General features: G+C 34.2%; 1 protein-coding gene across 3 annotated transcripts; it reads right to left on the bottom strand.

Moving 5' to 3' along the window:
- Positions 1-43,440: 43,440 nt before the first annotated feature.
- Positions 43,441-114,980, bottom strand: Msr1 (macrophage scavenger receptor 1). Of its 3 annotated transcripts, XM_047551580.1 has the most exons (10): positions 114,849-114,980; positions 104,507-104,613; positions 102,453-102,566; positions 96,759-97,168; positions 91,713-91,899; positions 81,352-81,432; positions 77,471-77,560; positions 73,439-73,492; positions 55,184-55,372; positions 43,441-46,845 (listed from the first exon to the last, which is right to left on the bottom strand). In XM_047551580.1, the coding sequence occupies exons 2-10, from the start codon at positions 104,607-104,609 to the stop codon at positions 46,712-46,714; spliced, it is 1,362 nt and encodes a 453-aa protein (XP_047407536.1). In that variant the 5' UTR covers positions 104,610-104,613; positions 114,849-114,980; the 3' UTR covers positions 43,441-46,711. The 3 variants fall into 3 exon arrangements, with proteins under 3 accessions (XP_047407536.1, XP_047407538.1, XP_047407537.1); XM_047551582.1 differs by lacking the exons at positions 43,441-46,845; positions 55,184-55,372 and adding an exon at positions 62,701-63,089; XM_047551581.1 differs by lacking the exons at positions 43,441-46,845; positions 55,184-55,372 and adding an exon at positions 69,465-71,229.
- Between the last annotated feature and the right edge of the window lie 29,199 nt (positions 114,981-144,179).

Genomic DNA, 144,179 nt, shown 5'->3' with positions numbered 1-144,179 from the left:
CAAATCAGCAACGGGAGGAACTAGCCTAAAGGAATAGCCAAATAAGGGAGAAACCAAATCATGTCAAAAAACAAAAATGAGTCAAATGACTGGGAATACAAATCATATCACAATAATAACCCTGAATGTTAATGGCCTGAACTCATCAATCAAAAGACATAGATTGGCAGATTGGATTAAAAAGAAAAATATAACAATATGCTGCCTGCAAGAGACTCATCTCATAGAAAGAGATACCCATAGACTAAAGGTGAAAGGATGGAAAAAACATACCATGCACACGGACTCAGCAAAAAAGCAGGAGTATCCATCCTCATTTCAGATAATGTGGACTTCAAGCCAAAACTAATCAGGAGGGATAAAAAAGGACATTACATGCTGCTTAAGGGAAGCATAAATCAGCAAGACATAACAATCATAAATATCTATGCTCCGAACATTGGCTCATCCACATATGTCAAACAAATCCTTCTCAATTCCAGACATCAAATAGACCACAACACAATAATACTAGGCGAATTTAACACACTGCTCTCATCACTGGATAGATCTTCCAAAAAAAATTGAATAAAGAAAGCATAGATCTCAATAACACAATTAACAATTTAGACTTAACCAAAATATATAGAATATACCATCCAACAAAGAACGAATACACTTTCTTCTCAGCAGCACATGGATCCTTCTCTAAAATAGACCATATTTTATGCCACAAAGCTACTGTTAGCAAATACAAGAAGATAGAGATACTACCTTGTACTCTATCAGATCATAATGGATTGAAATTAGAAATGAATGACAGAATAAAAAACAGAAACTTCTCCAATACCTGGAGATTAAATAATACACTATTATATGATGAATGGATAACAGAAGACATCAGGAGGAAAATAAAAAAAATTCTTAGAAGTAAACGAGAACAAAGACACATCATATCAAAATCTCTGGGACACTATGAAAGCAGTACTTAGAGGAAGATTTATTTCATGGGGTGCATTCAAAAAAAGAAGTAGAAATCAACAAATAAACGACTTAACACTACAGCTCAAAGCCCTAGAAAAAGAAGAGCAGACCAATACCAAAAGTAGTAGAAGACAGGAAATACTTAAAATCAGAGCCGAAAATCAACGAAATTGAAACAAAAGAAATAATTGGAAAAATCAACAAAATAAGTAGTTGGTTCTTTGAAAAAATAAACAAAATTGATAAACCCTTAGCCACACTAACAAAGAGAAAGAGGGAGAAAACTCATTTTACTAAAATTCAGAATGAACAAGGAAATATCACAACAGACACGAGTGAAATACAAAACATAATTAGAAGCTATTTTGAAAATCTATACTCCAACAAAACAGAAAACCTCGAAGACATCAAAAATTTCTAGAGACATATGAATTACCTAAATTGAACAAGGAGGACATACACTACTTAAATAAATCAATTTCAAGCAATGAAATAGGTCATCAAAAGCCTACCAACAAAGAAAAGTCCGGGACCAGATGGGTTCTCAGCCGAGTTCTACAAAACCTTTAAAGAAGAGCTCATTCCAATACTCCTCAAACTATTCCATGAAATAGAAGAGGAGGGAACCCTCCCAAACTCGTTCTATGAAGCCAATATCACCCTGATACCTAAACCAGACAGAGACACATCGAGGAAAGACAATTTCAGACCAATATCCTTAATGAACATCGACACAAAAATTCTCAACAAAATTTTAGCAAATCGCATACAAATATATATTAAAAAGATAGTGCACCATGATCATGTGGGTTTTATCCCAGGGATGCATGGTTGGTTCAACATTCGGAAATCAATAAATGTCATTCACCATATCAACAGACTTAAAGTTAAGAATCACATGATTATTTCAATAGATACTGAAAAAGCATTTGATAAAATACAGCACCCCTTCATGCTCAAAACACTAGAAAAAATTGGGGTAGTGGGAACATTCCTAAACATTATAAAGGCAATCTACGCTAAGCCCATGGCCAATATCATTCTAAATGGTGAAAAACTGAAAGCGTTCCCCCTAAAAACTGGAACAAGGCAGGGATGCCCTCTATCATCACTTCTATTCAACATCGTCCTTGAGACTCTAGCCAGAGCAATCAGACAAACCAAAGAAATTAAAGGGATACGAATTGGAAAAGAAGAACTCAAACTATCCCTGTTCGCTGATGACATGATTATATATTTAGAGGAACCTGGAAATTCCACCAGAAAACTTTTAGAACTCATAAGTGAATTCAGTAAAGTAGCAAGTTACAAGATCAATGCTCATAAATCCAATGCATTTTTATACATGTGATGAATCTTCAGAAAGAGAAATTAGGAAAACTACCCCATTCACAATAGCATTGAAAAAAATAAAATACTTGGGAATCAATCTCACAAAAGAGGTGAAAGACCTCTACAGTGAGAACTACAGAACACTAAAGAAAGAAATTCAAGAAAACCTTAGAAGATGGAAAGATCTCCCATGTTCTTGGATAGGCAGAATTAATATTGTCAAAATGGCTATACTACCTAAAGTGCTATACAGATTCAATGCAATTCCAATTAAAATCCCAATGATGTACCTTGCAGAAATAGAGCAAGCAATTATGAAATTCATCTGGAAGAATAAGAAACCCAGAATAGCTAAAGCAATCCTCAGTAGAAAGAGCAAAACCGGGGGTATCGCAATACCAGATCTTCAACTCTACTACAAAGCAATAGTAACAAAAACGGCATGGTATTGGTACCTAAATAGACAGGTAGATCAATGGTACAGAATAGAGGACATGGACACAAACCCAAATAAATAGAATTTTCTCATACTAGACAAAGGGGCCAAAAATATGCAATGAAGAAAAGATAGCCTCTTCAACAAATGGTGCTGGGAAAACTGGAAAACCATATGCAACAGAATGAAACTAAACCCCTATCTCTCACCCCACACAAAACTAAACTCAAATTGGATCAAGGACCTCGGAATCAGACCAGAGACCCTGCATCTTATAGAAGAAAAAGTAGGTCCAAACCTTCAACTTGTTGGCTTAGAATCAGACTTCCTTAACAGGACTCCCATAGCACAAGAAATAAAAGCAAGAATCAACAACTGGGATAGATTCAAACTAAAAAGCTTTCTCTCAGCAAAGGAAACTATCAGCAATGCAAAGAGAGAGCCTACAGAGTGGGAGAATATCTTTGCCAACCATACTTCAGATAGAGCGCTAATTTCCAGAATCTATAAAGAACTCAAAAAACTCTACACGAAGAATACAAATAATCCAGTCAACAAATGGGCTAAGGAAATGAACAGACACTTTACAGAATAAGATGTACAAGTAATCAACAGATATATGAAAAATGTTCAACATCTCTAGTAATAAGAGAAATGCAAATCAAAACTACCCTAAGATTTCATCTCACCCAATTAGAATGGCGATTATCAAGAACACAAGCAACAATAGGTGTTGGCGAGGATGTGGGGAGAAAGGTACACTGATACATTGCTGGTGGGGTTGCAAATTAGTGCAGCCACTCTGGAAAGCAGTATGGAGATTCCTCAGAAAGCTTGGAATGGAAACACCATTTGACCCAGCTATCCCACTCCTTGGCCTATACCCAAAGGACTTAAAATCAGCATACTACAGAGTTACAGCCACATCAATGTTCATTGCTGCTCCATTCACCATAGCCAGATTGTGGAACCAACCTCAGTGCCCTTCAGTTGATGAATGGATAAAGAAACTGTGGCATATATATACAAGGGAATATTACTCAGCCATAAAGAATGATAAAATTATGGCATTTGTAGGCAAATGGATGAAATTGGAGAATATCATGCTAAGTGAGATAAGCCAATCTCAAAACTAAAGGACGAATGATCTCGCTGATAAGCGGATGAGGACATATAATGGGGGGTGGGAGGGGTTGGTGTTAGGGTTAGGGTTAGGTTTAGGGTTAGGGATAAGGAGGGTGGTAAGAATGGAGGAAGGAAGGACTGTGTAGAGGAAAAAGAGGGGTGGGAAGGGTGGGGGGAAGGGAAAAAATAATGAATCAAACGTCCTTGCCCTATGTAAATTTATGATTACACAAATGGTATACCTTGACTCCATGTACAAATAGAGAAACAACATGTATCCCATTTGTATACAATAAAAAAAAATGATGTTGGACATGGGCTTAGCATAAAAAAAGAAAACCTGTTGTTTCATTCATTTATTCAACAAGTATTTATTGAGCATCTACTATGTGCTAGCACTGTTCTAGGGATATAGCTGAGAATACAAAGAAATTAAAAACAGTTTGCAGGTTACAGATATTTATTATTCTTTAGCAGATAAGAAACGCAAAGACCAAATGTCATTGATCACCCTGTTCTGTACTTCAGGAATAGTGAATAAAGGAGACTTAAGATTGTTGCAAATTTGATACTGACTCTGACATCAATTCTTTGATGTCGACTCAATGTCTGATACTACCTGAAACTAGGGTAGACAACACAAGCTTAAAACACAGTCTTTCGAGAGACTGTCCCTACTGCTACTAAAATTCAAGATCAAATGGCCAGCCTCATTAGTTGCTGAGAGCAGCCTCTTTGTAACCTATAGAGGTTACCTTCTTGCTGTGTGCTTACCTGTCAGAGTGGGAGAGAGGGAAATGGGGGGGGGGGGGGTGGAGGAGAGAGAGAGAGAGAGAAAGAGAGAGAGAGAGAGAACACACATGCACACAAGTTCTCTGGTGTCTCTCTTCTTATAAAAGCTCTAATTTCACCATGAGGGTCCAATCCTTATCACCTTATATGCATCTAATTATCTCCAAGGGTCTCACCTCAAAATACTGTCACATTGGGGGTTAGCCCTTTGACCCATGAATTTTGGGGTGACATGATTTAGTCCACAGTACCAAGTTACCTATACTTCTGTCTGACTTGGCTAAAAAATTTGGGGATTCTTCTGATACTTCCCTCTTCGGTTTCCATATTGGTTAGAAACACTCATACAACTCACCGAAAGAGCCATATTTAGGATTGTGGTTTTGTGAAATAATACAGCTCAGGAACAGACAAATGGAAGAAACAGAGGGCGAGGTCTGGGGTGGTGGTAGACAGAGCGTCCATGCCCTCTCCTCATGGGATGCAGCCATGGCACACTCCCTGAACATCAGCCGGAAACTCCACTGAGCCTCCATGTCCATGGATTTGTTCTAGGACTTCATTATGTACCATTAATTGATTAAATCATCAATTGTTGGTGATTGAACTCAATGTCCATCCTTTTCCTCTTCTTTGGAGATTGGGCATTGGAGCTAAAAATTTCAACCCTGTAACAACATGGTTAGTTTTTCTGGGGACCATCTCCATCCTAAAGATATCTAGGGATCGACCATGAGTTCTATGGCATGTATGTGTGGTCCTCACTTGATCTCCTTGGAGTTATCTAGCTTTCCTTAGATTTATTCTGCTATCTCAGTCCTCTTATGGCTTTAAGAAAAGTTATGCACTTATAGGTTATCCTGTGTTACTAATCTTTTAATCTGTAATTTGCAGAAATTATTCACACTCTTTTTTTTTCCAAATTTGATTACAACATTGATCCTGTAAGACCGGTAGAGTAGCCTTATCAGTAGAGTTGTCCCCACTGATCTAAAGAGAATGCTCTTTCCAGTGTATTATATATTTCTCAAACATCCGAAAGGGGTTGTATATGTTGCTATTCTTCCTTTCCAGGTTTCTGATGGCCCAATGTTCATTAGTAAAAGATAAAAGAAGTTACTTGATAGAAACCCCAAGAAGGGATTTGTAAGATGTTTCAATGCTCTGCAAATAAGGTATCTAACTTTTTTCCACCCCAATACTAGAAATCATCTTTTTTTTTTTTTTTTTTTGCGGTGCTGGGAATTGAACTCAGGACCTTGTACTTTCGAGACAAGCACTCTACCAACTGAGCTATCTCCCCAGCCCCCTTCCATTTTAATTTTAATAAACCTTTACTCTATTAAAGTATTTAAAGTTCTTTAAATTTTAAGCTCTATAAGAAATACCCAAGGACCTAATAAATATGCAAATCTTAGAAACCATCTCCAGATTTTCAGATTCACTGGGGAGAGAGGAAACTATATGAGTATTAAGAAATATTTATGGAGGGAGTGATATTGGAGAGGAGGCCTGAAAAATAACTCTACATGCTGACTATGCAAAAGGAGTGACATAAGTAAGAAGCATCTGGCAGAGAAAAACTGTGAGCCAAGGCATTTTAATGACATGATGATTAGGAAACTGACAGGTTCCTTTTAACTAGAATGCAGTGAGCAGAGGGGAAAGAATTGGGTGGTATTAGGCATAGGGTTCAATGAAAACCTTAATCAACTGGAAAAGGTTGGAAAATTTCCACTGAGATCAGAAATGAGACAAAAATGCCTACTATCTTTACTTCTATTTAACATTTTATTAGAAATGTTAGTACAAAAAGCAACAAACACTTGAATTGGGAGGAAAGGAATAATATGGTAACTTCACAGAAAGAATGACAGAGTACATGAAATATTCAAATGGACATACAGAGACAGCATAAGAATACCTGAGTTTAACAAGGTAATAGAGTATAAGTCAATATAAAAAAGCAATTGTATTTCTGTATGCTGGAAACAAAGAGATAAGGAAACTACAAAATAAAATAATTAGTGCTAACAAAAAATCAAATGCTTAGGAGTAACTCTAACAATAGGTGTACCAGAAATTTTTACTTAGCACTGCCAAACACTAGTGAAAGCAAAGAATATATACTTAAGGGACTGTGATTGTGGCTCAGTGGGAGAGTGCTTGCCTAGCATGTGTGAGGCACTGGGTTCGATTCTCAACACCACATATAAATAAATAAAATAAAGGTACTGTGTCCATCTACAACTAAAAATTTTAAAAAAGAATGTAGACCTAAATAAATGAAGGAATATACTTTGTTCATGTAATATAATATTCAATATTACTTCTCCAAAAACTGCTTGATTCAATGCAGTCTCAATCAAAATTCCAGGTTTTTTTCCCTAAGAAAATTGATGAAATAATTTTAAAATTTATATAGAAATGAAAAGCAGCAAAAAGCAGTTCAAGTAATCTTGAAGGAGAATTAATAGCCGTAGGACTTGTACCAAATATTAAGAATCTGACAAACTAGAAAGCATGACAATTGAGACAATGTAATATGAATCAAAGACAGGTAAGCCGAATATTGGAAAAGAAACAGATCCACATGTGACTGGTGTTCTAATTTATAACAAGGATAACATTTCAACCTGCCAATGGAAAGGCTGTTTTTTTTTTTTTAATGAATGTTAAATAATTTGATATCATTTAGAAAATAAATAACATAAAATAAATAACGACAAACATAAAAATCAATCTTAGATAATTTGTAGATCTAGCTGTAACAGGTAAAGTATCAAAGATATAGATGCAATAAGTAAAGTAAATAGAGGGGAAAAATGTGATTTGGGAGTAAGCCTGTATTATTTTAATGACACGTAAAATATCATCAAAGGAAAAAAAGATAGATTAAACTATTAAAATTAAGAAATTGTGTTCCTAAAGAGTCACCATTAAGAAAGTGAAAGGCAACTCTTGGAATGGGAGCAGGTGTTTGCAATACTATGTCTGAGAACTCAGTCATATCTAAAGAACTCCTCCACTTCAGTAAGGAAAGCCAGTGGATGTAATTGAAAAACAGGAACTTCACGAAAGAAGATATTCAAATATCCTGCAGACATATTTAGCTTCATTGGCTATCAGGGGAATCTAAACTGAAACCGCCACAGACACAACTACAGATCCTTGTGAGCAATCAAAAGATTAAAAGAAGGGTGAATATCAAGGAATGGAAAAAAGCTTAAAGCAACTGTAAGTTTCATTTACATGCTGTTGCTAGTGTAAATTAAACTTTGCTAGACTGTGAGTATATAGTAAAACGAAGATATGCATTATCTAGCATACTTTTAGTTCTTATGTATCACGTAATAGCAAGGCACACATAACTCTCATCAAAAGATATTGACAGACATGCTTGTGGCACAATATTGCCTAATAAACTTGACTTGAAAACTAACCAATGCCTGCTTTAAAAATGGGCATCAGTAAGTAGATATTCATACCTAAGTATATTCAACAATAAATATATATGTGTGTGTTTAAACACGATACTATACAACTGCATGTAACAACTTGGATTAATTTTAAAATCATAATGTCCAGCCAAATCAAGTCAGTAGACAAAGAATACATATTATATTGATACACTTATATAAACACAAAAGCAGGCAAAATTAAGTCTGCCATGTGCCATCAATGTTCAGGTTCTTGACTGGAAGTAGTTACGTAGATGTTTGCAGTTCGCAAATACTTATAAAGTGTTATGGTATTTGGAGTTTTGTACAATCATGATATCCTTTAATAAAAAAGTTATAGTAAAAGTAAAATTCGCTTTAGCTGTCCATAAAGAATTTATTTGAGAGGAACAAAAGTAGCATTGGGGAAACCAGTTAGGAGGCTATCATGCTGATAAGAGTTAGTGATGACCTAGGCAAGGAGTTATGAAGAAATTATAGAAAGTTTTTAATGGTCATAGCAGGGAGCATGAAAATGAGTTTATTAAAGAAATATAGTCAACTGTTTTAAAGAGATAATTATTATACATTTATGGTTGTATGCATGCATGTTGTATAATTTTCTCTAGCTATATTTAGTTATCCAGGTACCAACAGCAAAAGAGCATACAGCTGATGGTGTAAATAAAGAACGGATGGTCAGGCAACTTTAGAGTAGTGGAAACGAAGTACCTATATTTGTAAATAATCATTTGATTTCTTGGTAGTGACATTTGTATGGCACCATCAGAAACTCTGTGTTGCTATTCACCTTCCGAGGTTTCTGCCCTGATATTTCAATCCAACCTTGAAGTTAGTCTAGACTATTCTTTTTCGCTTGCTTTCCATCTTTAATTCAGTATCTTTGTTAATTTCTTGAAAGTCTCCCTACTTGTTCTTTTTACAGGAAAAGTATGATTGCACAAATAACTGGGTTTTAAAACCTAGGATTTTAACACAAGACTACACTACCTCCTCTTCCAAAACTGAGTTTATGGTTGCATTTTCTGATCTCAACATGTGGTGTAGTTATGTTATAGAACATAAAGAAACAGAATATAGCTCCTCAACATTATAGTGAAGAATTTTTACACTGGATTTCACTGAGTTCTTAAAACTAATGAGATGGAGATATTTCAAGCTATAATATTCATGGAAACACTTCATTCAGAAGTCGTAAGATAGAGGATATATTTTTATATGCATATTAATCTGGATGGTATATCTGAAATGGCATGAATTTGCATACTCCATGTCTGTGTAAAAGTTATCCTTCTGAAGTTCAGTTATGCTGAAAATGAAAATCAAATAACTTTTATTATGAACCTACTATGTTCAAAGCATTTTGGTAGGTATTTAGGAAAATTCAACAATTAATTATAGATGGTCTCAATTTTCAAGAGTTTTATGTATTTGAATTATGTATAAAATAGATTCACAATAAAGGTTTGGCTCTTTTTTTTTCCAATATACATCTTACCAGGACCCTAGGATAGATACTATGAAGTTCATTGTAAACTGTGCATATGTATTTATTAGAAAGGGGTGGGGTTTTAAAGCCTTTGTTCAGGATAAGATAGTGGGCTAATAGTGGCTAACTCCCACCCACAATCACAACCTCAGCTGATAGTCCAGAAACAAGGGAATGATTAATTTATCACAGAACCTCATATGTAAACCACAAGAAACTGCAGTGTGATTTGCTAACAGTGATTGGGTCCTAATGTACATCCCCAAATCTGAATAGAAAGGAATAGGGTCAAACAGAGTCCTTTGGCGACATTTCTGATTGGGTCCTGGTCATTTACCCTGCCACCTCTATTTGGGGGTGATCAAGCAAAAGAGAAGTTCAGTACTCTGGACTGGCTGAGGTGGCATCAAGGAGGTGCTGCTGGTGAATGGATTATGGTGTTAAAAAAGTTTGACCACTGAATGTTCCTTTCCTATTTACCATCTGGATGAGTGTACCCACACTGTTCTTTGAAAAAAGTCTCTAGAACTGAGGTATTAAGATTTTCTGAAAGAGAACATCGGTGGATAGGAAGGAAGATGCCTTAATGAGGAGTTAGGACTATACTGAATATCAGAAGTCCTCTGTTCTAAAAGAAAATTCTTTATAGACTCTAAATAGGCAGTCATGGATGAAGATAGGGCCTGGGCTTCCACCTCATCTCCCCAGCTCCACAAAATAGATTCTTCCAAGGGAATATGAGTTCAAGGGATTAACCATCTAAATATAAGGGAAGCATAAATACTGTGAAAGAAAGATAATAATACACGAGTAATTTCAAAGCAAGGATAAATAGTGGAAAGACATAGTAACAACAAATTAGAGTTAAAATTCTGAACGATTTTATTATGGTTGAGGAGCATGTCAGTGAAGAGAACAGAAGTGTAAAAGGGTACATAAAAATATTACATTGAGAGAGGGGTTTGGGGAAATACAGATTTTTTAAATCCTTAAAAAGCTGACAGAAGAAAATAAATGCAAATATGAATCTTACCAACTATAAAAAAGGGTAGAATTTTCAGACCATAATAAAGAAAAAAGTTGAGCAAATAAAAATTCATCATAAGTATCCAAAAATATTAAGAACTACAATAAATGCAAATGTATTATTGATTTCACTAGCTAAAAGAGAGATGTCAAGGTTTTCTTGATCAAAGAAAATAGAGTGATAGTTATAAGATGAAGAATAACTTTTTATCGTCCTCTCCACAGAGTTTACCAATTATGACCACCACCCATGGATGAGAATAAGGCTGGGGGGAGTACAGGCCTCCAGTGGAGAAGTTTCAACCCACATTGGGAGCAAGAAAATACAAGATAGGTGCACTGAGAAGGTAGAGAAACACAGTTTCCCATGGCTTACCTGGTCCTCCTCCAAGGCATACAGCTCAGGGTCAAGAGAGACACGCTGCCAGAGATTCTGCCCATTGGCCCATCAGGAAATGAGAGCTGGTGAGCTGGTGGCTGGCTTCCCTTGCTGTGGGAGATGCTGCTCCCATGAGGTCCACCTTTTTCTTTAATAAAAGAAGATCCTGCCATCTGCCATAACACAGACCAACATTTTGCTAAGTGAAACATGCCGGACACAAGATGATAAAGATGCCATGATCTCATTTATATGTAAAATCTAAGTACGTTGAACTCAGAAGCAGAGCAGAGTGCTGGATCCCAGGGGCTGGGAATGGAGGAAATGGGGAGATTTTGGTCAAAGGGTACAAATGTCTAGTTATAAGTAGATAAAGTGCTGGGAATCTAATGTACATCCCAGTGACTATAGTTAATAATATGGTTTTGTATACCTGAAATTTGCTAAGACCATAGAGCTTTAGTGTTCTCACTTAAAAAAAAAGTAACTATGGTAGGTGATAGGTTAATTACCATGATGGTGGTAATCATTTCACAATGCACACACATATTAGATCATGTTATATATAATATAAATAATTTTTATGATTTTTCTTTGTCACACATACATTTTGACTAATCAATTATGCTGCAGTAAAATTGGGGTGAAATGAGAATAATAGCCTAGCTGAACTTACAGAAAATAATAACAAAACAAATAAATAAATTCAAAACCATTTATAGAAAAGAGAAAAGATTACGGTAATGTGTTTTCTAAAAGAGACATGTTTGGAAAAAAAAATAAATGATACAATGGAACTAAGTCTAAAAGGTGGAGAAGGGTGCTGATATTTTGGTGCACCATTACCACAATAAAGTTATTAACTTAATATGCTTCCATACCCCTTAGTAAATATTGACTGTTCAGGGTATTGGAGTGCTCCATCTCCCACCACCTGGCCATCCTGTTCTCACACTAGGTAGCTCCTGGACTCTGGCAGAGAGACAATGTCCAGGAATCTGTCCTGCTACCATGGTTGAGGTCTGTCTTGGTTTCTTAGGTTCCATACAAACATAAGTGAAAATTTATATGAAAAACAAATATAAACAAAAAATCTATAATAGCTATTTTAATAGTCAATATTAATAACTAAGAGAATTAAGATGAAAATGGAAGGTTATATAGAGATAAAAATAATATTCAATCAAGAAAAAAAAGTTGATTATTATTAACACTTGTGCCAGACAAACATGGTCTTATAATGGGCAACACTTGACAAAATTTGAGAATCAAATAAATGAATCAAAACCATTTGAAGATTTTAACTTATAGTTTTCAGAAACTGGAAGAAAAAAAGTTACAGAAGAATTGTAAATGATTCATGTTTAAATTATTATAGATATCTAACATTTGTATTCGAGAATACACATTATTTTAGAAAACAAATGAAACATTCCTAAAAATTTACCATGTTTTGATCCAAACCATCACATTTAATAAAGGTCAATTAAAAAAGATAAAGGCCCAAGAGTGACTCAATATTCAGAAACTCTAAAAGAAAAATCTTGGCCATCAAGGGAATCAATCTCACAAAAGAGGTGAAAGACCTCTACAGTGAGAACTACAGAACACTAAAGAAAGAAATTAAAGAAAATCTTAGAAGATGGAAAGATCTCCCATGTTCCTGGATAGGCAGAATTAACATTGTCAAAATGGCCATACTACCTAAAGTGCTATAGAGATTCAATGCAATTCCAATTAAAATCCCAATGATGTACCTTACAGAAATAGAGCAAGCAATTATGAAATTCATCTGGAAGAATAAGAAACCCAGAATAGCTAAAGCAATCCTTGGCAGAAAGAGTGAAGCAGGGGGTATCGCAATACCAGATCTTCAACTCTACTACAAAGCAATAGTAACAAAAACGGCATGGTATTGGTACCAAAATAGAACGGTGGATTAATGGTACAGAATAGAGGACACGGATACAAACCCAAATAAATACAATTTTCTCATACTAGACAAAGGGACCAATAATATGCAATGGAGAAAAGATAGCCTCTTCAACAAATGGTGCTGGGAGAATTGGAAATCCATATGCAACAGAATGAAACTAAACCCATATCTCTCACAATGCATGAAACTAAACTCAAAATGGATTAAGGACCTCGGAATCAGACCAGAGACTTTGCATCTTATAGAAGAAAAAGTAGGTCCAGAGCTTCAACATGTCGGCTTAGGACCAGACTTCCTCAACAGGACTCCCATAGCACAAGAAATAAAAGCAAGAATTAATAACTGGGATAGATTCAAACTAAAAAGCTTTCTCTCAGCAAAGGAAACTATCAGTAATGTGAAAAGAGAGCCTACAGAGTGGGAGAAAATCTTTGTCAATCATACTTCAGATAGAGCACTAATTTCCAGAATCTATAAAGAACTCAAAAAACTCTACACCAAGAATGCAAATAATCCAATCGACAAATGGGCTAAGGAAATGAATAGACACTTCACAGAAGAAGATATACAAGCAATCAACAAACATATGGAAAAATGTTCAACATCTCTAGTAATAAGAGAAATGCAAATCAAAACCACCCAAAGATTCCATCTCACCCCAATTAGAATGGCGATTATCAAGAATACAAGCAACAACAGGTGTTGGCGAGGATGTGGGGAGAAAGGTACACTCATACATTGCTGGTGGGGCTGCAAATTAGTGCAGCCACTCTGTAAAGCAGTGTGGAGACTCCTTAGAAAACTTGGAATGGAATCACCATTTGACCCAGCTATCCCCCTCCTTGGCCTATACCCAAAGGACTTAAAATCAGCATACTACAGAGATACAGCCACATCAATGTTCATAGCTGCTCAGTTCACAATAGCCAGATTGTGGAACCAACCTAGTGTCCTTCAATTGATGAATGGATAAAGAAACTGTGGTATATATATACAATGGAATATTACTCAGCCATAAAGAATAATAAAATTATGGCATTTGCAGGCAAATGGATGAAACTGGAGAATATCATGCTAAGTGAGATAAGCCAATCTCAAAAAACCAAAGGACGAATGATATCACTAATAAGTGGATGATGATACATAATGGGGGGTGGGAGGGGTTAGTGTTAGGGTTAGAGTTAGGGTTAGGGAGGGGGGCAAGAATGGAGGAAGGAAGGACTGTATAGAGGGAAAAGAGTGGTGGGAGGGGTGGGGGGGAAGTGAAAAAATAACAGAATGAATCAAAGAACATTACCCTATGTAAATATATGATTGCACAAATGGTATGCCTTTACCCCATGTACAAACAGAGAAACAACATGTATCCCATTTGTTTACAATAAAAAAAAAGAAAAATCTTGCTCAAGTGTAGAAATTTCTGCATAGCAAATGAATAAATGTAAAGTAAAAAAAGAGAAAATAGTTTTAAACATTGCTAGTAAAATTGCAAAGTGATACAAATTTTGTGAGCAAAGACTAATACTGTCTATGAACCATAAAGATTACAGATGGAGTCATATGTTGACAAGGTAATCCCACTTTCTTGTGACTGTATATATGTAAAGATGAGGTTATTTTTTTACTAGTAATAGTAAAAGTAGGGAGGCAAAAAGGACTCCTTTCACAGGGACTGGTGGAAGGGATACATGTTTTTCAATGGAACTTTATACAATTGAAAAAATTTTGAAATGTTTATATATTGATAGTCACATCCTAATCAATACATATTGTTGAGTAAAAATGCAGAGGGACAGAAAGTGTATAGTATATGACTTGCATTGAAGAATATGGGAGAAATAAGATCAGATATACGTATCTTTGTACTGCTTGCACTGGAAGGGTAAATGAACAAAAGCAAAGATCTAACAGGGAACAGGGGGAGATGGTGAGAATCAAGCATAGAAATTACAATTTTTTTGTCTATACTTTTTTATAGCTTGGACTTTGTTAATAGTCTAAACTAGGTATTTAAAAAAAAAAAGAGAGAAAGAAAGTGCAGAGCTTTCCAAGTTAACCAGCTATGATCCAATGGGAATGGATTCTGTGATTTGATGTTCTTGCCAGCAATTAGATCAATGCAGGAAGGCTCTGAGTCTGTGTCTATTTATGATCACCAATGCAGTAGGTGGAGACCTGTCAGAGACTATAGACAAGAAAAGAGATAGAGACCTCATTTAGGCTTAAGAGCAAGGCAGGAGTTACACCCAATAAGATCAGCACCAAGGCAGGGCACAGAAGTTACCTATCCAAGAATCACCAAGGACTGGGAACCCATTGAAGGGTGTGACTTCAGAGATCAGAGCACAGAGAAATAAAATATCTTCCTCAAAATTCTAAGAAATGAGTTCATCAGGCAATTTCTAACAGACCTATATACAAAGTAGAAGCTAAGGAGGATGCACCAAAGCTACTTTGCCAGAGTTTTAATATGGTTCCAATGAGGGAGGAATCAATCTATCTTGACCAGCTGGCTTTATCAAGTAAAATGAGAGGACTTTGAAGAGAAGAACATATATAAATCATGATCCTGAATGAAAAGATGTTCAATTTTTTTTCATTCTAATATTAATAGGTTTTAAAGAGCTTTCACATCTATTATTTCATGGGAAGCTCAGACTAATGCTGTTGAATAGTGGAACTCCAATTTCTGTGATAACTTCTTAGATGAGAAACTTATATTCAAATGGGTGAAATAGCATGTTCACAAGACTAGTAAGAGGTTGTGCAAGCATAGACTATAATTCTCATTCCTACTCTCTGCTTCAGTCATTGGCCTATTCATTTATCACTCATAATCAAGTGCCTAACAAGTCAGGCACTAGGTATGTAATGTAAAAGACATTTCTCTCCTTGAGCAAGTCACTATACCAGGGAAGCCTCTTTCTGTCTAATGCTATATCCAGGAGGAATTCTCTTCTCAAACCTACAACTGTGCCCCTGGAGAAATGACACAAGCAATAAAAGTACTAATATCAACTCTCGGAGTTTTCATGACCTCTGTGAGAGATCAGAAAGCCCATTTATTTAGTCTAATTTGCTAGAATTCTGAACTCGCCCACATCATGTTTATCCATCATTGAACAGTTGAAGCTCCATCAGGAGAGGGGAGGGAAATAGAAAAAGCTAGAATTCCAGTCCATCTCTCGGTAGCCCATGCATGAGAATGGTGAGGAGGCAGAGGAAATAATAATGACAAAATGAAGTTTGGAGACCATTTGAGGTTTGATAACCTCAAATTATTTTATTTGACCTAGTGCCCCACCCTTTCTATCCTGTCACAGGAAATAAGAGTTTTCACACAAGCACATGGCAATTTGCCTTGGATCTATAGATTTTTCTATTATTTTATGTTAAAACTTATAAAGGTTTTCTTTAATATATAAGGCAAATCTGTATTTGCTTGCTAATTTATTTGCTTTGTTAAGGGGCACAAAGCAGAGATTTTGGAAATGATATAACTATAATCAGTCTAAGGACTAAGATCTATTGATTCATATGTTGCTTTAAAATGGGAAAAGAACAAAGAAAATATTATCAGAATTGAATGAGTAAGTTTTTTTTTTTAATAGCATAAAGAACAAAAAGAATTGAATTAAAACTATTTCAAGTACACACTGTTTACAACTGTATTCCAGTTGAAAGTCTGTAATATTGTTATGGGTTTGTTGCTAAAATAATTGATTCCAAGGAGAACTTGGAAGCATAAAACAAGATTTCATAATATAATTTCATGGAACTATTAGGGAATTTCTGTCACAAAGAGTAGAAAATTGAATTTAGAGATATCCACAGGAGCTATATAAAAATATTTAAGGTAATTCATTATTTGATCTTTGGAAATTCATCTGGAAACTGCCATTAATACACCACTAACAGTGATTCCAATGGTAGTGATAAAGGATTACAATTTCCAGAACCAGTGGTTACCTACTGGCTTCTTTAAAAGAAGGTGGCTGTTTGAACATGTTAAAAAACTTTATGATTCCCTCAATATGCTTCTAAAAGGAAGTTTGTAATGACCAGACAGAAAATGGCAGCAAGATATTTTATCAGTAATTTTTTCATATAATTGAGATTGCCCATCAAGCATTTATCTTTTTGTCCCAGCTGGCTTATTCTTTCCTGCTTTTAACTCCATCTGTGGAAAGACTGAGGAAAGAAAAGAACAATGGAAAAGAAATAGGAACATCACTTCTTTTTTTATCTTTTTACCCTTCTTAAGTACAACTTCAGTGGAGCATAACGTCACTACACTTGGTGTAGGTGGTTGAGCATGACCAGACCCACTACAATGGACTGAACTAAGATGATCCATTATCACGGAAAGTTAAATATAAATCTGCACATACTGGATGAACAAGCTCTATGAAGTATGTTGTCTTGATTATGCAAATGCTGAAAAGGAAGCTTCAGGTTAGAAAGAAATTTTAAAAATAAATCCTGCTTAACAAAATTAATTTAAAGTTACCATATGGTACTGATAGAGATATATTTCTTCTATTAATCTGACACAATATAACACTGAACCCAAATGCAGTTAAAATAAAAATCACCAGAATACAAGATAAATTAGGGACCTATCACAGAAACTCAGATTGTTTCCATTTCATGAAAGGCGATCTTGTGGACATTTTTCTCGTACCTGATCTGGGTCAATACAGGTTTGATATATAAGGCGTTTTAAATAGACTTGAAGATGTGGGCAAACTAGGGTAAAGTAACTTTGCCATTGCTTTCTCTCTTTCTCTTTCATACTGTATTGTTTCCATCATCAGTCATCTGCTTTTGCCAGTAAATTCTAAAAGACACCTAGTTTAGAATAAATGTTATTATCTTTACTTGATGGTCAGAGATATAAGTCGTTTCTCAAAAATGTTTATTTTAGGATCAGAAGTAGGTGTTTTCATCCTCGCCTCTAGGTGACCATAGCTGCCTGATTTCTTTTTTGATTCTAATAAAAGGAGATCCATGTTGACAAAAGCTTAACTAAGTAATCCCTTTGACTTCAGGATTCAGGAGTGAAGTTCTAGAGTCACTCTCATATTTATTGACTAGGAGTTAACCTATTCTGATATTTTATAGGTATTTACTAACTACTTTCTGTACTTCATAATTTAAAGCATTTTTATTTTATGCACATGCTTGGAGACGTAATTTCTAATTATGCAATTTCTGCCTTCTTTCCTTCTCTCCCCTCTCCTCCCTTTCTTTCTTCTCACCCTCCTCCTTTTTTTTGTTTCCTCTCTTTATTCCGTTTTCTATTTCTTCTCTCTTTTCCACCCCTCTTTCCTCTTTGTTTTTCTTGTTTCTTTCTAGGAATATTTGACAAGTTTCTACCATGTGCCAGTCACTGTGACTGTTTGTGGTGATAAAAGCATATTTCCTGCCATGACATCAAATTTAAATAGTTTTACTGTGATAGGGTGACAAAAGAATTCTATAAGTTGAAGGTACTGTTCAAAAAACCAGAGGAAGAAGCAGGCAGTTCTTGAAGAATTCAAGGGTAGAATGGAAGAATTGGGGAAGTTTTTAATTCTTACATTTTGCAGAGTAAATCAGAGAAGTGAGGAGAGGGGCTTTCCATTCCATGGAACTCCATTTTACCTTATGCATCTTAACTTGTAGGCAATGATCTCCTTCAAGAATTTTCAAAATAGTATAAGGAGTGTCTTATTCTTCCTTAAAAATACTTAAAAATAAATTGATAATATGCGGTATGTGAAGCTATACCTTATCATGTAAACCATACCAAGGACAGTTGGACAGTTGCCATAGGGGCACTTGACAAAACAACCTAACTCTTAGTGAGCTCAACTATGCATTAGGTGCTTTACAAATATAGTATCTAATCATCATATCAATATCCAAAAGATGCATTTGTATCCCCATTTTACAGATGAGCAAACTGAACCTTGGGAGAATTAGACAACCTGATAAAGAACTTGCATTTCATTTTGATTTACTAAAAAATATATATATATAAATAAATAAATTGATAAAAGACTTTCCAAGGAAATTTACAAACATGCACACACACACACACACACACACACACATACGCACTTCTATAATTTGATAAGCAAATAGCTTGACAGTGTTCTAGGAACATCTTCATCTGGAGAGTGCTGAATATATTAATTATCAGGCTATGTGTGAAGCACTGCTTAAAGAGGACAGTCTATGCAGATTCAGCGACAGATGTTCCTGAGCCTCTAGGAGTTTCCCAAGGCTCATCTCTTCCCTTTAGTGTATATTCTGAGTGCATCCAATTTATGTTAACAGAATCTATAAAGGCAGAGGAGAGGGAATCCAAAATAATATCAGAAAAAAGGTACTCATTCAGTGCCTTCTTCTTTTCACTCAAAATGCCTAATGGCGGCTCATGGCTTCTTGAGAAAGATTTCAGTTATTTGTTGTGATTATGATCTATTTTCCCCTAGGTGTGGGGGCAGCTCAAAATATTTGCTACCGAGTTTTAATCAATGCCATGGGAAAATTGTGGAACATCTCTCAAACAAAATTGCAGTGATCATCTTTGATAGCTTTAGCAGAAAAAGTGGAAGATTGTGGAAAATTGTTTAAAAAAATACAGTTAAAGTGGTGTACAGTTACTGACAACCTCTCTCTCAAACCCTGCTATTTTATCATTTATTTAATGTAATCTATGATTTTAGCTATTAGCTTAGATTTCTCTTTCAATTTTCTTCCATATGTTAAGATTGCCTTGCCTCCTACATCTGGTATCCCAGCACAAGTATTTACTCATTCCTGATTACCAAGCACCTGGATATTTACATATTCAGGTCTCCAGCACCGAATGGTGATGAACATTTATTAAAGGTGGCCACATATTTTGTAATTATTCTGTCTTAAATTAAGTTTCAAACATTTCAAACTTTTTGTTATGAATACATTAAACTTGCTTTTTAAGTAACCATGGATGTTTGGTTTCTCAATAAGTTACTAGCCTCAAAAAGTATATGTAAAATGTACTGAACAATGAGAATTATTATTTAGCATAGAGGTTCAAACTCTTTGCTGCAAACATTTTGAACTCCCTGTATAAGCAACCAAGGATGCTTGGTTTCCAATAATCAATAGCTGTAAGCTTAAAATTATATACAAAATGTGTTGAACAGTGAGCTTTATTATTTAGTAGAAAGGAATTTTAATTAATAATGCAGTAGGATTGAGGCACTGATCTTAGTAATAACACTCATTTTTCTTTTTGAGCTTAGAATCATGAAGGTTTATTCCACTTATTTGTCTCTTAATTAATTACAGCCTTTTATTACCTCATTTTCCTGAGCACTCGTTTGTTTTGTAGGTTTTCCCAGCACAAGAAAACAGAAAACTCCAGAAATCTTGATGTGCACGTCATCCTTTTCTATCTGCTGAACCCCCTGTTAGAACTCACATACACTGCATGACATGTTCTATGTTTAAATATTCCATCATTGAATGTTTTGAAGAGGAACTTACGTCCACTTCTTCAATATGATTATAGATCAGGAAAGTGGATTTACCTGATATTGCTTACAATCTTATCTATTTGCCTAAATTCCTTACTTTCTCCTGTAGTTCATGTTCTCATTTTGCTATGAGCTTTTATTCTTTATTTCAAATTGTTGCTTGTCTCTACTCATATTTGTGGACCCCAGAATCCTTAAATTCTGATCACTGTTATTTTGTAGAACTTCCCACTATGTGATAAAGGAACCAAGTATTCCTTCCAGCAATGGCCAAGTTGATTGGGAGGTAAATTATGTTTTCCAGTACACGAAGGGTGATATCTAGCGCAAAGAAGTGACTACAACATGTATTTTTAAATAATCACTGTAATGCAATGTAGGAAAGCAGGCAGAAACACAAGTAGAGGAGCAAAGATATAGATACTAGAATCAAAAATTCAGCCAAAAAGGCTGAGAGAGAGAGAGAGAGAGAGAGAGAGTAGAGGCAGAAATGTAAACAATTCATTTTGGCAAGAAATTTGAAAGAATTTAAGTTGGCTTTTATAGAAAAAAGTAAGTAGAGAAAAAAATATAAAAGTGAACTGTGATGGATAGAGAATAGGAGACAGTGAAAATGTCCTTTGTAGAGGAACTCATCATAGTAAGAAAAAAATCACCTCTTTAACCTTAGAACGAAAAACTACAACTTATAGGCTATAAATAAAATCTTACGAATCAGTCAAGGATACCAGAAAAACAAGGAAACCATACTTAGGCTTTAGAAAATAGGAAGATAAAAATTATTATATATCAAAAAAGAGCTGATATAACTTCTCTGAGAAAAATATATATTTTTTTTTCTTTTTTAAACCCGGGGGCACTGAGTCCAAGTTTTCTTTCTTTCTTTCTTTTTTTTTTTTTTTTTAATGTTTTATTTTGAGACAGTCTTATTTAGGTGCTTAAGACCTTGCTAAATTACTGAAACTGGCCTTAAACTTGCAATCTTTCTGCCTCAGCCTCCCAAGCAGTGTATGCTACCATGCCTGACTTGTAAGAAAAATCTTAAAAAAATCAAAATAAAATGAACAAAAGAAAACGAAGATTATTCTAAATAATGACATTATTTTTTAATTATAACAGTAAAAGAAACACATTTTTCAACATATAGAAGAAGGAGGAAGGTTATTTAATATCACCTAAGCCAGATAGGTAAACATCAGTTCTTTCAATAGCTACTTTGGAGAAAAGGGCGTTGTTCTCGAACTTCATAAAATTTGCAGAATATTATCCATTTTTATGGAACTTATCCACTGCTAAAATACACAGTTGAAAGAAAATAAAGTTGTTCAAGATTAAAGTAGAGCTAGGGAGGCATAGGCTTTCAAAGTTTAAGAAACTGTTACCCAATTCTAACTCACAATTATATACTCACATAAATTGATATTAGGTGAAAAATTGAATTCCAGATGTAAGCCACACTCATACCTTTCAATTAATTGTAGAACATTTAGTCATTCCCAAGTATAGACCAATGTGCTAGTAAACAAAGATTTATAGGTTAGCAAGACTGCTTAGAAATCAAATATTGAACTCTGCCATCAATTTTTGCATGTGGGATAGCAGCCAATATTGTTACTAATTGACATATATCAGGGGACTGAGGCAGTGTGATACCTTAAAAAGATTTCATTGAAACTGTTTAGTTTAATACTCTTCATATGTAATGAGGAAATATTGTTCACATTGTCCTTAGAGATGTTCACATAGAACCTGTTCAGCTTGGAGCTGTCAGGAGCTGGGGTAGGGGGTAGAGAACTTCATAGCTTGATTCACTTAGATTTTGATCCTCCAACAGTACAGACACAAACATGAGAGAATCTTTGATATGCTAGAGCTCCCATGGAACTATTTGGCCAAAAGTGATCTCCCTTGTCATTGTGGGATGGAGCATATGATGGGGATGTCTATGTCATACCTATTTAGTATTTTTTCTTCCATCAAACTTATAAAGAGTATTTGTGGAACAGATTCATGCGGAACACCCAATCCTTTTTCCTAATTTATACCTACTTATATTCTCTTTTACTAATCTATGTTTATACTATGCTGAATGTAAGATAATATTCTCTTTAATAGTTAATTTGCATAAGTTCCAAAGAATAAAAGTTTCCCCATCCAGTGTCACTAAGGGATATACATCTATACATTTTCCCCATCAAAAATACATGCTCATATTTATCTCTACCTCTGGCCAAAGCTTGATATATGAGATTAAATATCCTGATAGGTCTGTTATAAACATTCTTATCTAAGGTAGGGGTTGGAAGTCACAATAACCGGGTGATATGTGGAAGATGGTTTAAATATTAATGAGTAAGTCAATAAATTTGCCCTGTACCATTCTAAATTAATATGGAGAATAGAAGGGCAGAAAATGGTCTTTCCCTTTATGATCCCAGAGATGGCTTGCATTTTCCTTGTTTCTTCATAATTTTGAATGGTTTTGCATTCTCAAGATCGTTTTTCTATGTTCACATATGACAATAACTCAGAACATTCTGTGTCAAAGATTTAACATTGTTGTGAATACTGATAAATATATAAAAAATGTCAATACCTTTTTGAAAATGGTGGTTGCATACAGGAAGATGTTGAAAATTATCCCAAAGAAAGCAAAAGTGAAAGTGAGCAAATTAATTGCTGAGAGTTCAGTGTATAAGATGTAATTTCAAAATTATATGTATGCTTTGGAATATTTCAACATGTAGAAAGAATCTTTCACCTGTGCTCCTTTTTATAATTGGATACATTTACATTCAGTTCTGCACTGGAATAAAATGAAAAAACCCATGATTTTACAGCATATGAGTTTCACAAAATATTTTAAAAATATGCTTAATAGATAATTAATAATTTGAAAAATTATTTTTGTTTCTATAAGAAAGGTATGCTGAAAGGAGGGGAAAAAACAGTACTTTTGAAAATATTTCAGCTGCATACTTCAACATTTTAATACCAAAAATAGAATTGAAATATATACATATTCCACCTAGCATATTTTGCACCTGCAGATAGAATAATTTCTCAACTAAAAATATGATCTGTGGAGAAGAGCCCATTAAAAGCATCAATAATTTCAGTTTTTAACTACAAATTGCATCTTGGAAGAAAGCTGCAAACATGGCACTTTCAAATAGTGTATATGTCTTCTCTGGCCCTAGAGCAAGGGCTCTTAGCCATTTAACAAGAATTCTCTGTCCCACTCTTAGTAAGTAGAGTAAGCAAAGTTTACAATTCTCAAGTAGCCACTTTTGCGAAAGCTGCTTCACTTAGCTTTTTTCTGAGACTCATGAGCATATGGGAGGCCATGTAAGGGGGAACTACCCACCCTTCCTCAGATAGACTTCAGAGAAGGGCTTTTCCTTACCATGCTTCACATGATAATTCTTCACATTTCAACATTTTTGGTAGTACATTCCGTAGGCTTTGTATACATTTATTTTTAAAAAACAAATTTAATTCTAGAACTCAAAAACCTTGACCTTTCTTTGGTTGACATTTGTAGCAACTTTGAGTGTTTGATGTATTAAATTTTCAGTCAAAAATAGATCATTTTGTATTCACATTTTCCTAGCAATGATGCTAAAATACAGAGTCATTCTATACATCTATCATTCTTCTTTCTTTTCTTCCCATTAATTTTGACCTGGAGGGAAAAACAAAAGAAAAAAACTAAAGGTTATGGGTGGAGGAAGAGGGGAAATGACTTTAGACTGCTGTTGGTTGACAAGAGATGTGCTCTAACATGGACTGTAAACTGGGTGTAAGCATTTTACTGAATTGTTGGCAGATGAAAGATGGTGTGAGGTCTCCTAAGGCAATATTGAGGAAGAAGTTGTCTGAAAGGCTGCTTTATCTTTGGGTGATCTGATTAAACTTCTGTTCATTCATTTAAAGGCAGCTATAACAAATGAAGTAATCGCTAGACACCTAGCCTGTCAGTCCTGGCTGTCTGACCATACTTGCCTCCAAATCTCTTGAAGGAGTATTTCCACTAATCTTCTCAGTACTGTGAGCCCCATGCAATGACAAATAAAACTAACATAGTATTAAATACAATTTTGTCTCTAGTAAGTGTTTCATCCCTGTTGTTATCTGTAGTTATTTTATTACATCCCTTTCTTTACCATCATGTTAGACATTTTGCAGAGATGAAGTGATGCTATCTACGTATATAAGTATCTGTTTAAACTTTTAAAATTTCCATTTTCAAAAATATATGCCACACTTATAAGGTTTGCAGAACCTCTTAACTGGAGGTAGAGACATTAGGAATGTTCTGTGTAGAAGGGAGGTAGTGGGTAGGAGTGGGAGCAAAGTTCCATAGAGCCTAAGGGTCACTCTGTTTTAGACAAATGGAAGAGGAGAGAGATCTTTGGAAGAGGATAGATAAAAAGAACAGAATGTCCCAGCCCAGGTGAAAGGATAAGGGCATATCAACCATTGTTTGACATAGTGGAATAGTGATTGAGAACTTGATTCTACTCAGAGAAAGTGTGAAGACATTTGTGGACATCAGAATAATGTCAACAGAAGTAGGACAGGAAGCATTGATAGGTGTATACAATGGAACTTTCGCTTCTGTAATTTGGGCCTAGATAGGGCAAAATTGAATTTAACAGATTACTAATGTGGGAAAGTCATAATAAAACAAACAATAGAAAAATTAAGCTATTTTCTAAAAATTTGTAAAATATCTTCACCCTAACCTAGTTGTGATGGGATACCACTGTCATTAGAAATTGATGTCACCATAAATGGAAAAAGACAGTGGGATCAAAGACAGTTAAGTAGTAAGAGAATCAATAGAAATGTACAGATGGTTCCAAAAACCCAGACAAGAATTTCAGACAAAAGACATGAGTTAAACACAACAGATGGGACTAGTCAGCCTTCTACCATGACCAGTCACCTGAAATGGGCAGTGAGAAATCCTGGGCTTTGTGAGTTGGCTCTGCAACAATCCATAAACCTACTTCCTAGACCTCAGTATAACCTGTGTCATGAACTGACTCAATGATGCAATTATGCTTGCTCGATGCCAATGCTCTCCTTGTATCTTTAGCTCCAGGAAAATTCTACTGTAAATAAGGTAACTTGAAGTGCTTGGATTTAGAGAGATAAGAATCCCATGATCTATTATAGTTGCCTTCAACATAATCTCTGCATAATATTCTACTTATGCTTAACTTTGAGGATATAAGGAAACTCCATTTTGTAATAATAGTGCTAAATGGGTATAAAATTTTTAAAACACTGTGTGGTACAATACAGAAGGTTTTTAACTGATTCAGTCACCTAGGTTCACATTTTAGTTCTACCTTTGGTGTGACCTAAACACTTAGCCTTAATGTTTTTCTCTATAAAATAGGGATAATAGCATAGGTTCTTAAAGAACTGTAGGATTGAAAAGTCTCAGGTGAGGTTGCAGATGGAGTTCAGTAGTAGAGCCCCCAACTAGCATGTGCAAGGCCTGAGTTTGATTCCAACACAGAAAAAAATTTAGTGTCAGATGAAATGTCTTACAGTGTTTATTAATTTGTTAGTTGTCATGTAAATTTAAAATAACAAAATAAACAATTTATCTTGAAGATGAAGGAAAAAAATTCCGGAAACAAGCAAAAGAACCCTTTGTATTAACAAGAAACTGATTTTATAGGTTATGTTGTATCTCTCCCTCTCTCTCCACCACCATTGCTATAATATTTTTTATTATCATCTAATATGTTCAACAAATTTATAATATACATGATGCTCAAAACATTTGTCATTTTTTTATAGTTCATTTATTATTCTTTAGTAATTATATCTCAGACCTAATGGCCTGGTATTTTGACTTTAATTTCTAGATAATATGCAATGGATTTTCAGAATTTAGAAATCAGAAGTCCAGGAAAACTTTTCTTTATTTTTCTTGTACTTTTGCATGTGAGGGGATCTTCCTGGACTTTACTCCCTGGGGCCTAAATTCATTGACAAGTTTCAGAATGAGACCAGACAGGGAGACCTGCCATGGAGTGAAATAGGAAGAGGCTGTGTGATCTTGGAGGCACAGTTTGGAGAAAGATGCAACCACCACTTTAAGTAGGCTGACAGCTCCCTATAACTGGAAGAATAACCAATTAGCACACATTTAGTCATTCAAATCAATACATACACAGTCAGAAGTCTAACATGGGTCTCAGTAGGCCCAAATCAAGGTGTCAGTAGGGCTTCTTTCCTTTTAGGAAGCTCTAGAGGAAAATCCATGTCTTTGCCTTTTCTGGACTCTACAGTTGCCTACATTCCCTAAATGGCATGGCTTCCTCCACCCTCATGTCAGCAATCACAGGTTGAGTCCTCTCTTGCCTTCCTCTTCTTCTTCCCAGGCCCCTGTGATTGCATTGGCCCCTCAAGAATAATCCAGGAAGATCTCCCTATTTCAAGATCAGCTGATTAGCACTTTAATTCCAACTGCAACCTTAATTGCCCTTTGTCACATAACATACTCATAGTTTCTGGGAATGAGGATTTGGACTTTTCACCACCTTTACTTCTGTCTGAACAGTGCAAAATTCTTCTGCATTATTTTTCGGTTTGTGTTTCATTTATGTTGCGTTTTGGTGCCAGAGATCAAACCCAGGGTCACATGCATGCTTAGCACTCACTCTACCAATGAGCTATACAATCCCTGCCCCTTATTTTTAGATTCTGAGTCATCTGAGTAGGTATGAACACTTCCTTCAGGAATCCCTTTACACCCCATGGTTTCAGTAGGTATTTTATCATAAGTCTTGGTGTTCCTAATCACTGCACTTACCATACTGGATTTCAGCCAACCTTGTGGATTTTGTAACAGGAAAATTTTGCTTTCTAAAATTCTTGAATATTAAACTCTTTCAGAAAGCTATTCTAGTGTAATTACATTTGACTCTTTTCATTTCTCTAACTCCAGTAGCTCAAACACTTATTTTTCTCTTTTATTTCTAATTTTCTGTTACTTAGTTCTTACATAACTATAAATGTAGATATATGAATTGAATTTCCTTATATTGGAGTTTATTTATAGGTGTTTCTATTCACCTTGACTTACATATAGTTTTTAAGATTCTTTAGGACACAAGCAATTCTAAGGAGTTACCGCATACCACTGTGTCACACATACTTACTACTTGTTAGGCACCAAGTACAAAGTAGTCATGGCGAGGTTACTATGATAGATTTTTAATTAGAGGATATATGGGGTTCAACTCTGAATAGGACAAGGAAAAGTAAGCAGTTATTATCAAGGAGCAGGTTTGGACTGGGAGTGGAGTGTCAGTGGATACAAATTTATTAAGAGGAAACATCAGGGTTAAGGGAGGATTCTGCTGACCAGATTTGACAGGGTTCTTACTGAAGGCAAGCCAGGATGATCAAACTTCATCTGATGGGTTGGTGGAGGAAAAAGAATGCAATCAGATATGGAGGGTCAGGATTCTAGCTAACTTGGTTTACCAGAATCATTGCTAAAACTGGACAATGCAGACATAAACACAGAAGTTAAAATATCAGGGATTAGTTGAGAATAGTGTTCATAGGAGCCTGACTAAAATTCAGTCAAGAAGAGAATCTTCGTCACTACCCGTAATGGTTAATTTGAATTGTCAACTTGATTGGTTGAAGAGATGCCAAAGATTAAGAGGCTTCTGGGTGTGTCAATGAAGGTGCATCTAGGCATAATTGGAATATGGAGAGAGCAAACTGAAATGGGACCCTCTGTAATTGGGTAGCACCGTCCAATAGATTGGAGGCTTGAATGGAATAAAAATCGAAAGAACAAGGAAGCAGCAGCTGATGCAAGCTTGATTCTTCTTGAACTCTCTCTTAATTGCTGCTGCAATGTCCTACACCGGCTCTCCCTCCTTCATTTTTCCCATGTGGACTCTGCCATGATTATCCAGGGAGTTTCCAGTATCAAACTTCGATAGTATTCCTCTTGTTCTGAGGCTTCAGCATCTTGGAATGCACAGCAACTGGTTCCTCCAGCTCTCTGACCTGCAGACAATCACTCTGGACTATTTAGCTTCTGCTTGTGTAAGCCAATCTAACAAATTCCTTTTTTATAATCATACCTCCTTTTGGTTCTATTCTTCTAGAGAACCCTAATACATTATCAATATGGTAAGAATTCTTGCTTCTTCAACAAAAAGAAGTGATATAACTATGGTGTTTTTCAACTGAATTTATTGAAAAACCAAAATTCAGACATCAAAGTAGGACCAGGTCTTCAGAAAAGAATTTGTTCTTAGAAGAGGATATTAATGAACTTTATTATCAGAAAGACATCCATTGAAGCATGGTTAGAAAATTCAGAGAGGGTCGTAAAAAAAAAAAAGTGTGAACTGATGTTCTCTGAAGAAGCCACATCTATATTAAAGATCCTGCAGACTCTTTGATTAGAATATCATTATTGTGGAGAGATAAAATGTTGGACATCAAGACCCTAAATTATCTTGAGTTATCTTTAGTTCCCTTAATAACAATTTTCTTTCAACCTCTATATCTGGTCTAACTTTCTAGTGACTATTAGGTAAAATCCTCGAAATGTATCACTAAGCTTAGTAGATATTTAGCTTCTACCAAACACCAAAGATAAGAATACTACATAGGAACATCTGAAACCCATAGAAAAGTTCTTCCCAATATACTTTGGGGCCCCCATCAATGCATTTGGCAAATGCATTGATTTATGACTACCTTTTGTTCTATGATTATAACAACTCATATAAAAACTCTTCTGTGATGGAGCATTTTATTCACCTGACCTGAATCTGTGTTCCCAGGCCTTAGTAACACATATTTGGCTCAGAATAAACTATTTCTTATTTCCTTTGGAGCAAGAGCTGTTTTGCATTGACAAAAGCAATTAGTCAAAAACATAAGATCTTCTCAGAGAAATGAAATTCCATTCAGTTTGTTACTCCGCTGAAGGATATTTAATGTAGAGAACAATGCAATAGAAAAATTGAAAATGAAATTGAATGAGAAACAGAAAGAATAAAATGTGTAACTCAGGTTGACAGGTCCATGAGAGAACCTAAGAATAAGGATTGCCAGGTAAAAAAACAGAAAACTCATTAAAATTGGAGTTTATCATGAACAAGAAATTAAAATTTTAATATAAATATGTTCTAAATATTGGATGGAACATATGTATACTATAAAAATTATTTGTTGTTTAAGTTCAAAGTTAAACTGGTCATCTTATGTTATTATTTGCTGAATCTGGCAACTCTATTAAGACTAGATCATTGACTTTATCTCATTTTAATGACTACTATTAAATTCTTTCCTCTCTTCTTTACATTTTAGTATGATGTTCTGAGTTAACCTCCATTCATGATAGTTTATTTCTGACTTCACTTGGTATACAGAATTTTCCGGACATTGTTGCCACAGGATTAACATTTTTGTAAGCATTTAGTTAAATACTTGAGCTTGGCTGCTTCCAGAAGTGAGCACATAGTTTTACAATGTGTTATACACAGATAATGAGTTTTTAATTGTGAGTGTATTTATTGAAGGCAAAGAAAGTATTAAATGTGTTCTCATGGGTCAGTAATTGCAAATTGAGGAATGTTTTTCCTAATCCTCACTTCTCATACTATTTTATTTCTCCTGTTTTTCTATTGTCTCTTCCTGATTTTTGAATTCATTCCCCTTCGCCTTTCTTTTTACACCAATCACCTTGAACTGAGATGATAGCTGCAAACTCTCTCCCTTCTTCAATCATAGGTAAATTTGCCCCAAGGTACTGACCCTGTTGACCTTTGGTTTGCTTCTTCTCCTTCGTGTAAAGTCACCTAAGATCAAAGCAATCAAAGACTCTAAAAATGTGAAATGCCTAACTACAAGTACTTGCTGTGCTGTGGCTCCCTCTCAGTAGAGGAACTGATTTCAATATTTTTGGTTTCAAGTGCTGCAGGAGTAAACACGGAGAAAAGTATCAATGATAAATCTTTGGTTTGCTTTTTGAACTGTGCCCAGGCGACCTTACAACAGAGTTTTCTTGGAGTAAATACACCTTTCTGAAATGTCTTCTATGCTATTGCTTCTTCTTCATAATTTTCAATCTCTTCTCAATGTCCATTCCTACTCAAACTACTGCCACCAAGAGAATGACAAGAATAGGACTGGGGTGTGGCTCATTATTGGAGTACTTGCCTATTGTATAAGAGTCCCTGAGTTGGGTTCCCTAGTACAGTCCTACCCTCCCAATACCACCAAAAAAAAAAAAAAAAAAAAAAAAAAAAATGGCTATTGAGATGATGCTAGGTCCTGACATCCAGAAAACACACTACTTTCCTTCTTATGTTTGACACTTCTGCAGAATTTGAAATCATTATCATTTCCTCTTGCTGGAAAAAAAATCCCTTCAAATACCAAAGCCCTCATATAATTTTTCCTTTAAAAATTCTAACAAAATCTTGCCTATAATCCCAGCAACTCAGGAGGCTTGACAGGAGGATTGTGAGTTTCAAGCCAGTCTCAGCAAGGGTGAGGCACTAAGCAACTCAGTGAGACTGTGTCTCTAAATAAAATATAAAATAGGGCTGGGGATGTGGTTCAGTGGTTGAGTGCTCCTGGGTTCAATCCCCAATACCCACCCCCCAAAAATTCTAATGAAATAATTGAAACTACAGAAAAAAATTGAATAATAATATAATAAACACCTGTGGGGCTACAACTTATCTTGAGAATTAAAACATACAAATACCGTTGAAACTTCATGTACATCTTCTTACTTTAATTCTCTCACTCTTTAAATGCCTAGATTCTCAATTTGTTGTTGACAAGATTCAACAATGCATATTGTTTCTCTTTATTTTTTCAATTTTGATTGTGATTGTATGTATCCTAAAACAATCTGTACTATTTATTTGTATTTATTTATTTAAGTTGTACATAAAGGGAGCTAAACTATGTGTCTATATCAGTTTTTGTTTTATTGTTATTATTTCTAAGTCAGTATTGTATGAACTTTATTCAAACTGCTTGCTATATGCTATGATTTGAATGTTTTCTTCTCTAGAACTCAAGCTAAAATCAATTCCCCATTATGAGATATTAAGAAATGGGACCGTATGGGACCTCTAAGAAGGACTAGGGCTCTCCACTCATTAATGGGTTGATACATTCATGTGATTAATGGATCAATGGGGCGTCTCCTGAGTGAGTCTGCTATAAAATCCAGTTTGTAAGGACTCACATAATTCCTGTCTCTTACAATGTGATACCCACAATGTATTGGGACCCTGCCAACAAGAAGGCTATCACCAGATCTGGGTCCTCAACCTGTGACCAGAACCATGAGCCAAAATAAACTTATTTTTATAATTTATCCAGTCTGTGGTATTTGATTATTCAAACAATGACAATAACAACACAAATTAACTTAGTATCGATAGCTCTAGAACATTTCTTATTATAGTATATTTATTGTTTAAATAAATTTTCCACAAATTAAATACTGTTGTATCCTGGTGTAGTCTGCTTTTCGTAGTTATCGCACGCATTGCTGTCAGCTGCCTGTTCATATTTTTTGTCCACTTTTCTATTGAGTCATCTTTTTCTTTTCTGTATTGATTGTAGATGTTCTACACTCTTATGGAAGGAATCAGTATGCTCCTTGTATATATAGATTCCACAGCTCAGATTCACCCAACTGTGGGAAAAAAAAGATTTAAAAAAAAATTGGTTTGATCTATATTGAATTGGTGCTGACTTCTTTCTTCTAAACAATACCGTCACATAATTATTTACATAACATTTACATCATGTTGGGTATTGTAAGTAATTTAGAGATTAATTAAAGCATACAGAAAGGTGCACATGGGTTATGTACAGATACCACAGTACTTTATCCAAAGGACTTTAGCATTGGTAGATTTGTTGTCTGAAGGGCATCTTGGAAGTGATCTCTTAGAAGCATCAATGGATGACTACATTTTCTGGTTATACACACTACAAATATCCCAATTTGGGACTTGTCTAGTCTTTCTCTGTTTTTTTTTTTTTTTTTTTTTGTTGTTGTTTGTTTGTTTGTTTGTTTTGATTTCTTTGATTCATTGTACACAGATGGGATACAACTATCCTTTGGTTGTATACGAAGTACAGTCACACCATTTGCATAATCATACGTATACATAGGGTAATGATGTTAGTCTCATTCTATTATTTTTCCTTTCCTCCACCCCCTCTCCACCCCTCTTTTTCCTCTATACATTCCATTTTTCCTCCAGTCTTGCCTCTCTCTGATCCCCTGTTATGTATCATCATCCACTTATCAGAGAAATCATTCACCTTTGGTTTTATGGGATTGGTTTATTTCACTTAACCTGAATTCTCCAATTCCATCCATTTACCTGCAAATGCCATAATTTTATTTTTCTTTATGGCTGAATAATATTCCATTTTTATATATACCACCGTTTCTTTATCTATTCATCTATTGAAGGGCACCTAGGTTGGTTCAAATTTCTACAACTTTCTTTAATATAGTAAAATGTATTAATCTTTCTATTAAAGTTTATATATTTTTCTCATTCAAGAAATTTCCCACAAAGAAGTTATACAGATATCCTTCCACAATTTGATTTTCTCCTATTTTTCTTGATTGAATTTAGGTCTTGAATTGACCAGGAATTGATTTTTCTGCATGCTTTAAGTCAGGAACTGAATCCATTTCTTTCCATATATGAATGACAAGTTATCACAGCATAAACATTGAGAATATTTTATCCAAATGTCTATCACACATCAAGTTTCAAATGTGGGCTCCATGCTCTATGTTCTATTGCTTTGTTTTATTTTCTATTCCAAAACTGTTGCCATCCTCTTTAATTAGTATAATCTGTAATATTTTGACACTTTCTCCATCCAGTTCTTTCTTCATCAAGGGTATCTTGGGTTTTTGTTTTTCCTCTTCCATGTAATTTTGGAGACAGCCTGACAACATCTACTAAGAGAAATAAATACATTTAAAAAATCCTTTTGGCATATTAATGAAATTACACTGATTCTAGAATAATCTGGAAAAATCGAGACTTCATTTTTGCTTTGTTTTGTTTGGTTGTAGTGAAATCCCATCTTTTCCATTTGCAAATGTGAGATATCTTGGTACTTGGTTATACCTTTCTTAAGGTTGTGATGATCATCAAAATGCACTTCCCTGATCTCCCATGGAGAGGACAGTTGATTGCTGAAGGCTCCAGTTGCTTCATCTCTGAATCTATCACCCTGTTGATCAGTTGACCTTGTATTTCCCCCAGGATACTCCCAGGCAGTGACTGAGCACAGTGGGGGCACTTATGTAGGCCCATTTCTGATTAGTTGAGGTCTCCTCTAATGAGTAACTTTGCCCCAAGGATTCCCCATTGGCCTGGCAGAAACTTTCTTAGACCTGCACTGCACACTGACACTATTTCTACTCAACCCTCCCTTCCTTCCCTTCTCCTTCCATAGGTATTACATATGCATCACAATCCCTCTCTCACTCTTCTCTCTTTTAAATTCAGACTATTCTCCTAATAAATATATAGCACTTCTAGTTATATTTTCATGTCTGCCTTTTGGAGCACACAAGATCACAATGTCTTTTAAAAGTTGTTTTCAGATTTTTATGAGATTTTACATAAATTCTTAAGGTTAAAATCATACTTCTTGATTACTATTGTGCTAGAGAGATTTAATATAAGAACACATGAATAGCTTTGAGTGCTTCCTAACTTCTGCTATTACCTAATTAAAAGATGTGGAAAAGCTGTTGAAAAAGGGAGGATCATAACCATGTAGGTTAGACTCCCTGTGGATATATAAAATCACTATGGTTGTCTTCCACCATCCTTACATGACTAAGACTTGACTGCAGGGATAACAAAGGGAAAACAGTAGGAAGCCTGACTCTAGCCTGCAGAGAAACCAAGGAACAAATTCAGGAGACTCCTGCAGCAGGTCAACTCAAGGATGGCCTACCAACTTGACTGGAACCTGGAACTGAACACGTAGACCTCCAGTGTCAGTCTCTTGACTTCTCCACATATTGGCCTCCGTTTTTGAACTTTATTACAGTAAGGCAGATCGTGTGGATTACAATCTCTGTGATTTTGGAGGTAATGCTTCAGCAATACCCAGACACCTGAGAAACCACTGCAGGATTAAAACAAAACAAAACAAAAACAAAAACAAACAAACAAACAAAAAAAACAGGAGAATTGCCTAAAACATAACCCCTAAGTTACAAAGACAATTTTTAAGGGCTTGGTGGATTATTCAAAGAGTCTATTCATAAATCTGTAAGAGAAATTGGGAATGAATAATTCCCTTTTTTGGTTGAAAAACAGTCTTTAGTTTGAATAACAATCTAACTCTGAGGCAGGATATGCTGGAACAACCTTTAGGCAGCGGCAAAGAATACTCTCTAGATTCAGGGGTTGCCTCTGTTGGGTGAACTGGGACTCAGCAGCAGTGCCATTTCTTTGACTCCTTTATGGTACTGTGTTCAACATCCTCCTTACTACAGAGTCCAGCAGCTCATCATGTCCCAGGGCTGAATGCTAGGACCCCAAATGCTCATCCCACTTAAAGTCTGCCCCAAATTTACAGCCTCCTAGATCCTCATCTCCTCCCTACTTACCCTTTGATCCAGAAGTCTTATCCCATTATTTATAAGCAAATATCCCTGATGCTAATCCCTGATTTGTCCTTCCAAGGTCTGTATCAAAGTATAGTACATAGCATTTAGTAAGGTTTCCAATGAGCAAGGGTATGCAATTACCATGATTCTCTACTATAACAATTATTACACTAATGTTACAGATGTGACCTGTGAGTCTAAGGAAGATTAAATAATTTGCCTAAGGTTATACAACTTGTAAACTGACAAAACACAGAGTCATGATTTGAACCCAGGTCTCCTGGCTTCAGATTCTGTACCCCTTCCACTGTGCTTTGCATAACCATGGTAAGTACTTAGACCCTACATTTCTCTGTTTAACCCACAGCCTGGATGATCTTATTGCATCATAACAGATGTCTTAATGCAAAGTGTGTGACTACCCTTTAACAGATCTCTACCAACCACTCCCTTCACCATATGCTACTCTGCTCAATTTAGTGGTGAGGGATGATATTCTCTATCCTCTATTACCACTCTGCCCTATTGATGAATTCTTCCATGAAACAAATGCTGGTAAAATTAACAGTTTTTCCTATTCTACCTTTCTTCTTATGGAGAGGTAGTTTCTTCTACCTCTCCATTGTATAAGAGTTACTGATTCTGAGATTCCACCATATTCATTTGAGAGAACATTCAGCTAAAAAAAAGTTTAATAACAAATTTAATATATTTTCAACCTGTCTGATATTTAAGTTTTAAATGTTTTACATTAACTTTTAATTTATTAAATTATGCTGTGAAAAGTCAGAAAATGTTCAGGGAGCCCAGTTGATATTCCATGACACCAATAATCAGGGAAGGTTATGCCTCCTTGGCTAAGCAGATCCTTAAGCCATTTTAAGGCTTTTTTTAAAGTTCAAAAATAAAATTATTACTGCACAGAGACATCAACACAGTACTTAGATAAAGGGTATGGTAAGAAAGCAATGAGTGATACTTTATATGAACAAATACCTTTTTATGGTCTACTAACAATTCCGTGCTTGAACTAGTAGTTATTCATATTATCTTCTAAATGGGGCATTGTTTAAAAGCACTGGACTATAAAATTATGTATTACATTACCAATAGAATAAAGTGATAAAAGAGTTGAACTGCTTTCAAATGACAGCTGGAGAGATACTACAGGATGAATGAGTTTGTGATTAGATGGATTAGGGATTGGGTAAAGGGAGTTCTGTCTCTTCTAAATGGGCTACATAAAAAAGAATGATATTTCAGTTGGGTCCATTTAATAAGTGACAATGCCAAAAATCAGGATAGAGAGTGCTGTAGATTTCCTGGTCTCCATTGATATGAGCAGAGGCATAGTTAGGGTTTATTGGACCAAAAAGGAGAGGGTGTTGGCATGGATTAACTATAACCATAAGACCCCAGCAAGCTGGGGGAAGTCTCAAATCTTCTCCAGGCTAGTGAGGAAACTCTGGGCTAACTAGAAGTTATTGAAGATAAGACTGAGGCTAACATCCAGGAAGGTAGCCAGCTAATGCAATAGAGTAATGAGAAGTCAGCTTTAAAAGGCACAAAGACCCTGTGGCTCTCAGGAAATAGGATGGATACCAGAATGAGAGTGATTTCAGATCACACCTGTTTGGTGGAGATTGTACTTCTAACACGCTTTCAGTCATATTTTAAGAACTGGCAGACTGAGCCATTAATTATCAGTGCCTATTTCTTTGCTAAATCTTTCTGCAAAATCTGAATAATAAACCCAGGATATCTAAAACCTTGCTGATACTTCCTGTTCACCTCTTATTTACTGGTATATCATTCATTTTTGCACCATGCAGTACTTAGAAAAATGACTGCCTGTGTTTAGTTTTAGTAAATGTGTGGTGGCATTCTGACTTTGAACATGATCTGTAGGATAGAGGAGAATATTACTTTAGGAGCTCAAAACTGATCCTCTTAGACAGAATGATAACTGTAGTAAATACGCTTCTGTTGGTAGATTTAGAGGGAGAAACTAAGACTATTCAGTCAGGAACATAGCTATAACATAAAACAAAATGAAGGTTTGTGATTGTCTTAATCTATTTTGTGTTGCTACAACACAATATCTGAGATTGGGTAATACTGAAAGAATGGTAATATATTTCTCACAGATCTGAGGACTTGGAAGTCTAAAATCAAGGAGTTTCATTTGGTAATTGCTCTCTTGCTGTGTTATAACATGGCACAAAGCAAGAGCATATGAACTCAGGTCTTTCTTGCTCTTCTTATAAAGTCACTAATGCCATCACAGAGGTACCATACTCCTGACCTCTTGTAACTTTAATTATCTCCAAGGGTCCCACATCCAAATATCATCAACATATTAATTTGAGGATTATGTTTTCAACACATGAACTTTTGGGGGACACATGCAAACCATAAGCAATTAACAGGCATTTGGGTGCTAGGTGAGAGCCCAAGAAGAAAGAGAAGTAGAAAGAAGTGGTAGCTGAGAAGAGAAAGTAAAATAGATGAATGAGATGTTCCCTGTGGTAGGAAAAGGAGATTCATCAGTTTAATATCAAAAGATTTGTTAACTTTACAAGACATCATAGTTCCAAACCATAAGTAAAAGAGAAATTCTCTATACATATTACCTTCCCACTTTATAATTTATCATGGATTTATTAATAATCTGGATCTGGACTGGAGGAATAGTTCATTGGGAGAGTGCTTGCCTAGCACACCCAGCAGGCTGAAGACTGGGTTCCAACCCCATCACTGAAAAGGTGAAATCTAGATCTTTAAGAATTTCTGATCACCATAAAAACACACTTATAATCATTCAAAATGATAAATTTCTTAAATAAGCATTCTACTTGAATACGTTTTTAAAGACTCTAGGAGTGGGAAATTAGTTTCAACATAGAAGACTAGAAATCAATATATAGAATTCCATTCATTCTTCCTATTACTAAAGCTTTTAATAAAATCTCAATCAGAATAGCCTTCGGCTGTTGAAAAATTCTTGTTTCCAAATGACTTCTTGCAGAACATGAAAAACTAGAAATTATACCAAATTGCTCTTACATTACTTTATTGATTTTAACAACAAGCTTGTAAGTACTTCTATTTCCCACACTTGTGGGAAAGTTGATATTCATGGACTGAGTCTTTTGGAGTTTAAACTTGAATGTGGTGGCCCAGCATGAACCTTACATTTTCTGGTCATGAGAAAAGAACAAGAGGGCATTATTTAGCCAACCATTAACAATGTCATAACGTGAATTATACAATCTAGCAAGATAATTATGCTAAACTGATTCATCAGAACTACTAAGAAACTTATAATATTATCATACATTAAAAATTCACCCTAAACAAATGTTAAACACACAGAATTATACCAAGTCAGATTCACTTCTTAACTGCAAAGTAGAAGCAAGTTTTCTCTGCCTCTCTCACCTTCTCTTCCTAGATAGCAGTCATAATAAAAGTAGTTCTCCTTTAAACATTATTAGAATGCATGGTTTACACACATTTTCCTATCAGAATCTAATTTTTATCACCACAGTGGCACTGTGAGGTTGAGCGTCAGGGTGTAAATAACTAGTTTTAAAGATGAAAACATCGTTAAAGCACAGAAAGTGGCCTCGGCTTGTATAACTTCGCACTACTCATCACGGTCACTGCAGAGGGTTCATCTGCATTTTGAGGCCACTTTCAATGGCTCTGGGGCAACAGTGAGAAGTATCACGTCAGTTTAAGATTTCAGCTTCGTCGAGCTGGTATTACACCCACCCAGTCTCCTGAGCCTGCAGATAATTGGTGTTTCTTCTAGTCAGGATCATACTTAGATAGTACTTCCCTTTCTAGGGACTTTTCAGTGGTTTCCAGATGCCACTTCCATCCAAGTAAAAATTCCTGAGTTGTAGTTTTTGCTCTGCTAGCAATTGGTTTGTTTTCTGCTCTTAGTGTTGCACGTGGCCCTTAAAGTTTTATACTGTCCTGGCACTGCTTATAAAGACTTTTGTGCTAGACCACATTATTCTTCTTTAGATCATCATAAGAACTCCAGAGTGAGGCCCAGGCTTCCTCCTTTGCTCTTTCCTGTTGCCTACTTCTCTGTAAGTGCCCATAGCCTGGCTTAGATCAGGGTGTGCCAACTGACTTGCAGAGAAGGTGCTTCTGGTGATGCCCCTGTCAAGCATTCTCTAGGACCTGCCAGTTTTAGTTTAACAGTCTTTAAATTGAACCCCAGTCATATTCTGGACTGAGAAGGGAAAGAAAAGAAACAGTGCAGCATGACGAAAACTGACATAAAGAGGAAGAGCTAAAGGAACAGAAACTGTGGAAGGCAGGAGGAAGGAGATTCATCTGGGGAGTATTTCTGCCAATGCTTCTTGATCAGAGATTTCTGAGGGCTCCGTTTAGGATCGGTCTTTGTGAAAATTCCTCTTTCTTTCTCTGAACCCTATGGAGACTGAGAGTTGGCTGTCTACACTGTGCAAGTCAAGGAGGTTCAGGCAACCTTAGAAATGTCCCTCTGTTATATTTGTGCTTTTCGGTTTGCCAGACTCTTCTTTTACTAAATTAGACTACCCTGATTCACAGAGCATTTTTCCTTCTCTAAAGATCTGGGTAAATTAAAAATTCTTGCTTTCTGTGCCTGCATCAACACCACCAAATGTGGGAGGGCTGGTAAATATTAGGGGCACATGAAAGTTATTAGCTTTTTTTCTGCTGGTAATTCATGTTCATCTCAGATTCTTACAATGACAGCTTGAATGAGTTAGGTCACATATAATCACTCCATTTTCCACACGAGGAGGCTGAGGCTTCCAGCCTAAATGACTTCCTAGAAAAGTACATCCAGTAAGAGGCAGAGTTAGAACAAAAATACATACTGAGCTTCCCTAATCTGAAAACTGGAAGTCTAAATTGCTTCAAAATTTGAAACATTTTGAGCATCAACATGACATCACAAGAAAATCCCACGTCTGATCTCAGGTGATGGGTCATAGTCAAAATGCAGGTGCCCTGAATGTATAGATTACAATTATCTGCAGGCCATGTGTGTAGATATATATGACATGTAAATGAATTTTGTATTTAGACTTGGCTCCCATCCCTAAGCTATCTCATTATGTATATGCAAGTATTTCAAAATGCAAAGCAAATCAGGAATCATTTCTGGTCTCACACATTTCAGATAAGGGATACTCAAGCAACACTGCACCCTGTCCTCCTTCCTGCTACGCTTACCATATCACAAGGATTTCTGACAAATATGCCAATCTTTTCCTGACACTATTTTCTTTGATCATGGACAAGTCAGTTAGCAAATAGTAATGGACTCTTTACTATTTTTTTTCTCTGTTAAATAACATAATCCACACATTTAAAATGTTGTGCATTTGTGCTTCATCTTAATGTGATATAATTTTTCTCCATCCTGATGATTTATAGAAGAATTAATATCATTTTACTTTAAAAATCACAAAATATAACACATAGAGTCCTAGAATAGGAAATGCTTGTTCTTTTGTCCATGCATGCAAGTCAAATTCTGGGGTGGTGATTTCCCCCAAATATAATCTGAGAACTCAGACACTGAAAGAAAGTTGTTATGTAATAAATTTCTGACCTTACGTTTCTTGACTTTTTTACTACCTGCAATGTGGAATGAGACTTTTTATTAAGTAGGAAATAAACTTTAGAATTTGAATATCATGATAAAAATAATTATCTAAAATTACTACAGTTTCAAAGGGCTTTACTTTCAAATAATTTTACCTTATTTATTCATCATAAGATTTTGAGAAATATCACAAACTTACTTATCCTTTATTCAAAAGCTTTGGCAAATAATGAAGAGATGATTAGCAAATTTGTCATTCTTTAGGGTTATCCTCTTTCTTCGTTCCTTTCTCCCTTGCTCCCTCCTTTCTTTGATTCTTAGCTTTACCAGTTTATGCTTTCTGCCCATCTAATCATTCTGGCAGCTAACTTGGATATATGATGTTGGTTGATCGAGAACAGCAGGCCTTGACTTCCTTAATGAGCCTTTATTTAAAATAATATCTGTGTTCTCACTTTAACCTTCCACTGAAACTTTACAGTGGAATAAGTTTTTTTTTTTTTGAAATTTTAAGAACAAGAAGAAATGAACACTTTGTATCATTAGTTTTAGCAGTCTTTTAAAGGATATAATATAAGCATGAAGCATCAAAGACATTTTTGTGAGAAAAATGAAAAGCTTTAGAGGGTTTGATTGAATTTATTTGGCCATAGGGAAGTCCTTAATGAATGATTAACAAGTAAATGTATTTTAGTCTTTTGTTTTTTTTTTCCCCTAAAGTTGTTCTAGACATGTAATTCTATTTTTTTTAATCCAGAGAACCCCAAAAGGGCTTTAAAGGTCATATTTAATTCCCTTTTATGTTTTTGTATTTAACTTTTTTGTAGAAAATTAAAAAAAAGGTAGAGCAAAAAGTTTCATACTCTGAATAACTCTTTTTATAGCCAGACTTCTGTGTTTCCATCTGAGCATAGTGTTGCCTTCAGAAAGCAGTTTGGCTGTCAAAGTAATTAAAAATAATTGCATTTTAAACTCATATTCTTTATAAATGTGAAGAGATTAAATATTCATCCCAGAGCTGCAATTATTAAATGTCCTATATTCTGTTGTCCATTTCTCTGTCTAAGGTTTAAAATCCAGAATAAGTCTTTCCATATTCCTAGCTCACATGGGGTTCTTTCCTCTTCTTTGGTCTCTTTCCATTCCTTTCTTAAGTCACTCAATTTTCCATCTGTCTTCTTCATGGAAAAACAAAATAGCAGTAGTCTTTCTCCTTTGTGGAATTGTAGTGGTTAGGGTTTGAGTAGAGAAGCAAATATATATGATACAGTGTATTGGTTAAGGAGATTCAATCTTACACAATTGTGGAGTTTAGTTGCTGATTGAGCAGTTTCTATAACTCTGTGGTTTTAGTGCCTTGTTCTTGTTTGAAGTCAGAATGGTCAGCAATAAGAAAGATAAACATGAACTAGGGGAGAGCATGACAAAATGGAATCCACGAGAAAGACCTGGAACCTGCACTAGTTTCTCACTGCCTCCAACTTCCATGATCCAAGTGGGTTGCAGGGAAAAGTGATGAGTTCATCATAGGATTAAACACGCACCTGGTCCAGAAATGAGAGAAACTGAGAGGGGCTCCTGAGTAGCTCCAGGAGCTATATCAGGAAGGATAAGAGCTGCTGTCCCCCACAAGCCAGGTCAGCCAGCAGTTACAATCTGTAGATGTTGGGTCAGTACCCTGCTGGTTCTATGGTGACTTTCTAAGCTCAAAAAGAACATGGCCCAGATAAATTAGAGCAAGTTACAAAGTGATATGCTGGAAATTGAAGTTCTGACTTAACTGCAATCATGAAATGTAAATCTACCAGTGTAGAGAAGGAGCCAGAGAAGATTTGGCCTAGCTATTAAAGAATTTTTTTGTGTGTTTAATTTTTTTCCCTTTGCTTTTGGTAGGTTAGAGAAGAGGGAAGTTGAGTAAGAACACTGCAATATTTAATTCCAATGCCACTTGTTTGAATCTGCTTTATACTTTCTGTATGAACATTTTTTAAAAACTATACCATTCTTGTAAAGTAGCACAGAGTTGATTATTTTGTTTACACCTCCCTCCTATATGTAAAGCTGCTAACAGTTGATCTGTGGAATTGTGCTCAAGAAACAATATATAGAGAGAAAATTATTTGCCTATAAAAATCACTCTGGGTCCATTTTTGGTTGCTCTAACGGAATGACATAGATGGGGTAATTTATAAAGAACAAATACATTTCTTATAGTTCTGGAGGCTGGGAAGTCCAAGATGCCCTCTGCTGCAGGCTTCTGATAAGGATCTTCTTACTCAATCACCCTGCATCAGAAGGTGGAAGGGCAAGAGAGCACAGGAGCACATGGGAGGGCAAATTCCCACTTATACCAAACTCACTGTCCCAATGATAAATTCAATTCTGTGATACAGACGTTAATCCATTCGTGGAACACTTGTGAGTGAGATTGAGTTGTGTTGGGGGTTGAGTTTCTAACACATGGGCTTTAGAGGACATTTGAAACATAGCAAAGTTGTGGGAAAACCAATGCATCTGGCTTAGCTGACAAAATAATGACTTGTGAATTAGAAAATTTGGTGCTACTTCCCTCTAGTAAGTGAGTAATCTCATGTAAATATTTTATCTGTGCCAAAAATGTCCTCTTTGAAATCAAGAAGAACATTGGACTAGATTGTTTCTACTTTTTTTCTTTATTTTTCAAATTAGAAATGAATTTCATTGTATAAATAATACACATTTCTTACTGGAAATCCAGAGTTCCTATTATAAATCCCAGAACTTAGTGGACCTTCTTCTGGTGAAAAAGTCTCTGCTTCCAGACTTGTTGATATTCTTTTTTGTTTTTTAATATTTTTATTAGTTGCTGATGAATCTTTATTTATTCATTTGTACGTGGTGCTGAGAATCAAACCCAGTGCCTCACACATGCTAGGCAAGCGCTCTACCACTAAACCACAATCCCAGCCCCTTGTTGATATTCTTAACAGATAAAAAAACCATGAAAAAAAAATGAAGTGTGTGGGGGATGTTCTCTGAGATCTTGTACTTCTCAAGATGCTGCAGCATGAACAGCCCTCTCCTGACCCAGAATCTTACATGTTTTCTGGAAGCTTTAGACTTTTTCATTGGGTGACGAATACCACTCAGACTGCCTCAAGAAGCATTCAGGAAAGAGAAATCTTATTGTTTTCTTGAAAGGTAAAAATCTTTGTGATTCAGTTTGAGTGCATATAGAAGCAAGCGTCTTTCTACTCTATTTCAAGCAACTGAGTTTGCTCTATTTTTAATGTCATAGCATATGTAAAAGTCTCTCATAGTTTTAGTGATTAAAATTTTTAAATATACAGAAAATAATGGAGCAGGCACTCTGAGATATTATTGTTTTCTCGTGTTTGCAAATATGCACATGGGCAGAAAAGTACATTTATAGTTATATTCATATCTGCCTATATTTACAAATTTGTCTAAAGCCCTCTTTGCCCATCCCAGTCCTCCCTATACCACAGAGATAACCACTAGGCTCAGGTTATGGTACTGTTAATGTGTATTTACTCCACCTATTTGAATCCATAAAGAAATTGTGTTTGATAATTAAATATTAACATAAATATAATTATGCCATCTATATCATTTTAGAACTTGTTTATTCTATTTTATAAAATTCACATATTGATATCTGATTCACTCATTGTATTTTTATATAGTATTGTATAGTAGAAATTAAAAAAAATGTTTACACATTTGCCACTGAGGTTTGATTAGGCTGTCACTGTAAGCCAATGACGAGAAGTTTGCATTATTAGACTGTGGTTGGTTTTGGCATAAATGTTACTGCCACCCTGAACACAAATACATTATCATTAAGGCTCTAAAATTCTATTTTCCCCTTAATAAGCAAATATCACTATATGATTTGTAATAGGCATGTGCCTCAATTCAACACTTTATCTGAGAATAATATTTTGCCATGGTTTGTAAGTTTGGAAAAATTGAAGGTTTTGACTTGAAACTATTCAGATAATTGAAGTGAAATATGTTTAGTCTTTAAATGTCAACTGTTATTCTTTTCTATGTCCCTTTTCTCCTTCCTCTCCTCCTCTTCGTTTTCCTTCCTTCCTGCCTCCCTTCCTTTATTTTTAAATAAAAACTTTATGTTTATTTTGATGCTAGATGATGAGACAAATGCTTCTGGTCAGTTGGTTCCTTTTCTAAAAATTAAAACTAAATCACAAATGTAGGCTTCTTGAAGGAGTTAACACAATTCACTGTTTCAAAATAATTATTAAGTCCTCAAATTACATTGGCATTATTAAGTTCTTTTCTAGACTTGACTGAGCTTAGTAGGTTATCTCAATGACCGAAAAATAATTTTTGGATTGCTTAATAAAAATACAACTAGCTATATGTAAGTGGGAAATCAGTATCCTTATATCCTATAGAAATATAATATTCACAGACCACAGGCACTAATCTCAGACATGCCATGCAGGCTGGATGCAAAGGTTCTTTTTAAAACCCACTTATTTACCTTGTGAATAAAATCCAGAGACAGTGGAACCGATCACAGAGAATTTGTAACTAGGAAAATGTGGTAAGTTTGACACAGTCTAGATTCAGAATCCCTTTTGTTCACTACAAAATTACACTGATAGAGAAAACTGCCAGTAGTCAACAAGTGAAAGAATACAGCAAGATAAAGTGCATTTTCTGTAGGTTATTTCCAATAGTTGCAATTCCAGAATAACATTTTTGTCTCTTAGAAAGGTGATTGGGTACTGAGTCTCGAGCGGTTAAAAATGCTTACATCTGTACTTTTGCTTATTACAACAAAGAAAGAAGAGTAGAGCAATTCTCTAAAAAAAAATATTATATAATCACATATTCATATGAGTTGAACATAGGATAGTTGAAAATTAAGTTTCTTTTAGGAATGAAATTAGACTCAGTTGAATTTCAATAACAACCATTGGTCTTTCTTCCTACATGTAGACAGCTACTTTAAAAGGTGGCTTTTCTATTCTAAGATATGGCTCTCAAGATGAGATGAGATGACTATTTCTGAGGGACTTCTTAGGAGCATGCCCAGGGCTACTGGCCCTTTAGGCCTGAAGATGCCTGCCCCTCTCAGTCTCTTTTTCTATGGTTATAAATGTTGACTGACTTCATGAAAGATTCCAAGGACAGGTAGTTGAAACTTCTCTGTCTTCTACACTCAAGGCATTTGCAATCTATGAGTTAAACTAGAATAATCACACATACATTTTAAGCGCAGTGTCCTAGAATTATAACGTTAGTCATTCAACTTAACCAAAAATTCATAAAAAGTTGAACAGACAAGTGACATTTTTGACCCACCAGTTGCCTGCACACATGCAGTGATAGGTACCCTGCTTTCGACTAAGTTTATAGCTAACAACAGTCAGCACATGGCCATGAAAATAAGTTCCCTGGCCCATCATAGTCAAAACATCATTAGCAATGCTATCTAACACTCAAATTATTACACACTCGTAGATAAGATTCTGCCTTTAAAAAATGTATATAATGGAGATTTTGCCAGCTGGGCACATTTATTCAGCAAGTAATGAAAATCAACTAAATATGTTACAATGAAGATGAAAATGACAAAATAAAATCTTGTAGTGAAGATATCAAAAATTAGAGCCAATGATTGTTATGTGTTTCAACTATCATTGATGTTTGTGATCTAGGAGACTTAAAAGTCAAGGTATTCAATTTAACATGTCATTGCATTAGAAAATTCAACTTAAAAACCTAGAGAAGTTAAAATGTTTTAAATATAGAATAAGTATAAAGGTATTCATTGCTTATCCAATTATATAAAAGTGTTACTGGTCTTTGGATGATATTCTTAATCCCTTAAATTTTCATTAAGCTGATTTTAGTGGAAAAGGATAATACTCATTTTACAACAATGATTTCATAAATGTGAATGGAAATACATTATAAAGCACAAGTGACTCCAGCATCTTCAGAGTGTGAACAGGCTCTCACACCCCATTGCCTGATACTACAATCTTCAATAGATGACTCTGTCCCCAAACAAGTTACTTCATTCAGCCATATTGGACCAGTACCTGCAATAATCAGATATAACTGCATTAGTAAGTATAGGTAAGTGGTCATGTTTGAGTGATTCAAAACCATTAACTCATTCACCAATTAAGCCTAAAATATTGATCCTTATCTACCTACAAGTTCTGTGCTCTCTGTTAGGATTCAAAAATGAATCCCCTGATTCAGAGAACTTTATACTCTAGCCAACATGTAAACTACTAAAGTACCAAGAAACAAGAGCTATAACAAAGGTACCTACAAAGGTCTGTGAAAGCATGAAATAAAGAATAACTGATTTTTTTCCCTAAGAATGTAAGGATTTTTTATTATGAATATAAAAATAGGGAAGGGAATAAGCTCTAATAGCAATGGAGATATGTGATAACCTGATGATCTACATGTTAAACTGTGGCAACTGTGTGTTAAAATTTCTTGGGGCATGTTTGGAACATGAGAAATACTGTCAGGAGAACTTGATGGCAGCATCTTCATTATTCTTAGCTTCCAGTATGTTTCAATGTGCATGTGTCTAGTTTACCAAAATACTATCTAATTTTAATTCAGCTAGCACTGATTCAATCAGGAAAGGGTTTACAAACTGTACTGTAAGGAACTGTGGATTGAAAACATTACTAATTGCAAGAACAAGCAAACGACATGAAAATAGCAGGGTTAACACACATGCTCTTGTCTGAGATTCTTCTCAGGCACATTGTAAGAAAAGCAATGACTATCAGCAGTAAGATACCTGACAGACATTTAACTAAATGAATATACTTAACTGCTAATTCCCAAGTAAAGTCTCCATTTTATCAATAAACAAACAACTGTCTTTAAAAGGAACTCATGCTACGAAATGAAAAGGTAATTTTAAAAATAAATGTTTGGTTAGGTGCGATAGTTTATGCCTGTAATCCCAGTGATTCAGGAGGCTGAGGCAGGAGGATGGCAAATTCAAAACCAGCTTCAGCAACTTAGTGAGGTTCAAGACAACTTAGCAAGACCCTGTCTCAAAAAAAAAAAAAAAATATATATATATATATACACACACACACACACATATACCTATACATGGCACAGGGGATATGACTCGGTGGTTAAGCAACCCTGGGTTCAATCTTTGGTTCTAAAGAAAAAAAAAAGGAAAATAATAACAGTTCTAAGACAATGCCAGTGCCAATATGAAAGGGAGTCAAAACACCAGGACCTTTATAAATTGTATGCATCACATTTATGGACATTTATAAACCATATAAAAGGGGAGAAGGGAAACTTTTGGTGAAATCCATGACTCATATTTCAGGGAGCACAAGAATGGAGCAGCCCCATGGCCTCTGTTACTGGGCTACTGTGAGGTTTTTTGCTCTGTAGTTTATGAATCTAGTCACTGGATTAAGTGCAGAATTTTTGCAGTCCTAGAAAAGAGATTAAGCTGAGACTCTTCCCATGGGCTGTAGTACCATTCCAGCAGGGGAAGCATAGGGAAGAAATGACTTAGTCAGTTGATGAGCTGATGTGTGAGGGCACATTTTTAGAAGCTGTGGTTAATGAATTATGAATGTTAGAAGAGCAAAGCTGTGGTGATAATAATGAAAATTTAAGTTTATTCTTTTAAGGAATTAGTATGTAGCAGTAAACATTCAATGTTCATTTGTTATATTGTCTCATTGAATCTTTGAATAACTGTAAAAGAATTATGCTGATATTATGCCATTTTACCATTGAAGAAACTCAGGAGGAATAAGCAACATTTCCCAAGGTCACAGGGCATTCCTACCCTGTTTCTGCCCAGAGTCAGTGCCCTTTATCAACAATGTACTGCACACTCCTGCGTTTTGAGAAAACCATGACAGAAATCTGTTCTGAGTGCTCCAGGAGTAAATAAGACCAAAGTCCTACTCCCTTGCCCTGACCTCATACTGGGCTTTATGTTCTAGGTGTGTGAAGCAACTACATGCACATGAGCAGTAGCAGAGTGATCTCTACATTTAGAATCTCTTAGTACTCTTCTTTTTCCACTGAGGATACATAGCTGTGTGTTTTTGGTAACTGTGTCTTTTGCTATGTGGAAAAGATTCAGGCACACACAGTGAACATGTTTTGAGTGCATTTGTATAAGTCCATATACTGGGTATTTTCACATACAATTTTAAGTTTTTCTTCTTACACTAACCCTGCAAAATCATGGCAAATACTTCCATTTCATAGATAAACTGACACTCAGAAAGGGTCTATGACTTTCTCAAAACAACAGAGAACATAGCCAAGCATATTAACACTTAAATCTTAGTAATATTCATTGGCTACATAGATGTTCAAATAGAGTTATAGAAATAACTTCCAAAGATTCATTGTTGTTTTATTTTAATATATTTAAGACTATGGAGCCTAAGGGAAAATTTTATTTAATATATATTTCCTATCTCATTCCAAATTGTTTTCTGCATTAAAAAATTAATGCAAAGGTAGCATAAAATTCATAAAATTTTATACTCATGTAAAGTTACAAGAAAAAAATGGTTTCTATTTTTTTAGATAATAACAGTTATTCAAGGACTTTTGTTGTTGTTGCTCTTTTTTTTTGCTTCTGAAATATTTTTTCTACTCAGAGTAAACTTATGTAAAATGGATGTGTACATTTTAGATGTGCTTTGTTCTCTCATCCTGAATTTATCTATCCTATCTACCTCTATATCTATCATCATCTATCTCATCTATGTATCTGTCATCTATTTATATCATCTACCTATCTACATGTCTATTTCATCTACCTACCTAGGCATCTGTGAATCTATGGCTTTCTTTATATTTGAGGGCTGTAGGAAGGACAAATGGACTTATTTTACTTCTAACAACAGGAAACAATAAAACTGTTGTCTATGGCTTCTTGAGTTTTATGAGCTTGGTTTATGATGCCTGGGAGTATTTTGCACAGGTAATTAAATTTTCTTTTAATCTTTTGTGTGTGAATGCATGAGTGAGTAAGTGTGTGGGTATGTGTGTGCACATGCATGTTGCTTAGGAAAAACCCAGGACCTCATGTGTGTAGCTCTACCACTGAGCTACATCCTTAGCCCTGTCTCTTGAACTTTCTTTAAGTGATTTTAAATATCTTTAATCTGATCTTCCATTGGCCACCATTTCTATGGGGAAAAAAGGCAATTGGAACTCATACACTCACCAGACACTCAGTAAAGGGACGAGATTTGTGATTAGCAGCTAAGTAGATAGAAGTGGAAGCAAAAATCACTAATGGTTAAAAGCATCTGGATATATTTACATTATATCTAGTCAAGGATGGGTGACATAAATTTTACCACTTTTATTTCAACAAGGAAGTACTTTGAGAAGACTTTATCTTTTGAGGAAAAAAAACACTTTGTTTTGAATCAAAAGTTAGAAATACCATTGGGTGAGAATACAGCAGACCTAGTGGACATAGGCTATGGTATGGAGTCTGTGGTTCTGGAGAACCCACTTATTTTCCTTTAACTTTATCATGTGCAGAATAAAGGAGTAGAGTTAAAATAGTTCTGAGATTTCATTTACTTTTAACATTCCATGATTCTAAGATTTTACAGAAGAAGGCTCCTTAAAAAATGAAGTTCTTAAGGATAAAGAGTTTAGAAGGATGCTCTGTGTGGTGAAAAGAGTGTGGCGTGAGTTCCAGGTTCAGACATGAAATTGACATACACTCCCCCCACAATGGCTTTGTAAATTTGGGCAAGTTTCATGACCTCTCCTAGCTATACTTATTTGCTCAATGAGAAACTAGGATTATAATATCTATTTCTCATAAGCTCTATGAGCACTAAAGGAGATTATATAGTTAGTACTTGACAAATGATTCTATTCTATGAATGGCCTGTAGCATTTCCACAATATCCAGCATCCAAACATTTACATTTCAAAATTTTCAATGGAGGGGAGAAGGACATAAAACTTGAATTCTGAACTATTGATTTTTATTTTAAATTTATTTTGGGATTATTTTACTTCCATTCACGAAAGGATAGTTCAGAGGTGTGGGGTTATATTTTTTTAGTTGCCTGATATTTATCCTTGCATAAAGAAATTCCACTATAAAATTGATATGGAATGTGAAAGTGGTAATATGAAACAAAGAGTAATGAGCTAAGAATAAGTAAAAGTTGCCACTTAATGTTTAGAATTTCTTTTTGCTTCTGTTTTCAAGTTGGAGTTCAGCACTATAAACTTAAGATGAATTAGCTGCTCCCAGTCCAACTCTTACTTGCCTCAGAATCCACACAGGCTCAGACATACCTGAACGAATTCCCAGAGGTAGTACCATTGACCGATAAAACTCATCTGAGTTTGCTACAGGGAGACCACTGGAGCAAGAGGTGGGAAAGCCTGGATAGGAAGAAGTGACTCCCCTCCCTTCCTTGCTCTGCACAATGACAAATACCAGATGGCTCCTAGTGCTTCCTTAATTTAACTGGTTTTGTCTACTCAGGAAATAGAAAGAACATTCCATTTTATGCAAAAGGTGCATCCAAATGAAAGAACCTATTTAAAGGAGCATGCTTTAAGCTTTATTCCAATAAATCATTTTGCTTGCAGCTGTAAAACTAATTGTTCTTAAAGCTAACAAGGATTATCTCTTGTAAGCCCGGTTTGCTATTTTAAAACCAGGAAAAAATGGGAGGGGGGTCAGGGAGCCTGTGTCCAGAAAATGATATTCTTTCTGTAATGGTGAAATTATACAAAAGGGATAAATTTAAAATTTTCTCTTTTTGTTTTAATTTTGGTAATTAAGTACAATATAGTATTAATCTTATTCTTCTTATTTTCTTAAGAGAATAATAATTAGAACTCGCATGTATGTTTCTCTTTTACTCCCCTACACCTTCACTCATATTTCTAAGATTCCTCTTCTGTCTCTATTCTACCTTCAAAATTGCTTTTTTCCACTCTTCTGGGTAAAACTGTAAATTTAAAGTGGAGGAGTAGAAAAACAAGGGGGAGTCTAAATAGTTTTACATAAAAAGGTTGTTCACCATGTCTAATCCCAAAGCAGCTTATAATGTAAGCCTCTCTTAAAATATAATATCCAATGAAGCAGATCATGAAATTTACTTTTCAAACATTTTTTCCCCTTCAGAACAAATAACCGCAGTTCTATTATTTCTTTGTCCCAGCTCATCTTGCTTTATTATTTAAAACTCTCCTAATCATCCTTTGGTTGTTTGGTACTGAACTGTAGACAGACAGCTGAAATAAGAGATGGGCCACTATAAATTGGGAGATGATGAGAACACCTTTCACACCTTTGTACAGTGGAAAATCTCATTTACATTTCAGACTCTTGGAACATCATCGATGTCACTATATCATATAACACTGACCTGACTCTTCTTTCAAAGAGAATAGCAAATGAATTTATAATTATACAGCATGCTAGCTGTGATCTCTTTTACTATCAAACAATACTATGGGTTTTTGTAGTGGTCACTTTCCATATGCTAGTGCACTTAAGATTCAAAGCAAATCTGCCAGATGGTTATTTTTCTTTTTTCTTTTTTCTTTTTTATTAGAAAGGAAGTTGGAATTCTGTGGCATGAGTAGCAGAGCTAAGGTTTCAACTCTCATATTCTCTAACAAAGCTCCTAATTTTTCCAATTTGCTTTAATAAGTGCTCAAAAATGCAAAAGGGAAACCAACATCCTGATACTACGGAGTAAACAATTTTACATGACATTAAACCCTATTGTTTCATTCCTTATTGAAATAGAAAATATTAATTGCCAGTATTTCAGAATACTTATCTCTATCTTTTCTTACCAGTGCTTTAGACCCAAAATTGCTAGACGTGTAAGTAGGGATGAATAAAAAGCTTTGGGAAAAAAGCATTTTTTTTTTTTGTGAGATTAGACATTAAAGTTAATGCACTCTAAACAACAGCCTCCGTGAATGTGTCTTCCGCCTATGTTGGAACTCAACAGGAAAAGCAAGGAAGTGCTTCATGCTCAGAGAATTAAAGCTGGAATAGCATACACTGTGTTTTGCCAAATGGTTATTAGTTCTCTCTGAATTAAATTACATATACTACTATTGTTGTTCTCAATTTGGTTTCCTCTGTAATAGATGAAACATTCACCTGAAGACATAAAGAGGTTAATAAACTGTACTCCTGGGTTTCTTAAAGAAACAAAGCTAAATGCAGAGGTGTCAACTCTCTGGACTATAAAAGCTACCTACCAAAGAACTCATTGATTAAAGGCATTTTAGAATATTTTTCTTTTTCAGATAAAGCTTATCCATATTGATTACATTATCTGAACAACTGGTAAATTCTATATTTCATTTTGCAACAGAGTTATGTCTTGAGAAGCTGAATCATCAGCACATTGTTATTTCTAACAGGAAAATTTTTTGTCATCTGACAGGTGAATAAGACCCATGAAGGGGAACTCTATTTCCTCTGTTAGCCACTGCAGATATCTACTTCACAGATGCTAATATTCAATTTAAATGTTTTATATAATTATGTATTTAAAATAAACAGTCTTTCATCATGTAGACCTTAGTTATTTTAGAAATGGATTTTCTCCCAATAAAATATTCTAGAAACACCAGCTGGCAGCTCAGACTTAGCTAGGAGATTGGCTGCATCATTTGATCCTCTAGTGGCCAAGGGTTGGGGAATATTTTCTTTCCTTCTTTTCTGAAAAGAAAATTGACCTTGAAAGCATATTTTTTGGGAAGGTAAATTTTACAGGTGCAGAATGATTTTAAGACCATACTTTGGAACCTGAGAAACAAGTTCTGAAAGTGTGGGGATAGAAAATTTGGAAATTCCCAACATCTATCTGGTTGTGGAAAATTATATATATATATATATATATACATATAATTTTCCACATATATATATATATATAATTTTCCATTTATTTTTCTCTTCCATTCAAACCTCTAAGTCACAGGTGAAAATCTGGTGACTAGGAGCTGAATCTAGATACACAAACACTGCACATTACCACTTTCTATTATCTGTCTAGCCTCTTCATTAAATTAAAATATCCTTCTGGCCTGTGAAGATCTCAGAACCTGAGATCCCTGCTTAAATCTCTCTCTTACATTTGATATAAGGATTCATTTACATAAAGCGATAAAGAATGCAGCTATGACCTATTATCAATATTATTCAGATAGTGCAATACCTGGCATATACTCATTACTCATTAAATTGTAGCATAATGTCACAATATCTTCAGGCATTTAGAAAGGGTATTTCATCTTGTTCTAGTTCTCTGATGTGATGATTTGACATACTCTAGTGTTTTATAACTATAGATAAGGTTATCTGGAAATGCTGCTATTTCATCTTTATAATTTTACATACTATTTCCTCTCCATTTTTCCAGACTGCCTACATCTATCTAGAATAATAGCAGGAAATCAACAAGGTTATATCTTATTTTTTGTCACATCCATTTTAGAGAAAGTAACAGATTGAAGTAGAAAATATTGGTTAAAATGCTTGGGTGGGTGGCTATCTTTTCCAATTATCTATGTCATTTAGAATTGAAGCATCTGTGTATGTTTAATTATACATAAAGCTTAGCATAAGATGCCAATTTAGAAAAAATCGACAGTAGAAGTTTCATGGACATCCATTTAAACATTTCATATCCTGCTAATACATTCTAATACATTCATAGAGCAGTATACTGACTCATCTAGGTGAAATACACCAATGTGTATTCAGCCAAAGAATTATTCAATGTTTTATTAACCTCAAAAACAGGTTTCTCATCCCCTTTTTAAGGCCAGAAATAGTAGGAACAGAGAGTCTATGCAATTACTTCTCTCCCATGACTTCAGTTCCTGGGTAATACTTAATACAGGTACTTAAGCAGGGGTGAATAATATATCTCATTTCTGTGGGACCTTATGAGATGTACAACTGAGGCTGGTGTTTTCTAGTACCGTGGAAGAAAGAACATTAATGAGCACATATATTACATAGATGGGTGTCCCAGACCAAATGTCACCCAGGATGTGTCATGCCTTGTCAATAATTCACTGTCCTTTACTTTTCTTTATCTGCCTTATCAATAACTCTATTTTTCCCTTTATCAATATTCTTTACTAACCAATTGAATCAAAATGAAAGTTAAACATTATGGGTTGCTGTAGTTTAAATTTTATAGCACATGACATTTATTTATAACATCCCTTTCTTTTATTTCTGTTTTCTAGGATTGACCATTTTGAAATCCTACATGAAATTCTTTTCTCCCATCCTATCTGCTGCTTTCTCTATTTGGTTGCATATTGTTAGAGAATGTCTACATTTCATTTTTTATTTAAACAAGATTTTCTTTAAGTTACCTCGTCCAAAATAAGCTTCCTTGTGCACGCTTTGAATGCCTCGGTATCCCAAACTCCTACAGATGACTTGTCCAATACTTATTTTCCAGTGATCGTCACAAACTGTGCCCCACTGACCGTTGTGGAAGATCTCGACCCTGCCCTGGTGAGGTCCGCTACCGCCCACCAATCGAATTGTCTTAGACAGAGCTGTGAAGTAAATAAATAAACAACAGGATTATGTGAACATTTTTTCATAATACATTTTTCTTTTCAAAAGAGCATTTTAGCACTTTTTTTTCCCAATAAGTTCCCCTATTGGAATAAATATTAAACTTTCTAGCACCACCTATTGCTCAAGAGTTTAACTGCAAGCATCAAGTTAAGCAAAATCCATTCTAGCATTTTTTTGTTCTATGTATGAGAACACTTCAAAGACTACGTTCCTATGAGCTTAAAATCAACAGCTACAGGTTTATTGAAGTTATAAAGATTTTTCACACTATTCAGAAAATGTATAACAAAGTGATTCCTTATTTTCCTGACACACTAACACACAATCTGGAACACACAATCCATCGATTTTCAATGATACAGGATGTCAAGGAGGAGATCATTTTATAATACCATAAACAAAAACATAGTAAATTTCATATCTTTTGCTAAAAGAAACAAGGTAATGCTAGCTAGAACATTCATTTAGAAATGGCAAAGGAATTCCTTCTCGTTAGGTTTCTGGATGTTTTTTCCAAAGTTGGTGCTGTGTATGTGTGTGTGTACACTTGCATGCCTTTGGATAAAAGTTAATGAAATAATCAGAATGTTTATGGGTATTTTGAAAAATGACTATAGGAGTAAGTTTTACAAAGAAATAAACTATGTTTATAATTGTAAAAGTAATTTTTTTCTGTAATATCTAACCAATGAAAGTTGTCATATGTATGATGGACTTCCAGACAATTTTGATCATGCTACAGAGAGATTTTTATGAATATAAAATATTTTTCCTACTTTAAAACAAATATATACATTTTGAACCTAGGAACAGATAAATAAAAGGGTACAATTAACATTATAAAATAATTTAGTTTGAGTAATAAATTTCTTTAAATAACTTATGCTATTCCAGTGAGTATTTGCATAAAATTCATCTATGTGAAGAATACAATGAAATTCAGCAAGAAAATATTTTTTAAAAATGTAATTAATACTAAATACAACTAATAACACTCTTAATAATCATAAAAAGTCAATGAATAAATACAATTCTATTTATCTTTTTAAATATAAGCCTGAGGAAAACTATATTATAAAAAAAGCAATAATTAATTATTATAACAAAAATATCTTTCTAATGTGAAAATGGAGTTAGGGTGTGATTTTCAGAAGTCAATTAATTTAATTCAGCAACATTTCTCCCCCAATTTGAGTTAATTTTGTTGAACTAATAAGTCAATGACATGTAGGGGAAATTGAAAATATCCCATAACAAACTAACTGAGCCACTCAGAAATCTAAAATGGTGACCTGGTAAAATACATTATTATAATTATTTTCTTGATTCTTCCAAATATAATTCTGTGCTAAATACTGACTTAATATAATCATGCCAAAGTGCATAAGTCATTCCTCACTCAATAAGCATAAGATAAAAATATTTTTGAAGTAGAAATAACTTGTAATTAAGGTATTCAAACTTTCAATTACTGAGTATAGTCCCTGGGTGACCCAATCATTCACTGTAATTGCCTAAGAAAATGAGAAAGAATAATGTAAGAATGAATTGGGTGAAGCTTTTCAAAATTACAGCCACTTTGTATTAATTTGTATCATGTCCAAATGCTTATTTTTATGTAAGTCAAATATATCCAAGCCTAACATATTTATCATACATGCTATGAAAAAATGTATATTCAAACATTATGTGAACCTAATTGTCTTATTGCCCAAACAAGTGCAAGCATTCTCATTGTGCATTCTTTGCCTCTTACTTTTCCAAAAATGTCATTAATGAGTCTTGCTTGTCCTGAAGCAGTTGTTTTCAAACTTTAATATTCAGCAGAATCACAAATTGCTGGTCCCACAACCAGAATTTCTGATGTAGTGGTCTTGAGCGGGGCCTGATAATTATAACTTTCAACAAGTTTTCAGGTGATATTGATGCTGTTGGTCCAGAGATGTCCCTTTGAGAAATCCTAACTAGAAGATCACATTACATATTTTTAGATATTTAAGAGAGGATGCATGTTATTTCAGAAATAGCTAGTGATGCTTATAAACTCCTTTGGTTTAATTTATTGCAAAGAGGATGTCTGATGTTTCTTCAAACTGCCAGTGCTCATAGGATTCTAAAAGGAGGAAGCTCCTCTCTTCAAATTCTTTAGAGCCAAAATGTTTGAATATGCCTATGTATATTTGTCACCTGAAATATTTTTCAATTATGAATCAACTATCAACAGGTGATCATGCTTTGCTAATCCTTAATCATCTCTGAATTCATAAAGAGGACAGAGGTAAGTCAATAGACTCAGTGGAGAATTGGCATCCCACATCATTGCACTGCTCTGTTTTGATGGGGAAAAGTTCATTTTGTCTTCAGTGTCAATCTCAGCATTTCATACAACTTAAGCCACAGCATTTTATTCTGTTAGATTGCAGACCAGATTTTTTTTCTGAATTTGACTAACTCAACATTATATGATATCTATACTGCTTTGGCATCAAGCTAACATATTTAGTCAAACAGATTTTTTTTCACTTGAAAATTTTTGTCTTTATCCTAAAGAGTTTAGAAAAGATACAAACACATACACACACACACACACACACACACACGTATGTATTTGTATATATGTGTATATATGTATGTGTGTGTGTGTATGTGTCTGATAGTTGTCCTAATTCTCTTTTTAACTATATTAATATAGACTTTTCCAGACTCAAATCAAATAAACATAGATAAACACTGACTATGTGCTTACTGGATAAGTCTTTGTATTAATTATAACTTTTTAATTGGTGAAAAAAGGGAAACAGACATCAAAGTAGCAAGCTAAAATGAAAATGATAATATAATTAAGTAACATGTGATGTTTCTTGAAACTGAGCAATGAGATCACAGTTAGATATCTGGAATCGATGAACCAAGACAAATCTGCTCAGATCTCCCCTATTTTTATCCAGGTTTATGTCTGTAGGTTGCTTCATTCTAATCTTTTGTTGCAAGTTGGTATCTTTGCTCTCCACTTTGCATGGTGGAACTTTGCTAACAGCCCCTTAGTTTGTGTTTTGTGGTATCTTTCTTAGTGACACTTCTAATTATCCAGGCATGCTCTCTAGGACACTGTTTGGAACAGATGACCACCTTTGGACTAAATGGCTTGGACCAAACAGGTAAGGTCACTTGCAATAACATGGCTTTCCTGGAGTGAGGGTGGGGACTCATATCCCTGTCAAAGGAAGAATTTTGAGCAGACAAAAATCTAAGTCCATTCTATAAAAGATATTTTAATAATCTTGGTATATCTGTGCAATATTAATAATATCAAATATTTAGTGCTATAACTTTTTTATATCTAAAACTGTAGAGTATAACTGTCATTAAAAATTCAGGAAATTTTAATTTCCATTTAATAGTTATTCTTCCTGAAGAGGAGCTATCATCCAACTATGATGTACTTCTTCAGATAGATAAGATCTGCCATGTAGTTTTAGATATGAGATTAGTTAACCTTTATTATTTACAAACATAATTTTTACTTTTATGGAGGGACTCTTCTAGACCAGAGGTGAGTAACTATGGCCCACTAGCCAATTCCATCCTGCTATTCATTTTACAAATAAAGTGTTATTGAAATACAACCACACCTACATGTTTATATATTGTCTATGGCTGTTTTTAGGTAGCAAGAGCAGAGGTGAATAGTTGTGATAGAGAACATACAGAATGCAAAACAAATACCTGCTATCTGGCCTACAGAAACATTTGCTGTATTGTGGTATAGTTATCAAGACAATAAACAAGAATGATAGAGGATTTAAGTAGGGATACTTCTGCCAATTGACTCCTGGGGTAAATAAGGTCATGACTGATCTCTGCTCACCTCTCTAATCCAACCCTTTGAAAAGTTCTCCACCTCTGCATCCTTGGTCTTTGTATGACAGTTCTGTAACTACTCACATTTTCCAGATAGGTCTTACTCTGCTTAATTTCTTTCTTTATTTTTTGAGACAGGATCTCACTAAGTTGATGAGGGCTTTGCTAAGTTGTTGAGACTGACCTCAAACTTGCCATCTTCCTGACTCAGCCTCCAGAGTCACTGGGAGTACAGGCATGTGCCAAGGCCCCAAGTTTAACTCTGCTTGATTTCTGAGACTTTGGTCCCTGTCTGAAATGCTTTTTTCTTCTTTCCCTACTTTCCCTCTCATTTCTCCACCCTCAATCCCAGGTGTGGTAAATTGTCATTTTCCTATAGCACTACTGATCTGTACAAAAGCACCAAGAATGTATTTATTTCCCCCAATACTCTTTGAGATCATTATGGTTATCTGTTCAGTACCCAACAGTATATAGGTTGTCACTTGGTGGTCACTTAATGAAGAGTTACAGTATCTGTGAATGAGGGATGGTAAGCTCCTCTTGATATGAATATGTGGACTGCATTACCTGAGTGGATTATATTGGCAAGTATTTAAAAGAGGAAAGAATAGAAGAAACAAATTTTAGTGCTTTTCAAATCTCTAGAGGAGACAGAGTTCTATGTGTAGGAATAGTGAGAGAAAACTTGAAGGAAATATTGATTTAACTGACATAGACATGAGTCTTAAAGGAAAAACCTACACGGCTAGCTACTGAGAACCTACCAGGCTGAGAGTTCTTGGTATGAAAGTCTGATCAGAAGCCTTACACATTACAAAAACCTGATTTTGTCAGCTTGTAAAGAGGAGCTATTGCTTAGTGACAGACTACTGTTAAACAGAATATTGGGACCAAATGTCAATTCAGTTTACAATGAGTGATGTAATTTCTCAAAAACTAGAATATTTGAATCTGCATGACCAGGATAGTGTTTCTCCATAGGCAACTACATGAGAAGTCAAATAACAACCAGTGAATTATTAGCTTACCTAATTTATAAATTTACAATGAGACATATCAGTGAGGTTTTTGCCTCTGGGAATGGCCAATGCTTGGTCTTTGTATGTGTTAATACATTCTATCAGGTCAGGAGATTTGACATATCTCTGCTCTGATTCACTGTATGCTCATTCTGCAGTTTAACTTTCTAAAGGCAACTTCACTGTTCTTATTTCTAGTTTTTGAGGGAAGAATATAATACTAACAATTTCTTCATACTTTCTAAAGTCCTTATATAAAATAAAAAATATATAAAATAGTTATCACACAGATAGTTAATTCATATTTCTATTACCATAAAACATAAAAAAAACAGGTACTAGAGCTAAGTATACAAAAGAAGAAATAGCTTTGTAGTCTAATTTGAGGTAGGACTCCGAAGATAATAAAAGTTAACAATTTCAGTAATTATTTTTGTTTGTAAATTTTATTATTTAAAGTTGGAGATAAAACAGAAATGTATCAAATATTTCAAAATAGAGGAATATAAATAATATTCTATAATTAATTTTAGAATATAAAGAGATATACTCTCGACCCTCTTTTTTGTAAATTTTGAAACAGGGTATGGATAAATTGATGAGGCTGGCCTTAAATTGGAAATATTTCTATGTCAGCCTCCTAAATAGCTGTGATTACAGGGAAACAACTGCATTCCTGGGTTTAATGGATAGTTTTAGAGGAATTAAGCATTAGTCAAAATAAGCACATAAAAAATAGGGAGAAAAGATAATAATATAACAAAAGATGACTATATTAAGATTAAAAGTTTGATTTTTTCCATTTTGTATAATTATAATGCACTAATGAAAGAGGAAAATTAGAAAAACTTCAATTTGCCATAAATAATAAATTATAATTATGCAAAAATAATTGCTACATAACAATACTGAAAGGAAGTCCCCAAGCATATGGACAGTATTATTGCATATGGGACAGAAATTGAATATATAATCTGTTTTTCTATTTTCTTAATTATATTATTTTAAAAATTATGATAAATTTAGTAAAAATAAGTGGTAGACTAAATATTTGTCAATGTTTTTACTGTTATGAAGTGTTGATAATTTCATAATGCTGAAAGTCACAAAATTGAGGGGAAAGAAACAAGTTCAGAGGAAGAGATACAGTATGCTGTTATTTATGTAAAATAACACATAACCATGTATTGTTTATGCATGCATACATGTAGCAAATTCATAAAAGCATAAGTAAAAGAAAGCATGTACACTCTAAGATAAAGGTTCACTCTGAAAATAAAGGGAGGTGGGCATAGGGGAACTCAATGATATTCATAACATATTTTTTATAAAAACCAGTATGTATTGCCAATATAGTAAAGGTCAACATCTTAAAAATCCAGTTGTTATGTACATGACTATTTATTAGTTATTTACTATAAATATTTTTTCTCCTTTTCTTTACATTATACGTTTTCTTTACATTTGAAATACATTTTACTTACAGAATCAACACATTCACAACAATGTTAAGGAAGTCATACCTGGGCTCTAAGTACATTATGAAAGAGTTTTTTTTATCTGTCTTTCCTTGAAAGATATTATAAATCTACCAATCTTAACTTGATAGACAAAACTGTAATCTGCAAACAAAGAAGGGGAGGATGTGAACTCTGGAAACTTCACATGTGACCACCACTGCTGTTGAGTAGAAGTAAAAAAGAGTTACAAATGACTACTTCATTTCAGTTACAGATGGTCCTCAACCTGTAATGGTTCAACTTAATGCATTTTCAGTAGAAACTGAACCTTGAACTGTGAATTTTTGGTCCTTTCTGGCCAGAGATACACTGTCCTATACCCTCTTGAGGTGCTGGGTAGTTGCAGGGAACTGCAGGTCCCAAAGAGCCCCATCACCACGTGGAGAAACAACTGAGATTCTGCTGTGCTGTGTTTCTAAGTCACACTTGGTAGTTCAAGTGTATTAAGTGCATTTTGAACTTACGATGTTTACTACTTATGATGGACTTATAGTGATGTAATTTCATTGTAAATGGAGAAACTTATACAACGTTATTGTTAAATTGCTTATTTCAGGATCATGTTTTCTTTCTTTTGTGCCAATTATTGGAATTACATTTTAAAGTTAAAATTATTACAATGGTAGTTGTTATATTTGAATTCCAAATGTAATACAGAAATCATAAATATATATATATATATATAGCAAAATTCTTCTGGAACAGAAAATGATTACTTAAGATAATTATCTGAGTAAGACTCTTAGCTATGGAATGCACAACCCAAATATCATTTATCCAGAGAAACAATTAAATTTCTCTAGAAAACTGATGTAATATATTTTGACTTCAAAAGTCAAAAGAATACAATAATTTTGGAGATCTCAGGTCAGAGTAAAGAGAAGAAAACTATAGGGAGGGAATTTCAATGGCAATAAAGTATATAAAATTATTATGATCATTGAGGAGAGAGTGGGGACAATGATCAGTGAGAAAAGATCGGTGTCCACACCAGCTGGGGAATTTCAAGACAGTGCAGTTAAGAGTCAATTTGAAGTTGTAAACACTTCTGCTTATGCTTTCCAGTTATCCCACGTCTTGGTAAGATTCTCTTAGATTTCCAAATGGAGTTAGGGCACTTCTTCAAATGAAGGGAGAGATGTGGTGCTCCTTGCTGGTATGAGTTGGTGCGGATAGAAGTTTGCAGCCAAAGATGCCTACATGTATGAGTTTCATAGGGCTGCCATAGCAAATGATCACAAACTGGCTTGAAAGAACGTTTTTCTCTCATAGTGTTGGAAGTCAGAAGCCTGAAACCAAGAAGTGAAGAGGGCCGTCACCCTTCTGAAGGCTTTCTGTACAACTACAATTCAACTGCTGAATAACTAAAAATAAGATCGAGAACTCATCATCTGAAGATAAAATTGCACTAAACTCAGATGATATTGTGTAAATCTAAATGATAAGAGTAAATTACCCCAAGGCGTTAAAATATAAAAGAAGACTATCCAATCTACTATAATTAATTTGTCATTTTTAAAATTTTCAATTTTTAATTAAATCAGTAGATAAAAGTTAGAATGATCTTTCGAAAAATGGCAAATATTTAAGATGAGAGAAGAACTTGGTATTTGAAATTGTCTATTACAAAAGCACTTGTATCTCAAGAAGTATATTGTTATCTTTGAAGTATAGTGTTCATGTATTGGTATGTTTGCTGCCATTTTAGAGCAATCTTATTATTACTTAATGTTTCATTTCTAAGTAATTCTTAATTTCCAGAGTTACTCAGAAGAAGGACCTTAAAAAATTTTATAAAGGGGAATGTAATCTATTTGTGGATTTTTTAACATTTTGCTCTTCAGTTAAAACCCTTGTGGATGTCAATAGGTGGGCTCTTAGATCAAAGTAGCAAATGCTTTATTTCAAGAGAACTTCAGTTCTCACTCATCAGAACGGGGACAGACTTAGTATCTTGAAACAGTGCGCTTCTCTGGTCTGGAAGCCAAGAGACTTGACTCTAGACCCACATTTGCAGACATAACCATTCTGCCTGTTTGCATGTTAATTTCTGCATTTTTTTTGGGGGGTGCTGGGGATTGAACCCAGGGCCTTATGCTTACAAGGCAAGCACTCTACCGACTGAGCTATCTCCCCAACCCCAATTTCTGCATTCTTATGATATCTTTTCTAATGATCTTATAGGAATCTTGTGAGAATCAATCAATGCATTATGATAATTCATAATCTTATGTGTAGTATTATGTGATTCTCACATAAATGTATTATAATTACTAATAGCCCTAACACCTCATGGGAGAAATATGAGTGACAGATTTCTTGTGAGGGGTTAAGTAAAGGAGGTGCAATATAGAAAATGATTCGCAGAATGCTGGGCACAGAAGGATGTTATAAGTGCTAATCATGTTAGTCAGCTTTGTGTCACTGTGACAAAAAGACCTAATAAAAGCAACTTAGAGGAGGAAATGTTACTTGAGCTCAGTTTCAGAGGTTCAGTCCATGGTTGGCTGAATCCATTGTTCTGGGCCCAAGATGAGTTAGAACATTATGGCAGGTGAAGAAGTGCTGCTCTATTCATGGTGGTAAGGAAGCAAAGAGAGAGAGGAAGAGGATGTAGGGAAGATAAACCCTTCCAGGGCATAACTCTAGTGACCCACCTCCTCTAGATATGCCTAACCTGGTTACCACCAAGTTAGCCCATTCAAACTAGGATGCAGCGGTTAGGTTGCAGTTCTTATGATACAATCATTTCACCTCTGAATAGCTTAATAGCTCCTGCATTAACACAGGAGTTTTGGGGCAACACATCTCCAAACTTTAGCATGATTATTTCTTGAAAATTCCAATTTCTGGCCTAAAAATTAGAAATAGGTGATGGAAGCACAAAAGTATCACATATTATGAAAGTTTTTTAAGTATTTTGCAATTCAGATTCCAGAAAGAACTTTTATAAATCATCTCAGTCCACATCACAAACTCACTGAAATTTGAATCTATAGGACAAGTTCAATCATCTCTGTATGATAAAATCCTCAGAGGATATTCTGATTTTCCACATAGCCTAGGAATAACCTCTAGAACAATATGTACCAGAATTGGTATGGTTACTTAATTGTAAATCTTTCACACTATGGAATAACTGACTTGGTGCATTGCTTCCTAATAGACAATAATATTTCTTATATTATTAAACAACACAGTGAGGTTGGTCCACTTTTTCTGTGTCTGGATTCTGCACTCTGGGATTCTGAGGGGGCTATCCTGTCTTACCAACTATTTAGTATTTGCTTTATCTGTTGGACAATGAATTTATGTCCTCTCTAGACACAGGAGTTAATCAAGGGGAAAGCTTAAAAGCAGGGATAGAAAAAGAAGGTGGCACTGTTTCTCAGACATGGTTAGATGTAAAGCTAATAAAGCTCAGCAAAAGCCTATGTGACAATGAATGTGACACAGAAAGAATAAGAGAGAAAACTGGGAGCAGAGGTATATGTTTCTAACTCCAACTACTCAGGAAATTGAAGCAAGAATACTTTTTGAGCCCAGGAATTTGAGTTCATCCTGAAAAATATGGCAAGAACCTTCTTTAAAGAAAAATAAACAAAGAATAAGAGACAAAGAGAGAGATAGAGATTGAGTCCAAATGATTTAATTTGAACTCCTGGATCCTGCCATTCCTGAAGCAAAACCCATCCTCTGAAAGGCTTAATTATGTGAACCAACACATTTTAGTTCTTTATTGAGAAAATTTTCATTGCTTTCCACTTACTTATTCCCACATTGGTGGTGATAATTTGAGGAAAAATACAAATGATTTCCAAGGTCATTCTGTTTTTCATTAATATCACCAACATTGGATATTGTTTACTTAAATTGTATCATGAAATGCCATAATGTAAAAGAATGTCTCTGAACTGAGAAAACATAACATTGCTCAGAAACAAATAGAAGCAAAATTGTTCTCATAATGATAAAAAGCACCATAATACCTCAAAATTTGTTTATATTACAATTTAAACCCTCTTAAAGAACGAATTGATAGAAAAACAGGCAAAGAAAACGAAATTTGTTTTGAAACATTTTCAGACTTGTGCTGAGAAAATTTAGACAGGAGATGGCCCACAGACACAGATCACTTTTGATACCTTCTTCTTACAGGCTTAATTGTGTTCTTGCCAAATCCACACGTTGACATTTTAACTCTCAATGTGTATTTAGAGTTAGGGCCTTCAGAGAGGCAAGTAAGGTCATATGAATTTATAAGGGTGGAGCCCAAATTCAGTAGGACCTGTGTTCTAACAGAGAAGAAACAAGAGTGCAGAACTCACACCACCAAATGTGGTCCCAGTGAGAAGGCAGCCATCTGCAAGCCAAGCAGAGACGCCTTGTGGGGAACAGTCCTGCCAGCAGCTGGGTCCTGGACTTCCAGTCTCCAGAACCTTGAGAAAACAAATTTCTGTTATTTAATCTACCAGCTTTGGTGTTCTGTTCTGGCAGTACAAAGCAGACTAACACAATTTCCTTTCCCTTTTTTCACTTATGTTTGGCATTTTGGAATATTTATAAGAAAGATGACCAAATAGAGAATCTCAGTGGGCATAAACTTGAAAACGCAAAGATTTCCTTTAATTCATATATGGTAATTAAGGCACCCAAATATGCTAGGATATGATTTGAGCACATTGAAAACCTTGTTTTCCAAAATATAAATGAGTAGTTAAGAGTTTCATGGCAGGGTTGTGGATGTAACTTAGTGATAGAGCATTTTCCTAGCATTTGCAAAAGCCTTGGATTAGATTCCCAGCATCAAGAAGAAAGAAAGGAAGAAAGAAAGAAAGAAAGAAAAGAAGGAAGGAAGGAAAGGATCCTTCCTATTTAAAAATTGCAAAAGTACTTAATAAGAACCTTAACTACCTCAATAATACCTCAATATATTAATAATAATTTATTCAATTGTTTACTCTCCATGATTAATATGTTTATGTTCTTTGGTGCCCAGCAATTATATCTCTGGGTACAGTTGAGGTACTGGTTATCAGAATTAAGAATGTATCAGGAGAGAGTTTTGAGTGGAGAATATTTCATAATAGGACAGCTAATCATTTTGCAAGGGGCAAAGGTATTATGCTGTAGGCCATGTGAAGTTTTTGTGAAAATATTGTGCACAGACACTGATGTTTATATTCAACTTTGCCTGTCAGCATTTCTAGGAAGTGAAAATTCAGATTTATAAAAACATTATTAGGAAGTAGGGTCACTTGCTGAAGAATTCACATTTGAATCTTGTAAATAGCTCCCTAAACTACCAGGGATTCAAGCATTTGACTTTGAAGTGCATCAGGCATTATGTGAGGATTTCAGTAAAGTAAGAAAAGAGAATAACGGTGGCACCAGGGAAAGATCAAGAGTCTGTTGATTAAGTCGTAATGGGGAGAATTTCCCGGACACTTCATGTGCAAGCAATCTATGTTCTTCTAGGGAATTTGGTCTTAAGATTCATACTATGAGAGCAGCACATTTCCAGAGATGACAGGTTATGAGGCCAAATAAAAGATTGTGAACCTGTGCTCAGAAGGTGCTTTATTTTAACAAAGTAAATGACCTTGTGTTAGTTTGAGTAAAGCTAAAGTTCTTGCTGCTGAATAGGAGTCCAGGAGCCAGTTCTTTGGAGAGGGGCAAGAGAGTCATTTGGTTCTCAGAGGTTGTGGAAGCCTGGGAAGCAGGGTGTCAGATCTCTCTTCTCCATCTGCATTCCTGCACCTACTGGATGAATTTCACATTTGCTGGTATAAAAGTCCTGGATGAATATGTATTGATTTTCTTCCCTTTCAATTGGCTCTGGTGAGAGTCAGGCTGCAAGGGTTATTTGGGGTAGGGACTAAACAGGACAAGTGCTAAATGCTTGATCCATTACTGATTTAAATCTCCATTTACATTTAAAGACGTATTAGGTAAATATGCTATTAAGGAACACATCTATTGTATTACTGAAATGCTGTATGTCTTTAGCAACAATGTGTGCAATCACAGTAAGCTTTAAACACCACATAACCGTCAAGAAGGAGTAGTATTTATCTAATTTTCCTAGAGTCATCACTCTCAGGTATAATCTGCTTTGCTAGCTCACAACTAGTGCGACTGAAGAAAGGACACTGTGGAATTAAAAAAGAAACACAATAAAAGAAGAAAGATATCAAAGCAGCCAAATGATATTGAAAAATGTTAAAACTGAACCATTACTGAAATCAAGATAGGATATTAACAGGTAGCTCTTTCCCAGGTACACATAAGTAACTCTCATTAGTGATAATGGACACTCTGTGAACATTCCAGGAGTCTATGCTTCTGAGGAATATTCTTGGGGGAGAGACTGCAACATCTAGAGTGGTTATGAAGGTAGAAACATAAGCAAATAAAGATTAATCAAAATGCTTTTTTTGAATTTGACCCAGTATAATACTTTTCATCTCCTTAGAGTCTTCAAATTATGAGGTTTGTTCTAGGAAATTAAACTGCTCATTACAAATCTCGTTCTCTCCTCTGCTTTCACAAACTCCCTACTAAATATTTGTAATATTTGTATGTCTGTATACACACACACATATGCACATACATGCACATACACACCCATACACACTTAAAACTAGTGTGAGATGTTGAATAAAGTCATAAGGACTTTGGAGAATGATAGATTTGGTTTTGAGTTTCTGCTCTTTCACTTATTAGCAATAGGTCTCAGTTTTTAATCCATTAAATGGGAATTCTAATAGTACCTACCCTGATTACTGAATATTAGATATAATAATGTATCAAAAGTACATGGTGTTCAGCAAGTATCCTCTAAATGTTCATTATTAAACAGTGATCTGAATGATTTGAGAAATTCATTTGAGATTGAACTGAGTCCTCAATAGAAATTAAACCAAAGACAAATGGATTTTTCTTATTTTGTATGAGATTCAGAATAAGATACTCAAAATTCTTGTGGTCTCACTGGACCCAAGCAAAACATAGTAAAAGATACTAAAGTAATGTGACTGTTTAGGACAGACCTTCATAAAGTGCTTAATTGAATGATAGGAATTCTTATGCTTGACTGAAACACTTATTATTCTCTTTTAGGGTGAGAACATAGTGAACTATTCATTGAAACTAGCACTGGGGTTTGGTACAGACTTCTTTTCATTATATATTATCAAATTTGGTGCAATGGGTACATTCAAACTGGGCAGTTGGCAACTATTTCTGTCTCAAGAGAGAAGTGAAGATTTTCTTGCCTAATTTGAAAAGTTCTGGTTAGTATTTCATACTTAACAATCTACATTTAGTTTGGGATATCAGATGACTTGTGAATTGAATCCCCTGAAACTGCCTCCCAAGATCTCTGGGGTCAGGGTCATTCTTTAGCCAATGTGGACCAAGGCCTGCTGGCAGCAGACATCTCCCATACACTACCTGGCATCTAGTGCACAACGGGGTAGGAAGTCACACCAAATTAAACCATGGACAGAGGCCTAATTTATCTCTAGATGTTTGCATTAACTAGCTATTCAATGTTGCTGGTTTGCTGATACTGAGAACTCTGGAAAACTGGCTAATCCTCTCTTTCTTCCCTGGAGATTTTTGGGTAAATCAGTAATAGACACAAAACTAGTATCATTGAAACTCTAATTTATTTCAGACTTCTTGGTACTTTTTCAACAGAAGCATCCTGGACTCAGACTGTGTCTTTCAGAGTTTGGATGCTTGTTTTATTCTCCTGACATTTTGTTCTGACCTCCATTGACAGTTTCTGTCCTCTGGTATGCACTCTGTGTAGTCATTTCTTTTATTTATAACTAATGCTCTTTACACAAACTCATTGATTTGTGATCTGGTCACACTTGCATTGCTCTGTCTAATAAAAAATCTTGTCTTATTCTCTAGCATTTCTTTTTTTCATCCATGACATTTATTTGGCTCTTTGCATTTACATTTTGCTTTCTCTCTTATTACAACTGCAGATTTAAAATGTCTGTATTATACCAGAGAGCAGTTTTCGTTCAGAGAGACCACTGTGAACCCTTCCTTATGAATTTAAAGCACTTTATGATTTTACAGAGCATCTTCACACACAGGATATCTCATTTGGTCCTCACAACAACCCTGTGAGGTAGGTGTTAACATGATCATTTAACAAGGGCAGGGAGAAGAAATGGAGAGAGATACATAGACATACTACATGGAATTCTACTAGAAACTTAATGGTGTGAACGTTGGGTCTGTGTGTTAAAACTCAAAGAAAAGGAGAGCTGCAAAAATGTGCTCACACATTGCTCAGTAGAGAGGCACTCAAAAATAACATGTGATCCCACATTTTTCCTATGCTTTCTATTTTTAAGCTTCTTTCCCTTCTTCCCCTACACAAAATAACTCTAGTTCTACTAAAATATTTATTTTTCTCTAGCATCTATACTTAAAGCATAAAATTCAAAGAGATTTGTTGGAATAAATTTTTTCAGCATTGTTTTATCATGCTCAAGAGACGTTTTTGTTTGAAATAGGTAATTTCAGGAAATAAGTTTAGGTTTTGGTTCAAATGTGTTGAATAAATTATCCAACTTACTTTTTTTATGTTAACTTACTTTTTTTAAAACTTGAAAAATAATATGCTGTAATCTGGAAATCAGAAAAGAAGATAAACTAAGCAAACCAAATACATTTATTTTTTAAGATTCTAGGAAATTTTTGTCTCCTCTGAACACCTATAAAGCCCTGTTCTTTCTCCCATAGAACTCTGATATGTTATGATCACCTGCTTGTGTGTATCTCTCAGGTGCAATTAGCACTATAAGGCCAAAGACAATATTTATCTCTCTAGTTCTTACATCCTGTTTCAGGAGGTATACGGTGAACATAAGTTGAATGAATGAGTGAATAGATTTTCTTCTATGTCGCCCCTAACACTGGTTGAGAATACTGTTTCTAACTTAAAGAACCACATATAATCAGTTCTCATATGATCGTTTCTCCTTAGAATCTAATGGATTACAGAGAGTCTAACAAGACCAAGTGAGTGGACAGCAGAGGGTTGCTGGTCTGGTATCTTGAGAATGAACTAGGGCATCCCACCAGTCAGTGCATGGGAGAGTCAGGCAGAGGTGCAAAGGGGATATGGGTGATGGTAGGAGAGTGGGGAGTAGTATGAATGTAGCAGTGGAGACCTAAACAGCACCAAGGATCAGGAGAGGAAGCCAGTAGAAGCCAGGCGTAGCACGGGAACCAAGGTCATTTGGAGGAGTTCACAAAGGAATCTTGGAAGTCAGTTGTGTTGATGACTTGTCCAGAGGTGAAAGGCCTTTTAATTAGATGGTATCAGAGGGTGTCCTGCCCAACCCACCTGATCTTAAAAGGGTCCTCCCCTAATATGATCAGGGAGATGTACTGGTCCTGACACATATATAAAAGAGGAAATTAATGGTTACTTTTTATTACATTTAAATTGGGCTTAAAACATACAAAAATATATATTAAAATAATTCAATATAATTTTAGTATGTTTATTCAGCATAAGTTGTTACAACCTTTATGAAACCATTTGTAATAATTAATCAATTGTAAAAATATGCATATAACCTTTGAACTATTGATTCTACTTTGAGTAAATCCTTTATTAAAATTATCCTCACAATATCATATATGAAAATGTTGAATATTAGCATTATTTATTAAAGCCAAGCAAAAGCAAACAAAGATCATTAAGTGTTCAAGACTAGGGACTGAATGGGTATGTTACGATAATTATGGAACAGTTGAATATTGGTGTAATGTGTGCTCATTCAGAGGAACGAGGTAGAACCCTATGTAATGAGAGAGACAGATGACTGACATATTAACTTAAACATGAAAACTTCAGAGCATATTTTATTAGATATGCATGTAAATGATTCTTTCTTTCGGAAATATTGTGAATTTGTTATAGATACTCCTTGGGGCAGGCACAGAGAGGAATCTGGAGGCTGTGTACACATATATACATAAGTTGCTGTCTATGACTTTCTCAAAGAAAGTATGCACATAAACTCCAAAATAGCCCTGAAAATTCTGTAACTGACAACTTTTCTAAACATAGTTGAAAAAACGTTACAAGCATTTGATAACCCCAGGTAACAGGAGACAGTGTGACTGTTCAGGTTACAGACGAAAAAATAAAGAAGTTTCTTAGTTTCCAAACTCAACTTAGAGTCAGTGTTTAGCAGCTCAGAGAGAGAAAGCCTCAGGGAAAGAAAATAAAGAACAAAAGACAAAAAAACGTAAAGGTAGAGATAAAGATACACATAAAACTGGGGAAGAGAGACTGACAAGAACTCAACTGATATTAAATGGAGGGAAAGTTATGATAAAGGAGACTAAGGGGACCATTGTGTAAAAGTGACCACCTTAAAGGGAAAATATACACAAAAGAGAACACAAAAGATATACTAACATTCCCATTATCTTAATATAATCATAATAATTATTATAATGGTCACTAAGTAATACCAAACAGTCTAAGAGACCCACAATACTCTGCGTTGTTCCACTTTGAAAGATCCTGGTTATACTCCCTGCTATCAGCTGAAATTCACAATCAAAACCCTACATTGTCTCAATGTGCCATCTATACCTGGTTTAAGTTAAATATTCATTTTTTTGAAAGCAGAGAAATACTGGTACTGTATTTTTTAAAACAAGGGTTACAACTAAAAATTTGGTACATGAAAGGATTTGCTATACTCTGTCTAAAATGGACCCCCAAATAGACTATGACTCTGATCACATCAGCTATTTTCACACACACACACACACACACACACACACACACACACACTCTCTCTCACACACAACATGTACTCCTAATAGGAAAGAATCTGGTGGGGAATTCTTTGTTCCTCTTCATTACCCTTTTATAATATAAATGGAAATTTTGCCTAGACCCACAAGAAATTATGGCATGGTAAATTGATGACATCTCATTTAATAATGAGATGACCTCATTTTTTGAGGTTCATTTTATGGATTATGAATTCTCTCCATGATAACCCAGGGTCTGCATTTCACTGACAAAGATCCCAGGTGCTAAATCTATTCTGTTGCAGGTCTCAAAGTCTGGGATAGGGAATGAGACTTTTTCAAGGTTTCAGTAAAACAAAACAAAACAACACCCCCCAACCCCGCACCGACACTGCCCAACACAGCCATCAGAGAATTAATCTGTCAGGGTTCTTAGGTTGTCTAAATTCTTACATATAAGGTGTCAGTTAGCTCAGTTAGTAGGTAAGAAGGCTGTAATTGTTTCTATTCATAAGCTTGATTTTCCTTCAGTGGATAGAAATTGACTTGAGAATTGAACAATTTTCTATGTGGAATTTTTAGAAAATAGTACTCATCACAAAAACAGAATACAAATGGGTAATGAGACTCAAAGAGTTGCATAATCTAATCTATTTGTTTTACTCCAATTAGCATGCTTTATTTGTAGAAAAGTGTGGCTGGCTTCCACAGAATCTCTATGGATCAATGCTGAATTTCTCAACATTTGTCTCAAGCCCAGACCACCAATATTAAAATCTTATTTATTACAAAAATGCATACAGATAACAAGAAACTATAAACTTACTGAGTGTGCTTCCGGTTCCCTTTTCTCCCTTTTGTCCTTTTTGTCCAGGATTTCCTTTAAAAAACATTAACAAAAAAAAAAAAATTGTTTTTTGATAATAAACACAGACTCTATAGTGAGCTCCATCTCCAGCCCCAACAATGCAGCTTTAAATGGAGATGGGGCATCACCAGTTATTCTAAAATGTCAACTTATAGCATCCCATAGATATTGCAAAATAATAATAATGCTGATGTTAATAATAATAATAGCTATCACTTTTGTAAACCTATTGCAAACCTGGTATACTATCTCAAACTATTACAAGGGTGATACATGTTCCATTTTTGTAAAACAATTGGAGCTGAAGTGTAAGTAGTTTGTTTTGTATTTTTTCATCCTTATTTTTTTCTCTTCATCTAACTGTGCCTCCCTACCATCCCAGGGAAGCCCAATATCTTCCACCTTATCCTAATCCTTATACTCCTTTTTCCCATTATAATTCGCCTATCTCATTTTCCATTCGTTTTGGGAATAGCATCCAAAACACTAGGCTGTGAATGAATTTCTGGGAGTGCTGATATAACCTGGTTCTTGAAGGAAGGCAAAATGGTCCATGTGACATCTGAACTTCTAGACTGGTCACTTTTGACTTTAAAAACTGCCTTCCATTTACAGAAAGGTATGGTACAAATATTGTCATTTTATAGGGGTCAGGGACTCAAATAGATGTGAAAATATTGTCAGACCTTGGTCTTTGCTGATGGTTTGCTACTTCAACACGGTCCCGTTTTTTAAAGGGGTATCCAGGAGAACTTTCCTTAGTACTCAAAAGTGATTTTAAAGGTGAAAATTTCACAAGAGTGGTGCTATTCTTGATTATTAGTCCTTTTATCAAAAGTAATCAAATATCTATTTTCTAAGTAATTACCTTCTTCACATAAACATAGGACTGATTCTAATACTTTCTGGCTCAAGGTCAAAATTTTTCTTTATGTTTTGATTTCCCCCTAAAAAATCAAAAATTTCCATCATTCCATCCAAAATACACTAGGGGATGTAGTTTAAAAGTCACAGAGTTTTTGAATAATCCTAATGGTTTAAAGATCTCTGTCTTGACTTACTCTGCTCTGTCACTTAACAGAAATGTGGCTGAAGACAGTCTTCAAACTTTTAGAGCTAAAGTTTATTCTTCTGTGAAATTAAAAAAAAAATCTTCCACTGGAGAGTTGCCTTGAAAATGAGTAACAATGTTCATAAAGCACTTGTTCAAAAGAGATGGTAACTCCTATATTATTATTATTTTTTTTCTCCCATAACTTAGCTAGAATCTGATGTCTGTAGTTTTATTCTCAATGAATGAAAGATAAAGAACTTCACATCTCAGTTCAATTTTTGTGGTAAAATTGTTTTTAATTTTATTTATATTTGTAATATTACTTTATTGATTAACTTTTGAGTTCTCTAGTTTATTTTGTCTACATCTGTGCTTTGTTTTGGACATTCGTACTCATACCTCTTAAAGAAGACTTCTTCTGACCTCTAATATGCCAAATTTTAAAAAAATGTAATATGTAATGAGACTCGAAGCACTTAAAATGTACAAATTATTTACAACAGAAAATTTATTTTGAAGAAATAATGAAAGGCCAACTATTCTTTTCAGAGTAATATAAAGAGAATTTCTAATTTTTAATTAATCTACATGTTATTATATTCTACATCATTAAATTCATAATTTTGATTGAACAATTTCAAGTAGTGTTAAATTGGTAAAAAAAATTAAGTAACATGAAGTCCACCAAAACTTTCTTATCTCTTTGACCTAAATTTGGCATAGCACCAAATTTTCAGATTGTTCAAGAGGAAATGTCTAAAAAATTAAAGAAAAAATTGGTCTAGGGAGTTAAAACAAGATGCAACTAATCAAGATTATTCATTACAGAGAAGATAAAATAATATATGGCTTAATTTCATTATTTCAGTATTAATTTCACAATTAGGAAAGAGAGAGACCGTGCATCATTCTTAGAAGTGTTTTTGAACAACTATGTCTTGGATATTTGATTTAATGTTAATTTGTAGCTTTATAAAACTAGGAAAGTACAAAAAAATTCCAAAATAAAGTTTTACTTTGATTTTTCTAGAAAAGTTAAAAGACCATTACTATTTCAGATAGATCATAGACAAAGATGACATAGATTCATCCTTACTTTAAGCTTACAGTACAGTTGAAATATTTCTTATTTCACAAGATTATTTTGAATTATCTTGTAACTATAAGTAGCTTTGAAATTGCATCAAATTTAAGCTTCTAAATATATTTGTCTATCGAATTCAAATTGCTCATATTGGAAATCTGGAGATCCCTGACTGGCATATATAATTTTAAACAAATTAACAAACACTCACTTCTTCCCATATTGCCCAAAGAACCTGATTAAAGGTAGATGATTTAGAGTTAGCTGGTACATAAACACACCACTCATTTCAGGTAATCACATCTCTAGTGGAGACTAATTACAGGTTGCTTATTTGTGGCTGTCGTATATACTGATGTTATCAGCAATACTGCAACATATTTATTATAGCTGCTGAAATCCAAAGCATTGACAATACCTAATGTCAGTGAGCATGTGGTGCAACAGAAATTCTTATTCATTGGTGGGAATGCAAAATAGAAGAGTCACTTTAGAAAGGCAGTTTAGCAGTTCCTTACAAAGCTAAATATCTTTTGCCATGCAATCCAGTAATTACACTCCTAGGTAGACTTGAGTCCTTATAAATACATGGTCATCAAAGTTTATAGTGATTTTATTAAGAGTTGCTGAAACTTAGAAGAAACCAAGATTTCTTTTTTTCAGTGAAAGGATAAACAAATTGTGATAAATTCACAAAGTGTGATATCATTGAATAATAAAGAGAAATGGACAATCAGGTAATGAAAAGATAGAAACCTTAAATACATCTGCTATGTTGAGGAAGCTTGTCTGAAAAGACAATGTACTGCATGATCCCAGTTGTATGACACTGGAAAAGGCAAAGCTATGGAAATAATGAAAAGATCAAAGGTTTCTAAGGGTTTTGAAACTCCATGGCAGGAGGTAGTGATTAGTGGGTGGAGCATAGAGGATTTTTAGGGCAGTGAAACTATACTGTATGATGGACATACAGCAATGATGGACACATGATGTTATACACTTGCCAAAACCCATAGAATACAGAACACAAAGAGTGAACCCTAAAGTAAGACTAGTTGATAATAATGTATCATTACTAGTTTATTAATTGTTGCACATCTGCCATACTGATGCAAGATGTTAAAATGGGGGAAAGTGTATGGGTAGGTGGTACATTGGAGTTCTACTTTCTGTGTGATTTTCCTATAAACCTAAAACTACTCTAAAAAGTAAAATCTGTTAAAAATTACCTCAACAATAGGGACCTTATTCTCTAGGTAATAATTTACTTTGAAATTACAAAAAAAATTAGGGTTACTTCCTTCTAAAATCCTGTGCAGAATACAAAGTTCAAGCTTAGGCTATTAGCCTCATTAGTGGAAATATCATAATCATGTGTGTAAATGTTAAAGAGTTGAAACATGTCGATTATCAAGCATTAGTAAATAATAGCAGGAAGTTTATTGAACATAAAATAGAATTTCAGTATTTTGCCAACTGTGTCTTAACAGGGTTTGGCCAGTTGTGGTTACAGGGGTATTTATATTTTGCTAGTTTGTTTTTCTTTGCCAGTCTTTCCACTCTGTTTGCTCTGAGATAGATACCATTCTTCATGGTGACTTACGATTGTATAGAGTGTATAAATCCTTTGTGTGTGTATGTGTTTTTAAACTATTTTCCTTCAGGACACAGAAGCTTTCCTTAGGTTGACAGAAATCAGTTTCAAAATCTTTCAGACCACAAAATAAACAGCATGTGTGTGCTACTACTCCTATTATGATGAGTGAATTTTTTGTTATCCAATAATTTTTCAAAAATGATGATCTGGTGTTTATTTGCATATTCTATAGCAGAATGCACAGTATTAAAGTACCTGTCCTCCCCATCTTTCCTGCAAATCCTGGAAGTCCTCTTGGCCCGGGAAAGCCAGTTGTCCCCCGATCGCCTTTCAGACCTGGAGGACCTGCATGGTTAATGAAAAAGAAAGTGGTTAACAATTCCTTGTTCACACAGTTTTGAGGGTATTACAAATAAATATTAAATAAGTGAATCTCCAAATGAGGATAATTTCTTTTCTGAAATTTCATGTGTGCCATTCAAGATAACCTAAGAGTAAACGTTAGTACATTTAGTACATTGTTGATGTCCAACAAATAACAATGTTAGTAGCAGTAAAAGCACATGAGAAAAAAATCATGGAGTTTTAATAAGAAGGTTTATGTAATTGTTCAGGAATCTTTATATGGCACATTTTGCCCTAACTGAAAGAACTTGCTGAAAACTGAATTTTTAAGATTTGTCTTAGAAAAATCTAACTCAAGCAATGAAAAGTATCAAAGAGTATTTACTTAAATTTGGGGTCCTAGTTCTTTGAGCCTTTCTGGTAGCATTCAGCTAATTTTCTTTAAGAATCTGTGCCTGCTTCTAACTCACAGGTAACATAAGTGCAATAACACAGAACCTCAGCAATCAAGTCACTTGCGTAAAGTTGGCCTGATAATTATTCAGGTATCCTAGATTCTCAGCTCTCCATTCAGACTTCTTTCTGCCATTGTGCCCATTAGGATTCAAATACTATTTCTGGCATTTATCAGCTGCTGATTGACCTTGAGTGAGTCATTTAGCCTCTCTGTCCTTCTATAAAATAGGGTTATTATTTGTCCACCACCAGTTTGATATGATGGTTATAGGCAATAAATGTAAAACACTTAGAAAAGTGTCTAACAAGTAAGGAACACTTCAAGTTAGTCTTCCTTCTTCTACTTCTCCTCCTCCTCCCCCTTCTCCTTCTCTCCATTCTTTCTCTATTCCCTTAGCACAATCACTATTTTCACCAGTCTTTTGTGAAGGCTGCTAATTTAGTTTTATCTAATAATAAGTACACAGTTATTAGTGGCATTTTTTGATACATTGGCACTATTTTTGACTTCCATAAGAAATCTGCTTTCATTACTCAGCACAGAGCAACAGCAGCTGGCAGTGTTCCCTACTCAACATATGGCTAGGAATTCTGTCCTTGTTGATGTTGGAGGGAAAGCCCTTGCTGAAGTGCAATTGGGAAGAAGGGTTGGAGTGAAGGTAAAGAAATACATGAATATAAATATTAACGAAATATGATTCCCATCTCCCAACATCCCACAATCAAGGTAGACTTTATCTCCTACTCCAGGAGCTTGCTTTCCATGGTGGAAAACTTATTCTATGCAAGAAAAATACATAGCACTGGTGGATGTTGAAAACTTTGTGATCCATGGAGACTTAAGTTCTCTCTCAAAGCATAATATGGAGGGGGTCCCTTCTGTTTCTATAGGTTAGGTTACCTTGCTATTTTTCCACTGGTTGTAAAGAATCCATACATGGCCTACAAATTTTCTTTTGGAAACTAAGGAGGTGATCCTTCTTTGAGCATTGCTATCCTGAAAGAATAATCTTAAATTTGGTTCTCAAAAGGATCTCAGATAAGATCAGAATCCTTGATCATCTCCCTTATAAAATTACTCATATTGTAAGCTCTGCGAAGGCAGGGACAGTATCTATTTCCTCCACAGTGTACTGCAGAACCCCAGGTGTGGTAAAGGTGGTTAAATTTGGGGGGTTGAAAGGAGAGAGATAACAATTCCTATTGTGCTTCCAAAGAATTAGCAATTTAAAATGAATTTCTAGTATATTATTTTGAGATAAAGCATATTTTATCAAAATATCCACACTAGTGAATGATTAATCATTATAATATACTTAACATATTGGCTATTTAAGATGTATATAATGATCACTTAAATTTCTCAGATATTCATATCATGGTTTGAGTATAAATGTTGACTTTGTCTTGCTAAGTTTAGTGGGTTCAAATGGATGTATAGATGGGGGATTTTATGCACTTGTTCAACTCAGAGAGTAGAATTTTTGTGACTGTCCACCATGCATTTACTTCCTGATCTCAGTGTCAGATTTGAGGTAATTAGATAATTCAAGAGAATTATCTAAGGAGAATACAGCAATTAATTTTGGAAGAATCCATTAGGAGAGATGTTTCATAATTTGAAAATTTTTGTTGCCATTCACCAAACAATATGACAATCTAATAACCTAAAACAGCTGATTTATCACACCAACAACTAGGTCTAACTTAATGAAAGGACTGGACAACACCTGTTTGTGAAAATAAGCCGTATCAGCTAAAACAAACTGAACCCTGTCTAACAGAATCCAAGAAGCTTTGCAATGTTGGCTATTTGTGGCATTAACAAGAGTGGAAACTTAAATCCCTCTTTCTGTTTTTATACATCCACAGAAAGAGTTGCAAAAGATGCTCCCCAAGATGAAATTTTAAGCAGCAAGTTGCAGTCCAGACTGAAGTTTTATGGTTGGTTTATAAAACTTTGACCACTGCAATTTGTAATAGAGGAACTGACATCTCCTTGACAACAGTAGCTCTGGAAAGCTGGTAACTTCCCATACTTATGACATTAATGCACCATTGTTAAGATCTGCTGAGTAGTCAGGTAGAAGAATCCTTCTGAGTAAAAATTCTTACCTGAGGCTATGGATATAGCTCAGTTGGAGTTGGTAGAGTGCTTGCCTTGCAAGCACAAGGTCCTGGTTCAATCCCCAGCACCACAAAATAAATAAATGAATAAATAAAAATAAAATTTAAAAAAATCTTACCTGGTATCACTTTCAAAGGCACATGAACACCAACCCATTGGTGCACACACACACACACACACACACACACACACACACACTCACACACTTAAAATAAAAACATGGCAAGATAGTCTTTACAAATGTTTTAAATATTTTTAAAAATATAAACCTTATATATTGATTTTTAAGCATAATGGTAAAGGTGAGTTAAGTTTCAAATTTTTAAAAAAATGTTTTTCTTAAGTAACCAGGGTTAATCGATATATTTATCTGTCAAAACCCAGAGAAATAAGATGAACTACAAGGTATTTTTGATAATTTTGGCAGCACAAACCTTCTAGTTATAATTAGGTCATGCAATACATTCCTTACTTTCAAATAGCATGCAGGGTGTTTGACTTCTAGCCAAGTGTAGCAGGACAATCATGCTATTGTTATTTTCTTTTTTCATTTTTTAAGAGCAAAGAAACTTCATGCTCTCTCTCCTTTTCTGTGTCTTGTATTATCTTCTTTCAAAATATTGCTTTCAAGATTACAAGATAGAAATGATTTAAAATGATTTTTCTCTAAGTAAAATACAGAGAGTGACTGAAAGTAAAGGTAAAATCCATCTGCATTCAAGCCAATATTTGCTTTTAGATTTTGTGAGTTTAAGCAGATATAGACTGGTCAAAGATTACATAAGAAAGACACTCCAATTTTTCTTGACTTATATTAAGGCATTTTTGTATCTTAAAAACAAGATTGTGTAAATGGAGGAAATGCAAAGATGATTTTTTTAAAAAAGTCTTCAAATGTGACCTGAAGTTAACTCTGCAGTATCCTATTGGCTATCCATGACCGATGACACCCCTTGGACTCATGAACAACTCCAATACTGACTCTGGCTAAAACACTTCATTTTCTTTTGTAAAATCAAGTCACCTCTTGCCATTCAATCTAAGATGTGATTGTAGATATATGATTATTTTGAGTAGAACACATAATATCTCCTTCAACATATTCACAAAAACTACAGTAAACAAAATAATTATTTCACATGCACACATGCATAGATGTACATACCGAGTCTTACGTTACATGATTGAGTAGTTACCATGACCATACCTATTGGACCTTGTATGCCCTGCAGACCGCTTTCTCCAATTGGACCTCTGTCTCCTTTTTCACCCGGAGGTCCAGGGGGACCTTAAAAAAATGTACAATTACTGACCATAGTTTATAAAGAATAAGTAGAATAGATTTGTCATTTGTCAAGACAGTTATGTAAGGAAATCCAAAGTCACCAGTTTGTTGTACAATATTATGAAATGAATAAGACGGAACTTTCTGCATGGAGAATTATTCTGCTATTGAGGACAGTAATGCTCTCTACTGATAGAGATGACAGCCCCCAAATTAAATCTCCAAAATATGTATTAAATATTTATGTGTGGCTAACACTTTCCTAGGTTCTTAAAACCTGGGAGCACAGTAAAGCAACTGCAATGGCACAAAACTGCAGTATACTGGGCACATATGAGGCAAATTTCATTATATTGAGTCAGATGCTGTGTTTTCATTTTTTTAAAAAAATGTTTTTGTGTTGTAAGCTGGATAGTCGATAAATTGATGCACTATAAATTTTAATGTGTAAGTAAGAACTAAAAGACATTTGTGATACCCTCAGGGAACAAAAATCTGTGTAGAGTAGTCAATCAAAAAAATATATTGTTGGAACTGACCATAAATTCAGATGATGTCAGAGAGATGGAGATTAACATGAGTGACAATGGTTGCAAGTGACTTTATTAAAGGAGTGAGTGTAATTTGTGCTTTGAAGAATGAATGGAATAAGAAGGAAAAGAATTCTGGAGAAGTGGGAGATACAGGGAAAAGTAGTAAGATGAAAATCAGAGGAATGCTTCTCCAAGTAAAATATTAAGTAGAATCTCCAGATCAATATACATATTACAAAGTAAGATGGAGAGACTGCACAGAAAACTTCGGCTTCTTGGCTTCACCATTTCCCAGGTGACTTCTGAGGGTTAAGTTTGAACATTGATTCAGTCATTCGTATTTTCTGTGTCCAGCAAAACAGATATCTGATGATCACCACTTGAGAATTGTTGTACTGAATATGTCTTTAGAAAGTAAAGGTAATCCTTCCAGCATCCCTCTTCCAGCTGGAATGTACAGGACAAGTAATCCTTCTTCACTGAAAGCACTCACTTTATTTTATTTTCAACTCCAAAGAAAAGAAACAAACTTAGATGTACCATTGAATAATGAAAGAGTGATATTTTAAAAGAGGCATTTTCAGTTGCTATAGTTTGGCCAAATGTACAACCCAAGGACAATACACAACTGTATTTAGTATCTCTATTTAGGGCTTGTCACAAATTTTAGTCAGGTGGGGAGACATAATACCTACACAATTCCACACGGATGCATATAAATAAAGATTGATTCATGAATAAGTATATTCTACTTATACTTTTTGTTTCTTTTAGCATCCTTGTCCCTTGCCGGTTTATCTGACCTGTCCCATTTTTGAAGGGTCACCTCTGGTTTTAGAAGCTCAGGATATTATTTCTCTTTTCAATAGCATATTCCTTTCTTTTCACAGTCATCATTGGACAGTAATATTTAATCTCGCTTCATTGTAAAAAGCAACTTTACTTACATAATATATAAAAGTCTAGAAAATTTTTGAGGAATGAAATAATTCACAATTCTACCATTTTAAGAGGATAACCATTAACATTTCTTTCATGCGCATGTACATGTGTTCGAATATATTTTTTACTTAATCATCATGCAGACTATACAGTACTTGTCATTAAGCAAATAACTAGTGAATTATAAGATGCAACTTAAATACTGAGATATGTATGTGTGCGTGTGTGTTGCACAAGAAACATTACAATTCTACATCAGTGAGAATCAGTGAGAATCTGCACACATCTCCTAGTCTATGTAGAAGAATGCAGCTCTTCTGAAGAAAGGGGTTTAATAGCCACTACAAGAACACAGCTGCAGTCCATTCATCACTACACAGTGTCAAATTAGGGGACAAGCAGGACAGAAAGACTCAATTTGCGACCAGAATTTTGGTGAGCAAATTGAAAGGAAATAAATCCACAGTACACGAGGTTAGCATTTTGAAAAGGAGTACACAAGCAAAGACTTTCAATTAGTAATTAGGGTTCTAAAGTGAGACACAGACATTCCAGAAACAAGTAGAATGTATTTGAAAAGAAACAAGGCAACACAGATCAGATCCAAGATCTCAGCCTGAAATGAAGGTTTTAGTCTTGTTTTGTTTGTGCAGTACTGGAAATTGAACCCAGGGTGCTCCATCATCACCAAATATACCCAAGGTCCCTTTTTATTAATTTACTTAAAGATGGGATTTCTCTAAGTTGCAGAGGCTGACCTTGCTTTTGAGATCCCCTTGAAGTCACTGGCATTACAGAATTTCACCAGCATGCCTGGCTGAAATTAAGTTTTCACTCTTTTTGGTAAAAAATGAAACTCTTTCATAATTACTATCTTTTCAAATATTTTACATCCAGTTAAGTGAACTGTATAACAGCTCTCATCCTGTAATATTAGCTTGATCACAACAAATAAATCTGTATTATTTTATAAAATTTGGAGTACAAGATCCTTCTCTGTATGTTTGTATATAAAAATATTGATATCTGGTAACTGATTTCCAAAATTAGAAATCCAGGCAAAGATTTTTCTTAAATAGTTCTAACTTGGTGTTCTGCATGTTACATTTGCCATTGTATTCTTCTCATAACCTAAACCACCAATTATAAATTTTGTTTCCATATATTGTTATATCTTTTCCCACTGCCTTCAGGGATATGCAAGAAGGATTTAAATCTTTTTTGGGTATTTGGGAAGATGGAACTGAAAAAGTTACTTTCCACTTTACTCCTAGCTTCTTGGGTGGAACTTTTGAGAACATTATCAACATAAGGCTTTCCTGTGACCTCTCCACCCCTAATGTAACTCACATCCTCCTCACCCTACAGATGGATTAGCGTTAGAGGGTCCCATCCGGGCTAAGTAGACTGTGTCTATTTCAGCCTTGTATTTCTTTAGTTTTAGACTTTTATAAAAAAAAAGAAATCTGTTTTGGAACTTATCCACTGTAAAGAAATGTAATTTATTCTACTGTGTTTTGGAAAAAAAGACTTAAAAACATTTAGTCAAGAGACTTGGAGTCTATTGTAGTCACCTTCTTTGTTCTTAGTTATTTAACCTCTTCAAAATTCTGTCCCATAATTACATCAAAAACAACCTCTGTGCCTCAATAAATGGGTATAATGTTACCTGCCAGCTCCCTTGCTGATGTGTCAAAGGAATCAAGATTAATATGAGTCAAAATGTATGATTTGCTAAAGAAGCCATACAAATTCATATTTTTTCTTCATCTTTAACAGTTACCTCTTTAAAATATAAACACAAAAATCTTACTATGTGCCCCCATGAATATTTTTAAAGAAAGAAAAACTAAGCCACAAGAAATATATCAATAGGATATTTCACAATCATAAATATCACAGATTGAAATTACCTAACTTACTGAAAATCCAAACCGAGGCATATGATACCATTTAAAATACTCAGAAGATAATGTATTGCTAATAATATCTGCCGAAATTTCTAGAGTGATGAATCTCCATGTTCTATTCATTATCATCAGCAATTTTCAACTTCATCCTCAATCTTGCCTCATATTCAGATCATCATAAAAATCTACCAGATCTTCTTGGCTATTGTTACTTACACCGATCCATCTGTCTCCATTTTTCATGTTCACTAAGTTAGATATGTCTAGTCTGGAACAGGTCTGAAAGTTTGCCTAATTACACATATTTACAGGGGTCTAAATGAGTGAAATGTCCAAGTTCTTAATCCTAACTGGGTAAATTCAGAACATGAGCACTTCCTTTCTAATATCTTATGTAACAACATTCTAAAACTAATAGGCTTCATTTTTTTTGCATCCATTTTTTCCATTATTTTTGAGCTGCCCATTTTCTTGTTATAATGGTAAGCGATAATTCATTTTTTTGAAAATCCCAGTAATTAGTTGAGCAAAACTTCAAATTAAAATCTCATCAATTGCTTTTTCCTCTTCTCTGACATGAATATAAATGTATCTTTTTGGGAGCTTTTAGATTTTGAAAAGTAAATATATCTAAATTTTTTTTTTCCAAATAAGCATCATGTTATTTGTCACCACTGAGCTATTTCATATTTTATTTCTGTAAATTTTCTTCCTTGAATGATTATCCTTTTTGTTTCTTTAAATTATGATATCACCACCACCTGCAATAAAGTCTACTGCACCATTGCAACATTAAAATCCTGTCTTTAGACTCTAATTATTACAATTACTTGAGAAATACATTAAAAAATGTTTGGGTCTACAGTGTAGCTTAATGGTAGAGCACATGTTCAGCATGCACCAAGAACAAAACAAGACAACCACAAACTTTGTGTATTTAATCTTCATGATTATTTAGCAATTGTTAATATAAAAGAAAGGAAACAAAAATAATGAATGGTGATCTTTTACCAACCTATGATAAAGCATTCATTGATGTATATAATTGTTCTCTTAAGTAATAGTTTAATAAATATATATTTAATATTTATTTTATGGTTAGGTGCCACGTGGATTATATTAATTCCTAATTAATTCCTAATTTTAAGGCACTTTTACCCAAGAAAAGCTAACATTTTTCTAGAAGGCAGTTTGAGATAATTTCAGATGTGATTATCACATTAGAAATTCAATATTTGATGGTATGGTATTAAGCAAGATGTAAATGTCAGCTGGGTATTATGACTGGAGGAACCAGACAGCTTCATACAAGAGGTCACATCTCAGATGTACATTGAGAGATAGTAGGTATTTTTAGATACAGACAGGGAATATATTATTTCAGATGAAGTACAGGGCATGAGCCTAATGTACTGGTTATTAGGATCACGGTCAAATTGATTGAAATATTTGGTATACAAAAGAGACAAAGGCAGAAATGAGGCACAAATAGTACTTGAAAGACACACTATAGAATAACTTGAGCACAGCAGGAGGTGACGGAATTCTTGCAATAGAGAGTTTCCCTTTATGAAGGCTGTGCTCTCATAAGAGTGTGAAAAGGATTGTAGTCTGGAAGCTTTTGGCAAGGAATGACTACAATAGTCCAATAATCTAGCAGAGTGATCTTAAAAATAGTTTATATGAAAAATAAAGAAGGGACAAGGGAATAGAGAATACAGAACATCATAACTAATGGTAGTCTTGGGACGTGTAATAAAAATAACTGAAGTAAAATGACACAGCTATCACAAAGTGTAGCTTAACCAAAAGGAGGTGCTAACTTCACTTATTTCTTCAATTTATAACTGGTCATCCACTGTAATAGAGATAGTTAGGAGCTGTCTTTGAAATATTATGTGCAAAAAGAGTCAAGATGACTCACAGATGGATTGTACAGGGCATAAGAGCAAGAGAGAAGGCAAAGATATTCTAGGATCTCGAAGTGAACAGCAGCTGGACAGTGACAAGAGCCCTCTAACAGGTGTTGGGTGTGCAGTGATGGACAAGATAGGACCCAACCAAGAAAACTCAGATTCTAGTGGAGAAGACATAACAAACACATCAGAAAGCATGTGTATGAAATAATTCCATACAGTGGTAATTGCTATGAAAAGTCAAAGCAAATAATAATGGCATAGAGAGTTGGAGGTGGCAATGTAAATTGGGAAAGGAAACAGGGATATTGTCTATACAAAGTTGATGTTGAGTGGAGCCATGAAAGAGGGGAGATACACAAGAAGGATATTTTGATAGGAAGAGAAGGATTCTAGTGTTCATTGTGGATGGCAAGCAATTAAACTAACACTTCCTCCTTATTAATTGTTCAAAGCAATGTCATTCTTCCACATTCCTAAGCCAAACAGAGGGATGCTGGAGGAAAGATTAGAAAGTGTGGCAGAGGAGTAGGTGGAATTCAGACCAAGTAGGGTTTATATCTATTCCAAGTCCAAAGGGAAGAAACCAGGGTGGGGGTGATTCTCAAGGATGAGAAGGAAAAGGTCAAATAATGTATGTGGGTTATTTAAAAAATAGTACTATTTGTTTTATGTAGAATGGGTAAAAAGTGGACTAGGAAACCAACTGGGAGACTGATATAGTGTACCAGGTTGGAATATCATTGTTTGAATTATGGTAGTAATAGAATAGTATAGCAATTACTATAGTTGTTAGTGAGGAATTTTGTTTGAATCATCAGATGCAAGAAGAGTTAAGTGGATTCACAGATGCATTATATAGTGGATGAGAATAAGAGAGAAGGCAAAAATAATTTTCTAGCTTCTTGAATGATAAACTAGTTGGAAAATGATATATTTGACAAAAAGACTGGAAAAGCTATGGATTTGAGAAGGTAAATGAAGGTGAACTGGTCATGTCAAGGGTTTGATCTTGAATTTGAAAGTTTTGGATATTTATTTGAAATCCAAAGTGGAAGTATCAAAGTATAAGCTGATAAATTGAAATTTTTCTTTACCATCTGTTTTCATATAATATTTATACATAATATGTACTCTATATAAGATACAAAGTGCAGTAATAAAGATGATATACCGGCAAAGTCACAATCCAATAAGTGTCTACTTGAGTGTCCTGTCATTTCATTCGCCTAATTTCTTTCCAGAGATAAACATTAACCTGAATTTAGAGTTTCCTTTTTGTTCTCATTTTAAAAATAACCATTTTTGTTACACATGTATGTGTCTGTAAATACACATTATTTACTTTCACTAAATTGTAAGCATTAGCAACAAAATTTATTCTATATTCATCTGGAACTTCTTTTAATTTTTTTTTTCTTGTCAATGCTTGGATTATCAGACTTCTTAATTTTCCTAAACTAGTATATGTACAATGAAATATCATAGAGTTCCTCATTTCTATTCCTCCAATTACAAATGAGAAGATTAAAGTCATGAAATAGAACTTTACACACATGAGAGATAGAGTAAGAAGATCTGATATAATGTTATTTGGAGAGACAGAAAAGGACAGAGAAAACTGTGAAGCAGCAATAGTCAAATGGGTTGAAGCTGATAATGTTACCAAGTTAATGACAGACTTTAATCCACAAATAGAGGAAATATAATGAATGTTAAATAAATAAATTCTCAAACAGTAGTTCCCAAATCTAGGAAATATAACAGAAGTCAAATGAATAAGTTTCAAACAAGAACACCAATTGATATGGTTGCAGGTATTAAAGACAAAGAAGGGCAAACAGTCATTTTAAGAGAAACAAGGAAAACCAGAAGCTAAGGGAATGATTTCTTCAAAATGCAATTAGCCCCCCTGTACCTCCAGGTTCTATATATGTGGTTATAACCAACTGACTGCCAAAAAAGAAAATTGCATCTGTATTGATCATATAAAGACTTTTTCTTGACATTATTTCCTAAATAATTCAGTATGAGAACATTTATGTAGCATTTATGTTGTATTAGGTATTATAAGTAATCTAGAAGTGATTCAAAGTATACAAGAGAATGAACATATGTGCAAATACTATGCCACTTTATATAATCAGTTGAGCATTCACAGGTTTTGCTTTCCAGAAAGAACCAATACCTCATGGATACTGAAGGACAACTGTAACATAGAAATTACTAAAATAACTGTCAACCCAAAAAACCCTTTATATAGAGAGACAATCTTAAATATCAACAATAAAATAGAGAAAATGAAAACAAAACTTTAACCATCAACAAACTTTCATTAAATGAGCTTCTAAAAGATAGACAGAAGGAAAATGACATCAGAAGGGATGGCTGAGATTGAGAAGTTTGAATAATTAGTAAACTTATGGGCAATTGTAAATAAATATTTTCTGCACAAAGTAAGAAAAACAATGACTAAATTTCTAGTGAAAAATGTAAAAAATAAAGAAATAAACTACATTCAAAAACATCAGGAAACCAAAAATGGATCATCGAATGAAGCATTTCTGTTTCCTCATTTATTAAGATGTTGATTGACTTTAGACTTCATTAGAATAACTTTTCAGGCAACAATCATGAAAACAAAAATACACTATGAATTTTTCAAAAAACACATCAACCCAAAAGAAGATAGGAAAGGAAAACAAAAGAAACATAAAACAAACTGGGGGGGAAAAGCACAAAAATAAGATGGTATCCCTGTCTTGTTCCAGTTTTTAGAGGGAATGCTTTCAATTATTCTCCATTTAGGATGATGTTGGCCTTGGGTTTGAAGTATATAGCTTTTAATGTTGATATATGTTCCTACCTAGTTTTTCTAGTGTTGAAAACATGAATGAATGCTGAACTTTGTCAAATGCTTTTTCTGCATCTAATGAGATAATCATATGATTCTTGGCTTTAAGTCTATTGATGTGGTGAATTATGTTCTCACCCTGCAAAAAACTCAACTCAAAGTGGATCAAGGTCCTAGGCATTAGACCAGAGACCCTGAACTTACTAGAAGAAAAAGTAGGCCCAACCCTACATCATGGAACCAACTTCCTCACTCCTAAAGTGCGAGAAGCAAAAAATCAAGAATCAAAAAATGGAATATATTCAAATTAAAAAGCTTCTTCACTGCAAAGTAAACAATCAAGAATGTGAACAAAGAGCCTACAGAATGGGAGAATATCTTTACCACCTGCACCTCAGATAAAGCATTAATCTCCAGATTATACAAAGAACTCAAAAAACTTAACACCAAAACAAACAAACAAAGAAATAACCCAATCAATAAATGGGCAAGGGAACTGAAAAGACACTTCACAGAAGAAGAAATGCAAATGGTCAAAACAATATGAAAAAATGTTCAACATTTCTAGCAATTAGAGAAATATAAATTAAAACTACACTGAGATCTCATCTTACTCCAGTCAAAATGGCAATTATAAAGAAGAGTAACAATAAATGTTGGTGAGGATGTGGGGAGAAATGTACTCTCATATGTTACTGATGGGACTGCACATTGGTGCAACCACTCTGGAAAGCAGTATGAAGAGTCCTTAGAAAACTTGGAATGGAGCTATCATTTGATCCATTTATTCCACTCCTCGGTCTATACCCAAAGGATTTAAAATCAGCATACCACAGTGATGTGACCACATAGATTTTTATAGCAGCTCAATTCACAATAGTCAACATATGTGATGAATATGATATAATCATGTAATAGATGAATAAAGAAAATGTGATACACACACACACACACACACACACACACACACTGGAATATTGCAAAGCCATAAAGAAGAATGAAATTATGGCATTTGCTGGTGAATGGATGGAACTGGAGAATATCATGCTAAGTGAAATAAGTCAATACACAAAAAAACCAAAGGCTGAATGTTCTCTCTGACATATACATGCTAACCCCTTGTAACAAGGGAGGGTGGGGAGGTGAAGAATAGAAGTCCATTAGATAATAAAAGAGACAAGAACAGAAGGGAGGAGTACGGGGACAGAAATACGAAGGACAGTAGAATTAATTGGACATAACTTTCCTAGCCTTGCATTTGAATACAAAAACCAGAGTAATTCTGCATCATGTACAACCACAAGAATAGAATCCTAATTAGAATAAGTTATACTCCATATATGTATAATATGCCAAAATAAAATCTACTGTCAGGTATAACTAAGAAGAACAAATAAAATTAAAAATATAAGATGATAGGCATAAATACAGTGAAAAGAGATTATCACATTGTATTAAAAAAAAGATGAAAAAAAATGTTGTTTACAAAAGACAAACCTAGGAAAAGGGTATCAAAAGTTGAAGCAAAATATGGACTAATACCTATGCTGTAAAAAGAACTAAAAGCTAGTATAAAATTAAAGTGATTTACATTTATTAAAAAGTCAGTATGATTCAATTCTCCTTGCTTTAATGAGAACTAAGGAAGAAATTGACATATTATCAGTATTTTGGAGAGCTCAAACAAAGTTTCTGGTTAGGATCCAGTTATTCCACTGCTTGGTCTATACCCAAAGGATTTAAAATCAGTGAGTTAAGAGGTAAGAAGAATCTGGAAATTTTGAAAATCAGAATTAACAAGTTTGGATTATGAACATGTAGGGAACTTTGCACTAATAGAAAAACTCACATTGTTCTTCAGTACATATGGGGTCTTTTCAACAGTGCAAGACTTGTTGGATCTTAGGAGATAATTCATTTATTTATCCCTTTATCAAGGATACCAGGCTACTGATGCTACTGATTGTGTTACCGTATCTTGATCTGATCTTAAGATTCTTTCTGCTGTATATATGTAGGAAATATATGCTTAAAAACTGTATATTTTAAATAACAGCATTTTAAATATTAAATCTCTCATGTTCAGAGCATTTTAAGGTATCACTGGAGAACTCACAAGACAGTTTACCTTGAATTAAAGTGATATTTCTCAATGTCTGAGAATGTTCCCAATCTTTCAGTCTGAGATCATTAGTGATGTTATTCAATACTTTCACTTCTCTTTTTATTTCCTGTTGCACATGAACTTGTTCTTCTTTTAGAGACTTAATTTCTGCTGATGTATTGTGTATCCGCTCTTCTAATTTATTGATTTCCTGTAAGACATAGCATACACAACTTTTGTTACACACAAAATTATAAAGTATGTAGGTTCAAGAAATTTTGGAATTTCAGGGTTTTATAGCACGTATTATAGGACTCTTATGGAATAAGAACACAAAACTTAGAAATATTGTTTTTAAAAATAGTAATTCTTAGGTTGTGAAGCATTTCTTCTTTTGACTAAAAGCTAAATTTTCACATGCCCAGCCTAAAATAGCAACAAAAAAATCAATTCATATATATCTAAGGTAAGTTTTTATTTCCAGATACGTATGTATCAAAATGTGAAAGATAATATGTTAAGGTTTTTAACTTATCTGAAGTGAAATTTCTTTAGTGTGTACTTAGAATGGTAACATTCCTAGTTTATGACTTTGCTAGATTCACATATGAAAATTGTTTTGTAGTGGTAACAAAAGTTTACTGTTTTAATTGTCAGTGGTAATGAACATCGAGGACAGATTTTTACATTCAATGAGAAGCATGTTGACATTTTATTCTTCACTTTTTATGCCTCTGTTATTGAGATTTCATTATTATTTTATATTATCAAATATATACATATTTTGTGTGTATTTATGTACATGCATGCATATACATGTAGAGAATGTGTGAAAAGGTGAAAAAGAAGAGAATATTGTGCTCTTGAATGTTTTTATCTTTGCTCAGTGATATACTATGAAAATTTACCTATTAAATATTTTAAAGCTGACATTTTCAATAATTTGGTGGAAGCATACTATATGTATTTTCCAAAATTTAATTAAGATCCTTATTGGTTGTTTTGAGCTGTGCCCTTTTTTACAACTTTAAACAATGCTGTAATTAACATCATTTTATATATATTTGAGTTTTTATTCATGTTCTATAGAACACCTTCCTGGAAGTGGATTTGACCAAAGGGGCTGAACATTGAAATTTGTATTCAATATTGCAACACTGCCCTCCAAATGTATGTTACCATTTTAATTCTCTTCCTAACATTTTTGTATCAGTACCTACTTTTTACATCCAAATATTAGGCACCATCAGTATATTTAAGTTAGGTGAGTAAGAGCAGATACATAATTAATCACTGTGACTTAATCTGTGACTTAATTTGCTTTTCAAACTATAATGAAATTACAGTATCCAATTATCAAGTTCCTGACAATTAATGCTTTTCTTTATTACTTTTCCTTTCAGATTCTATGTTTAATTTTCTCTTAGGCATAAAACTCTATTTTTGTTGCATTAAGTCCTCTAATGTGTTAGGGCAATATTTTCTTTCTCTCTGTTCTGCTCTTATCCTTTCCTGTCTTCATGGTATGCTGTATGCTTTTATAAGTATTTCCATGTTCAACTGTTGATAGATTATTATTTTCCCTCTGCACATGGAAGCAAGGCAGCAGTGTATTATTTCTTACTCCATGCATTAAGATAAAATTACACTTTCTTGGACTGGACTGGACTAATGGAGGTGAGAAGATCAAGACAGTGAGGACATAAAACATTTGGAAAAGAAATGAAGATATCCAGATTTCCCTCTTCCATGGCACTATTCTTAAGGAGAGGAGCATATCTGTTTTCACTGTTGTGTCTTTCCCCACCTGGAACCTTGCCGTACATTAGAGTATCTCTACCCTCCCACTCCTCCTTCCTGTATCATTTGGCATTTTTCATACAAAGTAGTATATTCAATAAAGGTAGAGTAATGAGATGTCTATTGGATATAGCATCATGCTAAAATAAGCTCAAATGTTTAAAGTGGCTAAAACTTGATGGAAATATGTCAGGTAATTCCAAAGATTCACAGAGCAGAGATCAGAGAACTAGCACGTGATTTTACTGCCTACATACTTGGAGGCAGTAAAATTGTTTTTCATATCTAATGCTGAGGCTACCTTTTTAATTCACTTTTTAAAAATCTGCACATGAAACTTAAATTTGACAAGTCTCATTTTTATTCAAAAGAAGGAAAGTGCATTTGATTTTTTAAAAAATTCTATACAGTATCCATGCATATGCTCCACACTCTATTAACAGTAACCCTGATAAAAATAGATGTTTAATTTTTCCTTCTCACAGTCATTTCTATGAAAAATGGAGATGATAAATTCCACCCCTCTCTTCCATATGGCACCAATGCTCTTTCTTTTTCTTTCAAATCAGTGTTTGGTCATCTTTGGTTTAAGTAGTATGATGACATTACCAATTAACATTTTCAACAAACAGCATTTGCTATTTTGACCATTCATTTGATTGTCTATTCTCTGGGCGACAGATTCAAAGATCAGGAATGGGGGTGTAGCTCAGTGGTAGAATGCTTGCCAAGTATGGTGAGGCAGTGGGTTCCAATCCCAGCACCACAGGGAAAAAAAGATCAAGATTCAAAGATCAATAAAATTACTCAAGCAACAGGGATCTCAGTGTCAAGGTTGTTTTCAAAGCACACATATGTGCACATGCAAACACTTTCAGTGGCACCAACTCACCAACCTAGTGTCTAAAATGCTGGAAGTGACTACTGCCTTTGAAACTGTAAGTAGCTTTGGGAGTTTGAAGCTATTTACTTGTACCCCCTTTTGTAATGCTGAAACTTCCTCCAAAACATAAAAGCAATATATCCAAATGAAGGAACACTCATTGATCATTAGGCTTTGATTCTAGTGATTATCACTTCAAACATGTACAGAATGTCTACTTCTTTCAAAAAGTTTCCAATTTGTTCCAAATACCTCACTAACATGGGCTCAAAGGCATTTTATCATCTCTGCTGGACTTAGTACATTACCAAATTCAGTCTTTTTTCTTTCATCTTGTCTAGCTTCTTTCTCCTCCTACTTCACCTCCGTGAACCTCTAACCCTGTTTCTACATAAAATAGAAGTTCTTTTCCTTACAACTTTAAGTCGACTCCTATAACTGACATTTCATCTTCTCATCTCCTGCATCCCTCAACTCTATGGAAGTTTTCTTCTTTGTGTCTTCACCCCTTAACCTGAATCTTTGATATCCCAGTCTGTCTTGATGTGCTTAGATCCTCATTAATGGTGAGGGAAACACAGTAGAGCTGGAAAGGGGAGACATGAAAGAGAAGCAGGACATCAAGATTGGTGCTAAAATGAGACTTGTCCACAGAGTCCCCATATTTAAATGTCATTGTCTTGTGATATTCTAAGGGAAAGAAAAAATAAAAAAAATATATTTGAATGATTGAATTTTACAAATTAAGAATATTATTACAAGTTAAGAATATTATTTCTTAACTTGTTTAGTTTATTCTCAGTCAGTAGTTTAGTTGATTTTCATCCAAAGTGTTAACTTGGCTTAACTTTGCTGGACTAGTGATGATCATTTTCTAAAATAAGTAGTTGTAATGTTTATACAGAAAACAACCTCTTTAATCAAGAATGGATCTATTCAGTTAGGCATGATGGTGCATGCCTGTAATCCCAGGGGCTTGGGAGGCTAAGACAGGGGGATCACAAGTTTAAAGTCAGCCTCAGCAACTTAGTGAGGTCCTAAGCAACTCAGTGAGACCCTATCTCTAAATAAAATTTAAAAAGGGCTGGGGATGTGATTCAGTGGTTAAGTGCCTCTGAGTTTAATCCCCAGAACCAAAAACCAAAAACCAAAAACAAACAAACAAACAAAAAGAATCTATTCAAATAAAATCCACTCTAATGGTACTGGCATTTTTTAAATAATGATATAAATACAGGTTTCATATTATGAGTCAAGGTCTTAGATATTTTATAATATGAAGATTATTTTTTCAAGTGAGGAGTGAAGTTTAAGTCAAATATGTATTGTTCCTGAAAAGAAAAAAATGGAATTACTCAATAAAAATAAAATTTTAGAATAAATGACTTGTTTCTTAATTTCTTTTTCAAGAGTACAAAGTAATACAGATCTTTGACAAAACTGACCACAGAACAGTCTGGGGCTGAGGTCAGAAAATTATAGTCCACGGGCCAAGTCCAACCCACAGACTATTTTTGTAAATAAATATTAATCATATCACAACTTTTGCTCGTTTCTCTACATGTTGACTGTGGTTGCTTTCTTGCAACAATGGCAACATCAACTAGCTGAGACAGGGACTGTGTGGTTCCCACAAGCTACAATATTGCCACCTGATCTTTGAAATTTTGAGGATAACTGTTCTGGACTATGTCTTGTTCTCTTATCATAGGAACTATCTTATCATTCTCCAGCCCCATTAGGCTAGTGCTTTTCTTGTTCTTTTTCCCAATGATCAGTGAATATCATAGAATAGAAATAGAAAACTTGGTGTATTCAATCCTATAAGAAGAAGAAGAATAAGTATACGTTACTATCTATTACGATCATATGAGGATAATATTGTCTACATTATTCAAAATTTAGTTTTCTTTGCCATCTGTATGCATAAGAACTTGTGTATACCTCTTAGGAATGGCAAAATAAATTATTCTGAAATTTGATTTAAAAAAATCCATGTAGATAAGGTTTCTATTTCTTTGATGATAAAATATTAGGTCTATATAGAATTACAAATATAGGGTGCCCTACCTCTCCAGAGCTACTAAGATATTCTAAACCTACTATTTCTTTAGACAATCTAACAAGACACTATGATAGTATTTATAAAGTGAAAATACTTTAAGTATTACATCTAACAAAAAATAATTGTCCCTTTTGCTGGGAGTGTGGAGAAGACACTAGATAAATCCACTTGAAATCTTTTGGTAAGATTGCCAGAGGTGGCAAGGTAAAGGGGATGATGTTGAAACAGGTTTTGCAGCTCTCACTATCCTGGACTGCCTGAAAAAACAGGATTTGGATGGATTTAGTTCCAGAAAATGGTCTTCCAAAACAATAATTCTTACCTCTTGTTGTTTCAAAGTAGTCTCTTGAACTTTGCCCTTCAAAGTTTCTATATTGAGCTGCAAATCAAGCAAGGTGCTATTCAGATTTATTAAGGACTTGGAGATTTGACCTATTGCATTCTCATATTCCCGGACTGAGGAAGCAAAGTTACTTAGTTGGAGAAGAGCATCATTAAACCTTTGATCAGTTGTCACACTGAAATTCTGGAAGTGTTCTGAATCTATGAGATTGGCTTCTGAATCTGAAATATATTGGATTCTCTTCTCCATGTTGACCATGCTTTCCATTATAAATTCTTGAAATTTCATTTTATCTTCACTGGTATTTCTTTGTCCCAGACTTTGAGATATATCATTTGCATTAATTGAACCAACTGTGCAATTCTTCATTTCCCACTTCAGGAGTTGAGCTGCATGTTTAAGTGAAAATTAACCAAGTCAAGACCTGTGTTCTGAAATGTTTACATTATTCCATTCCATATTACTCCATTTAATTCCTTTCATTTTTTGTCCATTACATGTCCGTTGCTAGCATAAACCCTGTATTTATTTTAAACACACTACATGTGAATAACAGTATACAACTGAGAAACACACAGCCTTCCTTTCCCTCTTTACATAAGAATTTATTCCAGGATTTTTGTCATTATTTCTGATTTTTTGCTCATATGAATCTTCCTGGCCATTGAATTTGACTTTTCCAGTAAGAAAATTCTATAAATTATAATCTATTATAGCTACTCCACAGACTAATGTTAGGATAAAATGAGATAATGCTGAACTTATTTTCTGAGGTAAGCAGGTTGGACAAGTTAGCAAGAATGGTGATGATGTTGACCAAAACAATATGTCGTAAAAGGAGTAGCAGAAGCATCCCTGTGTGGATAAATTGTTCATCTTCCCCATCCTGTAACTTGGCTGACAAAGAATTGTGATTTTAGTTTTCATAGATTTAACTCACAGTGGGTGGAGTAGGAAACTGGGCAAATGACTTTCTTATATTTTAAAAATATATTGTTTTCATCAAACTTTTCTTTCCGTGTTATAAAGTATATATTCATAGCAGAAAATTTTGAAAACATGGATAATAAGAGAAAGTAATTTGCCATTCATCTTACTATTCTAACTTAAACCCCTAACATCTTGGTGTATAGCTATCAAATCTGGTTCTCTGTCTCTACTATCATATTACTTTGATGAAATAAAAATATTTTATATAAATCTGAAACTACTTTTAATTTAATACAATATCATAAATATTTCTTCATATTATTTAATGTTATTTTACAAAATAACTTGTTAACTACATTGTATTCTATGAATGTTCATCTCAGATTTATTTAATAGCACACCTACATGTAGTTAGCTTCTGTTTCCAGTAATATATTTGGTGTTTTGATGAACAATCATGTGATACATTATTTTCTGAAGGAAAAATAAGTGCTATCAAATGACATTTGGGGTACATACTGAGTTGCTGATACATATTTCCAAATGGGCATATGTTCTCTAAATAAGGTAATTATCATTACAAAAAGATTTAGAGCAATATGCTCTTTTGTTTAAAAGGAAAGGAGAAAAAGAAATCACAAGCATTAGCTCTGCAGATAAAAATAATACATAATTATACACAATGAAGAAAATGTTAAATGTCATTTTATAGCTTATTTGCAATGGTTCTTATTCTTCCAAATTTGTTTATATCTCTATATATTTATACTTTTCATGTACATATATATTAGTCCCATTCTTATTAGTTTGAATGCATCAAATTGTTCACATATGACAGCAGGGAATAATAAAAAGAGTAACTTCATTTGGTTGACAAATATATCTGTATATACAGTTCATTTGAACTTGTCATTTTCTTTATTAAAAAGATATGTTAGTACAACCAAATTTATAGATTTGTGAGAACTATGTGAGATAACACTAGAAAAGTTTTAGGTTCTATCCCTAACTCAGGCTACTCAGTTACATATATTTACACCGGTCCAAGCTTCCTGATTCTGGAATACAGCTTCACAACTCACTTAGCTGGATTATTCTGGGCAAGTTACTTAGCCTATCCTTGCTTAGAGTTCCACAGAGGTGTAAAAGTGATACTTACCTTAGTTGTGGTGTTGAGTCTGGTGAAATAAAGCATATAAATCCTATAGCAGCAAATTGGGTCATTATTTCAACTCTATTCAATTACAAAATGCCTTCTACATGACAGGTACTGTCATAGAGTTTATTGTTATCACTAACTTTAGCTAAAATCCTATATGATGATGGTTGCTATTATTTTATTGATGCTATATTTTATATGCAATCAATTCCAAATTATAGAAATGTGTTATATTTTTCCTGATTACATCCTTTACTATCAACTTATTTGAATTAATAAACTGCAGGTGACAATGTTTTAATATAATCTACAATAAAGTCTGTATTAAATGTGTGTTATGTGTTATTCTGTACTTATTTATCAATAAATTGGACATAAAATGTATTTCTTTGTCACATGTCATCACATTTATTAAATTCAATATGGGTGAGAAGTTTTAGATTGTCTCTTAGAAAGTTTCTTTTTAAGTTTATTATTATGATAATTATTGCTTCTTAGGTAGCATCTAAGACTCTAGATTAAGGAGCAGAACTGCCAGCAGTAGCAATTCTGACTCTGCCCTTTATAAGCTGTGACATGGGACAAGCATTGGATAAGTTGTTTAATCTGTCAGAGCTTCTATTTTGCCATCTGTTTAAATGGAATATTAATAGTCAGTGTTCATATAAATAAAATATATTTAAAGAGTTTAGACCACTTCCTGGCATATAATAAACATTGGATAAGTTTCAGGGTTTTTGTCCTTATTATTTTGAATTCAACATTTGTGATCCAAGCATCTATATAACTCATACTGATTAACTTTAGGAAATTAATTTTGTATAATACAAAAATTTTTCTGGGATTAGATGTTCTCATGAATATAGTAGTGTCTGTGCTTTATTTTGCTAGGCACATTACTCTAATGGCTCACCATATAATTTTGCTTTCACTGAAAACAAAATTGTTTCATGCAGGTAAAGTTAGTCTTTTTCACTGTATGGAAAGAGAAGACCTAACTTTAGAAAGGCCAACAATTTGGCAACAAGTCGAAGAAGAGTTGAGAGCAAAGGCTTAGTTTTTGCTTATAGATTTAAAAACACAACATTGCTTGTTTCCTTAACCCTAAATGAAACTAGCTTAAACTTTCCTTTCTTTAAAAGTTTTAACTCTGTTATATAGTAAGGTAAAGACAGTCAGAGTTCATTCCTTTTCAGAAGTTCATTTCTTTCATTTTTGTTGGAGAGCTGGCATTTTGTGACTTTCCTATTTCACATATGAAAGGAGACAAACTTTTATGGCCTATGCGAACATCTAGGGAGAGGGTTATATTTGATTCTACAGATCATGTTTACTCTTTCATGTTAGTAATATCTTTTCCTATCCAAAATTTATATTGTTTTGAATAAAGAATTTTTAGTATTTCAGGAGCAATTTATATGCATCAATTCTAGGTTGTATTTTGTTATTATGGGAAAACATTATGTGTTATGCTCTGACAGTGATTTGGCAGCTCCTTTAAGGACAGGAAGCACATGGAGTAAACTGTATAGGTAAGAAAACATTTTTAAATATGCAAGGTATTTTAAACTTAAGTAGAGTTTTTATGTGCAACATTTTGTTTGGGTCATTATTTCATATTTTCCAAAAGGGAGAACCTTTTATTATTTTAGGGATATATTTTGTCTGCATTTGTATTTTTTTAATGTCAAGTCAAGATACATACTAATTTTAGTTGCTTTTTAAAAATATTCTGATCTACAACTCTAAGTTATAAATGGATTATCAATTTTTTATTATGAATGCATGACAGATACAGTGAGTTCTGTTTCAAATTCTAGTGAATTTGGTACTGATGTGAACCAATAAGATTGTAATATATTAGTTTCTTGTCAATCTTAGTAGATTCCTATTGTGGTTTTAAGAAACAAGCTACTTCAGATCAATCATTATCAACTCTAGAACAAATATGTTGACTTTTGTAGTACTTTCTAATAGTTCAGGGATTTGGGCCTTGATTAGAATCCCTGAATTCTTTTCAGATTCCTGTCTGCCTTCTGCAGACTCCTGTCTGACCTGTCAGAAGCTTCAGTCTCAGGTTGGCTTATAGGCTGTGGTTTGTATTAAAAAATGAAATGTATGCAATTTCTGGTGTGTAGCTAATAATCCCAACCAATAATGCATCTTTCAGTTATGCATTTCACAGTACAGATAAGCAGATGCATGAACAGCATACAGATAACTCTGTCTCATCAGGAAGTTGATTGTGTAATGCTAGATACATCTGATCCTTTTATTTAGATGGCTATAGTGCATTTGCTTGTTGGTTTGGTTGTTATGCTTGAATTTCTGTTTTCCTTTTTATTTTAATGGCTAAAAATAGTAGATAATTTTTTCCTGGGGAAACTCTTTTCTTCACTAAAATTATCACAACTCCATTGTGTTGCTATTGTTATATTTATCTTTACTGGTCAGCCAAATTTGTTATTAAAACCAAGAGAAAGAGTGGACTATAGAGGTTGAGATTCAGAAGTCGTAAAGGGAAACTCCAACTCCGATACTGCTTAGAGCATAAGGGTGTAGTAAGGCAATTTGTGGAAAGTTAAGCCTAGTGACTGAATATAGTAAATGTTAAAAAATGATAGGTGCTCTTACAATTGTTGTTGTTCCCTTGTTATACTTTTTTTGTATGGAATTTTGGCTTTGTTTTGTAATACTCGCTTAGGTTATCTCTTTATAAAAGAAGTTTGGACTTGTATTCAGGGATATTTTCTTATTAAGCTCATTACTATGAACATAAAAATGCTTCTTTTCCCAAAAATATTCTCAATAGAACACATGGACAGACGTTTTCCCACCATAAAGGAGAGGAGTGCAACAAGGCTTATAAATTCAAAAGCATCAAATCCATTAAAAATGTTATTTAGGAGAAAAACATTTACATGTATATATGAGGTACATGCAAGCCATTCGCCATTATCAAAAAAAAAAAAAAGTCCTCAGATCTATTCAGGATCCAAGTCAGACTCCCCAGAGAAATATATACTTGAGCTCAGTGTGAAAGAATACCATAGTGTTATTTTAAGTAATTGTTCATGAAGCATGAGGTCGTGTTAATTTTAAGAACTGCACCTAAAGAGGTGTAAGGCACTGGTTTACAGTGGGAATATTTCTTTCTGCTCTCAGTACTAGACATAGAAGATCTTCTGAACAAGTCTTATTTTAATAGTAAATGCATTGTTAGTGTAAATGATCATGTTTGTTTTCACATTGGCAACTAGAATACTTACCACAAAATTTATGGTCCATCACTACACAGATATAGGACTTTAGAGGATAACGGATTTTTGAAAATCTTCCCATCTTGCTTCACATGTCTATGTTTTATTTTATTCTTTTCTATTCTATTATTTCTAATTTGAAAATATCAATTTTTTCCACTTAACATTTAATAATTATTAAATTATTTTAACTTAACAAATTTGAGGAAATAATTGTACATGAAGTTTTTATGAATCTACCATATTAAAAAAATGCTACAATTTTTTTACATTTAATAATGCCTAAGATGAATTGCTAATTTTCAATATTCTAGAATTCCATACCTGCCACTATTCCAATGATAGGTATGAGAACTGCAAACACAAGGAGATAAAGGGCAATTAGTGCAGCTTTGAAGGACTTCAGTTTCTCTTGAAGGGCAGGGCCATTTTTAGGATCTACAAAAAACAAAAGCCCAAACTATAGTTAGAAAACTTGGTGTTCTCATGTGATTAAAATTTTATAATCTGTAGTTATATAATTAAGACCAAGCCTATTGTAATAAAACAAGGGGGGAAATAGATTATTAGTTACCCTGTAGAAGCAAAGGGAGAGTCATAGGAAAAGCTGATTCAGGAGTGACTACAGACATTTGATTCACTTATCCATTTACTGAATGTCCAAGAGAAAGTTACTACCCTCTTTAAGTTATGCTTATCTCATTTTAGGGGGTTAATTGTTAAGTTTTAATATTGATATTGACATATTTGGGCATAAATATTATTATTCTGTGTATTTCACATGGGAATATATTCTGGCTCAAATAAAATTTCTCAAGTAACTATATAATTCTGAATTTTTTCATATTTTGAAATCAGACAAGAAGAGAAATATTTACTTTCAATGACCATTAAGCAAAATATTTCTTTATGGCTCCATATCAACAATTTTATATTTGCGTACCTTTTACAATTTGAATATAATATAAAAATTATTTTAAAAATGAAATAAAAGAATTTACATGCTGACTAAACTTTGAAATGAATCAGTGAAGTTCATCTTCTGGATATTTCAGACATATTAACAATAACTTTGTAGCCTGATGCATTTATATGAAAGAGTGAAAGATAATTGTGGTAGAAACACATTAACATAAAGGGGAAGATTAGTAGTTTGGGAAGACTATACTCTAATTAGGTGAATACAACACTCACTAAAATTGTCTTTTCTATGACCATTTCTATTATTGTTCAATAAAAACAAGTAACTTCCTTTCTGTTTGCAAATTCCTAATTTAAAAACAAAATTTGATATTTTGTTCGATGTTTTATGAAGGATCAAGGGGAAAAGAAATTTTTTTAAAAAGGAAAGAGTAATGGAAAAAAAAAAAAGAATAACCCATAATAGAAGCAAGATGGTATACTCCATCGTTCAGGTTGCTAAACCCAAAGCTGATGGGTCATACACTGTCTCATGTGTAATTGATTATCACAAGTTCTGAGTATTCTATCTTTTAAATAACTCAAATTTTTCTCTTATTTTTTCTGCTCCCAATGCCTTTGTCCTCCTTCCTCAATCTGCAGCATCTTTGTCTGTAGCTGCTTTTACTATTATCTTTTAATGTGTATGTCACTGGTGCCACCTTCTCCCATCAATCATTTGCGCAGCACACAAGCCGGGGTTGAGATCTATATTCCAGGTTTGCCTTACTAAGAGCTCACATATGAGACCTTGGCTTTGTGTGTGCTACTTCCTCTACCTCAATCTCTGTGCTCCTCCCTCTCCATTCATCCCCTTGGATATGGAGATTCATCCTTTAAGGCTTAGTGGAATTATAAACAGTTCTGTCCTGCCTCTTTCGGCCTATCCAGACACAGCTGAATAGCGCTTCTTTTGAGCTCTTGTCATAACCTGTATAAACATTTCATCTGTCAATAACTTTTCATGAGCCCCCAAAAGATATGTTGCAATCCTAACCCCAGATACCTAATAAAGTGATCTTAATAGGAAATGGTGTCTTTGCAAGTGTACTCACATTTAAATGAGGTCATACTGGACTAGGGTGGCTCTAACCTAATGACTGGGGTCTTTATAAGAATATAAAAGAGCAGAATTACACAGGGAAAAATGGTATGTGAAAAAGGAGGCAGAGATTGATGGAGCTACAAGTTCAAGAAATACCAAGAGTTGCCAGGGCCCAAGAGAAGCTGGGAAGAGTCCTGGGAGGATTCTTCCCTCAGCCCTTGGAAGGATGCACAAACCTCCAGGGACCTTGAATTAACACTCTGGAATTCAAATCTGTGAAAGAAAAATTTCCATTGAGGAAATGTTAAGCGACCCAATTTGTGGCAGTTACTTAGCACAGCCCTCAAAAACTAAATGTCCCCCTTCTACTTACTGGGAAGAAGCAGCGCTGTCATTGAGCGAGCATCAAATTTCACAGATTCTGAATAGCTATCAGTGTCCTCCTGTTGATCAGGAAAGCTATCCAGCTGCTCCATACTTCTATCAAACACATGGAAAAATATATTAATTCCACATGAATTGGCTAGGGTCTTTTGCCTAATATTTCAAAATGAAATTTATAATTAATATTCAATTATTAATATGCAATTATTAGTAAAAGAATATACATGTCATGTATAGCAATATATGAAACATAAATTTTAACTTTCACATAAAAAGATTTTTGTGGAAATTACATATCTGTCAATGCACAAATGTGTATCTGAGTTTGTAGATGGTGTGTCTTTGAGTTTGAGAAGAGGTGGGGTTTTTAGATTAAAAAAAAGTTTTCCCAAGTGACAGAAAACTGTTTAGCCAAAAAGAATAATACAATTTCCCTTAGAACAAATAGTTATGCATATTTAAAACAAATATTTCCTGTGATCTCTTATCAGAGATTCTGGATTGAATTTATTAAACACATTCTTGTAAGTAGGTATTTCTTTGCTAAGGTATTTATTTATCAGTTTAGAAAGATAAAAACAAAGTGTAGTCACAGATTAGGTACCACAGGACCACAGGAAAAACAAACAGCTTTTCTTCTATTTCTTGCTCTCCCCTCTTACCATTCTCATTAGACACTAGTGGCAGCAAAATATTTTCTAATACCTTTTTAAACACAATCAATATTCTATTACACAATCAATGCCTTTATCTCCTTTAACAAGTATCAGAATCATTTGAAAGTCTTGATAAAAAAAAGATCAGTCTCACCCCCAAGTTTCTAATATTTGCAGTGAGGGGTTAAGAATTTGCAAGTCTAGATCAATGGGTAGTAATGTACAGTTAGATTTGAGCAAGAAGTTCTGCTGTGTCATTGCACATGGTATGACTATACATAACAATAAGGTACTATACATTTCATGAAGCTATAAATAGATGATGAATGTTTGAAGAGATGGATGTTTTAACCTGATTTTAACTTTACACAATACCTACAAGGATTGAAATAGTACCTGGTACCCCATTAATATGTACAATTTTTTTTTTATTTTATCTATCAATTTAAAAATAAATTTTATCAGGTTTAGGGATGTAGCTCAGTGAGCGAGACCTTTCCTAGCATGCACGAGGCCCTGGGTTTGATTCACAAAATTACAAAAATAAATAAAATTAATTGTAAGTCACAAACTTAATTTAGAAAGCAAATGTCTTTTCTTCTTTTCTGGGGACTGAAAGCAGGTTTTGTGCATGCAATGCACACAATCTACCATTGATCTATATCAATTTCTAAAATTGATAAATAAATAAAATATCAGTTTCTAAAATTCTACTTGCAAAATTATTTAATTAATTAAACTGAATGAAAAAGAAAGAAGAATTTGTAATTTTCTCAAGTTCTCAAGAGTCGGTGTTACTGCTGGTCTGAGAACCATATTTTGAGAATATTTTGCATGAAAAGAAATTGACATTTTGTTGGACACAGTTCAGCTCACTTGATTGATACATTTAACATAAAGCCAACATCTTCTGATCATTTCCTATTTCCTCTAATGCTGAGTTATGCATATAGCTTTGCACAGTTTTAATTGTGTTCACTGGCAACTTCAGGACAAACTCAAATCCAGGGCAGGAAATGAATGGCAATCATTCATATGCAAAGGTTTATCCTACTTTGGAAATAGGCATTGACAAGTAAGGATGTGATTCTACTCTTGTCAATATATACTTTTTTTAAGTATTACTAGGAGATTCTTTATTTGGCTATTTGCAATAGCAACCTTTGTAAACACATCGTTTCTGAAACTAGTTTCCATAAATCCAGTGTTAATCTGTACAATGACTGTGTTCTTTAAGGGACTTGAATACTGCGGGAGAAGGATGTGGAGTGAGGTAGATATAGGACCTAAATCCTCTATTTTTTCAGGAAGAGACAAAGTAAAATAAACAAGCAAGCCAGGTATAGTGTTGTGCAACTACAGTCCCAACTACTTGGGAGGCTGAGAGGCAGGAGGATCACTTAATCCCAGAAGTTCAAGACCAACCGAGGTGACACAGTGAGAGCCCAGCTCTAAATAAATAAATAAACAAACAAACATATAAACAAATAAAATGATTGGAAAAATGACTATTGTAACAAGGCAAACAAGATCGTTCAGATCCGATTTCTCTATTTTCTCCTTTTTTAATTTATGAGCTGTAGATAACAGTTTTACCCACCAAACAAAACAAAGGAACAAACAAACAAGTATTTGAAAATCAAGGTAGCAACAAGGCTTAGCTAAATTAATTTTAAAACTATTGTTCAAAGCAATTGGGACTATGGGATAAAGTTTTTTAATTCTGAACTTGATTTGTGAAGGATGAGTTCACCAAACTGGTGTTCAGACACAACTGGTGTATGGTCAGAAATCTTTTCCTTTTGGGCTGCCTACTGACCCTTCTCCATATGTTTGACCATGACTTTCATCCTCATATTTGAGATGTTTTGACTCAATTTTCACATAAATGTAAGGAAAAACACATCAGATTATCCACTCTATTGTCCAGGTAGGAATAATCATGCAAAAAGGTGAAATCTTTTGAATGTGAAAAATATCTCTAGACCGAACTACATAAGAACAGAGATTATGTCTGCTTTTGTTCAAATGCTTAAAACAACCTGGAGCATAGAATATACTTCAAAAACATTTATTGAGTGAATGATTTTGTTTATGTAGGGCATTAGTTTTATATATTAGTTTTACTTTTTTGTGTAGAGCTAAGATGGATATTTAGAAAATACAAGGACATGAAGAGGTATGTTTCTTCTGATAGATTCTTGGCAAATAGATTTTCCGTGTTTCAGATTTTGTTTTCTAATTTGCATTCTTATTCTCATGATAGCTTCCTTGGAACTGAATTGTACTCTTGATACGCTACCTCTTTCCTGTTCCTAATCTGCTTTTGTTTGCCTTTGTACCAATTAGCCACTTGTTTTGACCCCATTCCATTTGCAATTCTCTCAAGGAAGCATTACTTGTCTTTTGGTTAGGACATTTTATTTTTATTAGGGACCAACTTAGTTGTGGAGAATATTTAGCAACTCTCATTGTCACCCTCTAAATGTCAATAATAGCTCTTAAATTATTGTATCACCAATCCTCTTGCAAAAAGTTTACCCACCCCAAACCTCATCTCCATGCATTTCCAAACTTATGCCCTCTTTGAGAACCACTGTTGTACATGCATCCTGAATAACATTCTTTTTATGGAAAAAAAAAAAATCTTCATGAGCTTCAGCAACAACACAGATTAATCAAATTTTAGGTGGCAATATCTCTCAAATCACATGTGTGCACGTGCACACGTGTGTCAGAGCCCTTAAAGCTTGTATGAATGCTTCTTATATAACAAAACTTAAACATGTTACATGTTAAATAAAAGAGAAATGACAATTTCCAGGAAGATGGCGCAGTGATCATTGATAAAGCAGCATAAATGTTATTTTTATCCACAAACTTTGTCATTATGTCAGGTCATTTAAGAAGTCATTATAACAAGTTCTGTGCAAGTGAGAAGGAGGAAGTCAAGATCAATGAGTGTGGAATAATATCAATCTCCCAAAGATCTTATTCATGCCCTAATTAGGAAGACTAAATTCTTTATCAATAATCACCTGACATTGTGATATACATGTATAATATATCATGTATCACATGTGTATATATTCTCTATATTATATATTATATAAAATTTTATGTATACATATATGCATATATTTAATTAATATATATATATATACATATACACACATGTATATGTATATTTTTTTAACAGAGAAGACACAGGGATAATACCAAAGGGAGTCATTTACTCTTTGGGAAAACTGGGTAATTGTGGTAAAAACACAGAAAAAAAGATATTTGGGGGGGCACTTTAAATATGAGAAAAAATTGGAGGTGAAATTATTGCAGAATAGTTAATGTTTAAAAGCATGAAGGCATGAACAACCTGGAGACTTCAAGCTGACCAGCATCATCAAGACAAAGTTCAGGGCATAGAGCCAAGCAAGAGGCTACAGCAGTTTGTAACTGTCAGCATGCTATTCATTGACTTCTCTCATTTTTCTGATTGCATAAATCAATCTGTCTTTCCAAAATATATTGAAGTCACTATACAAATTAGTAAAATATTGTTCTTTGCTTTGACTACAGTAATCTGAATTAATGTTAGTAGTGATAATAGATACTGTCTATTAAACATTTTACTTTTTTCTTTTTTGCTTTGAAATAGAAATTAAACTCAGTTTTGCTTTTCTTTAAGCCTTTAAGCTTTGATTTTTTTTAGCTTTCAGTAATGATAATATTTTTTCAGTTAATAAGGAATTAATAATTTTAATTTTATAATTTTTACTTAATTGAGTTTTATAATTAAATTATATAGTTTTATTAATATTAAAATGTATATTAATATATTATTACACAAATTTAATTCCATAATTTTATAAGAAATAAGTTTACAGGTGGCTGTATTTTTAAACTGAGGTTTCTTTGGAAAGACTTATTAAAATTTTCAGAAAGAAAATTTTCTAGTTAGTATCTGTATGCATTTTAGCCTGTATGACTATATTTGGCTTATGTAACCCCTCAGATAGGTATAGGGGGCTGTAAGGGAGATGAACACCAAAATCTACTGAGTGGATGGATGAATAAAAAATATTCCCCTTGACAACTCTGGTGTATGATAGTTCTTTTTTTATTTCTTTCTGGATAATGTAGTGCAGTTCACCATGACCAATGTAATATATTGATGTATATTTCTTTCCAGAAAAGGAATTAGGCATTGACCCAGCATTGACATTGCTGTCTTGGTATTGCTGGTATTTTTTTATTGTTACTTTTTTTCTTGCCTTCTGCCTAATCTTCCTGGGATTTCATCTACTTTGATGTCTTGACTACTTCCTATATGACAAAACATATCCAGCTTGAACATATCTCATGTTTTAGAATCAGATTTTTTTAAAAATAACACAACTAGAGATAATGTTACATTTTCACACCAACCTATCTTTTCTTTTTCCAGTATTTTCAATATTGGCTTATTATCCATTTATATAATCTATTATTATAACCATACAGCATCATCATTATTATATTTTGTTGTGGAAATACATGATACAGTCATACAAATGGCAAAATAGAAGGAAGAGTTGGAAAAACAGTTACTCAGATCAGAAGCCAGGGCTCTAGTCCAGACCACACTCACCTTCACAACCTATGTCCACTTTCATACAACTCCTGACTTCCTTGAATCCATTCCTTATGCTCTATCTTACTTTTTGGATTTTTAGCTCATTTTGTCTACCCCAGTCAGGCATCTTGAGTGGCAGCAATGGGACAGGATCAAGGGGAAAATCTAAGAGCTTTCAGAATGAGGAAAAAATTAAAATTGACTAACTGAACAACATTTTTAACAAAGGAGAATCAAATCATACAGTAAAAAAAAAAAAAAAAAAAAAAATTCAGGACAAAAACCCAAGAGAGAAGTGGGTGACTGAAGGAAAACTCAGCTAAAGACAAGGGAGAACATTTGATACCATGAGAGAACAGCAGAAAGTTGTCAGGGCCAAGAAGGAGGAAAAAAGATAAAATTTAAAGACATACAAGGACATCCATGACCCGTCATGTGGGATTTGAGCTATTTCATTTGTGGGACAGAAGCAGATGCAGACTGTTAGGAGATCAGCAGGCAGACAAAGGGTAATGAAGGAAAAGGGGCAGGGGGACAGAATAGGAAAGAAAGTAGAATGAATGGCATAACTTTCCTATGTGCATACACCACAGTGAATCTCCACATCAGGTTCAACCACAAGATTGGGATCCTAATTAGAATAAGTTATACTCCATATTTGTATAAATATGTTAAAGTACACTCTACTGTTGTACACAATTAAAAACAATTTTTAAAAGTCACAAAAATAAATAAATAAAATGACATGAAAGGACTTGTGTGTTTACCAGAAAGCTGGTAATGTTCATGGTTCCTGTCAAGAAGAGATTTGCTGATGGTACTCTGGGACAGCACACTGAGGGGAGTTCTGTTGTTTCCTAGGTATTCCCCCTCATCTTCCCGCCTTTTAACACCACAGTGTGCCAGAGCATAGTTCTTGTGCCTTTTTCTCTCCATCTTCACTCCCTTGGTGATATGACTAGGTTCATTGCTTTAAATGCAGCCTCCATGGCTGAGGACACTCCCATTTTTATCTCTTGCCCAGACCACTCAACTCTAAACCCTGTTATGCAACAGTCTAACATGTTTACTTAGGTTTCTAACTTACCCCATTTTAGAGGTCTTCTTTCTCTCTCACCTCTCATCCTCCACATGCAATTCCTCATCAGATCCTATTGGTTTGTTTTTAAACCCAATGTGGAAGCTGACTGGTACTCTACCTCTCTTCCATTCACCCAGTCCAAATCTTACCCTCTGTGTTCTGCTCACTATTTTATTAGGTCTCTAATCTGCCACTTGGGTCTTACACTCCCTACTTCCTTCTCCACAGTCTCCCAAGTGATTCTCTCCGATAGATATATCATGTCATTCCCCTGCTCAGCACCCCTGAATGGCTTTCCATCTCATTCTGGTCCTGACTAAAATCTCACCCACAAAAAAGGAGTTTTTTTTTTTCTAAACATCAGAATTATAACTTACTCAAAACGTTTTGCTTTGGAAACATGCAGAAGGCAAATTCACTACTACCATTCAAGACTCAAGTTCTCCTAGGACATTCACAACACAGATCACTTCTGTGACCTCACAGGTGTGGGGATTTTGCCTCACCAGTAAGGAAGCAAACAAGTCTGCAGCAGCTCACACTAGATGATTGTTCTCTAATCCATTTTAGTTCTGACAATATCTATCTAGATATAGCATCAGATCCCACAGGCGGAGTGCTCAGTCCCCAAGACAGTCCCCACCCAGCCTTGGCTTTAGATGCCGGTCCCACCTCCCATCTATACACCTTCCCTGTACTTCTGACTGACCAGATAAAAATTGGGATTTCCATAGCCTCCTCCTCAGGTCTGATTAATGCACTTGAGCAGCTCACAGAAAACACAAGTTTACCAGTTTATTGAAAATGATATTATAAAGGATACCAATAAGCAGCCAGATAAAGACAAGCACGGGGTGAGGTCTGGGAGAGGGACTCATAGCTTCTATGGCCTCTCCAGGTGCTCCACCCTCCATGAACCTATGTTCAGCTATCTGGAAGTTCTCAAAAAGCTGTCCTTCACCGCACCACATGGGCATGATGGCAGATAGACTGCGTGAGGAAACCCAGCGAGGCCTGTCTACTCAGATTCTTCTTGGCCTCTCAGTGTAACAGCCCTTTCATCAGGGTGTAGGACAAGACACCTCAAAAATGAGAAGGGTCTTATGACCCACTATTAAAGGTAGACTAGAGTTCCCAGGGTGTGCATTCAGGAGGGAAATATGTACCAGAAACAATGATGGAAAACCAGAAAATAAATATCATACTAGCACATCTCTTTTTTCCCTTCCTGTCTTGATTTTTCCCTTCCAAAAAAAGTATCATCATCTACTACAAATAAAATTCCCTTATTTATCTTGTCTGTAGTCTGTCTTCTCTTACCCAAGTTAGATCCATGATATGGGTTTTCATTATTTTAGTTAGTAACCAGAGAGTTTCTGACAGTTATGAGGCATCCATTATATACATAATATATTATTTTTAAAATTACATAGATAAATAAAAGTATTTTGCAAGATGACTGGATTTCATACCTTGATGTATGCCTCAAGAAAAGTTCACATTTCATTAAAGTGAAAAATTTAAAAATTCTATTACATATTAGAAGAGAATTTTTTTTACTATAAATTACTTGCAACTTGTAAACTGAAATTAAAATCATATCACCTTCAATGACCTCACTTTGCCTCAAGAGTTATTTATTATTAGAATTACAAGATATTTTCAATTTTTTTCTGATTATTATGATTTTAATTTTAAAAATAATGCTAAAGCACATACACAAGGGAGGCCTCGCTAGCAGAAATGAAACAATACACACCATTCCAGTGTGCTTTTAAATATCGTTTTTCAAAGTTAAATAAAAGAGCAACAGAAGTTTGCTTTTCCAACCAAATGTCAACGCACCTATAAAGGATTGTGAAATCTTGTGGGTTTGTACAAATTATTGAAAGCACGTTCTCATGAGAAGTGAAACACATCTCTGCAATATCAGCTTTTATAAAACGGGTGAAAAGTTTAGGGAGGCGAAAACAGGAAAACCATAATGAAAGCATTTCAAGGTTAATGTATTTGGAAATCATACCCTTTATTTTCTTGGATTTTTTAAAAGAGACTATTATAACAATGTTAAAGGAAAGGTAAAAACAAAATTTCTGTCATTCCATTATCATAGCACTGATATGAAATTTATCATATGAAACTTGAGTTTTGAATCTATGCATCCATGTTACATAGGTGATGTCACAAGTTCAAATCATTTGGTATCATGCATTTCCCTGAAAATAATCTCAACATTTTTATATTTCAAATGATTTTTTCATATTTAAAATAATGAGTTATTAATAATTCATGAATTATATATGCATATTTATATAACTATTTTCTTATAATGAAATTTTTTTCTTTTTTAATTTTCCCTTTTTTCCAAAGGGCAACTTTTTGCTAATACAATTATGATGTAAATATTTTCATAACTTGTCCTTACCAGTCAAAGGAAAACTATCTTGAACTTCTTGGGATTTACTGCCAGTTATTTTAAAACTTATAAATGTTTATGTCATATTGAGCATGGAAGTTTTAAACAAAATTCAGCACCATTGGTTAGTGATGTTTATATTTTAGAATCATTTACATTTTCAGATGAGTTATAATGATAATTCAAGGTGGTTTTTCTTTTCTTTTTTTTCTTTTTACAGAAGAGATATTCCATGTAAGTATTTGTTATTTATCTTACTTCTTGGGTTTCTGTCAATTCATATTCACTGCTAGACATTCCCAGGGTAGCTTTCATGTGTGTGCATATGTGTGTGTGTGTGTGTGTGTGTGTGTGTGTGTGTAATAAGTTTTCTATATGTAGTATATAGTTATCATTTGTCTTTTCAAATTTGGTGTATATTCTTCTAAGATTGTACCCTATTTAGATGTGTCAGCACATTCTGAACGTCAATTTCACCTTAAGATTTAGGATAGTTATTTTGTAATCTTCCTTATTTAAAAACAAAAGCCTTGGTTTTGTTAGAGTAGTTGAAAGTGTAGATAAGCTTTTTAATCAATATATCTGTGAAACTAACAACTCTACCCTCAAGGAATATGTCTATGAGAAGGATTCTAGTAAAGAAACATCCATAATGTGATAGACGCCAGTGATATTCATTCTAGGGAGTAAAGGAGAAAAGTATTGATTTTTGAATGTGAAATCTAGATTTGAATATTGGCTATAACTTTATCTAGCTGTGTGATCTTAGGAAAATATTTTAACTTTGAATCACTGTTTCTTTATATATGTAAAATGATTATAATATCAATTTTTAAATTATTATGAAGCTTAAATTTTTTTTTTTTATAAATTGCCTGGTACAGTGTACTTTCTGCAAAGAGGAGGGTCACTGGATACAGAAATATCCCTGATGCTTCCAAGAGAACTGCATATGGTCAGCAGGACCCTCACTCATCATGGCAGATGTCACCATGGTAAAGGAAAGCTAAAGGAGTCAAGAGGTTATGCACATGTCCCAAGAGAGATCTCTGAGGAATCTCAGGGCACCCTTAAGAGTAGATAGGAACAATGTCGGTTTTGATCAACTGGGTCTTAAACACCTTGCAGAAAAGTATAGCGTAAGCACAGTCCTACATGGACATTTAAAAGGAAAACAATGGTTTTTAAAATGTAACTTAAGATTTACACTTGTGTCAGCTCAATAAAATAAGTAAAGCAGGAGGAATAATTATACGACAAAAAATTGCTAGTTCAAACTGCAAAGTATTTAGTGTATTTTACACAAATTTTTCCATACACACATCTATTTTTTTCACTTATGGAAACCTGAACAGAAATCTCTTATTTTTTTTTAACCATTCAAAACAACAAAACCAAATTATTAGTGACAGAATAAAACATTGTATTACAAATTATTGATCATATGTAATATCACTATTATTACCCACCCTCTCACTCACACATAACACATACACACACACAAACACATTCTAGTCTCATGCAATCAATAAAAGCAATTTTGGGGAAAAAATAAATATCTTTTACCTTCGATTGTGAAGAAGGCAGCTCTGATTTGTCCACTTCCCTCTCTTTACAATTGAAACTCAAAATCTTTATCTCATAGTATTTCAGCATCTGGTCTATGAAGAAAGGAAATGACACATTCGTGTGTTGAAAATTTTCTCAGCAATGTGTTTCAGTAGAGCTCTCATCAATACACTAGTTGCAAAATCTGAATTTGTCAGATCACTCATTCTTTTTCCCATATAAGATCTTAAAAAGAGAGAGAGAGAGAGAGAGAGAGAGAGAGAGAGAACTAAAAAAGAAAAGGAACAAAGGTATTGGAACAGGGTGCCTGCTTTATAGCAGATTGACCTTTATTTCCCTTTTAATAAGTTATCCATGTGCCCTGTTGGCATTCATCAGTCCCCACTATCTCTTCTTTCATACAGTATAATATTGAGAGAAGACCATATCTGGTTTGTTTTTCTTCATCCTTTCTCCTGTACCTTCTATTCTTAAACTGAAAAAAAAAAAAAAAAACCACCAGAAGAAAGGACATGATGCTTAGTAAATAAAAATAATAATCAAATAATAATTATCAAATCTGACTCTCTGTGTACTGAATTTAGCATCATCTATCTTTTGAGCACCTAACAAATTATGGCTGCAGTTGTAAGAGGGTCTGAAGTATGGAGTCAGGGGAGAGGAAAGTCCTTTACTTTCTGCTATTTCAAAGTCGCATACATTTTACTCGTTTAATTATTTACCTTCAACAAGTTCAAATGTGACACACATAAAAAGCATTCAACATGCCATTTATGAGCTAACTTTCACAAATAGTTCTGAGAGCATGTGTCTAGTTTATATTCCACAGGTCTCTAAACAGGAGGGATCACATTTCCTAACAAACGATGGCCCAAACTGTCAAACCCATAGACATCACGTCTCAGAAGACAGTATGACTGCTAGGAAGAATTCAAGAGTGGTGCATAGCATTTGAGAGACATGAACCAACGGTATTGCTGAGTCACTAAAAGGCTACTAGTGGGACAGGAGACTGTTCAGGTAGAGCTCTTACCCAACATATGTGGAGCCCAGGGATCTATCCCCAGCTCCATAGAAAAAAATAAAGATAAATTAATAAATAAAAGTTAATAAATAGTAAGAGAGACAAGAGAGCAAGTCACATGATTTTAAGTCAGGTAGCTTTAGACAGGAATTAGTATCACAAATTAATTCAGACAGACTGGCCTGAAGGCTGTTAGGCTATTCCTTTGTTATAGCAGTTTATCAAGAAATTTCTGGTGAAGACAACCAAGAAACTAACATTAAAATTTATATTTCCTTTATAATCATTTGTATATACATCTTTTTTGAGAATATGATCCTTTGTGGGGTCTTCAGAATCTGGAGTTTAAGAACTATACTACTGAATTTGGACGCCCTGTCACCAGTACAGGATTAGAAAAGTCAGACTCTGAGAAAAACAAGCTGAGACACCAACTTTCCAAAATTCTGTCCTACTGAGGACATTTTTAGGTCAGAGTGGGCTGTATTTCTAGTATGCCTCTGTACTATGGTTATGTCTAAGATGTACTTCCACCATGCTAACCACTTCCCTAATTTGATTACTTCCACATCCTTTCACCAATCTAATTGTTCGTTACAAAAATCTCTCACCCTCTCCACATATATAAACATGGACTATCTATCTGCATTCATTTTCTTATAGTTGTGTTTATATACAAATGATGTAATATATTATTCCACATGATATTATGTAGTAGGCCTTAGTGATACAAAACACCTTACCAGGACACCAGATAGAAAATGTTCAGGGCAAGATAAGAATTAATTGAAAGAACAGAGGGACTCTTTAAGGGATTGGAACTTGTTTTGCTAAATTTCCTAGTGACTTTTCAAGTTCATAAGAGCTATGAGTCATCAGAGCTGGTATTCAAACACATGTTGATTTCGAAACCTGGCAAAATATATTTTTTTCTTAATCTGGGATCAGTATAAGTTCTGTCTGGGGTTTACTGTCAGAAATGTTATCAGAAACCAAACCAGAGAAAGATAGATTCCAGAGGATATATATAGTCACCTTGTTATTAGAGTGATGGGATCTTAGTCATCTTGTTTTGTTGTTTTGGGACATGTGACCAGAGTAAGGGCTATGTAAGATTTTGCCTGGTATTCGAAAAAAGGTTCATAATCAAATAGAGATATGAATCAGAAGAAGGGCTCATTGTGGTAGAACTCAAAGGAAGATTTAATATCTTATATGTATTAACATAAATATATGTCTAAAATTGCAACAAGTCATTAGTCATATGAGAAAATATGACACTTATGTGATAAATTTGTGAAAATAATATTTTTCATGTTCTAAATTTAAAGCAAAAATTAGATACTGATTTAAATATAGGCTTAACAATGCTTTAATGAATATATATCTCCATACAAATATAATGCATTTATAGAATTATCAAAACATACTTTACCAAGATTGATATTGAAAAACTACATTCCGGCAGAGCTTTTCATTTGATTATCATAAGTAGGAAAACATGATAATGTAATGTTTTAGAGAGTCACATGAAAACAAATTTCCTGTATTATTAAAGTCAAAATATAAAAACAGATTGAATCTAGTACCATAACTAAACAGTTTCTTCCTCCTATTCAACTATAACAACATTTTGGTTTCACCACACCATCTGACATGTATACCATTAATATTTTACTATTTTATGAAATTTTTAAATCTAATTTATATATGCATTTCTAATTTATATATGAATTAAATTTCAAAAGTTTAAAACTGTAGACTTAAAGAACTCAGGTGTAAATTTGTTTCTATATTTTAATATAAAATTATAATAAAATAATACATCAACACTCTTTGGGGTGGAGGGACCAACATATTTACTTTTCTTTGAGAAACACTAGACTAGAAAGTGTATAGAAGATCTCGAGTTCTCATTTGGACTCCTAAAGAGCTTAGAAGTTGTGACTAACATTGCCATACCAAGAAAAAAGCAAAACGAATTGAAATCAATGAGTGTTCTTGGACCCATTAAAGAATTGAGGTTCAGGGAAAAATCACCATTTTGACATCTGGAGAGATGGGCAGATACAGAGAATCACAACAGTTTTCTGCTACAAAAAGTTATTGAGGTAACATCTAGTAGGAAAACTTAAAAGGAAATTTTGGCAAACTCTAGAAAGCAAAGTGTGGACCAGCATTAGAACAAAAGACTCATAGGGGCAGCAGTCTCAGGGCACCCCCCAGACATTCATGGGCTTTACCTCCAGGAATCCCATCAGGCTTTCAGAGTTTAGAGCTAAGAAAAATCACTCAATGTCTTTGGCAGAGGTAGGGGAAATGTGATCATTTAAAAATATGCCCTGAATATTTTTCAATAATAAAAAGCTATATCTCCATTGAAAAGACTTTACAGTGTCTTTACCTAAACAGCTGAAGGGCAGTTACTCAATTCTAGTTCCTGATGGCTTGTCAGTCCAACTTGATAGGAGGATAGAAAAATAATAATGATATATTTTTAAAAACTTAGAAAGCCAAGAAACACCTGTGAAGGACAAGGACTCACTATAAGCTAGGATTTAATCCTTAAGGTTATGGACTGCTTCTCCTCCCCCAAACTTCACCACTTCCTCACAGCTCCAGTATTACACCAAGGGATTGCAACTGAAAGAGCCTCCAGGGTCCTTTCTAAGGGAAGTTTGAAGGGAAACCCAAAGACAATAGAAGAGACAGAAACAAGACCACTGGGGGAAATTTTAGCCCCTGACAGCTGTATCTACAGCAACCAACTCTTGACCAGATTAATATGAGACCTCACACTGAAAGGCAAGCAAGTATATCTCCACCCTAAAGTCACATACTGCTTTAGGCAATTAGGGAAGTTGAATGAGTAAAATATAGGCAAAGTGCTAGTGACTAATTTCCTTGCAAGCTCAGCTGTCTACCAGAAGCCAAGTTCACAACCACCCTTTCCTCGTGATCGTGTCTTACTAAAATGACAAAAATATAAGAAAAAAAGTGAATGTGAGCCTATTTCTTGTGCTATTTTAAAAACACTGATGCTCATGCATTGAGTTTAGAGAAGTGAGGCTTCAAAATTATGAAAGACCCAGGAAGTTTAAATATGTTTAAATGTCGAAAAAGTGTCTTTTAACTTAAACTTCAGTAAAATCCATCAAGCAAATTCTTACCCAGAAGTCTCTGAAATTCTTATAGGATGTCAGCCTAGGAGCTCAAAATGAGAATGGAACTTATACCATAGCCAAGTGGACTGAAGCAGTGTGGATACCATTTGCTTTACAACAATTTCACATGTTTCATATCCTTTTATTCTCAAGGCCAAACCTCTTTATTTTGAAATGAGAGAACTGAAAGTCCCTTCAATGAATTATCTAGGGTCACTGGACTAGTGACAGAGCACACATCTACTAGAATATTTGTTCCATGAAGTTCTTTCCACTAAGCCACATGGGTCACTTGAACATACATGTTAGCATGTTCTAGACATCTCCATTCCCTCCATTATATCTCCAGAAGTTACTGCTGATAATTTACAGGAGTGTCTCTAAAGCTCAAATCTCTCATTGTTCTTTGATCTGCCTAAAATCAGAGCTGAAAAGTCCCTTTGTCTTTTTTCACCCAGATCTCTTGAGAGGACCACTCAGTGGCAAATTCCACCAAGAACCATGTGGGGAAGGTGATGTGAAATGTAAAAACACTTAATTGCCAGGCACACTCCATTCAAAACCCTGCACTAGGAGAATTCACCAAACTTTGACATGGCTTCTAGCAGCTTAAGGGCACCACCACCCCTCCAATGCAACACAGTCCCTCCCTGAATTCCTGTCTGGGAAAGTTCAGTTATCAACAGAATTTACTGTTTATTCCACCTGACCTTTCTTTCTTAGAACATTTACTAAGAAGGGTTTATAGTTTCACAACCTCTCTTTCTCCTTTTGTATACACATCTCCTATAACTCAAGAGAGTCTTTCTCAAGGATCTGAATACTATTCCTTTGAAATATATTCATCAGGAAGGAAAGCCCTGTGCCTCCTAGTCTCTGTCAAAGGATCAAAGGATAGAAATCTCTCACTTATTATTCAGGATCCACTCTCCTCCTTTCTGCACCCCTCTGTTTTCCCTAGGAGGCCCCCTTGACCTCTAGCTACTGATTACGTTTGGCAAAAGGACATTTGAGCAGATTTGTGGAAGGAAGGAGAGTTAATCTTCCACATTAATTATCCAAAAATGAAGTAAATATTTATGATTTAGGAATTAGGTGGCCTCTTAGGGAACTATTTGACCTATGTAAGTAGAAAATTTCTAGGTCTGGTGAGTAGAAATCCTTATTGTGGGGATTCACAATAGTTCCTGAATTGTGTCAGTTCAAAAACCTACCAGTTCTTGAGTGATGGGCTCTTTAAGGAACTCTCCAACAACCTTGCAAGAGAAATTGTGGTAGACAGAATAATGTCCTTCCCACAAGGATGTCTAGAATAGTGTAAGAGGAATTAAGGTTGCATGTGAAATTTTGGTTACACTGGACTCACTTGAATGGCATTAAAATAGGGAGATTATTTTGGATTATCTGAGTGAGTCCATTATAACTAGGCAGATCTTTAAAGGTTGAAGAGGGATACAGAAGAGAGTTCAAGAAAAGGATGCAGTAAGGGAAGAATAGCTGGAGAGATGGAAGATTGTTGGCATTTGATGATGGAGAATGCAGGCCACTTGCCAAAAAATGTGGTTGTTCTGTAGAAACTGAGAAAGTCAATGAAATCGATTTTTCCCATAGAGCATCCAAAGTAATGCAACCATAACGACAACTTGATTTTAGCTCAGTAAGATCCATTTTCAACATCCAACCTATAGAACTGTAAGATAATATATTTTTATTCCCTTAGGTCACTAAGTTTGTGCTAACATCATAGCAGAAAAAGAAAATTAATACAGTATCTAGTGTGCTTGGGTGCCATGATACTACACACTGAGTGACTCATTAAACAGAAGTCTATGCTTCACAGATCTGGAGGCCAGAGTCCAAAAGCAAGAAGTTGGCACATATGATTTCTCCCAATGCCTCCCTCATTTACTTGCAGATAACTGCCTTCTTTCTGTCTCTTAACACGGTCACTCTGCCATGGGTTGTTTGGTACTTTACACATGTCCTAATTTTCTCTTCTTATAAGGACACACTTCAGATTGGACTAAGATCTATGTTAATGGCCTCATTTTGACTTAATAACCTCTCTAAAGGTCCTATCTTCAAAAATACTCACATTCTGACATACTAGGAGTTAGGACCTTAACATATAAATTTGAGGGAGACAAAATTCAGTCCATAACAGGGAATATATTTTAAATCTTCCTTGAGACCATCTCTAGAAGGACCTGAGGCAATATAACAAGTGAGTTCCTGGAGCTTATTAAAGGAGACACAGCATTCCTGCCATTTTGATTGCTGTCTTGACTTAAATCTCCCTTTTTGGGAATTGTAGACTCATTCTGTGTTCAGAAATATGTGCTAAGAAGAGATAAAACTGACAATTGGAAGAATTCATACTGATTTTTTCTTTGAGCTGTGGAATGAAAACTCTTAAGGTAGAAGAAGCCTCTGAACTCCCCCTCTCCATCAGTATAGTAATCCATGCACAATACCCCACCTCTTGGAGGACTAGTGAGATAAGGGCCACAATCAAATATTCATGTTGCAAGGTTGTGACTCTGAGGGAATGATTTGTGCATTCTCAAAATATACCAGAGTGTAATACTTTCAGTTTAGAGGAGCCAAAAAATTCCACCAGAAAACTTCCAGAACTCGTAAATGAATTCAGTAAAATAGCAGGATATAAAATCAACACTCATAAATCTAATGCATTTTTATTCATAAGTGATGAATCCTCTGAAAGAGAAATTAGGAAAACTACACCATTTGCAATAGTCTCAAAAAAATAAAATACTTGAGAATCAAACAAAAGAGGTGAAAGAGCTCTACAATGAGCACTACAGAACATTAAAGAAATAAATTAAAGAAAACCTTAGAAGATGGAAAGATCTCTCATGTTCTTGGATAGCCAGAATTAATATTGTCAAAATGATCATACTACCAAAAGCACTATAGAAATTCAATGCAATTTCAGTTAAAATCCCAATGATGTACCTCATAGAAATAGAGAAAACAATACTGAAATTCATTTGAAAAAATTAGAGACCCAGAATAGCTAAAACAATACTTAGCAGGAAGAGCAAAGCAGGTAGTATCACAGTACCAGATCTTAAACTATACTACAGAGTAATAGTAACAAAAATGTCATGATATTGGCACCAAAATAGGTAGTCCAATAGTAGAGAATAGAGGACACAGAGACAAACCTGCATAAATACAATTATCTCATACTAAAAAAAGTGCCAAAAACATACAATGAAGAAAAGATAGCCTCTTCAACAAATGGTGCTAGAAAAACTGGAAATCCATATGCAGCAAAATGAAACTAAACCCCTATTTCTCACCCTACACAAAACTCAACACAAAGTGGATCAAAGATCTTAGAATTAGACCAGAGAACCTACACCTAATAGAAGAAAAAGTAGGTCCAACTCTTCATCATGTTGGCTTACACCAGACTTCCTTAACATGATTTCCAAAGCACAAGAAATAAAAGCAGAAATCAATAATTGGGATATATTCAAACTAAAAATCTTTTTCTCGGCAAAGAAGACAATCAACAATGTGAAGAGAGAGCTTACAGAGTGGGAAAAAATCTTTGCCATGCACACTTCAGATACAGCAATAATATCCAGAATCTATAAAGAACTCAAAAAACTATACACCAAGAAACAACCCAGTCAATAAATGGACTGAGGAAATGAGTAGACACTTCATAGAAGATCGGCAAGCAATCAAGAGATATATGAAAAAATGTTCAACATCTCTAGTCATAAGAGAAATGCAACTCAAAACCACCCTAAGATTTCATCTCAACCCAATTAGAATGTCTATTATCAAGAATATGAGCAACAATAGGTATTGGCGAGGATGTAGGGGAAAAAGTACACTCATACACTGCTAGTGGGATTGTAAATTGGTGCAGTCACTCTGGAAAGCAGTGTGGAGATTCCTTAGAAATTTTAGAAATTTGGAATGGAACCACCATTTGACCCAGCTACCCACTCCTTGCCCTATACCCAAAGGACTTAAAATTAGCATACTACAGTGATGCAGTTACATCAATGTTTATAGCAGCTCAATTCACAATAGCTAGATTGTGGAACCAACCTAGATGCCATTCAATAGATGAGTGGATAAAGAAACTGTGGTTTCACAATGGAATGTTATTCAGCCATAAAGAAGAATAAAATTATGGCATTTGCAGGTAAATGGATGGAGTTGGAAAATATCATGCTAAGTGAAATAAGCCAATTCCAAAAATCCAGAGGCCAAATGATTTATATGATAAGTGGATGATGATATATAATGGAGGGTTGCGGGGAGGCAAGATTGGAGGAAGGATAGAATAGAGAAAAATGAGGAGTAGAGAGGGGGTGGGGTGAAGGAAAAATAATAGAATGAAACGAACATCATTTCCCTATGTATATGTATGATTATACAAATGGTGTGACTCTACTTCATGTACAACCAGAGAAACAAAGATTGTACTCCATTTGTGTACAATGAATCAAAATTAAAAAAAAAAAATTTTAAATATGGACCAGAGTGTAAAAATATTTATTTCCCCTAAAAATGTCCACTAGAGGGCCCTAAAACAATAATCTGGCTGACAAGATGGCCCATCTGGTTAATCAGTTAACCTCTTTCCTCAGTCACAACGTATACAAAGCAGTCATGATGCAGAGATTGAAAGTGATACTTGGGTCAAGCAAGGCCTTTCTTTCAACAAGGCTGATATGCACCCTGCAGTATGTTAAGAGACGAGGCAAACATTGCTACCTCCTGATACGGCCCAGCCTGTCATGTGGTGGTACTTTGATCATACTTGGCTTCTTCCAAGGAGAAACAAGGTGTAAAAGACAGACTGGGGAAAAGCAAAAAACAAACAAAAGTGCTTGAAGATGGGAACTTGCCTTTCTTTCTTGCAGTGCTTCTTCTACATGGAATCCCTTATTCAACAATGATACATATTACAGAATATTGTTTCTGATCAAGGAGCGCAATTTATAGATGACTCCACATCTAAAGGCTTCAGAAATGAGCTCTGACTGGTTAAGTTTGGTGAGGGGTTCATCACCAGACCAACCACTGTCCTCCAGATGTGGGTTTTGTAAGAATGTCAACCCCCTCACAAAAAGTGAATGACTAGACCAGGAGAAGGAACATGTCTCAGAAAAGAAGTGGTAGCCAAGGAATGTCTCAAAATCAATTTTGTGTTGTCCTGAATTTCATATTTATTATAGCATTGTTTTATTTTTAATCTTTGACCTAAGTTTAAAGAGAATGATAAATAACAGCATGCATATTCTCATTATATTTTTAAAGTAAAATGTTGATAATGACACCTCACATTTATATATTTCTTAGTGCACAATTATTACTATTACCATATATTAAACATATGATAGGCCTTTAAGATATTTATATAATATTTATTTATATATATATTTATTTATATGTAATATGTATAATATATATAATTTTGGTCCTAGAATTGAACCCAGGTCTTCAGACATGCTGAGGATGTGCTCTACCACTGAGCTGTCGAAAGATCTCTCTGATAAGCGGATGATGACACATAATGGGGGGTGGGATGGGTTAGTGTTAGGGTTAGGGTTAGGGTTAGGGTTAGGGTTACGGAGGGGGGCAAGAGTGGAGGAAGGAAGGACTGTATAGAGGGACAAGAGGGATGGGCGGGGTGGGGGGGAAGGGAAAAAATAACAGAATGAATCAAACAACATTACCCTATGTAAATTTATGATTACACAAATGGTATGCCTTTACGCCATGTACAAACAGAGAAACATGTATCCCATTTGTTTACAATAATTAAAAAAAAGAATTAAAAAAAATCTTAGACAAATTTTCTCAGTTCTTTTTAATGACCTTATACTTAGCAGAATAACATTATCCCAATTTAAAACAGAGAAATCCAAGATTTGGAGCAGACAACTTACTCAGTCAAGATTATATGAATAGCAAAGAACTGAGCTTGAATTAAAATCCAAGTTGTTTGTCCATTGATCATTCTCTCCAACACTTTATGATCTTTGGATATGATAATGATGATTGAAGTGGGCCAATGTATTTTGACTAAAAAAACATTAGTAGTGACCCTTTCAAATTTTGGTAAATCTTCAGAGAAGACAGAGTCCATGTTCCCACAACAAGGCTGAAAGTTTCAGGAGCTTATTACCTCCCTGCCACTTGGTAACTGCAGTGCAGGCTGTGACCTAAGCCAAGCCAATGACTTAATCCTGCTTGGATTTTTGAGTCTTGAAAAAATAATGCAAAGATATTGTGATAGATATGAGAGAAATCATAGCAATAGCTGGAATGGAAGTCCAGCAGAAGATTTGTTATCAAGCAGCTGGTGTCAGAGGTGCTGTTAGTGGCATCCTTCACTGCAGGAGGCTCTGGGCTTATGAGCTTAGTTTTTCATTGCTTCATGCATGCTCTTTTCCAATCAGGCTTCTGCAGCCTTCCCACTGATTCCATGAGGAACCAGACAGTCTTCTAGTACATTTCTCTGCTGCTTACATTACTAGAGGTACTACTACAATGATGATTCTTGGTGTAAACAAAGAGAAGCAGTTGCAGAGAAACCAGATGGTCTGAAGAATACTGATTGATGTACCCTGGTGAATCACCATCTTCCAGGACTTCCTCTTACTCCCTTCCTTCCTTCCTCCTTTTCTCCCCTCCATTCCCTTCCCTTACTTTCCCATTTTCCTTCCTTTCATTTCCAATTCTTTTTTTTATAATTCAAAGTTTAATAACTTATACTTTCCCATTTATACTTATATATGGCATGCTCTCTCTGCCAAATCATGGACAGTATGAATAAACAGTATAAATAAACATGAAAGTTTGTCATATTCTATTTCTCTTCATCAGATATGTTATAGGTATGAGATATGCTTTGTGATCTGTAGTAATGACCAATTTTAGTCTCTTAACCCATGAGACTTAAAGGTGAACATTCTCGTTTACCAAATCTATGAGAAAAAGAAGTTAAAACTTCATTAATTAGGCTCAGGTGCCTGAACAGATCTAGTGGAATCCTGCAGCTCTCTGCAGGACAAGGCTATCATCCAAAACAGCACCCCACTAAGGAGAACAATGCATATGATAATGAGGATGAAAGAAAATGGCAACTGTTTATCATTAGCCAGAGTTCAGGATACCCCACAAAGACAAAAGGCAATGTCATCTTTTGAATAATAGTTCAAAGAAGAGTATGATTTAGAAAAATGAGGAAATGGAACAAGCATAAATTGCTCAAGATTGCATTTGTCTTTGTAATATAAATGACAATTGTAATGCTTAATCTTGAGTCTTCCATTATTGAGAAATGAATACAAATTATCTTAAGAAAATTCCTTTGCAAAGCAAAAGCTTTTTGAAAATTTAAATGAGTCCTTCCCCATCTGTCATAATGCTTACAACAAATTTACATAGCACTTCACATGGCATTATCTTAACCCAAGGGAACAGTCTTCTCTGGCTGTTTTTACATCGCGTGGAAGAGATTTTTGTTTGCTTATTTGTTCATTTTATTTTGGCTTACTGTGGTAGAGACAGGCATATTCAGTCTTTAAATACCTATCACAAAACACTGTATTTCTTACATTTAAAAATATCTAGTAGCTAAGGAAGATGAAAGAGAATTGTTCAAAAATCAGTATTGAAATTATTTTATTTACATCTTGAAATAAACTCCTTGCATCCAAACAGCTTGCTACATTCATATAATATTAAAAAAAAAAAAATGAGAACTGTAGGACCTCTAATGATACTGTACAAATCAGCTAGTAGAAAACTATTGCAATCAAAAAGATAGCATTGTTTATTTTAGAAATATAGAATCCTCAGTATTTCACAGAAACTGAACATTTTTATCTTTTTATAATTACTCATTATTATATTTATGATTCTTACTTGGATTGTGTGGCAATTACAGTTTGAACGTTAATACGTGGCTGTCAGGTTTTGAATGTTGCCTCTGGAACTTACTGTGTGTTATCCAGTTACTTAATCTCAGTTTATCATCAGTGAAATGAGAATTTTTAAAAAGGATCTGTTAGAATTAAATGTTTTTAAATTATTATTATTATTATTAATTATTATTATCAGGTCCTTCTGGGGGTCAAGTCAGGGTTGAGTCCATTTTATTTACATCTTGAAATAAACTTCTTGCATCCAAATTGCTTGCTATATTTTTAAGCACATTTAATAGTGCTTGGTATCCAGTATACCCTCTGTAAGTGTATTGTTAAATCATAAATATTTTGAATTAAAATGTTAACATTTAAAAATGGAAAACCAACATTGAATCCCCCCATTAATATTCATATCACTTTCCTAAAAGAGCTATCTTATAGGAAATGTTAACTGATCAACAAGATTCTTTCATCTTCAGTCACCGATAGAGGGAGAATAAGTGTTGGCATGCTATGTTATCCTGTAAACTCACCTGAGGAGATCACTTTGATATAAACAAAAGAAAAGGATAGTTCTATTTTTCTATTTTCTTATTTACTTATCTCCCAACAGTGTTTCTTTTGTCCTTGACAATTCAGCAATTTAAAAACATGACATAAATCTTATAATGGTTGGAAATATTCTTGTTGTATATATTATCATCATTGATTTATTTGCTTGTGAAATCTAATATGATAACATCATGGTAAAAATCTCGAATTCTGGATTTGTGTGATCTGGCTTCAAACCCTGTATCTACTGATTAGCTCTGTGACTTTGTGAAAATCATTAAACCTCATGGTGCATCATTTTCCTCATTTGTAACAAGGATGAAGGACTAAGCTATCTTGTAGATTTGTTGTGAAAAGTAAATGAGTTTGTAGTTATGCTTTCCCTTTTGGACAATCGTAAGTGTTAAGTACTATTATTGGCATTATTACAATAATTCTTACTTTGATTTTATTCTATTTTTATTTGGGGCATTTATTTCTGGGTCTTTAAAATGTGTGTACATTATTTTGGGTAAATTTCAACTTCTTTGACATAGTTTATTTTAAAAAATATGTATGTATTAGGTTCTGTTACTAGTTGACCATCTTGTAAACAGGTTAGTGAAATAAATTTAAGAATAAAACACACCTATGTTTAGATTTAAAGTCTAGAAAGGATATCTGTGGAGGACACTGCACTAGCAGTAGTAGTAGATTCTTCTTTCCTTCCCAGGCATGTGGGAGATCACAATTTCTAGACCACTTTTGGGTCCACATGACTATTAGGATCAATAAAATACTAACAGAAGTAATGTGAGTCACTTTGGGGTTAAGGTAATGAAAAAACTCAGTTCAGATAGGAAGACATATTAAAATCTTTCAGTTGTAAAGATTGTTAAACGGTAGATTATTCATTGCAAAGAAAATGGCAGGATATCAAAAATCACATGCCATAATGTTCAAAAAAACATATTTCTAAATTTCTAAATAGAATTACTATTTCTTAGAATAGTAATTTTGTTTCATTTCAAACAAAACAGAACACCTTGAAATATTAGAAAATGTCATGAAAGTAATTAAGAATATTTTATACAATTTCAAATAAAATGAATTCCTTCAAACTCTAATAAATGTTTTGAAATAATTATAAAGAGTAACTTTGTACTATTTGCAAATTCTAAGAAAAAGAATGCCTTTTTTCTTTTTTCAGTGGTTCTTTTTAGTTATATATGACAGTAGAATTCATTTTGACTTGATGTACAAGCATGGAATGTATTTTATTCTAATCACTACCCCAGTCTTGTGCAGGTACACAATAGTGGAATTCACTGTGATGTATTCATAAATGCTCATAAGAAAGATATGTCAGCTTCATTCCACTGTCTTTTCTTTTCCTATCCTACCCCTTCCCTTCATTCCCCTTTGTCTAACACACTAAGAAAGCTTTATTTTTTTTATTAATCACCTTTACTCAATTCATGTTTCCTATTATTTAGCAAAACAAAATGAAAATTGTGGAAATGTTATATATGCCTCTGTCATTGTAATTAATCATATATTCATCAAACTCTGGGTTATTTTATCCTTATACTATAGGTTAGCACATTATTCTCAATTGCCTGTTTGCATAAATAAAATTTGATTGTATTATAGTCATAATTCTACTCCTTTTCCTCCCCCCTACTCCTCCTTTTTCTCTTATCATATTTCCTATGATTGCTCTCACTACAACATCAGAACTGGGTATTTGTGACAATGTACAGTTTATAAAGCCCAAAATACTCATTATCTGACCTTTGCAGGAAAAGTTTTCTTACTGTACTTATTAGAGTAAAATTAAATTTAATTCAATGTTTTCTTACTTTAACTTAGAGTTAAATTTTCTACCAGTTTATCAATTTCTATAAATTCTGGATGTCATTCAGAATTCAATGGCTTGTTACAGAAACCTGCATACATTAAAGTACTGAGAGATTTTGAGGAAAGAGATATGTACATAAGGAAACAGATGATAAGATTATGGAAAAGGCTGAAGAGACCAGATCTAGGCTAGAGTTCTTCTAATGTGCTGCTTTTCAGGCAATGGTACCCTAAAGTGCAGGGCTTTGATACTGAGCTGAATATGCTGAACTTTGTCTCTGACCTGATGAATTTAGTCTTCATGTGGTCAAATAAGGAAACAGAAAATAGTTTAGGGTAATATTACAGCTAAAATTGTCAAAAATGAAGCAATAAAAAAATAATGCAGTTTGATTTTTAATTATAGTGTATTCTAACATTAGGAAAACTGAACTGTTGCTTAAGGATGCATACATGTGATAAAACCATGTAGACACTGAATTAGAGTCTTCTCACAAAAGTCAGGCCAGTGGTCACATCTGGGGGAAGGAAAGGGTTCTGATGGTAAGGGGCAAGGGATGGGCTCCCAGGAGGTAGGTAATGATATATTTCTGGATTTGAGAGAATGATTTCATAGGTTTTCATTTTATAATAATCCATTAAAGTGTATATATCTTTTCATTTACGTATATGCATCATACACAATAAAATTAACACTTACTCTACTTTTTTGTATTTCTTTTAAAATATTTGTTGGTGCAGAGTAAGCATCCAACTTCGTCCCCCTCCTCCACAAACCATAGTCAGAGCCCCCAACACTCCTTATTAATTGGTTTATTCTTTCCCTACTGATTTGAAAAGCCATGTAAGAAAGGAATATTTATGTCCTTTATAACTCTTCTCTTTTGCTATGTTCATGTGTCAACCTGAGTGTATGTAGACAAAAATTTCTTTTAGTATGACACCTAATTTTATTCATTATTATCATTATTTTTATTTATTTATTTATTTTAGCTGAAGATTTATTGCTTAATTTGCTTTGTCTATTACTCATTCATGGGCCACTGCAGCCCTTGTATGTTCTTCTGTCTTTTCTAAAGATAGTATACTGAGATGTCCTTAGCCATCTGCCTTACAATTTTCATGTCTAAGAAAACGGTTCACTTCTAAACCTTTTCTTTAGGGATGGAATCCAATGATCAAGAAACAGCTGGCCAGCTCAAAGAAGATAACAGTAGGCTTTTTGTATTTGAGCTTTAACAATTTGAAAATGTCTTGAAAGTGCAGAATATATAATAATTTGCAAATTAGCTGAGGTACAAATTTGGTGGACACATACTGTGAGGTTGGGGTGAAGGAGCATCACTTAGCTGATGAGAATAAAAATGACGGCTCATACACCATCATTAATGCATCATCATCAATCTAATTTTATTATTCAGTTATATACACAGGAACTTGTAAATTGATTCTGCATTTTTTGAACAAGGGTCCAAAATTATCAAATTGCAATGATAAGGGATTCAGGCTTTATTAAATTAAAAACATAGGTAAGAGGAAATAAGTATTGGAATAAATGTTAAATTCTTATATCACTAGTAAAATTTCAGAAGTTAAGGAGAATAGAATGAAAGTAAAGTACAGATATACAGACAGTGAGTTGGAGAACATTTGATTTTGAAATGTTTGTGAAAAGACTGCAAAAATTTGTTTATATCATTTTTTATTGCTTTTTTTAGTTATACATGACAGTAGGGTCAATTTTGATATAATTATACAAGCATGGCATATATCTTATTCTAATTAGGACCCTTATCTTTTGGATGTACATGATGGTGAGATTTTCTGTGGTGTATCTATATTGTACATAGGAAAGTTATGTCAGATTCATTCCATTGTCTTTCCTACTCTTATTCCATTCCCTTCCCTCTTCCCTCCATTCCCCTTTGTCCAATCCACTGAACTTCTATCCCCACCCCACTCCTGCTTGTTGTGGATTAGCTTCTGCATATTAGAGAAAATATCCAACCTTTGGTTTTGTGGAATTGATTTATTTCACTTGTTTGACAATCTCCAAGCCTGTCCATTTAATGGCAAATGTCATGAAGTCATTCTTCTTTATGTCTGAGTAATATTCCATTGTGTATTACATATACCACAATTTCTTTATCTAGTCATCTGTTGAAGGGAACCTAGGTTGGCTCCATAGCTTGGCACTTGTGTTTGTGCTGTTGTAAACATTGATGTGGCCACACCACTGTAGTATGCTGATTTTAAATCCCTTAGATATATACTGAACAAATAAATGGTGGTACCTGAAACAAATAAATGGTGGTTCCATTCTTAATTTTTTGAGGAATCTCCATACTGCTTTCTAGAGTGGTTGCACCAACTTCAGTCCCAACAGCAATGTATGAGTGTACTTTTTTCCTCATATCCTCACCAACATTCGTCACTTATATTCTTGATAATTGCCATTCTGACTGGAGTGGAGTGAGATGAAATCTCAGTGTAGTTTTAATTTGCATTTCTCTAATTGCTAGAGATGTTGAACATAGTTTTATATACTTGTTGATCATTTGTATTTCTTCTTTTGAGAAGTGTCTGCTTAGTTCCTTTGCCAATTTATTGATTGGGTTATTTACAAATAACCCAAGTTCTTTGTATATCCTGAAAATTAACACCCTGTCTGAGGTACAGGTGGCAAAGATTTTCTCCCATTCTGTAGGCTCTCTTTTCATACACTTGATTGTTTCCTTCACTGTGAAGATGCTTTTTAGTTTGATGCCATCCCATTTATTGATTTTTGTATTTACCTCTTGCACTTTAGAAATCTGGTTAAAGAAGTCAGCTAAGTCAACATGTGGGAGTGTTGGGCCTACATTTTCTTTGAGTTCATGCAGCATTTCTGGTCTAACTCCTAGGTCTTTGATATACTTTGAGTTGAATTTTGTGCAATCTCACCATCATGTACATCCAAAAGATAAGGGTCCTAATTAGAATAAGATATATGCCATGCTTTTATAATTATATCAAAATTGACTCTACTGTCATGTATAACTAACAAAAGCAATAAAATGAAAGATAGGGTTTAAATTTCATTCTACTACATATGGATTTCCAGAGGACCTCTACATTGAAAACTGCAGAACAATGAAGAAAAAAATTGAAGAACAAGTTAGAAAATGGAAAGATCTCCCCATGTTCTTGGATAGGCAGAATTAATATTGTCAAAATCACCATACTACCAAAAGTGCTATACATATTTAATGCAGTTCCCATCAGAATTCCAGTGATGTTCTCATTGAAATAGAAAAAGCAGTCATGAAATTCATTTGGAGAAATAAGAGGCCCAGAAGAGCCAAAGCAATCCTTAGCAAGAAAAGACAAGCAGGATGCATCACAATACCAGACATTAAATTATACTACAAAGCTATAGTAACAAAACCAGCATGGTATTGGCACCAAAGCAGGCAAGAAGACCAATGGAGTAGAAGACACAGAGACAAACCCACGTAAATACAATTATCTCATACTAGACAAAAGTGCCAGAAACTTATCAGAAGAAAGATAGCCTCTTCAATAGTTAAATTTGAAAGATCTGTTATGGTAAAGGGATCATTAAAATATTCAGAAGAAAAGTCTTGGGAGATGCAGTGACTTGGAGGAGTGCTATGATTGTTGTGAGCCCAGGTTTTAGTCAGCTTTTTCACAGCTGTGACTTAAATACCTGACCAGCACAATTTTAAAGGAAGAAAAGTTTATTTAGGGGATCATGGTTTCAGAGGTCTCCATAGAGAGCAGGCTCCATTCCTCTGGGCTAAAGGTGAGGCAGGACATCATGGTGGAAGAGTGTGGCAGAGGGAAGCAGTTCACATGATGATCAGGAAGCAGAGAGACTCCATCGTCAGATACAAAATATATACCCCATAGCCACGCCCCCAGTGAACCACTTCCTTCAGCTACACCCCACCTTCCTCCAGATACCACTCAGTTAATCTCATCAGGGATTAATTCACTGGTTAGGTCAAGGCTATAACCCAATTATTCATCCTCTAAATCTTCTTGCATTGTCTCACACCTAAAGCTTTTGTGGGATACCTCACATCTAAACCACAACAGCCAGGTAATGATGGCTCTATGATACTCTAAAGAAACATTTTCAGGACATCTAAAAAGCCATCCAATATTTTCCTTAATATTTAACCATGCATGCAATCTAAGTAAAGCAAAGTAAATTAACTGTTCTGTTTAAAATGATACAATTTGAAAATAGATTCTGATTAAATAATTACACACTAGTATGTTGATGCTCAAATTTCTGCTGATATCTTTAAGTAAAGAGAGAATTTTGATGTTAATAAAGCAGAAAATAAGGGGTTATCATTACCATGAGGTAACATTTATATCAGGGTTGAATTAGTGAACCATGAGTCTTCCTGAGAAAGAGTATTCTTACTGTTTTAAATTTCTGTTGAACACCAAGTAGCATATTTTAATATTCATAAAGGTAATATGTAAATATTTTTGAAAACTTGTCTCTGACTACAAATGAAGCTAGACCATATCAAATATTATGTCATATCATAAATCATGAGCATAACTTAGAATTATGAGACAATGTTTTTATTCTTTTTACATTTTAAAACATACACATAAAAACTGTTGAGAAAGGTATTGTAGTACCTAATTCAGTTTTTTAATGTTCTTTCATTTTTTTCTTCAATTCAATTTTCAACAATACTGATTCCTCCTATGTTGCCTGATGAGCTGCAATCCCTTATGTTACTGGGGTAGATTATAAATTTAAAAACTAAAGAACTGCTGGCTTTGATATTTGGAGTAATAAGTTCATAACTATGTATTTTACAGTTGAAATAATGATATGCATTGCCATTAGAAATAAATACAAGGTTTCTTAAGTGATGTGAATTGTGTCTAGATTTGCTACCAAACTAAGCATATGCATGGAGAGGTGAGGAATACGTTTGATTCATCCATAAATAAAATATTCATGTAATATTGGCATTATAATAAACAAATTTCCTTTCTTTCCAGGTGTGATAAAATCATTTTATAATTATTCTGCTTTTTGTAGCATGATTATATGTGTTAAGATATAGAAACTTTGAATTTAGAGTAAAAAGGAAAGTGAAAAAATTATTTTCATAATTCAAAACAAATATATGACCTCAGGATTAGCTCTCTTTGCTTTCAACTGTTCTTCAAGAGAAAGAATCTACTCTCTTCTAAATGCTATTTCATGTTTCATTTAAATCTTAAAGGGTTAAAAACTACTAACTTGTTTTTTTTCATAATTTATTAATGCCTTTCAAAAACTTGGGAAGACTTTGTAAAACAACTGTATTTGTATATGAGTTATTCTAATTTGAGAATACTATTGATATATAATTTGGTGATATAATTTTACAATTCAAGTATAATTCATATTCTGGATATGAATGAATAAAAGGATTAAATTATAATCCCACAAAATTTCAGAGCATACTCTTTCTTTAGAAATGTTTGATAGACAACCTCGTCCATACCTTATTCTTGGGTAGAGGAACTGGGAATAAAAATAATTTTTCAAAACTTTATCACCAATCACAAGGATTTATTGCTGTTCATGTTCTTGTTTGTTTTTTTCCTTTGCAGGCAATCCAGTCTAGGTCTTTTACTTTTTTCCACTTTATTGGTCTCTTACTAGTACTGATTCTCCAGGAAAAAAAAGTTTGACAGAATGACTTAATCACTAACAGTCTCAGTAAACTTAATTTTTTGCAGTGGTTGAACTAACTCTCCAATTTAGTCAAATCTATAGCATAACTTCTTAACGCCTGCTCACCTGCTCCCAGGGTGGGTAAAGGATATATATTGAAGATGACACAGAGGACTGCATTCAAAATTCATCACTTCTGAATGATCCAGTCCTCCTAATTTGTCAATATTTTTGCTTCTTTTCAATATCTAATCTAAACTTCTGTTAGACTTTTCAAGTTTCTATCAACCTCCCTTTCCCTTTACACTCTAAAATTGTTTCCGACTCCATGAAGGTGAAACATTTCACAAATTACTTAGTTCTTTTGAAATTTTTCTATACAATGTTGTAGTTTTCAGTGCACAGATTTTACAGTCTCTGTTTAATCTGTCCTTCAATATTTTACTTTTTTGATGTGTGCACTGAAAATGCTATTCATATGTCAGTTTCATATTATTTGCCACTAGAATGTAGAAATACAATCACTTTTTTTGTATGTTGGACTTATATCCTGTAATCTTGCTGAACTTACATAATAGTTCCAGTGTTTCTTGCATAAATTTCTTGTTTTTCTACAAATAGTATGTATTGCACAAATAAAGGTTTGTTCTTTCTAATCACTGAATTTCCTTCTTTCCTCCCTCCCTCTTTATACTCCTCTCTCTCAAACTCTCTCTCTCTCTCTCAAACTCTCTCTCTCTCTCAAACTCTCTCTCTCTCTCTCTCTCTCTCTCTCTCTCTCAAACTCTCTCTCTCTCTCTCAAACTCTCTCTCTCTCTCAAACTCTCTCTCTCAAACTCTCTCTCTCTCTCTCTCTCTCTCCTTCTTCCTATAGTACTGGGATTGAACCCAGGGCCTGAGGTAAGGTATGCCTGTTATATCACAGAACTAAATCCCCTACCCAAATTTTCTTTTTTGCTGAATTTTATTAGACATGAGCTATGATAGGTTGATAGGTTAATGAAGAGAATTGGTGAGAATGAAAAATTTAGCCTTGCTTTCATACTTAGGGTCAAGAATTTAGTCCTTCACTAAATTTTTCACTAAATTTTGATTTATTCCAGAGCTAGTGATATGTAGAATTTTTTTTCCTATTTTTCTTCTTCCTTTTTAAAAATTACCCTCATCATCTTAAGAAAATTGTTTCTATTTCCATTTTTGTGAAAATTTTTATCACAAATGTGTTGGGGTATTTTTTGCATTTATTGAAGTGAACATAAGCTTTCATTTTTAATTTGTTAATCTTGTGAATTATATTGTCTGATTTTTGAAATTCAAATAAAATTTGCATGTTCAGGATAAATTCCAGAATCATGATTTATTGTCCTGTTTATTTATATGTTTGGATTTAACTTAGTAATAATTTGCTGAGGATTTTTTGTGACAAGATGTATGACTAAGATTAATTTATGGATGATCTTTAAGTTACAGTGGAATTACATCTTGATAAATCCATCCAAAGTTAAAGATTTTATAAGTAAAAAATGCATTTAATAAACTCAGTTTAGCAAATTTCAGATATTTACACTTGTGAACACATGACTCCCTGGGGACTGACTTTCTGCTGCTGTCCAGTGTCATGGGAGAATACCATACTACATATCACTAGCTCTGGAATAAATCAAAATTCAATGTATGGTTTCTGTTGAATGCATATTGCTTTTGTACCATAGGAGAGTTTAAAATCATAAAGTAAAATTTTGTAAGTCAGAGACTGTCTGTAATTTTTCTTTCTTATAATGTTTTCCTGTTTCTGGGATCAGAGTAATATAGACTTCATAATACGAGATGGTAAGTGTTTTTTTCTTTTTGTGTTTTCTGAAGAAATTTGAGAGGTATTGGAATATTTCTTTCCAAAAGTTATGATAGAATTCAGTAGCTTAGATGTCTTTAAATGATTTTCTCTGTGTAAACGTTGCTGACTACAAATTAAATATCTTTAAAAATTTTAGAGGTTTTCAGATTATTATCTTTCTCTGGTATGAACTGCCTTAGTTTGTATCTTCCATAAATTTACTTATTTGTTCTAAATTTTCAAATATATTACCATAATACCCTCCAATTATCTTTAAAAGTGAATTATTTTTCTCTCATTGATAAATGATGTTTTCCCCTTTAGTCCAGCTGGGGTATTATAGCAAACTTTTGAATTGTTCCCTCTATTTGTGTGTGTGTGTGTGTGTGTGTGTGTGTGTGTTTTCAGTGTTATTGGTTCTAGGGTTGCAGATTTATTTCAGAGATAGAACACTTGCTTATCATGCTTGGGGCCCTAGGTTCAATCTGCAGGAGAGAAAACAACAAGACATTTAATTGGCTTGTATATTTATTTTTTCATTTTATTTCCTTAACGTTTTAAGGGGATTAAGATTGTTGTTTTCTACTATTTAATATTATAAATTATTTCTAAAGAAAATTTAAGTGCGTTCTATAAATTCTTCATGTTTATATTTCCATTTTTATCTAACTCAAGATATTTTATGATTTCCAATATGATATTATTTTTGACCTAGGGGTTATGTATATGTATGTAATTTAATTTCCAAATATTTGGTAATTTTAATGATATCTATTAATTTTTTTTTATTTTTTATTTTTTATTTTATATTTATTTTTATTTTTTGCGGTGCTGAGGATTGAAACCAGGGCCTTGTGCTTGCGAGGCAAGCACTATACCAACTGAGCCATATCCCCAGCCCTAAAATTTATTTTTAATCCAATTTTTTTGTTTTCAGAAAACATTTTTATGATTTCAAAAATTTATTTTAAACTTGTTTTATGGCTCCAAGAATGATTTCTCTTTGTACATGATCTGCAAACACATTAAAAGAATGTGTCTTCTACTGTCATTGGGTAAGGTATTCTGTAGATGTCAACTAGTCTAGCTACTTGATAATCTGAGTGTTCCTACCAATTTTCTATTTCCTCTTATAATGAAATATCCATTTATCTGTGTATATTTGCCTGGTTTTTCTCCTGTAAATTTGCCTATGTCTTCTTTCAGATTTAACAGTTTTTTCTTCATGTACTTTGTTTTTCTGATTTTAGACTTTTATGGCCTGAATTAGCTGCATTATTATGAAAAAGTTGTCTTATTCTTGTTAATATTTCTTGAAATCTACTGTTTCTGATATAAGGATAGCAGCAGGCCTGTGTGTGGATATTTGTGTGTACATATGTGAAGACCTGTTTTCTATTGTTTAACCTCATGGTGTCCCTGTACACGCTATCTTCACTTTGATTCTGATATGAATGGTTTGGGCTACCACAGTTTTAATTAAATAATAACATTCACTGAGTAGCCTGATTCATATTTAGTTATCTTTTTAAATTCACTGTGATTAGTTTCATACAGTTCAACTTTGATAGCTCTCTAGTCCACAAATTACATTAAATAAGAGATATGAATTTCTTTGAAGGTTTCAACTCACTGTAGCTCACTGTACATCTGTTATCAATTTCATGCACAGACAGCAAAATATGTAATTGTCTCCTTATTTCCCAATGCTAAACTTCCATGGCAGTTTACAAAAATGGTTCAGAAGAGGAAACTCCAAGGAAAAAGAAAGTGCAGGAGGGAGGTAATGAAAAGTGATAAAAGTCTAGAAGTGAAATTCAAGTTGAATGCAAGTACAGAAGTAACTGACTGGGGGATATTGAAACCGTTTAAGAGACTAGATTCTCAGCTGGAGGAACAGAGTGAGGCCAAACTTTACAGGAATTAGCCACATGGTTGTGACAAAATGAGTTAAGATGTTCCAGAGGAATCCATGCTAGAAAGGACTTCAGGGATACTGCCCAACTTGAAAGTGAAAGGATAAAATGTTTAAAGCAGACTAGAAAAAAGTATTACAGATTGCCAAGGCATTTAAAATGAGAAGGCAAGCACTATTCAAATTACTCCTGATGTTTTTCTTTCCAAGAGGTAAAACAATTTCAATTTTGTTGTTACTAATTAGATCACAGTATATTAAAAGTGTTTTTCTTTTATATGCATTTATAATAGTAAAATAATTTTTAGTGCTTGAATACATTATTTTAAAGAATGGAGGAACTTTAGATTATGTAGAGGGACATGAGAGAGAGGAGGGGAGGTATGAAACATGGTGGAATGAGATAGACATGAATGGTATAAATCTACATGGTGCACAACCGCAGAAACGAAAAGATGTACCCCATTTTGTGTACAATAAATCAAAATGCAGTCTGTAAAAATAAAAATAATAATTAAATAAAAAATAAAAAAATATAGTTAATCAGATATTTGTAATTTTTTTTCCATATGCTAAATTTGCGTATCCTACCTTTAACTTGTGGGTCATTTCATGATCCCCCATTACTGTACCTATGTCTAAAGTGGATATTTCTATAAAATAGTGATATGTTTTTATAAAACTCCTTTTAATACTTTTATTGGCAGTCTGTACATACCACAAAAACATAACAGTAATTGAGATTGAACAATGGCAATCTACATGAATAAGAATTTTTGTTTATAATTTCTTTCTAAACATCACAAAGAATGGTAGAAAGAGCATTCTAATTAAACACATTGCTGTGTTCTGAACTCTGTCAGTAAGATGGTATCATTTTACAAGTTGTGATCTGAGACAGCATGCTCTAGAAACTAAAAGAGTATACATCACTTTTTCATGTCAAATTGTAATAAAATTAAAAGGATACAGATTTAACGATATGCTTAGTGAGAGGCACGCTGAATAGTGCACTTCTTAACACCTACTGTAATTGGAATTCTTGAAAATACTCCAGTTGGTTTGTTTGGTCTGTTTTTACTTTGTAAGTTCCCTTTATCTATAAGCAATATCAATATTGACAGTTTCCCATGGCACCAGTATAGCATTTGCTCAACATTTTGCAAATGTGTGCACATAGATTAAAAGAGAAAAGTAGGGTTTTAATTCCCTAGCCTTTGAGGTTGCTTTGCCCCCAGTCTACCTTTATGTCATAGAATTGTCAAACTCTGATTTCTGTGGAGATATTAATGTTTTTTCAGGCTTCTATTTCCTATATGAGCATTTCTTATACATTGTGCTTACTCCTTTTTAAAAATGTATCACCTTGCCTTAAGAAAATTCAAAGTGAATTCTGGCAGAGCACACATTAACTATTTAGAATTTATTTACATCTGTGATTTTAAGGCTCAAACATAATCTGTAAATGCATTTATAAGAATGGATTATGCTTTCCTTCCCATAGCAATTCATTTAGGTTGTTATAATAAAATATTTTAGATTGCATAATTTACAAACACAGAAATTAATTGTTCACTTTTCTTAAGGTAAAGAAGTCCAAGATCAAAACACCAAGAGATTCAATGTCTGATTCTCTCCTTAGTAGATGAAGCCTTCTGGCTGTGTCCTATCCTGGTGGAAGGGACAAATGAGCTTCTTCAGGCTTCTTTTAAAAGACCTTAATCACCTTCATGACCTAACCACTTCCCCAATCTCTTAATATCACCACCTTGGAGATTAGGTTTCAACCTACGAGTTTCGAGGGGAACACCAACATTTGTACCATAATCCCTCCCCAGCACCCTCATCTATGGGAATCTTCAAGTGATAGTAAATAGGGAGTTTGGCTTATGGAAAGGGACAAAAGGGGAAAAGGAAAGGTTAACAATTTTTCCTGAGTTGTTCCTTTTTTAACCCATTTTAAAAATATCTTTAAAAAGTATGGACTCAAAAAAAAATACATAAGAGGTATAAGTAAGATAATTTTCACATTTTTTAGCTCTATTTATGGAAGTTATTTTTTCCTTTTATCTTTCAAGAGATTTTGAGCATATTTATTTAAAAATTATCTGACATTATGTTTCTTAAAATATTCACTTTGAATCAATTTACTTCTTATAGCTAATTTTGTGTCATCCTTAGGGTTAGTTTCTTCATGTGACTTGTTAACTTCAGCTTGAATGCTTATTTCAATTGGACCATCGCTCTCTTTTTTAAAATCATCACTTTTGTCTAGAAATCTCATGGTATTTCTGGACCATCAAGAGCAAAGTGTTTTGGATTTTGGATGTTTTTTTCAGATTATGAAATATTTGCATGCACATAATGAGACATCTTGAAGATGGAAACCAGGTCTAAGCAAAAAATATATTGATATGTTTATTATATTTATTTGTATACACCTTATACACATGGCCTGAAGGTAATTTGATATAATATTTTAATTAACTTTGTTCATGAAACAAAGATTCACAATGTGGAATTTTTTATCTGTGACACACCATGATGATGATCAAAAAGTTTTGGATTTCAGGTCTTTTTTTTTTTTTCAGAATTATGGATTCTTAATCTGTACTGAAACAAGGGATATCATTAGTCTGGTTTAGGATGGATTATTTATTCTTCCTTGAGGTAATGGACTATTAAGTATAACGAGTGGTTGTTAATAAGTTACTCTCTTTAAACTGAGAATGCCAATAACTGACTTGTTATTTGAATTTTGGTTTGTTGTCTGTGTCATCTATTCTCTCAGGAACATTTGGAAGCATAGGTGATTAAAAGGTTGCTCAGAAGTCTTGAAGTCACAACTTGTAGAAGTGCAACATCTAGCTCTTAAGGTGATGAGCAATTGGTTCAGGAGTTCCTTCAAAAGATGGTGTTTGGGGAATGAGTTCCCTCTGGGGTTGGGTCATTTTGTCTGTTCGTTATCTTGCATCTCTCAACTAAATCACTCGCACCAGCATTTTAATGCATTTTTGATTTCTAGGTGAAAAAGAAGCTGTTGTGCCCCACATCCTTCCAATTGCCTTTCTGTCCTCTACTCCAGTTTATTGATAATTTATTTAGAGTAGTCTACAGATGGCATCTCCAGTTCCTCACCATTCATACCTCCCTCCTATGGGGATGCCACACTCAGACACCCATTTTGAAAAGTCCACTGGGTCCAGTCTTATTCTAGCAGAAACCTCAACAGTGTTTGATTCAGTCGTTCCCATGGTCTTCTTTCAATTTCTGTCCTCTCTCTGCTCTCATGTTATCATCCTTACCATCATCCTCCTTCAACTCTGAGATAGTTCTATTTCTTTTACAAGAGTCTCTTTTCATATGATCCACTTCAATATTAAGTTTCTCCCAAAGCTCAGACTAGGATCTCCTCTTTTCACTCTCTCTTCCTTTCAAAGTAAAAGTGAACATTCCCATAGTTTTAAATGCTACTCCTATGTCAATGGTTTCCAATTTCATACTTCCAGCCCTGGTGTGCACCAAGCACCGTTAGCCAAAAGCCAAGCCAATAATTAGACATGGATAGCTCACAGAGAGCTCAGATGAATATGGCTCAGTGGAGATGCTGATGTCTCTCTTCCTCTTTTTTAAATTCAATTAAACCATGTGAAAATTTTAAGATCCTTTCTTTCATCTTCTAACTCTAAATTGTAGATATTTATATTTGCTTAAAACAAATTAACTTGAAGTAATACTACATTATTATAAGAACTGCATCTTCTTTTATTATCAGTCTTACCTCCACAGAACTCCTACAAATTTTTCTAAATCTGCTTAATTGATGAACACAATGCTAAATACACCAGTTTATTCCTGTTTGCTTTCTTCATTCTCACTTTTTCTAAGCACTGTACCTTTAATAAAATTTCAAAAATTATACTCATTTTATTTTAATTCAGATCTATTGCATTTAGAAAATAGCAAATGAAGACACATTAGTTTCCTTCTAAAATGTTTTGTGATTTATAGGTATGTTTTATCTTTTTAAACACATAACTTTTGTTGCAGATTATTTTTTATTTAGTTCAAGACACATTATTTTCCTTTAAAATAATAGCATATATTTTATCCCTTACACATTTATTTCTCAAAAATTTTATAACATATTCTTTCATAAAAAACAAATAAATTTATCTGTCGGAAATTCTTGCAATAAATATTTTACTTACAGAATAATGTATTTTACTTATGAAAAATAGTATCATTATACTGGTTGTACAGTCTTAGAAACTCATTGTAGAATTGTAAACATTGGTTAGCCAGACTTGTTCAGTTATAAGTCTCTTCTCTGTTCTTTTCTCATTTTTAGGAACATTTGTGAAGGACAGTCTCTTGGTAATTATTTAGAAAAACTTTAGCAAGATTCACATGTCTACTTCTTCCTTTGCTAACTAATATGAATAATTGTGTAAGATTCTGCTTTGCTGTCTTTCTAGGAAGGCATGACCATAATTGGTTGTATCTAGACCAGTGTCTATAATTGATTCCAAGGTCACTGGATAGTGTTGCAAAAAAGCTATCCTGGCAGATGTTCACCAGCATTCCAAGATGTGAGAGGTGGGAATATTCTATGTGGGTAAACTTCATTCTATTTGTCAGATCATTGATTTGAAAGATTTTATCCAAAATAAGTTAAAAAATAAAGAATCTCTAACCTTGGTGTGCACACAAGTCTCAGTAAGTAAATTTTATACTTTTTTTTTTTTTTTTTTTACGTTTACATAGGGTAATGATGTTTATTTTTTTTTCCCTTCCCTCCCACCCCTCCCACCCTTTTCCCTTTATACAGTCCTTCTTTCCTTCATTCTTACCGCTCTCCTTAGCCTAACTCTAAACCTAACCCTAAACCTAATGCTAACCCCTCCCACCCCCATTATATGTCCTCATCCGCTTATCAGCGAGATCATTCGTCCTTTAGTTTTTTGAGATTGGCTTATCTCACTTAGCATGATATTCTCCAATTTCGACCATTTGCCTACAAATGCCATAATTTTATCATTCTTCATTGCGGAGTAATATTCCATTGTATAAATATGCCACAGTTTCTTTATCCATTCATCAACTGAAGGGCATCTAGGTTGGTTCCACAATCTGGCTATGGTGAATTGAGCAGCAATGAACATTGATGTGGCTGTATCTCTGTAGTATGCTGATTTTAAGTCCTTTGGGTATAGACCAAGGAGTGGGACAGCTGGGTCAAATGGTGTTTCCATTCCAAGCTTTCTGAGGAATCTCCACACTGCTTTCCAGAGTGGCTGCACTAATTTGCAACCCCACCAGCAATGTATGAGTGTTCCTTTTTCACCACATCCTCGCCAACACCTATTGT

The sequence above is a fragment of the Sciurus carolinensis genome, chromosome 4 (assembly GCF_902686445.1).
Source record: "Sciurus carolinensis chromosome 4, mSciCar1.2, whole genome shotgun sequence".
Lineage (NCBI taxonomy): Eukaryota > Metazoa > Chordata > Mammalia > Rodentia > Sciuridae > Sciurus > Sciurus carolinensis.
The sequence above is the reverse complement of the archived record's forward strand: the minus strand, read 5'-3'. Positions and strand labels throughout refer to the sequence as shown.

Excerpts from the sequence above, each read along its gene's own strand:
- Msr1 (XM_047551580.1), bottom strand. The coding sequence starts at position 104,609 with ATGGAGCAGCTGGATAGCTTTCCTGATCAACAGGAGGACACTGATAGC. Across the intron at positions 81,433-91,712 it reads AAATATCACTTTAATTCAAG|GTCCCCCTGGACCTCCGGGT; the intron begins GTAAACTGTCTT and ends CATTTTTTTAAG. Across the intron at positions 77,561-81,351 it reads GGGCATACAAGGTCCAATAG|GTCCTCCAGGTCTGAAAGGC; the intron begins GTATGGTCATGG and ends TTAACCATGCAG.